Source organism: Erithacus rubecula (genome assembly GCF_903797595.1).
Source record: "Erithacus rubecula genome assembly, chromosome: 27".
Lineage (NCBI taxonomy): Eukaryota > Metazoa > Chordata > Aves > Passeriformes > Muscicapidae > Erithacus > Erithacus rubecula.
Genome location: NC_136679.1, coordinates 5,286,659 through 5,428,052, shown reverse-complemented (window position 1 = coordinate 5,428,052; position 141,394 = coordinate 5,286,659). Strand labels below are relative to the sequence as shown.

Genomic DNA, 141,394 nt, shown 5'->3' with positions numbered 1-141,394 from the left:
GAGTGACTCCTGCTAAGAAGGAAGATCAACCACAGCTAACTTTGCTACTACATGCAAATTCTACATGCAGCCTCCTGTGCTAAACAGGATCTTGCTGTTAGGCTTTGAAATGCAGAGAACACACTGGCCTGTACAGTGGAAAGGGAGAAGTGCTGTGTGGTGCGCTTGCTTTCTCTTTAGCTTGAAGTGCACTTTCGCTTTGCAGACTTGAAAGAGTGCAAGCTACTCTTTCAGGAAGCTAGACAGACTGCTGTGCTAGAGGTGGCTTAGGAGAAAAGTGCACCTCTCTGTGTGCCCTGCTTCTTCTAGGAGTACCATGCACGTTGATCTTCCTTCTTAGCAGGAGTCACTCACTGACACACAGTACACTGCGCAGAACACTCTGCTGCTCTGCTTCTCGCTTGTTCGCGCTTTGTGTTTTACAGCGATTTCTCTCTACCAGAGGTGAATTGTCTATACTGCTCACTCAGTACACTCTGCTGCTAGCTTCTGCTACTGCCAAAACACGCCTGGCATGTGCATTTTTCTTCTAAACCCTCTGTTCCATACAGATCTGCCCTGCATCTTGGAAGAGTGCTGTGCACTCCTTGAACCCTGCAGAGCGAACAGCACAGTAGTGAAAGTAATGCTTAGGAGAAAGCGTGCACAGCACACAGCATTCCTGGCCCTGCACTGAACATACCAATGTCATCTCTGCATATGGCAGCCGGATTAACAAGCGTCTTATTTGCCACAGAAAACTGCATGAAGAGTATGTATTGCAGCAGCTAAGCTATGGGAAGTTGAATTTCCTTCTTCCTAGTTCTGTGCTCTTCTCCTTGCAGGCTTCCAAGAGTGTATGGCAGTGTTAGCAGAAGGAAAGAAGACTGGTATGGAACTGAGGCTTTAGAAGAAAAGTGCACATGCCAGGCGTGTTTTGGCAGTAGCAGAAGCTAGCAGCAGAGTGTACTGAGTGAGCAGTATAGACAATTCACCTCTGGTAGAGAGAAATCGCTGTAAAACACAAAGCGCGAACAAGCGAGAAGCAGAGCAGCAGAGTGTTCTGCGCAGTGTACTGTGTGTCAGTGAGTGACTCCTGCTAAGAAGGAAGATCAAGCACAGCTAACTTTGCTACTACATGCAAATTCTACATGCAGCCTCCTGTGCTAAACAGGATCTTGCTGTTAGGCTTTGAAATGCAGAGAACACACTGGCCTGTACAGTGGAAAGGGAGAAGTGCTGTGTGGTGCGCTTGCTTTCTCTTTAGCTTGAAGTGCACTTTCGCTTTGCAGACTTGAAAGAGTGCAAGCTACTCTTTCAGGAAGCTAGACAGACTGCTGTGCTAGAGGTGGCTTAGGAGAAAAGTGCACCTCTCTGTGTGCCCTGCTTCTTCTACGAGTACCATGCACGTTGATCTTCCTTCTTAGCAGGAGTCACTCACTGACACACAGTACACTGCGCAGAACACTCTGCTGCTCTGCTTCTCGCTTGTTCGCGCTTTGTGTTTTACAGCGATTTCTCTCTACCAGAGGTGAATTGTCTATACTGCTCACTCAGTACACTCTGCTGCTAGCTTCTGCTACTGCCAAAACACGCCTGGCATGTGCATTTTTCTTCTAAACCCTCTGTTCCATACAGATCTGCCCTGCATCTTGGAAGAGTGCTGTGCACTCCTTGAACCCTGCAGAGCGAACAGCACAGTAGTGAAAGTAATGCTTAGGAGAAAGCGTGCACAGCACACAGCATTCCTGGCCCTGCACTGAACATACCAATGTCATCTCTGCATATGGCAGCCGGATTAACAAGCGTCTTATTTGCCACAGAAAACTGCATGAAGAGTATGTATTGCAGCAGCTAAGCTATGGGAAGTTGAATTTCCTTCTTCCTAGTTCTGTGCTCTTCTCCTTGCAGGCTTCCAAGAGTGTATGGCAGTGTTAGCAGAAGGAAAGAAGACTGGTATGGAACTGAGGCTTTAGAAGAAAAGTGCACATGCCAGGCGTGTTTTGGCAGTAGCAGAAGCTAGCAGCAGAGTGTACTGAGTGAGCAGTATAGACAATTCACCTCTGGTAGAGAGAAATCGCTGTAAAACACAAAGCGCGAACAAGCGAGAAGCAGAGCAGCAGAGTGTTCTGCGCAGTGTACTGTGTGTCAGTGAGTGACTCCTGCTAAGAAGGAAGATCAACCACAGCTAACTTTGCTACTACATGCAAATTCTACATGCAGCCTCCTGTGCTAAACAGGATCTTGCTGTTAGGCTTTGAAATGCAGAGAACACACTGGCCTGTACAGTGGAAAGGGAGAAGTGCTGTGTGGTGCGCTTGCTTTCTCTTTAGCTTGAAGTGCACTTTCGCTTTGCAGACTTGAAAGAGTGCAAGCTACTCTTTCAGGAAGCTAGACAGACTGCTGTGCTAGAGGTGGCTTAGGAGAAAAGTGCACCTCTCTGTGTGCCCTGCTTCTTCTACGAGTACCATGCACGTTGATCTTCCTTCTTAGCAGGAGTCACTCACTGACACACAGTACACTGCGCAGAACACTCTGCTGCTCTGCTTCTCGCTTGTTCGCGCTTTGTGTTTTACAGCGATTTCTCTCTAACAGAGAGAATGCTAGTGCTGAATGCTAGACTGAGCTGTTAATTTCTCATGCTACAGAATGCCACTTAAAATGGAGAACCTGCTAAGGATGAAAAAGAAGTTGTGTGTGCATATATATATATATATACATATATATGTATAAGAACAAGCTGTGAGGAGTTACACTGGAGCAATTTTTGTAGGAATTTTGTAGGAAAGCTGGCTGAACCATGATTTTTGTTGTTTTTCTAGGAGAAATTTCCTGTAAAGTATTTAATTCTGTCATTCAAAATGGAATGCAGATCAAAGTGGAATAAAAATAGGGTGACATTGTGTTTTTGCAGAGATGGCAACTAATTTTCTTTTCAAATAAGACACCAAATATACAACCTGATGTCCTTTCTGCTGACAATTCTGTTTCTGCACAGTGCTGGTATGCAGGTAACTGGGACAGAAAACTGAAGGACATTTGATGGACCTGCATGACCATTGTGTTTTAGGATAATCTGTTTTGTAGGCCAGACAATGAACCAGTGAACAAGTCTTAATTTTTTTTTGGGTGTTACCATCATGCCTATGTGTTGCCTTCAAGCTGCTTTGAGACCTTTGTAAAGGACACTGACCTGAGTTTGAGCAGCATTTACTGGCAGTGTGATGCTTGCCTTGGTACATCCAGTAAACTGCATTGCTGCTGCCACACTGGGCTGGCTTTTCTTTGGCAAAGGGATGTCCTGCAAAAGTCTGAGGCTCTTTTTGACCTGAGCTGTGGAGAGTTTGGAAAACAGTTACAAGACTAATGGTATGTGTTTCAGCAAAAACTTATCCGGAAATCCAGGTCTTTCTAGTTTACATTGAGTGCTACATAAGCTGTAAAAAGCAAAATCCTGGGGTAAGGAATAGAAGAAAAGCTCTTTGGAACTAGCTGCTGGAATTGTGTAGTTTCAGGTTTTGGATTTTTAATGTCACAGTGAACTGTATTTTTCTGCCTGTTGATACCTGGACCTTTCTAGTGTGCCTAAGGCAGCAGCCACCAGTATGGCAATCATTTTTGAATTTAATTGAATTTTATAAAATTCAATCACAGTACAATTTTATACCTTTTCTTGATGTGACTACAAATGTCATTGATAAACATGATAGTGTTGGTGTGCAAGGTCATGTATTGTTTTAGCTAGGACAAGAAATTTTGGTTCAGAAAGCTGAGGAATCAAAATCTTCATAGACTGTGTTCAACATGTGCTAACAGTAATTTTAAAAATACAGTTGTGAAGCATGAGAGCCACAGGGGCAATAAGGTTTGGGTTAGAACCAGCAGGCACCTTTTCTTTAGGCTTTGGATAAGCTGAAAGCAAACAAAATTGTAACAGAAAGTTTGCAGATGGCAGGTGACAAGCATTGGAAATAAGTAAGAAGACCCATTACATTGTGATTTCAATAAGCTGGTAAGTAGGCAGAAAGTGTAAAAAAATTCTCTTTTTAATATTACAGAGTTGTTGAGATTGGAAGGAACTTCAGGAAGTTTGGCGCAACCTTCTGCTGGAAGTGTGGTGAGCTAGGAGATCAGACCTGGCTACTCTGGGCTCCTTCCAATATAGTTTGGAAACCTCTAAGAAAAAAAAAAAACAAAACTGCACAGCCTTGCTGGGCAAGCTTTTCCACTGCTTAACTGTCCTCATGATTGATATGTTTATCAATCCAATCCAAATTTTCATATTTACAGCATGGGACAACTATTATAATAAAATAAAAATAAAAAGTAAATAAAATAAAAAATAGCAGTCATCTCAGGAATTATCTATGGTAGAGCTCCAGGTTTTGTGCCACAACAGAAAAACTCCACACAGATCTTCAGCAATGATACCAAAGTAACAAGATCATATTATTCCAGTAATATAAAATATAATAACACTTCTTGCAAGCTGATAGTCTCAGTGTGTGGGAGGAGAAATGAGCATGTACCAGTTTAGCATTTTCTAGATTTTTGTGTCTCTACAACGTGCTACAGTATTAAGCTTGATGGTGCTACATTTTTGAATCCCATTTTTTCTGCTCCAGTTCTTAATTAGTCCACCTGGATAACAAAACATAATCATGTGAGTTCTGTGAACTGACAGAGGATTAATAATAATAAAACTGCATTATGTGCAGTTAAAGGGAGATATGCAGGTTTATGCATAAACAGGGTTTAGAAAAGCAAAGAGAATAAATAAAGGGTAGGACTGAAGATTTGAAGAGCATGATGTATTTGTTCAGACACTAAAACAGATTAAGTGGTGATGCAGTGGAAGTCTGCTTTGTAATAAAAGCCAGAACAAAGATCCAGTAGCAGAAAGTTAAAGAGACAGGAGTCTTTTTTTTTTTCTTTTTTCTTTTTTTCTTTTTTTCCTTAGCTGTGAAGCAATTAACCTTTGGAGAAATTCTTTGAGACCTTTAGATTATCCATCTCTGACCACATTTAAATTGCAAGCCAGAGCATTTCTAAGTAATTGTGCCCTTGTTTAACATGTATTAATCTTCAAAATTTATTTGTCTTTGTGTTATGTGGATGGTCAAAATAAAGAATCACAAGTGTTCCTTCTAGACTTATTCCTGATATTTTACAGTCCTGTTTCTTGTTTTGTGAACCTTTGAATAAAGCTGTTTATGTAAAACAAAGGTCACTGGCTAAAAGGCTGAACCTATTCTGGCTATTAAGCTCTGTTCAATCAGGTTAACTTATTTTTATTCAACAAACAAATTTCTTTTAAAAATCCTCCATGCCCTGCATAAATCAATCCTGTATGTAAGATACTGAATACCTCAAACACAACCTTCTGCTTCCTCCCAGATCTGTTACCTCTAATCATCCTCACTGGATTTGTTTACTATTGAATGGATTTGATTGAAGACTCTTGCACAAAGAAAAATGATCTGTAGATCAAACAGTTCTGAAGTCAGGCAGGCAAAAATGCACATTTTTTGTCAGGTAAATGCATCTGATAAAGCTTCAGGACAATTTGAGATTTAAATGGTTCATATGGGTTTGTTAACTTGGAGCAAAAATCATTCCTGGGCAATAATTTTGTGCAAGAAGAGCAGGCAGGGAACCAAAGCAGTGCCACAATCTGCAGCTCAGCTCTGCAGCTTGCCTCAGGAAAAAAGAAAAGAGGTCTTTGCAGCAGGCTGGTTCCACCTTGGCATCTAGCACAGTGTCATGACTGGTTTGCAGCAGTAGTGTTGATTGCTTTTATCTCTCTTTTCTTTCAAATCATAAAGAATTTGTGGAAATGCTTTCACATGCAATCTGATATTTTCTCTGTCTTCATCAGTAAAGGAGAAATTGGCTCTTGTCCTCCTGTGCAGGGCAGAACTCTGTTACTTGGACAGGAAGAATGTTTCTTCCTCAGGGACAGAACAAACATGTAGCACTTAGATGGAATCATAGATTCCAGCTGGAGCTCTGCTCCAGCTGCTGCCTGGCTGGGGATGCAATCTCCAGAAAATACCAGGCAGTTATAAAGCCAGCATTTTTAAAGTACATGTGAAGAGGGGAGACAATATGAAGAATGACTGTTTGCTTGGGGTTTTTTTTTTTTTTAAATGCTCTCAATGAACAAAGTTTCCAAACAGTGGAACCAGTACATTTGTCAATACAAATGCAACACAATTAAAACTATTTATTTATTCATTTATGATGGTATAACTTATAATAATATTTATTTATTTATAAGCAATGGTCATCTTCTTGAAGAGTTAAGTGCTTTTTAATCAAACGATAAGCAGAAAAGATTTGAAATAGGATTTATATCAGATGTGCAAAGCTTCTAATTTTGGTGGGCCAAAATACACCTTGAAAGCAATTAGGTGAGGAGCTGCCTGGCCAGCTGATGTAATTTTTAATTAGACTTTGAATACCAGGAAAATTTGGAGGGAACCCTATGGAATGGAGGGGAGCTACCATATCAGTATTTTTATTGGATCCATGAAATGATGGGGATAAAAATGAGGCACTTGGCTTAATAATCAGTTCATTGTTAAGGTTGATATGCAAGGGATGGTGGCACCATCAGTATCAATTCAGGTGGTTGTGTGAAAATGCCACTTATCAGATGTGCTGTACAATTACTGTGGTAATTGAGTTAGTCCATCACAGTTTCTGCCAAACAAAATCAGTAACATCCAAAAATAGTGGAACTGAATTCAAACAACAGAGTAAAATATGCTCGGCTTGCAGATTTTGGTCTCATTTACAGGAACATTTGCCACAGGATATTCATCTTGAACATTCATTACAAGGCATGTAGTGTGTGGTACATGAAATTTTTGTCAAAGTGTGTAAAAATATATGTATTTATATGTCACAGTATGGTTTGTAGGTGGTGATAAGATCTACTGGCATAATAAGAAAAGTCAAAATTGGTCTTGCATAGCATCCTCACAGTATTTAGCATTACTCACATCTCCATTATTAATACATGTAGCTGATGATGTCATGGAAGAGGGGTTTAAACTTCATTGCATTGATTTTATGTTTTGCCTCACATCTTTTTATTTTTAGTCCAGACAGACACCAGAGGGAGAATTTCTGCCACTAGACCAGTGTGAACTGGATGTTGGATTTGGAACTGGAGCTGACCAGCTGTTTTTGGTTTCCCCTTTAACCATCTGCCATGAAATTAACTCAGAGAGCCCCTTTTTCTGTCTCTCACAAAGATCACTGAGGAGTGAGCAGCTTGAAATTGTTGTCATCCTGGAAGGAATCGTTGAGACGACTGGTAAGACTTAGAATGATCTGCATACTCTGATTTTCAGTCCTTGTTTTCAGTGCTGATATATTTAGCAGGGCAGCTGTTAGTCCTGGATGCTCCAGCATATTCTGCCATATGCTGCAGAGCTTCAGAGGCTCCCCCAGCCAACAGAGACCTCCCTTCCCCACAGGGCTCTGAACTGCCAGTTCCCAAAGTGGCCAGCAAGAGACACAGCCTGGCCCTCTGTGCAACAGCTCCTCACTCTTAGGAGGCTTCTGTTTTAAGGACCACCACTCCCAAAGAAAGCTGAACTGTAAAATTTAAATTTTGCCAGTGCTGCAAAATTCCTTTCAGCCTTGCTTGCATTGAATTGAATTCAGAATAAGAGATCCAGTTTTACAGCACCAATACAGACCTCAGGCACAAAGAGATTGTAGGCACATGTGGCTATTGACAATTATGAGAAGGGTTTTTGTTTTTTTTTTAAATTTGGGTAGGTGTTGTCCAGATGACAGCTGATTTTGTGGCTTTTTGTTTTGAGGACTCAATTTTTTTATGAATCTCTGAAAATGGGTTCCAGTTATATAAGGAGCTCTTTATCAATGATCCATAAATACTGGTAAAGTCCAAACCATTCATATGGTCATCAGCATTCTGATCTTCTTCCTTCTTGTGAGGATTTGCTAAACTTTGATTAATCAAGAGCATTCTTGTCTTTTCCACAAGACCAGCAGCTGCCTCATTCCTGCCTTGGAAGAGTGGGGTCCCTTTGGTGCAGCTGTGTGCAGTCATCTCTGTCTGATTCTCTCCACTCACTAGCCCTAAACCAGAACCCAAAGCACTGGGGCAGAATGTTCTTCCACTTGGAGGATGGCATCTTGAGATCCCTGCAGAGGCCTCATCTTACCCTGCAGCAGAACTATTTATTTTAGATAAACATGCATTCATAACCTCCCTTAATGCAATTACCTGTCTGGATATTTAAAGGGAGATATTTTACACTTGAGAACCCATGTGGCAAACCAGAGAGCAAATCAGAATTTGGGTTTACTGACTGCTAATTCTGCCTCTGGAGGCTAACGCAACAGCAAGCCTTGCAGTTCTGCTCACCTGGGATATTTGTGTAAATTATTGTTGTGGTGAGATGGTAACAGATTTGCCACCTTGCTTAGAACACATTTTAGCTGTGAGTTCACACATGTAAATAGCACCAATGATGTATTTTGCACTAAGTGCAACAAAACCTTCAATGAGTTTACAATGCCACCTGTGTCTGAGCATGAAAGAGTCTCTGCACAGCTTTTGTCTTGACATACTGTTTGGAGAAAAAGTAGCACAGCCTACAGAAGAAATGCAAGATCACATTTTTGATTTGTTGTCTCCCTCAACACCTGATCCTTGCCAAAGGATTCTGCAAGCCTCTGCCAAGCAATAGTTCTTTCTCCCAAGAAACACCATTTATTATTCTCTCAAGGCTGAATTGGGATTGTTCAGCCTGGAAAGGGGAAGCTTTGGGATGAGCTAATTTTAGGCTTCCAGTACTTGACATGGTGAAGAAAATTAATTCTGTCCCAGCTGAATCCATCACACAAGCTAATATTACTGTTTTCATTTTACATTTTGCTCTGGCTTGGTTTCAAGTCTGCAACATTTGCATAAAAACCTAATCAATCAATGAGAGGCACTCCATTGACTCTCAGAAGATTGTCTAGCAACAATTGCCCCATTTTATAACCTATAAAATTGTTGCCTTGCTGGCTGCTATTGATTTTTATGTCAGCCTTGTCATGTAGTTTTTGTTCCATGTGCCACATGCTTGCTCTCATGCTCTTGTCCATTTTCACAGGAATGACATGCCAAGCCAGGACCTCCTACACAAAAGATGAAGTCCTCTGGGGCCACAGGTTCCTCCCAGTGATGTCTCTGGAAGATGGTTTTTTCCGGGTCGATTATTCTCAGTTTCACACCACGTTTGAAGTCCCCACTCCTCCTTACAGTGTTAAAGAGCAAGAAGAAAACCTGTCCCACTCATCTCTCTTGAACAGCCCTTTTGATAAGAAAAGCAGAAGGGAACAGCTTTGCCCACCTGACTGTGGTGATACTACAGGAGAGAAGAACAAGCTGCCTGCTAAACTTCAGAAGATCAGCTCCAGGAAGGAAGGTCTCCCAGCAAGAGCCCTGGGAATGATTTCCAGTAAAACAGGGAAGACTCTCAGCACTGGAGATCTCTTGAAAATTCAAGAAATAAGTCCCACCTCTGATGGTGAAGACAGTGATAACAGGATGCAGCTGAAAGCCTTAAAATTAAATGCCAAGGCTCTGACTCAGTCTACCAGTGAGCTCGAGTTGCAGAAGGATTTTCCAGGTATGGGCACTCTAGAGGTGAAATTGGAAGATAATTTTCCTGCCAAACTTTGAAAAATGAACTCTGATCACTTCTTTTAAGAGCTGAAGAAACAGGAGTTGTTGCTGGTAAACTGCATTTGAGACTGCTGCCCTGAAAGAGTTGTTCCAGAGAAAAGTCACAGCTTGGCTTTGCTACTTCCAGGAAGAATGATCTTTTCTGTGTAATTGTTCTGTACAGATCCAATTTAGGTAGAATAACAGGATTTTGAGGGGCAGTAAGGTTACCCTCATGCCAAAGAGATTCCTGCTCTGATGATATTTATCAGCATGCTCATTGCAAATCTACCCTGTCTTCCATGTAGCAGATGCTTTTTCACAAAGCAAGGATCAGATTCAGAGTCACTGAGATGGAACCAAGAAGGGTTTAACAGCACTGAAACCTGGTTTTGTGCAGCTCAGAACAGCAGAGCACAAGAAGAATCTTTTCTAGCCCAGCTCTCTCTCAGTGACCCTTTGGAAAGAGCCTTCCTGCTGCATCTCTCTTTCCCAGAGTCTCAGCCAGGATCATTCAGGTGGGGGAAGAAGTGTGCAATAACCATTTGGGTCATTTGACCCACATGAGCTCTTGTAAACATGAGGAGCATTTATCCTGTCCAAACTTAGACCTCAGCATTTGATTTGGTGGATCACATGCTGAATTTTAATGACCACATCACCACTCACTGTGAAGGAAACTTGAGCTCAGCTTCATGGCGTGTTTTATACTGCAACTCATTGAAATTTCAGTGTGGAGACCTTGTAAGTAAACAAATAAAAGCAAAGTGCTGAATAATGTTGCATCATTACACATCTCAGAGTTTAATTAATGAATAGTAGTCTTTGATGTTGCTAATTTTCATTTTGTTACATTTGCCTTCTCCATTTATATATGATTCTGTAATTTGGTAGATTTGGTATTTATTGCTGTTCAGCTCAATCCACCTCTGTCTGTGACAGAGGCTTTTTCTTTCCTGGTTGGTAGTAATTATAAACACACTGTGTAATTATAAACAAACAGTGTTCAGTAGCTCAGCATACAGGTGTTCATCAGCAGAGCACCAGCACAGCACTCTCCAACAGAAGGATCAAATTCTGCTCTTGTTGTGTGGACAGAATTCAGTCAGATTTGGAGGGGGTGGCAGTGGCCATGCTGGCAATGAATTCATTGATGGTAAAGTGGTGTGTCTAAGCTAGGAATAGCAAGCTTGGCTTGCAGAACTCATTATTTCTTGCTTTTGATCTGTCTGTGGTGTGAAACTGGAAAATGCAATTTTCTGCAGGGATAAGATGTGCTGCTTGTTGTTGTTTATCTGTTCTTGACATGAATTTCAACAATATACATGTGCTAAAATATGTATTTTCCTTTATCAACTCTATTTGTCTGGAATATTTAGATGATAGCATGAAGTCTTAAATGATGATGACTCTTCCTACTCTCCAGAATTGCCAAAATGAGTAAAATAAAATTATATCCACCTTGTGTCTCAAGCATTCTTTATTTGAATGTGTGTGGTGACAGCAGAGCAGCTCCAGGACATGAGGCCACATCCTTGGGACACTCCCCTCTGCTGTGGGGCAGCAACTGGAGGGCTTCACTTCCTTGGGGGCTCCCATCCCTCTGTGGGGCTGGGGCATATACAGATGGAAATGGCATTATTAGATTGGATTATTAGATTGGATTATTAGATCAGCAAGGTGCTGCCCAGGGCAGTTTCACTCACTTTGTGCCTCCTTTTGGGGGTGAGTAAAAATGGGGGGTGGGGAAGCCTGGGAGGGTGATGGGAGCACCCCAATGTCACTGGGACAGTGATGATGTGGTGGGGGAGCAGGTAAGTCATACAGGGCCCCTCCAAAAATGGAGGTTACAACCTAAAGCAGCATAAAAGGGGGTAAAAAAGCAAACTGCATTGTAAAAAATAAAAAAGCCAGCTAGTCCTCCAAGGCCCTTCAGGCTAAACCAGCTGACACCTCCAAGACAATAAACTGGAAGGTACCTGTGTGTGAATATATCTTGATACTCATCTTTCTAATGTATATTTTCTATTTTACTTACTCTTCATCTTCTTAGTGCTGGCTTTGCATTCTACATTCCCATCTTTCCTGGTGTCAGCTTTCTGGTTTTCTGTTGTAATTTCTATTTCTTATCATCTTGCTTGTCTGCTGAATGTGATTCTCATGGCCTCTGTGCTTGCACTTTCCTGGCTCCCTCATGATGGTATCTCATTTTTCAGGTATGTCATATCTGAGTTTACTGACACTACAGTTTTCCGGACATCTGTGTTGTTTTTCTTTCTAGGCATCTTAGCACTTTTCTCTTTTGTAGTGTCTACTTTTGTTCCTTGTTACATTAATCTTTCTTGTTCCTGTGTTCATCTCTGTTATGTCTCTTTTTTTCTCTTTTTTTTTCTCTTTTTCACTGAAACTGTGGGCCAGTTTGATGGGTGCACTTGAAGCTGTAGCCAGCAGCAGCTTTCCCAGCTGCCACTTTTGTGGGCTGTGTTTTAGGTGGATGTTTTCAAGTTTGTGGCCAGAATCTGTGAGAGTGAAAAAGTTTATTAGTGCAGAGGGGTTTGTGTTGCTGCTTCAGTGTGGTGCAAATCAGAGTTTGCACTTGGAAGGAGATGAGCTAAATCCTTGTGTCCTGACACAGCTGCTTTGAGAGCAGGGATGTTTTCCACTTGGCTCTGCCCTCAGGGTGGTTTTGAGCTGGGCTGGGTTAATTTCCTCCTTTTGCAGGTCCACATCCCCATCGTGTGGTTGTTTTGATGGGTGCTGACAGTGCCCAAAGCAAAGCCAAGAGCTTTTCTTTCCTGGCACTGTTCCTGTGGGAGTAGTTAATGAAGTGGTTCAGTTTTGGATCCTGACTCTTGGAGGCTGGATAGAGCTGGGAACAAAGGTGAGCTGTTTGTTGGCTGTGCAGTTCATAGGCTGCAAAAGTAAAAGTGGATCCCAGCACAGCCCCTTTCTTCTGTGGGACCACATGCTGAATGTTCCCCATTTTGTAATGAACTCTCTGAGGCTGGTGTGTAATGCACTTTGTCAGCTGCAAGGGGAAAACAAAGTCCAGTGCTTATTGCAGGACCTTTGTTATGGGAGCAATTGCTCGAGGTATTCACTTTTGAATCTGGGCTCTGCAAGAGTGAAAGGATGTGATGGTTCATGCATCTGAGCAGCAGAGTGCACAACTCCATGGGTGTCCTTTTTTACAGGATGTGAGTTAAGGTGGAGGCAGAAACAGCTTATTGAGAGGGTACATTTGGCAACCAGTATTTACACTTGATACAGTTAATTTTAGTTCAGAGGCTGAGCATGATGGAAATAATTTGACAGCACATTGTAAGGAAAGCTCACAGCTCTTTTGCATGGTGTTGTTGATATCCTTCCACGTGAATGTGAAACCCAGCAACTGTTTTCTTGTTTCCAGATAAAAATTTCTTTGTTTTGCCTTCCCTACTGTTCGGGGTTGAGTGTTTTTCTGTTACTGTGTCAATTGAAAGAATTTTTCCCATTATCATGCCAATGGAGCTGGCCGGGCTACACCCAGCGTCCCTGATGGGTCCAGACAAAGGGGTGGGTGGGGACGGCCCCGGAGGGGTCTCTGAGGCTTTTGGGAGGGCACTCGCGTTTCCGGCGAGCCGGGAGGAGGACGCCTGGGATCGTTCAGCCACGCGGCCGAGCACAGGAGAGCCAGACCCTCTGCGATCACCTGCCCTGCATCTGCCCCGTTCCAGCCTCCTGCCTCTGCGGACACAGCTGATCCCCCGGACACACACGGTGAGCGAGGAGCCGCCGCTCCAGCCCGTTCCCGCCTGGGACCGGCATGGCCGCTGCTGCCCCTCCCCCCTCCCTCCTGCCTTCGTTCCCGTCTGCCCTCTGGCAAATCCGGGCTCTGGACTAAGCACAGAGACAGCGTGCTTGCATCTAAAGGGACTGACACCGTGTTATCTATTTCATTCTGTTAGCAATTTTAACTGTTATTGTTTTCTGTTTGTATAGTTAGATATATTAGTAAAAGAGCTGTTATTCCCACCCCCCCTTATCTCTGCCTCAGAGTCCTTGATTCAAACAATCGTAATACTTGGGGGAGGGGAGTGGAACCAAAGTCTCTATTCCAAAAAGGGAAACTTCTGCCCCTACTGGCAGACACCTGTCCTTTCAAACCAGGACACCTACCCATACCTTTCCCATCTTTGCCTTCACCTCCCTTGCCTTGGCCACCCCTCCCTTCTCTTTCCTTGCCTTGCATATCCATCCCACACTGTGACTTGCCTGCCCCTTTTTTTTTGCCCGAGTTTCTCTGCTCTGCTTTGGGGAGCTGCTTGGCTCTTGAACAGATGATGGTGTGCAGTGCCTTTGGAATGGCTCTTCTCAGGGTGGCAGAGATCTCAGCCTTGCATGTACAGCCTCAGAAGCAGAATGAGAAGACTCTGAAAACACTAAAGGACACTGAGGAGATTCTGATATATTTTCACTTTACCTGGAAGATAACTCAGGTGTTCAGCTTAGCACAGAGATGAGGCTTCCTCAGAGAAAGAGTAAAGATGCTCAGGGGAACATGAGGCAGCTTGCCAAAATATTCCTTGTGTGTGTGGAGTCAGTCTGAGTGCCAGCAGTGTCTGCAGGGGAGCTGTGGACAGTTCATGTGTCACAGTGTGGGGGTGGCACCAGGCTCCTCTGCCTCCCCACTGCTCAAACTGGCTGTGGAACCCCTGGCTGTGGAACCATGGCTGTGGAACCCCTGGCTGTGGAACCCCTGGCTGTGGAACCCCAGCAGTGGAACCCCTGGCTGTGGAGCTCCTCCTCAGCCTGTGTCTGGCCAGTCTTCAGCCTTGAGTCTTTCTAGAACAGTGTCTCCTGAGTCATGAGAGTCCAATTTCAAGCCTACACCCAGGGATCCACTGATGGGCAGCATAAAGCAGTGTTCCCAACTGCTGTCCCCGAGAGCTGTATCCCCCTGTGACCTGTGTTCCCTTCTCCCATCACAGCTTTGTTTTGCTGGTGCCTGCCTTGGGACTCCTTGCCTTGCACAGGAGACTGCACTGGACTGCAAACACATGCTAACAGTGGCAATAAGCAACTTTATTTCCACAACTAAATCAATTTCAGCATTTGTGTGCATGCAGAGGAGGAAGATGGGCAGGACAGAGGACACCTTTGACCCTGAGGCTGCCTTTGCATCAGCAGGCACTGCAGTACAAAATGGTCCTGATCCACTGCAGCCTGCATGGGATCCTGTTCATCCTCCTCCTGATGCCTTTTTCCCCATGAGTTTCAGCAGCATCTTGTGCACTCGAGTTAAGAATTGCACCAGTACCTGGTAGGGATGTGGAGCTAACAGGATGTTTGTTTTTGTTGGCACTGGCTCCTCAGAGGAGGCTGAGGTCTCTGGTGCTGGTGTGTCTGTCACAGTTGGTTCTTCAGGAGTGGGTGTAGAGCAGCCTGACACTGTTGGTGTTGGCTCTGTTGGTGTTGGCTCTACTGGCTTTGTTGGCTCCACTGGCTTTATTAGCTCTGTTGGCTTTATTAGCCCTGTTAGCTCTATTTGCTCTGTTGGCTCTATTGGCTCTGTTATCTCTACTGGCTCTGTTATCTCTATTGGCTCTACTGGCTCTATTGGCTCTGTTATCTCTATTGACTCTACTGTCTCTATTGGGTCTGTTATCTCTATTGGCTCTGTTATCTCTATTGGCTCTGTTATCTCTATTGGCTCTACTGGCTCTATTGGCTCTACTGGCTCTGGCTCCTCAGAGGGGGTTGAGATGATGGTTGGCTCTGGTGTCGTAGTGGCTGTTACAGTTGTCTCTGGATTTGGAGTGGGAGTAGAGCAGCCTGACTCTGTTGGTGCTGGCTCTGGCTGCTCAAGAGGGGTTGAGAGGCAGGTTGACTCTGGTTCTGGAGTGGTTGTTACAGCTGAGCACAGACCCATCTGGACCAGGATCCAGTTGTAGAAGTGCTGAGTGGAGGTGTAGACTCCAGTCCGTTTTGCTCTGGCACAGCCTTTTCCCCAGCTGGTCACTCCAACAAGCCAGAAATAGCTGGCACTGTTATCTTTGCATACCAGAGGCCCTCCACTGTCACCCTGCAGCAGAGGAAAGAGGATCAGGGTGCTGTTGGGTGGCTGCTGTCAGCACTAGAGGCTTGCTTCTCTTTTGCAGCTGTGTTCCTGGCACAAAAAGGCTCTGCTCAGGTGCTGGAGTCTCTAGAACCTTAGTTGGGAACAGGATGGGTGTCTGTGGAGGCCCCCTCTTGTATCTGCACAGTGATCCTGGATGGGCAGAGCATGGATGATCCAGAATCTGGACCTCTGTGCTGCTGAGAGCACTGGATGGGCTTTATGGGCAGAGGGGCAGGCCTGGGGAACATGGGCACTTGGCAAGGAAACTCCACCAGCGGAGGGGACCCGGGGGTGGAACAGTGATTTGCCAGGCACAGCACACAATGATGGGGTACCCTACTGCTGGGGCTGGCCCCCAGCACTCCTACCTGGCAGGTGTCCATGCCCCCCCGGGGGTAGCCTGCACACAGGTTGTGGGTGTGGATGGTCCCAGCGTACCGGCGGCTGCTGTTCACGTGCTGGATGTCCAGGAGTCGCACCTTGGCTTCCTGCAGGACATCGCTCACCCCCAGAGCTGGGAGCACAGAAAGCAATGAGCACCCACCAGCTCCTTGTCTGGGGGTGAAGTCCTTCCCTAGGGCTTGGAGCAGCTGCTGAAGGGCTGTGTCCTCCCTGTCTGTCTTTGGGGAGCAGCCAGACCCATCTCCCCAGAGCCATACATCCTACAGCCTGACTTGAGCCAGCAGTGTGCCCAGGTGGCCAAGAAGGACATTGGCATCCTGGCCTGGATCAGGAATGGTGTGGCCAGCAGGAGCAGGGAGGTCATTCTTCCCCTCTACTCAGCACTGGTGAGGCCACACCTTGAGTGCTGTGTCCAGTTCTGGGCCCCTCAGTTTAGGAAGGACATTGAGATGCTTGAGCACATCCAGAGGAGGCAACGAGACTGGTGAGGGGTCTGGAACACAAACCCTGTGAGGAACTGTGGGGTTGTTTAGCCCGGAGGAAAGGAGACTCAGGGGTGACCTTATCACTCTTACAGCTCTCTGAAAGGTGGCTGTGCTCAGGTGGGGTTGGTCTCTTTCTCCAGGCAGCACTGACAGAATGAGAGGACACAGTCTGAAGCTGCACCAGGGGAGATACAGGCTGGATATTGGGAAAAAGTTTTTCATAGAAAGAGTGATAAAGCACTGGAATGATCTGCCCAGGGAGCTGGTAGAGTCACCATCCCTGGATGTGTTTAAAAACAGACTGGATGTGGCACTCAGTGCCATGGTCTAGTTGAGGTGTTAGGGCTGGGTTGAACTTGATGATCTTAAAGATCTCTTCCAACCCACTGATTCTGTGAATTCTGTGAATTTATGACTTTACTCTCCACCATCAGAAAACCCAACCCAGCTTTTCCTCTCAGGGCCCTTTTTGCAAACCGACCTTTTGCTCTGGCAGAACCCCAGCCAGCGACGTAGCAGGATTTGAGCTCCGACACGGTGAGCGAGGCGTTGGGCACGCAGGCGGGCTGCACGTAGTCGCTGCAGCGCACGGGCTGGTCCAGCTGCAGCAGGGCGATGTCGTTCTGCTGCGAGGCCGCCGTGTACTCCTGGTGCACCAGCAGCTGCTTGATGTGGCGCACCTGCACCTCGGGGCCCAGCTGGGTCAGGTGGGTGGCCCCGATCAGCACACGCCACATGGTGACGTTCCTGCGAGGCACAGGCAGGGTGACAGGGAGCAGAGGTGTGCTGGTGGTGACTTAGGGTTCTAGCTTGTGTATTTTTTCATGGATTTCTAATCCTGTGATTCTTTAATGTATAACTTTAAATTCCATCTAGACTGTTCGTTACTGATTTCCCATTCTGGTCAGACACAACAATTCTTCTCTAGGCCTGGCAATCAAGGACCCCTCACTGTCTCAGTCCCCAAGAGATGTAAACAAAAGTCAGCTGGGGCAGAAGCAAACTGAGGGTAAATGACTTCATTACCTGAAGCTATAATTGGAAGATTAACCCCCAACATGCAAAAGGACCAAAGTTATGAAAGTATGAAAACATGTCCATTTTTGGGTGTAGCCCCTGGGGAGCTTTGTCTGCCTCAAATGTACCTGAAAGCCCTCCAATAAAAACTGGGTTTTTATTCCCTTGATTTGGTCTGCCTCTGTTTTTAGGTAATCCTGAAAAGCCATCACTGTAGCAGCTCAGCACTTCCCTGCCTTCTGCTTCCCAAGGCAGAGAGGAGAGCAGAGCAATGAGGAGTGTTCCCTAGCATGCCTTAGGCTCCAGGAATGCCATGCTGGAGCTGCTGGGCAGCAGTGGCATGAGCCCAGCCTTCTGAGCAGTCTCTCGGCTGGCTTCTGCAGTGCCAAGGCACTGGGCGCACTGTGGAAACAGGAGGGGAGCAGCATGTGGTGCTGCAGGCTGGGCAGTTGTTTGTGTGCTGGGGATCCCCTCATTCCTTGCTCCTCCTTACCTCACCTGGAGGAAGCAGTGGGCTGCTGTGAGGACCCACTGAGGGCTGATGAGGGACCCTCCACACGTATGGCCAGTGCCTATTTTCCTGGGGTCCTGGATGCTGACAATCCAGGGCCAGGCTCCTGGCTGGGCACCTGTGCCAGCCACAATGCTGAAGTCAGAAGCTCTGGAGTCATAGTCAGAAGCCATGGGCCGGTGCCCGCAGGTCCCTCTGCAAGCAGGAGGTCATTACTGCCCTGCCCTGCCCTGCCCTGCCCTGCCCTGCCCAGCAGCTGCTCACCCTGATCCCCCTGCCCAACACCTGGCTGCTGGCAAGGAGGCTCCCACATGGGTTTGGGGTGTGGCAGTGGGGGACAAGCTCCCTCCCAGAGTCTGGGGCCATACCTGCAGGTGTCCCAGCTGCCATGTGCAGGCCTGTACACAGCCAACAGCATGAAGAGGTACAGCAGATTCATCACTGCCAGTGGCATCTGGAAGGAAAAAAAGCTTGTCTCTTCCAGTGCAGTCACTGGTTCCCCTTCTCCAAGGCAGAACCCTGCAAGGAATGTTTGAGACCTTTGCACTCCTTGGTTCCACAAGGTATTGCTGTGTCACCACAGATTCTTGGTTCCATGAGGTTCCGTACATTTGCAATGGATATTTTGTTCCATGGGGCCTTACAGTGTCATAATGCTCTTTTTGGTTCCATGACACTTTAATCTGTCAGGTGGACATTCAGTACTCTAAAAATGGTCTCTGTAGTTTCAAAGTCTCACAATGGACCCTCGGTTCCATGAGGTTCCTCAGTATCAAAAAGGAATCCTTGGTTCCATGTGGCCCCACAGTGTCACCACAGTGTCTTCTTGGTTCCACAAGGCTGTGCAGTGTCACAATGCCCCATAGGTTTCATGAGGCCCCACAATGTCTCAGTGGGCCCTTGGTTCCATGAGTCTCTTTAGTGTCACAATATTCTCCTTGGATCTGCAGTGTCACAATGGTTCCTTGGCTTCACATGGCCCTGCTGTGTCACAATGAACCCTTGGTTTCATGTGGCCCCACAGTGTCACCTTTTTCCTGTGACAGGCCTCCTTTTTCCTGTAACAACCACCAGCAAACCCCACTGCCAGGGCCAAGTGCCTGGGAAGAAGGAGGAGAGGAGGGGACATTTGGAATGATGGTTTTTGTCTTCCCAGGGTTCAGTGCCATGGGGTGGGGGTCTGCTGTCCTGGACATGGCTGAACATTGGCCTGCCCATGGAAGGGGGAAGAGACAACAACCTTCTTTCACGGAACAACAACAGCAGAGAGGTCAGGCTGAAGGCTGTGTTTAAAAGACTGTCAGCAGCACAGGAAACCTCAGTCTGAGAGGAAAGATGTGTGCTAATGTCTTTACAAATCTTTACCCATCTGATGGATGAAGGGATGGGTGTTAAGGTCTTTGAAATAGATCATAAGGTTTCTACTGACTTTGGGCAGCAAGTTTGTTACTGGGCCCAGACAGCTTGGCTCCTGAAACAGACAAGGCTGAACTTCTGAAATTTGGGGGGAAATGTCAGGTTCAAGGGGGGATATGGAACAGCAGGTTTGGCAGGCTGTACCTTCCTATTACCTCACCCAATGGGGAAAGGAAGAGGGCAACATCCAACTGGGAGTTTAGGATAAAAGGAGGCTGCACCCTCTGAAACCTCAAGAGAGAAAAACCCCGTGGGTGTGTGCTCCAATGAACTGGCTCCGTGTATTCAAAAGAAGTTGAAGGACTCCTCTGTCTCATTTTTGGACATAAACCTCTGGCGTTTCTGGATATTCCTGACAGTGGCAACATGGAACCTCATGGAACCAAGTGTCCACAGTTCCATGGTGCAACCTCATAGAGTGCTGGAAACGATTGTGTCACAATGGGAACACATGGAACAAAGGCTCCATGGTGACACTGCAGGGCCTCATGGAATGCAAGAGATCATCCTGATGGAATGGAAACTCATGGAGCCAAGTGTCCAGTGTTTTACAGCAGGTCCTCATGGAATCCCAGAGACCACTGTCATGCACTAAAAATGCATGGAATGCATTGTGACAAAGCTGGGCCTGATGCAACCAAGGAGACCATTGTGATGCAATGAAACCTCAAGGAACCAAGAGTCAATTGTCAACACATCAGGCTCTCATAAAACTAAAGAGAACGTTGTGACACAATGGATTCTCATGGAACTGAAGCCCCATTGTGAGAAAACGTGGCCTGATGGAAACCCGGTGCCACTGGGACATCTCCAGCCTTGGAGGAAGCAAGTGTCCACTGTGACACAGCACAGCCTCGTGAATCACAGCAGAGCACAGTGATGCCATGGGATCATGGGGAACCAAGAGTCAGCTGTAAGCACAGAGGAGACTCATGGAACCCAGGAGGTCATTGTGTTTCCGCACTGTCATAATGGAGCCTTCTTTCTGTGAGAATCCATTTACCCACAATGTTCTCCTGGGTTCCAAGCTGTGCCCCAATGGCCCCTTGCTTCCACAAGCCATGGCACAGTCCCACTTGTCCCTGGGTTCCATGAGGCCGTGCCATGTTCACAACTGGCACTTGCTTCCATGAGATTCCATTGTGTCACAATGGTCCCCGTGTTTTCATGAGGCTGTGCTGTGTCACAATGGACACTGGATTCCACAAAACCTGGCCATGTCCCAGTGGCACCTGTGTCCCATGAGGCCCCACTTGGTCAAAGTAGAGCCTTGAATCTGTGAAATTACAGGTTGTCCCAATGGTCTGCTGAGTTCTATGAGGCTGTGCTGCATCACAATGCACACTGACTTCCATGTGCCCTGGCAACATACAAGTGGCACCTGGCTTCCATGAGGCCCCACAGTGTTTGCTGCTGTCACTTGGTTTCCCCAGACTGCCTTGTGTCGCAGTGCTCTCCTGGGTGCCATGAGGCCCTGCTGTGCAATAATGGAGCCTTGTTTACACTGGGCCTGGCAATGTCCCAGTGGCACCTGTGTGCCATGAGGCTCCATTTGGTCAAAGTGGATCCTTGGGCTGATGTGGATGAGGGTCCATAGTGATGCAGAGTCCTCAGGCAGGTGCAAAGGTGAATACTTGATTGCAAAAACCAGGTCTTTTAAAGCAATGAGACCATTATCGGTTGCACTGTTTTAAAGCATAACAAACATAGTGGCTTACCTTCTGTCCATCTGGAATTAAAGCTCCATCAATCGTCATCACACATTTTGCTGCTTCTTTTGCCTCTCTGCCTCCCCATTCATTTCCTTCCTGCAATTCCGAGCTTACTTTCTGATGTGCCTTAATGTGCATAATTGGTACCTGCCCAGATAGCTGAACTGCTTCCAGTAGCTGCAATATTTCCTGCATATTTGACTTTTTTCCCTTGTGAGTTTAACAGTCTGCTTTCTATCCAGATAGCTGCATACGCATGTACAACTCAAATGCATGACTCTATATAAATATTTATTTTTGTTTCTTTGTGATTTCTTAGATATGGGTTAGAGGGATTATCTCAGCTTTTTATTCAGAGATATCTATTGACAAGGGTCCAGATTCTATTACATCATTGCAGGTGCTAACTGCATACCCAGCATGTCGTTTCCCACTGATGACATCGCTGCTTCCATCAGTGAATCAGATTCTGTGTCATCCAAAGAAGTGTCCTTCAGATCAAGGTGGCTGGAGTCGGAGGCTTCAATAGTCTCCAGGCAGCCTTGGTGTAACGGTTCCTCTTGATTTCCACTAAGGAAAGAAGCTGAGTTGATAATGTTAGTTACAACTATCTCTACATTGTCTTGTTTCACCATGATGGCTTGGCATTTCAGGTACCTTTGTGGGGAGATCCAGTGCCAGCCCTTTACTTCCAGGAGGGCAGACACTGTGTGAGACACCACTACAGTCATTTTCTGTCCCAAGGTGGATTTGTGTACATCTTGAATATTCAGCACCACTGCTGCAAGGGCTCTGAGGCATCCCGGCCATCCCTTGGTTGTTGCATCCAGTTGCTTGGTGTTCGGGGTTGAGTGTTTTTCTGTTACTGTGTCAATTGAAAGAATTTTTCCCATTATCATGCCAATGGAGCTGGCCGGGCTACACCCAGCGTCCCTGATGGGTCCAGACAAAGGGGTGGGTGGGGACGGCCCCGGAGGGGCCTCTGAGGCTTCCGGGAGGGCACTCGCGTTTCCGGCGAGCTGGGAGGAGGACGCCCGGGATCGTTCAGCCACGCGGCCGAGCACAGGAGAGCCAGACCCTCTTCGATCACCTGCCCTGCATCTGCACCGTTCCAGCCTCCTGCCTCTGCGGACACAGCTGATCCCCCGGACACACACGGTGAGCGAGGAGCCGCCGCTCCAGCCCGTTCCCGCCTGGGACCGGCATGGCCGCTGCTGCCCCTCCCCCCTCCTTCCTGCCTCCGTTCCCGTCTGCCCTCTGGCAAATCCGGGCTCTGGACTAAGCACAGAGACAGCGTGCTTGCATCTAAAGGGACTGACACCGAGTTACCTATTTCATTCTGTTAGCAATTTTAACTGTTATTGTTTTCTGTTTGTATAGTTAGATGCATTAGTAAAAGAGCTGTTATTCCCACCCCCCTTATCTCTGCCTCAGAGTCCTTGAGTCAAACAATCATAATACTTGGGGGAGGGGAGTGGAACCAAAGTCTCTATTCCAGAGGGAAACTTCTGCCCTTACTGGCAGACACCTGTCCTTTCAAAATAGGACAGATTTTGGTGCCCAGACGTGGAGCAGAGGGCACTGAGTTGAGAGTTAAGACAGGAATAACAGCTCTCTTAACTGGCAATATGTTGTCTGGTTTAATCTGGTTTGTGTTCCATGTGGTCACAGCCATCTCCCTCCCATTTGTAAGCCCTTTTTTGAATTTGGGCCCCCTCACCAAGGTTGCTGTGACTATTGTCTGATTGGTTTGGTGGATTGATTATGTCAGGAATTCATGGGTTTTTAATTTTTTCTGGGAAGCGGTTGCATGGATCCGGAGCTATCGTACTCTAACTGCGTGTTTCTGGGGCTATTTCAGTAATGGTACTTACTGTGAGGTAACGAGTGCAAGGGAAATTTTTTCCCAACCCATCACCCAGTTTTTTGAGGCTACCCCACTGGTTCTCAAGGATTTCAGATCTGTTTTAATTGCCAGTGTTATTATACAGTGGCTGGTGTTGCTGGTAGGCTTGTTCTACTTAGCATTCAGAAACAAGGGAATATTGGCTTGGACGACAACTCTGATACCTGCCTCTGCCCCAGGGACTAGGGATATTGCCCCAGAACCTACCTCTGCCGCAGGGACTAGGGATGCTGCCCCAGAACCTGCCTCTGTCCCAGGGACTAGGGATGTTGCCCCAGAATCTGCCTCTGCCGCAGGGACTAGGGATGTTGTCCCAGAACCTGCCTCTGCCCCAGAGACTAGGGATGTTGCCCCAGAATCTGCCTCTGCCCCAGAGACTAGGGATGTTGCCCCAGAACCTGCCTCTGCCGCAGGGACTAGGGATGCTGCCCCAGAGCCTGCCCCAGGGACTAGGGTTGCTGCCCCAGAGCCTAACCCTGCCCCACAGCCCACCGCAGAAATGAGCCACCCAGAGTGGGTGGGGGCTCTAGTGAAGGATATAGGCCAAATGCTGAAAGAGCAGAGTCAGATGTTGAAGGAGCATAGCCAGATGATGAAGGAGTATTTTTCTTCAGCTGGTGAGAAACCCTGCTCTAAAGAGGGAGATTCAGATGGTGCTGCAGTGGAACCTGTAGATGTTGTATCTGTCCAGGTTCCAGCTGGATCACAGGAGCAGCCACAGCCAGCAGCAGTTGCTCCTGTGGAAACTAGGAAATCTAAGATTAAAACGAGGCACTTAGATAATGGGGATCAGCAGGGAGGGTCCTCACAACCAGCAAGGGAGCCTGAGGTTGAGATTGTCACCGAGTCCCTCTCATACGATAGTCTCCGTAACCTGCGTAAAGACATTGCTCGGCGGGGCCGTGAGCCTTTTACAACTTGGTTACTCCGGGTCTGGGACCTTACGGGAACAGGTGTACAACTGGATGGAACTGAGGCCAGGAATTTGGGATCCTTGGCCCAGGATTCAGGTGTGGACCAGATATTCGTAAGGGAGCAAGGCCTCCTTTCCCTCTGGGACCGGCTTTTAATGAGTGTGAGAGAGAAGTCTGTACACAGAGAGAGAATGCAGGAGCACCACCGTAGGATGCGCTGGAAGACCCTTGAGGAAGGGATCCAGCAGCTGAGAGAGACAGCAGTATTAGAGGTACTCTTTGGGAGGGATGGACAGCATGACAATGACCCTGACAAGGTCAAGTGCACAAGGCAGATGTTATGGAATCTGGCAACCTTGGGTCCATCTCAATATACCACCTACATAGCAATGATTAATGCCGATAATAGTCCAGAGACAGTGTGTTCTGTTGCCAACAAACTCAGAAATTTTGAGAGCATGATAAATGGCCCAATGCAGGCTAATGTCTCTGCCGTGGCCAGGGACCTCCAACAGGTTGAAGATAGGATGAGGGATATGAGGGAGGAGATGATAGAGAGAATTGAGGAGGTGAGGAAGATCAGCGTAGCAGCAGTACGAGTCACAGGCCCCCAAGTCAGAGCTTCACGTCCCCCAGCAAGCGAGAGAGGGTACACCTCATGAGCTGACCTGTGGTTTTTCCTGCGAGACCATGGGGAAGACATGGGAAAATGGGATGGGAAACCCACTTCTGTCCTGGCAGCACGGGTGCGTCAGCTCAGGGAGGGAAATGCTAACCGAGGGAGCTGCACTAAAATGAAGGTAGCCTCAACCTCCCACAAGCAAGGTGCAGGGTATTACAGCAAGGAGGATGTTCTGTCAGATCCCCTGGAAGGAACCTCCACTATGTATGCCCAGGAAGGAAATAATAACCAGGGCTAGAGGGGCCCTGCCTCTAGCCAGGGAGAGGCATGGGATGACAGGATCTATTGGATAGTGTGGGTGCGATGGCCTGGCACGTCAAAGCCACAGAAACATAAAGTGTTAGTTGATACTGGTTCACAATGCACCCTGATACCATCAGAACATGTGGGGAAGGTACCTGTTTCCATTGTTGGGGTGACGGGGGGATCACAGGAATTCACTTTGCTGGAAGCTGAGATTAGCCTGACAGGGAAGGGGTGGCAGAAACATCCAATTGTAACTGGCCCAGGGGCACCGTGCATTCTAGGCATAGACTTCCTCAGGAACGGCTACTACAAAGACCCAAAGGGGTTCAAGTGGGCTTTTGGAATAGCTGCTGTAGCAGCCCCCTGCATCCCCCCATCCGTTCCCCCTCAGCTGTCAATCAAACCCTCACTGCTTGGGGGGACCCAAAAACTGCTGGGACACCCCAATACTTCCCTGCCTGCCCATTCAGGGGTGAGGTGGACTCAAGTAAATGGGACACAATGCTCCCAGTGCCCCCTCCCAGTGCTCCAGCACCTCACCTCAGTGCTCCCAGTTCCAACCAGTGCTCCCAGTAGGACACCCTGGTTCCCCTGCGTGCTCCCAGTTCCAATCAGTGCTCCCAGCTGACTCTCACTTCACTCCTGGTGTACTCAGTGTTGCTCCCTGCAGCATCATCCCCGTTTCACCCCTTGTCTCCCCCAGTGCTTCCAGTGCTATCCCCACATCACTCTGGAAGTGACGTTCACTCTCAGTGCTTCCATTTCACTCCCAGTGCTCCCAGTCAGCCTCTGGGTTCTCTCACATCTTTTCCACCTCTCTTGAGTCTTGGGCTCATCCCAAACTGACTGTGGCTCTTTCAGATTCATCGAGGGCAGAGCAAAGGGAAATTTCCAGGGAAGCTGCAGAAACCCTGTCAGCACCAGAATTCCCAATGTTTCACCCACTGTCCAAAGGTAACACCTAAACACATCTTTTCCCACCTAAACCCAGGTTTTCCCACCACCAACTCTAGGAAATCTCAGGTGCCAAGGACCTGAAGTCCCGGACATGGCATCAAACTTCCTGCAGAGCCCAAGCCCCAAACCCTGCAGCTGCTTTGGCCACTCCCAACTGGAAGAACACCCTGAGATCACCTGGAGAACAGGGATGGGGGACAGGGACACCCCAAGTTCCTCAAACCCCAGAATGGAGGTGGAGGTAAGGACACCAAGGCCCCAAAGCCTGAGGGCAGGGAGTACCTTATCAGCTGACGCAGAGCCTCCACCAGGGTCTCCCAGTGCAGCCAGAGCTATTTGGCCTGAGGTGCCCAAAGCCCTGAGCAATGCCCAAATCCCTCCCAGGAACCCTCAACTCCCTCGAACCCAGCGTCCCCCACATCCCCTGGTAGATCTCCCCATGTACCCATCCACATCTTAGTTCAACATCTTTATTTTTACCCGGGTTTTGGATGTTTGGGAAGGACAAAGAGAAATGCAAAGAAAATGCAGGCCATGGGGAGCCAGGAAGATGTGGAGCCCCCAGCCAGGTGTCTTCCCAACAGGGATCATGGCACCATGGATCACTGGGACTCTGCCCACCAAGGGTCACTGGGGATCATCCAGCACCGATCCTGCCGGGGGGGTGGAGCTGGAGCAGTGCACTGTCTTGGTTTGGAAGGCAGGAGCTTCTCTTGAAATGGAAAATGTAAACTCCCTCCCTCTAAATTAATATAACTTTGAAATTAAGGAGCTCTCAGGCAAAGATATGGGAATTAGAATAGCAGTTCTTTATTAGGAAAATGAAAATAATAATACAGCAATATAAGAAACAAAACAGAGTCAGAATACACCCTGACACCCTATTGGTCAGGGTGTGGGTGGTAGTGTGATTAAATGGTGGCTATAGTTTTCTTGGAGTGACAGATGTGCTTTTGTTGAAGCAATGATCTTGAATAAGGGTTTTGTTTCTTTTCTAACGTCTAGTGGTGATGAAGATGGGCTTGGTCTTCCTCTGGGAATTTAGTGGAGAAAGGCTTCTCTAATATTTCAAATTTTGTATTTTATTTAGGTAGGAAATACATAGCTCTTCCCCTTGGGCGGGGGGGCATCTCAAATGGGATGATGTAATTTGATCAGTCCTGCAGTGAGATTTGATGGCTTATTAACAGAAGATATCTTCCTGGGCAAAGTATGGGTCCTGGAAGAGATAAAAAAACCTGTGCCACCAGTTGGCCTATTAACAGAGGACATTCCCCCTGGAGTTATGAGGGATGGGTCATGGAAGAGATAAGGAGCACGGCTCCACCTGGTTTTAACAAATGATAGAATATATACTTCTGGTTACATCTTACATTGCAACTTAAGGCATTATCCACTCCTTATTCTATTAGCATCTGCATCATACCTAAATTAATTTCTTCTTTAAACTCTGCGAGATAAATAGGTAGTTAGATAGCTACACAGACAGACATATAGATACATACATACATACATACATAAAATGAAAGTTTACACACATTTCTTGCTTAAGATTTTTTTTTTTTTTTTGTGATTCACAACAGGTTTCTTTATCTTTCTGTATTACCTATCCAGTGTAACTAGGTTCTTGAGCAAGAACAATCTTATGGATGGGTTTGCCTTTGCTTCAGGTGGAACTAATGTAAACAGTTTAAGATACCTTTTACGTGTACTACAGGAACTTTATCTCCATCCACTGTGTGCCAGGGTTAAGATTAGGCAGGACTTGCTTGTGTGATGGACTCTCAGGTGTTAACTGTTTAGGTGGCTTTGGTTAAGTTCATTTCTCAATTTTTGGATGTTTCCCTGCCAAGTGCCATTAGAGTAATTTTAAGTAGTCTGTTGTACAGTTCAACCTTTCTGGCAGCTGGTGTGTGATAAGGGATATGATCTATTTATTCAATATCATGATTTTTTGCTGAGGTGTTTATAAGGCTGTTCCTGAAATGGGTCCTGTTGTCTGACAATTTTCTCAGGGGTGCTGTGTCTTTATAGGACTTGCTTTTTTGGGCTTCAGACGGTGTTTTGAGTAGTAGTGTGAGGTATAGGGTAGGTTTCTAATGATCTAGTGGTGGCTTCTACAACTGTGATCATGTAGCACTTGCCTTGGGGGGTTTGAGACAGTGTGATGTAGTTCATTTGCTGGGCTTCTTTATACTTATATTTGGAATACTGCCCCCCATATTAGAGAGGCCTTATCGGCTTGGCTTGATTGATTTTAGCACATGTCTTACAGTTATGGATAACTTGAGAAATGCAATTTATAGCTAAATCTGCTTTTCAGTTTTGTGCCTACTTATAGGTGGGATTTTTGCCTTGATGGCTTGAGGCAGTGTGGGCCTATTGAGCTAGGAACAACTCTCCCTTATGTTGCTAATTTAAATTTATTGGTGACATCTCTATTTTTGCAGCTTGATCTACTTGCTCCTTGTTTTAGTGTTCTTTATTAGCCTGACTTTTGGGGACGTGGCTGTCGACATGATGGACTTTTACAGATAGTTTGTCTGAGTGGCAATGTTTTTCCACCCATCAGCAGCCTCACTTGCTTTTCCTTTATGTTGCTAGCTGGCCTTTTCTTACCTTTCTAGCTAACTCCACAGAGCATTGGTTACTATTTCTGATTCAGTATAAAGGTAGAGCTTTGGCCAGTTCTCTCTTTCAGCAGTGTCCAGGGCCAGCTGAATGGCTTTGAGTTCAGCAAGTGCACTTGATTCACCTTCTCCTTCAGTAGCTTGTGTGACTCGTCGTGTGGGGCTCCCTGCGGCCACTTTCCACTTCTGGTTCATCTCAACCATGAGACAGAAACTGTCAGTGACAAGAGCACAGCGTGTTTCTTGTGCTGGCAGTTGGTTGTATGGTGGAGCTTTTTAGCCTGGCTTACTTGTTTCTGCTCCTTTTTGTTAGTGAGACTAATGTTTTTATCTTGTGGCCAGTTTTAACTGTTTTTAAAATTTCAGGGTGATTTGTGTTTCTAATCCGGCCGTGCTGTGTGATGAGAGCAATCCATGGGCTCCATGTGGTGTCGGTGGCGTGGTGGGTAGAGGAGCCTTTTCTTTAAACATCCACCCCAGCACCAGGAGTCAGGGTGCCAGGAGGAGTTGTGCTTTTGCGATAATTTGTTTTGAGGTGGCTTGAACTTTCCTATTATAGATGGATAAGATTTTCTTTCTTTCTTTTTTTTTTTTTTTTTTTTTTTTTTTTGGTGAGTGTAGTTTGCTTCAGACTTTCTGTAACTTTCTGTAAAAAGACTCTAGAATTCTAGTGCTCGACCTCGAGTCTCCCCAGGCACCTTCTGCTAAAGGCTCCAGGACAAGCCATTGTTCTTGGCTGCAGAGTAAAGCTCATTCCTCACCTCTGGTCCTGTCCTGACTGGGTCAAGGGCACTGCATGAGTGATTTTCTGCTTGGTCTGGGTGAAGGTTTGTTGCTGTTCAGGGCCAAAGCTGGAATTGTTCTTCTTAGGGTGACCAGGTAGAGTGGGCTCACAATGTGGCTGCACTCAGGAATGCATTCTCTAAAAACCTATGGCCCCTAGGAAAGCTTGTGTTTCCTTCTTGCTGGTTGGTGGAGACACTGTGATGATCTCATTGATCATTTCAGTGGGGATCTGGCTCTGTCCATCTTGCCACTCTACTCCCAAGAACTGAATCTCTCAGGCAGGTCCCTTGACTTTGCTCTTCTTGATGCCAAAGCCTCCTTCCAGCAAAATCTGGATGATCCTCTCTCCTTTCTCAAATACTTTTATTTCCATGTTCCTCCACACAATTATGTTATTGATGTATTGCAGATGTTTTGGAACTTTACCCTTCTCCAGTGCAGCCTGGATCAATCCATGGCAGAGGGTGGGGCTGTGTTTCCACCCCTGGGGCAGTCGGTTCTAGGTGTACTGCACATCCCTCCAGGTGAAAGCAAACTGAGGCCTGCACTCTGCTGCCAAAGGAATGGAGAAGAATACATTGGCAATGCCAATGGTGCCACTTTGCTGCCTTGGGCTCCAGCTCCTCCTGGAGATCCAGCGTGTCCGGCACAGCAGCGCTCAGCACTGGAGAATCAGCGACTGGGAGAGAGAGGGGGTCTACTGACTGCTGATCAGAATCCAAATTTACTCTCAGCTACATATGCTTATATACCATTTTTAGGAAAGCTGGTAATTTTTTACCACATTGATTTGGTTAAACATCACACAGACAAGCTTACACATTTTGCAACATTTCTACTTGATTAGTTCTTTTTTCCTGTCACCAGTCTTGATCCAATCTTCATGGAATCTTCAAAGCTCTGTTTGCTCTTGCCAAGGCATCTTGTTTATCAAGCTGCTTATGCTAATTAAATCCACAGTACTCTGTCTTAGCTCCCACAGTGGAGTCACTTCATTCAAGGCACAATAGGCTACAGTCTATTTCTATTGTCTGTCAGACTTGCCCACAGGCAAACTGGGGCTATTGAAGGGTGAGTTTTACTGAGCACCCTTTGACTTTCTAGCCAAAATTTTATGGGTGGGGATAATGGCATCTTGATTCATCTGATACTGCTGGCTGTGTGCTGTTGAGGTGGCAGTTGGTGCTTGTTGCACTTTCATCTTCAGGAACCTCCTGTAGATGGGTTTTCTGATAATCCAGGCAAGGTGTTTAATTCCTCAATGCCCTCTGCTTCTACAGCAGCTGTTCCAAAAGCCCACCTGAGTCCCTTTGGGTCTTTGTAATAGTCATTCCAGAGGAAGAGTATGCCCAGAATTCATGGAGCCTCTGGGCCAGTCACACGAGGATGTTTCTGCCACCCCTTCCCAGTCAGGCTCATTTCAGCCTCCAGCAGAGTCAATTCCCATGATCCCCCATCACCCCAGCAATGGAAACAGGTTCTGCCCCCACATGTGCCAGTGGCATTGGGGTACACTGTGCACCAGGATCAACTAAAGGCTCTGATGTGCCAGGCCATTGGGTCTACTCCATCTAAAAGACCTGGCTGTCCTGGTCCTCTCCCTGGCTATAGGCAGGGCCCCTCTAACTCTGGTTATCATTTCCTTCCTGGGCATACATACTAAAGGTTCTTTTAAGAGGATCCCACAGGTCATCTTCCTTTCTGTAATACCTGGCAGCTTGGTCATGGGAGTTTGAGGCTATCTTACTTTAGCGGAACTCCCTCTCTTAGTGCTTCCCTCCCTGAGTTGATGCACCCTGCTGCCAGCACAGAAGTGGGTTTCTCATTTTGCCTTTTCATGATTTCCACATGATTGTGCAAAAAGAACCACAGGTCAGTTCGTGGAGTGTACCCTCTCTCCCTAGCTGGGGGATGTTGGGCTCTGACTTTGGGGCCTGTGACTCGCACTGATGCTGCACTGATCTTCCTCACCTCTTCCCTTATCTCCCTCATCTCTTCCTTAAACTCCTCTTCGAGTTCTTTAACCACAGCAGAGACATGAGCTCGCCTCGAGCCATTGATCACACTCTCATAATTTCTGAGCTTGTTGGTGACAGAACCCACAGTCTCTAGGTTGTTATCAGCATTAATTGTCACAGTACAGGTGTATTTGGATGGCCCCAGGATTGTCAGATTCCACAACATCTGCCCTGTGCACTTGACCTTGTCAGGGTCATTGTCCTGCTGTCCCCCCTTCCCAAAGAGTACCTCCAGTGCTGCCACTTCTCTCAGCTGCTGGATCCCTTCCTCAAGGCTCTTCTATGGTGGTGCTCCTGTATTCTCTCTCTGTGGACAAACCTCACTCTCACACTCATTAAAAGCTTCTCCCAAAGGGAAAGGAGGCCCTGCACCCTTACCTGATCCACACCTCAGTCCTGGCCTCAGAACCATCCAGTTGCACACCTGTACCCATAAGCTCCTACACCTGAAGGAACCAGGTTGTATAAGCCTCACACCCCCATCGTACAATGTTTTTTGCAGATTTCAGCCTTTTATAAGATGACGTCTCGGTGATGATCTCAACCTCAGGCTCCCCTATGGGTTGTGAGGGCCCTCCTTTCTTACCTTTATTGACTGGGTGCTCTGATTTCATCTTAGGTTTTTGTATTTACAGGTGAATTATCAAAATATGAGTATTGGTCTAATACCGATACTCAACTGTGACGGACAAAAGACTCTCTAACAGTTTAAAGTTAGAAAGTGCATGTTTATTCAGCGCTGGGAAGCAGTGTGAGGTAATCCTCTAATACACACTGCAAAACCACATGTGATCACAGAGTCGATTTACTGGCAAAGGATTTAAACAAATACATATTCATAATAACAGCCCCTCCCACCCCCTGCTTCTTATGATAATTATCTTGAATAGCTATTAAGCATGTGGATTGGCTTGTTAAATTAAGTATGAGGACATTTCCGTGGGGAGGGGTCTTAAAAGGAGGAAGTAAGGCAAGTCTTCCTCACCCTAAACTCTTGACCTTTTCTATCACTGACAATAAAAATGATTTCTGGGGACAGTCTAATTTTCCAAAGAATGGGTTTTTAGTTTCATTGTCTATGTTCCTGTGATTCTGCTCCCTAGTTTTGTCTTTTCCCATTGTAAGCACAGCTGAGCAAACATGAAATGACAGACTATCAATTATTTAAGTTTCAGATAATTAGCCCCTTCTAATTTTTTAATTGTTTTCAGCAAGGCCACTAAAATCCTAATTTTCTAAGATTAGTGTTTCATTCCCCACTTCTCCTTTGAAATGAGTAAATTCTTTAACTCAATATGCGGATTTCTTTTCATCTATCCAAGACGCAGGGCAGCGATCTCTTAAGGCCAAGCCATTCGCCTTTGATAGCGATGCTAAGTCTGCCACTTGTTGTAATATTCTCCAATTCCAAACAAGTACAGCAATAGACAAAATCAAACTTGTACTGACTAAAATAAGCAGCACAGTGATTGGGTGAATTAAAGCATTAAGCATACCAGTTGCTGTTGGTGACCATCCAAATAGCACATCCCACCAATGATGAGACACATGTTCTTCAAATCTTTTAAAAACTCCTTTTATGGTTTCCGCATCATGGTGTATTGTGATCAAAGTTCTTTTCCCTGCATCTTGAATTTTTTTTAAATTTTTCTTAATTCTTGATGTTTCAGTAGCTGAGCGACTACAGTTAAATTCATTCCTATAGGCGCAGGCAATATTTCTTGCACAGTAACCAGGTTTGCCTTTGTGTACTGATGTGATATTACAGGTGCCTGATAGGAAAAGTCACATCCTTTGATTTTAGCAAAATTGCAAACACATAAATTGAACTGAGTCTCATTCACTATTTGATTGTCTATTGTTATGGTGGGACATGATGTTCTAAGACAGACACAACCTTGTCCTATATACACAAGTGAAGTTGTCTGGTTGGTTAGACGCATTTCAAAGTGACAAATGCTTTGGTCAGTGTCCAGACAAGTATCTTTGTCGTCTTCTAAAGTTCCCTCACATATATATCCCAACTGTTTTCTCATAGAACAGTGCTCTAAGTTAATGGTCTACCATTTTTCTTCAATTTTTCATGCCCACATTCTATGTTCAGAAGGATACAGTACAGTCCCTTCATGATTTAGTCCTAAAGCAACTATTGGGTGTATTAAGCTCACAGATGCACTATGTATAGTTAAAACAAAAGCTATTACTGTATTTGCCTCAGGGTCATAGGTAAAATTAACCAAAATCCACCAAGGCTGAAGCTCTCTTTCCATCTCAGAGGCATTATCCCAAACAATTTTGCGAATTTCAGCAGGAAATATCCCTTCCTCAACTTCCCTGATAACTGCGGTATCCACTGACTGCATCCACATTTGTGCTTGAGTACATCCAAGAGCCAGAGAAATGTTTGCACTAGCTGTGCCTAGGGCTTTAATAATTACCTCATGGTCTTGCTCTTCTATGTTTTCCCATTTTTAGTTTCCAATGGTTGTTACCTAGTGCTAATAAAGAAGATTACAAAGGCTGCTGTAATTTAACAAAATCACTTCCCATCACAGTTAATTTGTTCATTGACACCTCTCAGTCCATTGTGTTTAAAACTCCCAACCCTGTTCCTAATATCCCAGTGAGGTCTCTCTTTTTCTTAAAACTAGAGGTCATATGGTTTTGAAGCCGAGTAGTCCATTTCACAAAAGGAGTTTTGAGAAATGGGGCACATTCTGGCTGAATGGTAGAAGCATTTACCTGCATTCCCATTTCTACTCGCTTCAGAGACCATCCTGGGTTAGTTAGCAGTCTCTGAATTCCTGTTTTCTTGATAGCATATGGTCTGATTTTAGTAATTGTGGGAATTATGGGTTGTTCCTTTTTCTTTGAAATAACCGGAGTTTGGATTGTTACAGTCCTCTCTGACACTGGCGGGGTTGATTTGGCTTTCATTTTGTGAAGCTCAATGCAATATTGAGTAACATTAAAATCAAGATCAAACCCTTTTGCTGTGCATCCTTCAATTTTAAGTCTAAATTCAGGACATGTGGTCAAACATTTGTCACAGCATCCAGGACCAACTTGGATGAGTTCCATGGGTGGATGGTAAGCCTCATGGAACCCATTTTGTATGAATGCACATTCACATCCCCAAACATTCCTCCCTTCCCACATACTTGCATTTGTGATCCTTAACATTTTGCTTAAAGCCCTACGAGAGCAGGGATCGTACGCATTCCCTTGGCATCGATAAATCCTGGTTACTTTATACTGATGTGGTGTTGCTTTGACTCTTATTATAGTCGTGGCAAGGGTCACAACCATTTGCATTATGTCCATGATAGTTATAAGTCCATTACTCGCTGTTCTTGGTGAATTTCAGCTTCAGGTCTTTGCTGTCTGGTGCAATTTTTCAAATTTCTTCAGGAGCATTTTTTACTCAGGAGACATGGGTCCAAGCCTTCTGTTCCTTGATCTTGACTGCTGTAAAGGTGGTGAGGAGTACCTGGAATGGTCCTTCCCACTGTGGTTCCAAAGTCTTCTCTGCAAAAGACGTAACACATGCATAATCCCCAGGTTGTACATCGTGTACTGGCCCATCCAATTCTCTGCTTTGGGCCCCAGCCACATATTTTTCAATTTTTCTAAATTGTTTATTTAGGGCCACCATGTATTTGTGTAGAGTTTATTCCTCTACTTGAATGGGTGCTATTCCTTCTTGGATCGCATATGGTCTCCCATACAATATTTCAAAAGGGCTTAATTTCCCTTTTATTCTTCGTTTTGTTCTAATCTGTACTAATGCCAGTGGAAGAGCCTGGGGCCAAGGCAAATTTGCCTCTTGCCTCAGCCTAACAATTTGTTGTTTGATCATATGGTTCATTTTCTTTACTTGGCCACTGGATTGAGGGTGATATGGAGTATGCAATTCCCAATCTATTCCCAAGTGATGACTAATTTGCTGTACAATTTTGGAGATTAAATGTGCCCCTCTATCAGAAGATATAGCGGCTGGGACTCCAAAATGTGGTATTATTTCTTGTAACAATGCCTTAGTCACCTCTCATGCCTTAGCTGTCCGGGTAGGGAAGGCTTCTGGCCATCCTGAAAAGGTATCTGTTAACACTGATAAGTAATGATACCCCCCTTTCCTGGGCAATTCTGTAAAATTAATTTGCCATTGCTGCCCAGGTCCATGGCCCTTCCCAATTTGTGCAACTTTAGGTTTTGGAATGTTTTTAGGATTAGTTTGGAGACAAAGACCACACTGATGAGTTACTTGTGTAACTGTGCCTTGTAATTTTCTAGCCAGAATTCTATCCTTTAAATAATTGTACAAGGCGTCCATTCCCCAGTGTGTTTTCTCATGTTCTTCTTAAGCACTAGTGAGCACAACAAGTAAGAAGGTACTACAACTTTTCCTTCTTTGGTTACAGCCCAGCCTTCCTGGTTATAAGTTTCTTCTTCTTCCTTAATAATTTTTTTATCCTTTTTGTTATATACTGGCTTACATTCAATAGAGATCTTTCCATTTGGAATTAATGCTGCCTCAACTATTTCATTGGGTAACTCACCTTTGGCTGTGTCTTTTGCCTCTCTGTCTGCCAGCATATTTCCTTCTTCCAATTCTGAGCTCACTTTTGGTGTGCCCTGATGTGCATAATAGCTGCCTTTTCAGGTAACTGAACTGCATCTAATAGTTTTAGTATTTCTTGGCATGTTTAATATTTTTATCTTGTGAGTTCAGCAGTCCTCTTTCTTTCCAAATTGCTGCGTGTGCATGTACCACTCCAAATGCATACCTTGAGTCTGTATAAATGTTGATTTATTTTCCTTTTGCCAGTGCTAAGGCCCGGGTTTAGGCAAATATTTCAGCTTTTTGTGCAGAGATATTTGTTGGCAATGGTCCTGATTCTATTACCTCTCTTCTTCTGGTAACTGCATACTCAGCATGTTGTTTTCTACTGATGATATAGCTGCTTCCATCAGTGAACCAGCTCTCAGCATCCTCGGGAGGGGTGTCCTTCAGATCCGGGTGACTGGAGTAGGTGGCTTCAATGGTCTCCAGGCACTCGTGGATGACTGGTTCTCCCATGCTCCCGCTGAGGAAAGAAGCTGGGTTCACAATGTTAGTTACCACGATTTCAACATCATCTTGTTCTACCAGTATGGCCTGGTACTTCAGAAATCTTTGTGGAGACAGTCAATGTCCCCCTTTTGCCTCCAGGACTGCAGACACTGTGTGGAATACTAGCACGGTCATCTTCTGGCCTAGGGTGAATTTGTGTGCCTCTTGGATGTTCACTGCTACTGCTGCAGCAGCTCTGAGGCACCCTGGCCACCCCTTGGCTGCCGTGTCCAGCTGTTTGGAGAGGTAGGTGACTGCCCTCTGGTACGGCCCCAGGTTTTGTGCTAGTACTCCCAGAGCAATCCCTTGTTTCTCATGAAAAAACAGAAAAAATTATTTACTTACATCCGGAAGTCCCAGGGCTGGAGCTGACATAAGAGCTTTCTTCAGTTGGTTTAAGGCTTGTGTTGCTTCTGTTGCCCACTGAAGATCCCTGCTCCCTTTTGTAATTAAGGCGTACAGGGGTTTAACGAACAATCCATAGTTATAAATCCACAATCTGCACCACTCCGTCATGCCTGGAAAGGTTCTCAGTTCTTTCACTGTCTGGCCACTACCTTTGTGCTTACCTTACGTAATACCACATTTTAAGCCATTCACCCCATCATTGCATTGGGACTCAACCATGAGGGGACAGTGTTGTATCCCTCAGAGCATAGGGCGTGGGCCCGGACAGTAAATGGGAAATGGCAAACTGTGAATGTAGAATCCTGTGTTACTCAAGAACAACAAGGGTTTATCTGTGAAAGCAATACAATTGATACTCAAGACGTATGCCTTGATACCGAGCAGGGTGTATGCCACTTTGAAATTCACCCAGATGCTGATCAAAAGACTATGCTTATATATACTGGTCGAGGATGTGTATGTTTAAGAACCACTTGTGATTTTGTAAACATAGACAATGAGAATGTAACCCTGCCTGTTAAGAATAACTTCTGTGTTTGTAATTTCGTTAGAATTGTGGGATGTGATTTTTAATATTTGTCACCAGTTACATCCCACCAGCTGATAAGGTCTAACTACACGACATACCACGAACTGTCACCTATGCCTATTGGAATGAACCTCACATTGGTAAAGCAACTTAGCAAAAATTTTGGAAGAAATCAAAGAGAGCGGGCAAAAGACTTTAGTCACTGTTCATCATGATGTCCAAGAAATAAATAGAGTCTTACAAAGGGTTAAGCAGGATACAAGCCACAATTGGTGGGATGCCCTTTTCGGGTAGTCCCCAACTGCAACTGGAATTTTGAATACATTATGTCATCCAGTAATTGTGCTATTTGTTTTAGTTAGTCTAAGCTTACTGCTGTCTTTTGTACTACTTATTTGGAATTGGAAGATGCTACAACAGATGGCAATACTAACTTCATTGTCCAGAGTACATGGTAAGGCATTAAGAGATACATATTGTAAGAATGGAGAAAAATAAATCTTGTATTAAGTAAAAGAATTTACTAATTTTCTAGAAAAGGGGGGACTGAAACAGGGGATTTAACGGTTAAATAGAATGAACAGTAGAATATATGGTATCAATTACTGCGTAAGGAAAGGAATGCAAGAGACCCGTGATTTATAGATTTTGCTGGGATTGCAAAAATGAAGGGGGTTCATCTTCGTAAAAGTGCAGAGTCTGCAAAATATCACGACCAAGAGATGCACGCATAGAAAGACAAGGTGACAAGTCCAACAGCGAGGAAGACTGCGTTCATTGTGCCTTTGGAAGACTGCCAAATATTGCCTTCATTGTGCCAAGTTTATTCATATTTAGTTAATATTTAATAACATTTATTAATAGTTAGGAGATATTTTTTAAATTTGGGAGTGGTTTGAGCGTTCTTTCACGTCAAAAATCCTCGGGTTTTCCCACAAACTTAAATATTATTGCATTTAAAGAGTACTTATTTTAATTATTGAGTATTTATTTAACTTCTTTAGTATTTATTGATAATTGCATACAATTTGGGTGTCTGAAGCCAATTTTAAATAAGTTTTAGGATTTTTGGGGGCAAAATTTGCCTTTTTCTTTCCCTAAGTAATTAAAAAATCTCATTTAGTTAATTAATATTTCACTATTAACTGATTTTTATTGACATTTTTTGCCATTTTCCATGGATTTGGGGTCATTTTGGGAGGATTTGGGTCATTTTCTGAAAATTTTTAGGTCATTTTGGGGTTTTGGCTCATTTTTAGTATTACAATTCTATTTTGATTGCTTTAGCATCATTTTCAGTGGCTTTTGGGTCATTTTCAATCAATTTCAGCTCATTTTGGGTAGATTTGGGGTCATTTTGGGTGGATTTTGAGTCATTTTCAGCTCATTTTGGCTATTTTTCTGTGGGTTTTTTTGGTGGATTTTGGCTCGTTTTGGGTGAATTTGGGCATTTAGGGTCACTTTCAGTGGATCTTGGTTATTTCTAAGGCAATTTTAGCTCATACTGGGTAATTTCGAGTTGATATGGCTCATTTTATGCCAATTTTAGCTCATTTTGAGTAATTTTCAGTGGATTTTTGGTCATTTTTTGTGCATTTTAGGGGGTTTGGGGTCATTTCCAGTGGATTTTGGGTTATGTTCAGGCAATTTTAGCTCATTTTGGGTCATTTTTAGTGGATTTTGGGGAGTCTGGGGCCATTTTGGGGGGACTCGGAGGAGTTGGGAGAATTTGGGGCAATTGGGGTTGATTGCTGAGAATTCTGAGTGATTTTCAGTGGATTTGTGGTGGATTTTGGGATCATTTTGGGTGGATTTTGAGTCATTTTCAGTGTACTTTGGGTCATTTTAAGCTCATTTTGTGGGGGGTTTTTGTGGATTTTGGTTCATTTTGTGTGAATATGAGGGGTTTAGGGTAATTTTCAGCAGATTTAGATGAATTTTAGGTAAATTTTATCTCATTTTGAGTGGATTTGGGGTGATTTTTAGCGGATTTTTGGTCATTTTCTGTGCATTTTGAGGGTTTTGGGGTCATTTCAGGTAGATTTGGGGTCATTTGGGGTAGATTTTGGGTTATTTACACTTGATTTTGGGGGACATGGAGTAATTTTCTGTGGATTTTGGAGCATTTTGAGTGGATTTTGTGGGCTTTTGGGTAATTTTCAGTGGATTTTGGGTTATGTTGAGGCAATTTTAGCTTATTTGGGGTGGATTTTTGGGCCATTTTTAATGTTTTCTGAGGGAGTTGGGGTAAGTTTTAGAGCAGTTTGTGTCATTTTTAATGGATTTTGGGCGTTTGGTGAAATTTTTGGAGGGATTTAGGGTGTTTTCAGTAGTTTTAATCAGATTTGGGGTCATGTTCAGCGAGACTTTTGGATGGATTGTTGTGGAATTTCGGTCATTTTAGTTGATTTCCAGTGGATTTTGAGTAATTTTTTGTCAATTTTAGCTCATTTTACATGGATTTTGGGGGGTTTGGGGTAATTATCAGTGATATTTTTGGTGGATCTTTTCAGTCTTTGGTCACATTCAGTGTTTGGTCATTTTCAGTGTTCAAGGAGTAATTTTTTGTCAATTTTAGCTCATTTTGGATGGATTTTGGGGGTGAATTTTGAATCTGATCCCTGGGGATTTGAGGTTATTTTGATGGATTTTGAGTCATTCTCAGTGAGGTATTTGGGTAGGTTTTGGGTTGTTTTGGAGGATTTTTTGGGGGAAATTTGGGGGATATTGGGGGAATCTTTGGGGCACTTCTGGGGTGGATTTGGGGCAATTTTAGAGGATTTGTGGGGGAATTTTAGAGTGGATTTGGATGGATTTTAAGGGAAATTTGGGGGAAATTTTCGTGTTTTTGAGGGGACTTTGTGGGTGGATTGACAAGAATTTTGATGGATTTCAGGGAAAATTTGATTTTGGGTCAGTTTTAGGGAGATTTTTGGGTGATTTCTGAGAATATTTTTGGGGAGGACTTTGGGGGATTTGGGAGTTATTGAGTGGATTTTTGGGGAAAATTTTGGTGATTTTGGGGGGACTTTTAGGTTTTCACCAAAAATTCACCAAAAATTCCACACAAAAATCACCCAAAAATCCCCACAAAATTCACCCCTTTAAAGAACCCCTGGTGGAGATCTAGCTCAGCCAAGACACCAAGAGGTGTCAAAAAACTTCAAAATTCCCCCAAAATTGGCTCCAAATTGAGCAAAATTAACTCAAGTTTGCTCAAGGAGACCCAAAGTTCTCCAGATTTGCTCCAAATCCCCTCACATCTACTCCAAACTTTCTAAAACGTACCCAAAAATCCCTCAAATTTTCCCATGTTTCTCCACCAAACTCCCCAAAATTTCCCCAAATTTCTCCCAAGCCGCCTCAAATTCCCTCAAAAATTTTTCAAATTTCCCCCCGTGCCCCCTAAACCTCCCTGAAAATTCCTGAATTTCCTCCAAATGCCCCCAGCCCTGCATTGTGTCCTGTTCCCATTTTGCTTTTCCTCGTTCCAGGGCTCTGCTGCTCCTGATTCCCAAGCTCAGCTGGATAAGCTGGAGGCTCCTGACCTCCTCTTTGGGCTCATGGGGGTGGGGCTGCCCCAGATGAGAACAAATTGTTGTTTTTTAACCTAAATTTATACTTTAGAACCCAAATTCCAAATTTTCTCCCTTTCCCCCAACTTTTCCCAATTTTCCCCATGTCCTCCATTTTTTTTCCAATTTTCCCCCTCTTTTTCCCAATTTGCCAATTTATCCCATCTTGCCCATTTCTTATCCCATTTTTCCTAATTTAGTCCCAAATTTCCCCAGTTATCCCCTATTTCCCCCATTTTTCTCGTTTTCCATTTCCCCACAATTCTACCCTATATTTTCCTACTTTTTACCAATTTTTTCCTAATTTTTCCCAAATTCTTACCATTTTCTCCTCATTTTTTCTCAATTTCATCCCATTTTCTCCCATTTTTTCCAAAATTTTCCAGAAAGTTTTCCCCAATATTTTCAAATTTCCCCCAATTCTGTCCCATTTTTTCCTAGATTTTCCCAATTTTTTACTGTTTTTCTCCCATTTTTCTAATTTATCTCATTTCCCCACAATTTTTTCCAAATTTTGTCCAATTTAATTCCCATTTTTCCCATTTCTTCAAATTTTTATACCATTTTTCTAATTTTTCCTATTTTTATTTCATTTTATCCTACTGTTTAAATCCCATTTTATCAATTTTCCCCAATTTTATCCATTTAAAAATCACTTTTTTCTTGGTTTCCCCCTCCATTTTTTTCCATTTCCCCTAAATTTTCCAATTTTTCCCATTTTATTCCTGAATTTCCAAGTTTTTCTCCCTATTCATACTAAATTTTTCCAATTTTTCCAGTTGTTCCCCAAAATTTCCAGATTTCCTGCGTTTTTTCCCCATTTTTATTCCATTTTCCTCAATTCTGACATTTCCCTTCATTTTTTTCCTTGTTTTTTTCCCCACATTTTCCCTTTTCCCTAAATTTTCCAATTTCCTGTTTTCTCCTTATTTTTCATTCCATTTTCCCCAATTTTTCCCCCATTTCTCCCCCAATGTTTTCCCTAATTTCCCCAATATTTCCCTTTTTTCTTCCCAAATGGGAAGTTTTTCTCTCCATTTCTGATTAAAATTTTCCCATTTTTCCCAAATGCCCCCAAATTCTCACATTTTTCCCCATTTCCCCCCATTTTTTTCCAAATTCCTGTGGTTTTCCCCCATTCCCAAATCAAGGACCTGCTACCCCCCCCCCCCCCCCCCCACCAAGGAGATCGATGCACCCCCAGGTGGGAGCAAAAACCCCAAATTCCCCCAAAATTCACCCCAAAATGCCCGCAAAAATCAACCCAAAATCCCCCTAAATTTCTTAATTCTGTAAAATCCACCCAAAATTGTCCCAAAGACACCCCAAAATTCCCTTATATTCCAAACAATCCCCAAAATTCCCCCCAGAATTTTAAAAATTATCCCAAATTTCCCCAAAATGTCTCAAAAAACTCCAAAATACCCTAAAAATATCCTAAAATGCCCCAAAATTCCCAAACGCCCCCCGTTGTGGCAGAGCGCCCCCTGGTGGCCCTGCCGGAGTCCATCACCCTGCGGGAGCTGGAGCCACCCCTCCCTCCCAGCACTGCCCGAGGTGAGAAGTGGGGAGAAATCCCCAAAACATGGCAACAACGCAACTGGGGACTTTGGGGGCATTGGGGAAGAATGTGGGGCAATTTTAGGGGGTTTTGGGACATCTTTAGGGGGATTTTTGGGGGGAATTTTAGGGGGAGTTTTGGTCATTTTTGGGGCAAATCTGAGGATTTTTGGGGAAAATTTTGGGGAATTTGGGAGAAAATTTAAGGGAGATTTGGGGGAAATTTTAGAGATTTTTTTGACTTTGGGATAATTTTGGGGAGAATTCTGAGAAATTTTGGGTCATTTTAAGAGGATTATGTGAGTTTTGGGGACATTTTTTAAGGAATATTTTGAAAATTTGGGGGTTTTTGGTAAAGTTTTGGGGGAATTTGAGGGATTTTTAGGTCGCTTTTAGGGGTAATTTTGGGATATATTTGGAGGATTTTGGGAAAAATTGGGAAACGAGGAGATTTGGGGGAAATTTTGGCTGAATTTTAGGGTAATTTAGGGTGAATTTTGGGATCATTTAGGCTGTATTTGGGTGAGCTTTGGGTAAATTTTGGGTGATATTTGGGGATAATTTTGGATGAATTTTGGGGTGAATTTTGGTCAGATTGGGGATAATTTTAGGATAATATTAGGTGAATTTTGGGGTAACTTTCTGAGCTGGAGATGCTGCTGGAGGCCAAGGGTCAGGGGTCCCTCAGGGGTCACTCACTGGTTACTCAGGGGTCACTCAGTTGTCGCTCATTGGTCACTCTGGAGTCATTGGTCACTTAGGGGTCACTCATTGGTAACTCAGGGGTCACCCAGGTCACTCAGCAGTGACTACTTGTTCACTTTGTGGTCCCTTTATTGGTCACTCGCTGGTCTCTCAGTGGTCACTCACTCGTCACTCACAGGTCACTCAGGGTCACTCACTGGTCACTCTTTGGTCATTCAGGAGTCACTCACTGGTGACTCACAGGTCACTCAGAATTCTGGGAATTCTGAGCCCAGAACTGGGATTTTTAGCACTAAAAATTTTGGAACATTGGGTCTACCCATTGAAGTCAATGGGGATTGAAGGACACCAGATCTACCCCACTGAAGTCATTTGGGGATTTAGGGACACCTGGTCTATCCATTTGTCCAAGTTTAGGACAAATTTGGGGAAAAAGAGCTCCAAAGGGCCCCCGCCCCCCTTTTTCTTTTTCACAATTCCTTCCTTCACTGAGCTCAGAAAGAATTGTTCTTCAGGTGAAAATGGAAAAAACTTTTTTATTAACAAAAATACAAAAGAAATACTCCCCAACCCAAACCCAGATGAGACGAACCCAGCCGGTCCTCGCCGGGGAGAGCGGCAGAGCCTCCCAAGCCGACCTCCAGCAGTGGTTCCCTAAGTCCAGATCCTCGTCCTCCGGAGTCGGTGCAAATCCCTGGAGCAGGGAGAAGGGAGAGAGGGGGAGGGGCAGCCGGGAGCAGGCCAAAGCAAGCCCAAGACAAGCCAAAGCGAGCCCAAGACAAGCAAAAGCAAACCCAAGACAAGCCAAAACAGGGGCACAGGCAAAACAGCTGGGGGAAAGGGGAAAAAAAACAGCCAAAGCAGCCAGGGGAGGGGGTTGCAGCTGAGCAGACGGCCAGAGCAAGACACAGCCCACAACCGAAGCGCAGCAAGAGAGAGCCGGAAAACACCAGCCTAGATAAAACAGCCCGAGGGAAGGACCAGCAGCTGCACAGGGGAAGCAAGGAGAGGAGCCAGTCCAAACATCAGCCCATAACACCATTAATAGGGCTTGATGGGGAGAGGTTGCTGATTAAACTGGGAGCGCTGGGACTGGCTGAGGGGGAGCACTGGGCAAGAAACTGGAACTGGAAGCACTGGAAGGGAGGAAAGGGGGAAACTGGGCAAACTGGTAACACTGGGAGGGCAAACTAGTCAAACTGGGAGCTATTCCCGGAAGCACTGGGAATGGCTAAGGGGGTGGGGGAGGGCCACTGGGGTTGCTGGGAGCACTGGGTCATAACTGGGAGCTCTGGGAGGAATTAGTGAAGATAATTGGAGATAAACAAGACTCCAGGTCTACCCCATTGAAGTCAGTGGGGATTTAGGGACACTGGGTCTACCCTGTCAAAGCAATGGGGATTTAGGGACACCAGTTTTGGGGGCCCACCAGGGTTTTGGGTGATCCAGGTGTCCAAAGGATACCCAGGTATATCCAGGTGATTTTTGGGGTGATCCAAGATCTTTTATGGGTACCGATGAATGTGGGCGCAGATGACTCTCGGCAGCAGAGGGGCTGTCGGGGTGGCACCCCAACATGCAGGGAGCACCCCAGAACTCCAGATGAGGGTCCCAGGGGTGGGTGGGAGTCCTGAGTTACCTCGGGAGAGGATGCAGCGCAGGTACACCCAGATGCTTTGGTCTGTGTAGTCGGTGAAGACAGTGTTCTGCACCCACTCCAGCTCTGGGCAGGGCAAAGGTGGTGCTCCAAAATCTCATGGGGGCAGCAGGGGACATCACAATATCTTCACCCAGATGTGAAGGAGTTCAAATCTACTCATGAAAGCCAGTAAGGGTATAGGGACACCAGGTTCAACCCAACAGAGCCCTCCAAATTTGGGTGAGGGAGGGGATGGAAAATTTTGGGGATCCGGCGAAATTGTGGGAATGTTTATGGGAAATCCCTCACCTTCCTTCAGCCATTCAGGAGGCAGTGCCCCAGCTTCACACTTACCAGAGTTCCTGGCAGGCATCAACAGCCAAAGGCAGTGGTGCCAGGCCGAGAAGTTGGAGAAGTTGAGGCTCAGCAGGGCCCCAGCAAAGGCCAACTTGGCCTCGGGGTCCTGCCCAGTCGGCAGTGACTGCCAGTGTTCCCAGGCATGGACTGGGAGGGCACCAGTATAAACCAGTAAGCACTGGGAGCCACCCCTGAGCTTCTGAGGCCCTTGGCAGCAGCTCCCAGTATAAACCAGTAAGGCCTCATGCACCCAAATCCATTCCCAGTGTAGTCTTCGGGCTCCCAGTGCGGTCTTGGGGTTCCCAGGTTTATACTGAGAGGGCACCAATATAAACCAGTAAGCACTGGGAGCTGCCCATGAGGCCCGTGGTGGCAGCTCCCAGTATCAACCAGTAAGGGTTGATGCAACCAAAGCCTCTCCCAGTATGGTCTAGAGACTCCCAGTGTAGTCTAGTGAGATGGGGAAGAAATACAGTTTTGAAAATTCCTAATTTTAGAAGCTGATAATATGTTTAAACAGGCAGAGGGGAAATAGAGCACATAGCAGAAGCAGTATGTAACAAAGCACACAGGAACTTAGTTGCCAGGAAAAAACCATTAAGATAAGGTACATTGTGAAGATTCAGCAAAGCAAGACCTAGCTATTGTACAAACCTGACACAGCAGAAACCCGTGCTTTCAGAAACCAGCCAGGAGCGGATGGGTGGTTTTGAGCAGGACAAGCTGACCTGAGGGGGAGCCTCACCTCCACTGCACCTGCCCAGAACCAGAGGTCAAGGAGTGATCACCAAAGAAGACATGTGGCCTCATTTCAAAGACCACTGAACACAACATCAGGAGGTGTGGCAGCTGATTATAATACCAAGGGAGAGAAGGCAGAGATGGCTGGGCTGGGCAGGGAGGTGTGGGCTTGTGGGATCAATGTGTATTTATACCTGGAACCTGTCTTGACCAGGGACGCATGGTTTGGAGGAGATATCCCCCCGTGTGTCCCAGCTGGCAATACAACATACTCTGTACAGTTTTAGCTGTCAAGTCCTCATCCCCAAAATCACTGGGGAGTGTGGAGCAAGGTTGTCCACACTGGGTCAGATCTCAAATCACAGCTTCTGTGACCAGGATAGGCCTCCTTAAGAGACACTCTGGATCAATACCAGGCACTGAGCTGCAATCACCTGTGCTCCAAAGAGAGCAGCAATAAAAGACACTCTTTAAAGTAGGAATGCCTATTTCTTAGAAGCTCTTTGAAATATTTCTCCATGACTACAGCAGGAAACCTTCCGAATGAACTGCATCAAAGCAGAGGGAAATCAAGGCAGAGCCATGCTTGGTCAGGACTTGCTTGATCCCACTGTGGTGCATTTGGTGCTGAGCCCTGGAACCTCAGGGCCGGAGAGGAGGTTGCACAAACCTTTCCAGGAGTCCCAGTCAGAGGAAAACCCAAAGTGTCTCAAAGCATTAATGGGTCCCACTGAGGTCCATCCCCAACACAGACTCCTCATGGAGTCCTTGGAGGACAGAATTGGAGGCCAGGATTGCACAAAAACCTCTCAGAGACCCCAAGGCAAAAGCAAAACCCAAAGTCCTCTGAAAAACCTGCAGTCCCTGGGAGCATAAGGAGCCCCCCAGGGCCATTCCTGACCAAGGACTCAGCCCAGCAGATCCCTGAGGCCACTGGGATGTGAGGGGATGCTGATGGCAGGACAAAGGGTGACAGTGCCCAGCCTTGCTGGGGCTGAGCCAGGAGGCTCCAGTGCCTCAGGACAAAGTGTCTCCTCAGAGCCCTTGGTGGCGCAGACCCTGCTGTGCCCCAGGGCACCAAGACTTGGCTTCTCTTTGCCCCCATCTGTCATCTCTGCCTCCGACTTCCTGCTCTAACTGGAACCTGGGGACAATTTCTCAGTTGGGTCCCTCAGTGGAAACCATGAATGGTATCAAGAAACTTTGGAGTTGAATTATGACTGACTTCTTGAGAGATTTCCTATCAAACCATGGCTGTGCCTTGATTTCTCTCTGGTCTGGTGCAGTTCATCAGGAAGGTTTCCAACTCCAGTTATGGAGAAATATTTCAAAGAGATTCTTAGAAATATCCATTCCGATTTTAAAGGCTGTTTTCTATTGTTGTTCTCTTTAGGGCACAGATGATTGCAGCATTCTGTGGTTGATATGGGTGTCATGATAACTGTGAGAAGTTCAAGTTTCCTTGGAAACACTGGGGAGGACTGGGACATACTGGGGAATATAGAGAAGGCTGGGAGGGAATCTGGGTGGGCTGGGATGGACTGTGGGGGTACACAGAGACAGACTGGAACATACCAGGACATACTGGGAATGATACTGAGCTATACTGGGGCAAACTGGGGATACTGTGAGTGAAACTGGAGGATACTGGGACAAACTGGGAACACTGTGGGGCATTGGGGCATACTATTAATAATACTGGGGGGAAACTGAAATGGAATAGGGTTGAACTAAGGTTTACTGGAAGGGCCTGGACAGGCACTGGGTTTGTTCTGGGCTGTGCTGGGGATGAACTGGGCTATAATGCAAGGGATTGGAGGGGAAGTGGGGATGTATGGGGTTGTCCTGGGGATGAAGCAGGCGGTATTGGGAAGGACTGGAAGAACACTGGGGCTGTATGCGGTTGTATTGGGGATGAACTGGCTGGTACAGGGATATACTGGAGGAGGTGAATGGACTGCTCCCGCCTCCACCCATCACCCCCAGCAGCCAATCAACGCCGGGGATCAGGGATGCGGGGGCAGCGCCTGGTGTATTTTCTCTTTGCCTACAACTGCCATCATGCCCTGCGGCGGACTGAGCCCCATTGGAGTTGGGACTACAACGCCCATCATGCCCCGTGCCCCACAGAACACCGGTATCTGCCTTCCACATGTCCCATAAGTGCCCCCTCAGCGCCCCAAAGCATCGCCTAATCCCCTGAATGCTCCCAGCCCCATAGATTCCTGTTACAGCCACTTCTAGGAATTCATCTCCTCTCATCCCCGAGGGCTTCAGAGTCCCTCATAACACATTTCCTCCCCTAAAACTCATACCAGGCCCTAAAGGGCCCGGTTGTAGCTCCCCATGCTCCCCCCAAGTGCTCCCCAACCATCTACATTCCTCCCGAGGACCTCAAGTCACGGCTGTGACACAAAAGTGTCCCCTAGTTGCCTTCCAGAACCCCAAAACACCCTGTTCAAGCTAATTCCGGGACTACAGCTCCCATCCTGCTCTGTGGCTCCTGTAGCGTGCCATTCCAGCCACGACTTCATCTCCCATCATGCCTCGCACCACACCGAGAGACATTGTAGCTGAGCCTGCAACTCCCGTGATGCTCCGCGGCTCCATGAAACCGTATTCTACCCACGCCTACAACTCCCATCACCCCCTGCGCCACAGAGAGCTCTGTTAGAACCCCCCCCAAGTGCCCACGCAGACCCCGAAGGGCCCCAGATTTCCCTCCCTGATCTCCAAGTGTATCCTTGGATCCCAAAGAGCTTTCCCGGACCCCGAAGTGTCCATCAGAATCCCTCAGCTCCCTGCCCACTGCCCACCCAGCTCCCCAAAGTGTCCTTCAGACCCTCAAGTTCCCTCTAAATTCCTTTCCCAGACCCAAAACTGCCCCACATGTGCCCCAGAACTGTCTCCATGGACCCCAAGGTGGTTTGTTTTACCCTGAGAAAATTTAAATAAAGATGACAAACGGACTAAAAATAGGACTAATTATCATAAAAGGGAGAAATCAATAGCCAGTAGTGGTCAATTAATGAATGAAGGGGATTGTGTTGCTAAGAATCAATGACCAATAATTTTTCTGGTTGCTAAAAATGTATGGGGTTTTTACTATAAATATAAAAATAAGCATAAAAATATTAATATAAAAAGGAAATATGTATTTATGTTTTATTATTTATTTATTTTTTTTTTTTTTTTTTTTATGCTTTACGATGTCAGTCCAAGATGGGCAATGTCAGATGTGTTCAACTGAGAAAGACAAATCCTCTCCACACCCCTCGGCAGCTCCAGCTGCTTGGCCACAGTGTATTTAATCTTAGTTTTATATGAAATGTGGTCATTCGTAACAACCTGGACTTCTTCTAATGACTTCTTCTGGAGAAGTGAAGACTGCTGTGGGATTGAGGAGGGGCCAGGACATCAGCTACTGTGGCACACAGTCTTGGTCACACATCCCACCTCAAGCTGCTGCCACTGGAACCCCTCAGCCTCCCTCTGCTCAGCCCCAGAGGGTGACCGAGTCCACTGGTCAGGAGCTTCCAGGGGCTTGGTTTAAGCCTTTCCCAGAAATGGCTTTCCCTTGTAATACTTTTGTTGGAAATTGGAGAAAGATCTGTAGGAAGCCTGCCTGCATCCTGCTAAGGGGTCTCCTCGTGCTACGGAAACACTTCAGCAGCACACAGGGTGCTGCTGGTTAACTCCAGGCTAGAAGCAGCAGTTTCTAGGCTGGATGGGGCAGCCGAGGAGGCAGGAACAGCCACACGATGGCATTGTCTGCTGCAGAGAGAGACTGAGCTTCCTGCAGCTCAGGAAACCGTGCAGAACTTCCCCGGGGCCAAGCGCGGCGTGAGCTCCTCGCACTCTGCTCAGGATAAGCTGGTACTGCCACTAGAGCTAATCCTCTGCCAGTGGCTTTCTCCTGGTGGAGGAATCTCTCTGCTCCCAGCTCCTGGCTCTGAGGTGCTGGAGCAGAACAATCAGAGCCTCCTCTTGCGCTGCAGAGCTGGATCAGGGGTGTCGTGTTCCACTGAGGGACACTGCCAGCAGCTCTTTTAAAATTAGATGGTCAGGAATGAAATTACCCTGACCAAGAAAAACTTTTATTGGTAACAAAAAAGCAAAATTAAAATAGGAGTGACTCTACTAAAGAGAGCAAGATGCAGCAAGAAGAAGGAAAATGGGAAAGGAATTGGCAGGTGGAGAGAGAGAGAGAGAGAGAAAGAGAGACCGGGCTCAGAGGCGGGCAGGGAGGCTCAGGGACGCAGGGACACAGGACACATGTGAGGGTGAGCAAGATGCAGCGAGGGCCTCAGCAGGCTGGGGTCACAGCAGGGACACAAGACACAAAAGGCCTGCAGACTCAAAAAGCCAGGCTCAAAGCCCCCCCTAAAAGCAATAAGCCTCCAAAGCCCCCCACTCAAAAAGCAAGTTTTGAAAAAATCCACAGCTTATGGTGCAGTCACTTTGTAAGCCCCTGGCCCCTCCCAAAGCCTGCCTGCTGACAGGAGACCATTGCCCAGTGCATTGTCCCACTGCAGTCCATGGGCAGAGACCATTTACTGTCTGTGCCACTCTTTCCCAGTTCAAAGCCTCACTTGTCTCTTGTTTGAATGATTCAAAAGTACATCCTCCCTTTTAACTTCACTTGTTCCCTTGCTGGTGTTGCTCACCAGCAGCAGGGGATGTGATCACTGTAACTGTCCATGAGAATCTTGGCTGGAATTCTTGGTCAGTTCCCTCTAGAACTGGGCAAGACTTGGCTCTGTATTTATTTGAGAAGGGCTGTGGTGCCCTGTTCATGTCTGCCTGCTCACCCAGGAGCTGTCTGGTGGTTGTGCTGTGCAGTTGTTGCTGTGCAGCTTTCCAAGTCTCCTGCAGCCCCCAGGCTCTGTAGCCCTGATGCTGGAGAATGACTGCAGGCAGTGTGTTCTGTGTCCCTGACGCTTCTGGCCCACAGCACCTCAGAGAGTGACCACAGAACAGCCTTCTTGGCTGTCCTAAAGGCATGTTTTATTTGGATAGGGCACACACTTTCCAAAGGAACTCACAAACCTTTTTGAACAGCTTCACATGGATTTCTCTTCTGATGTGCTTGCTTCCCATGAGCTGATACCAGATTCTTTTCTTTAGGTGAGTCTGTAGGGCACTGCCTTTTGTCTCCTTTTCTTCATGTTCCTACCCACGCTTCTTTCTCTAAATAGAGAAGGTTCAACACCTTTGCTGCTGCCACCACCTTGCTAAAAGAAGAGAAATATCCTGCAATGTTGACTTTCTGGACCACTCTTCACCTTTTCTAGCATGTAATTGCTTCTCTTTAACTTGATTAACCCAACAGTAAATTTATCTTTTCTAAACTGGAGAAATGAAATCCTCAAATTCAAGATTTGAAAAATTAAAGATTTGAAAGCAGCGTAAGCCTCTTCCATCTTCCCTCTAAGGGGGTGACTTCAAGGTGATCAGAGATCCAAGCTCTTAGTGCAGAAATTCTTTTTGGCCTACGCATGCTCGACAATCCCACTGATTTCAAGGTTGCTGAGGAAACTTGGGTGATATTCAGCAGAAAGAATTGTGATGCTGCAGCTCAACCAAGATGGTGTTTGGGTCTGATTTAGTAACACTATCCCCCTTCTCCAGCTGAGATCCCAGATACTAGTCAGCATCTCCACATTTAAAGAGAGAGGCTGGCTCGGTACCTACCATGAAAGGACATTGCTAAGCTCATGCTTAAAATATGAACCCGTAAGGCTTCTGTATCTTTTTCTTATATTGAGGGGGATGGGAGGAATCTCTTTTTATAGTGCAGAACACCACTTTCCCTTGAGACCTCCATTTCCTTTGTCCTGACTTCACTTCCCCTGTTACTTCTTCCTTTCATTTTTGACTGTAGATGTAAATTGCCTTTTGAATTATTTCTTCAAAGAGTAAGGCAAATGCCAGCACTTGTACTGTGTTTTTACAAAGACACTCATGCCGAATTTCAAACTCTCGCTTCAAATGGTTTCCAATTTAATTCAAATCATCTGATAAATTGACCAGCTAGACTTTAGATACAGAATTACCTCAAATGAAGGGGAAATCAAACTGCGTGCTCAGGATGTAGTTATGGCCCTTCCATTTTACCCTGAAAGAAAAAAGATTTTTTCCAGAGAGTCCAAGTTTTCTTGCAGGTTTTCTTACACTGGATAAAAAAATCAAGCAAACGGTAACTTACATGAGTATCCAAGTATGTTATGGCATACAGGGAGATAGCAGGTATGATCTAAACTTCCACAGAGGAAGATCATTTCATGAGGACTTTCAAGCCTCTACTGATGTCTCAAAAAGACAGAAATTCTTAAAACGTGCAGAGATCACAGTCAGGCAATGCCAGGACATTGTGGCAGTGAGCAGTTCCATTTACACCCCCTAACTGGGACTTCAAAGTCTCACGTGGCCAGGTTCTGATGTTCACCTTTAAATACCTTCCCTGATCACCTGTTCATGCTACTCACAACTTACCAACACTCTAATCCATCTGCACAATTTCTAGAGGGAGAAGAATAAGAGCGCTGCCCTTGTACAAGATGCATTGTCTGTCTTGCATCTGCAGCTTTTCATCTGCTTGCAGCCCATGATGCTGGATGTAGGCGAGGAAGTTAATCTCTGCATCCAGTTTAACCCAGCTTCTGAGAAAGATTTGCACAGCCGGGTGGCAGAGAGGGTGCTCAGAATGTGCTTCATGGAGCAGACCACTGTTCGGGGAGAAGTCTACTTCCCCAGCCTCGATCTGGAGTCTGAGTTCATGGACTTTGGTTGCATCATCAATGACACCAAGCAAGAGCTGGACATGGAGATGACCAACTGCGGCCCAATTGCTGCCCAGTACCACTGGTCACTGCTGACAGACCGCCAGCTGAACACCATAAGGTGTGTGCATCATCCCTGTGCTGCTCCAGCATGGACCTGCTCCAGCCTGGTTTTGCAGTGGCTGTTCCTGAGCTCACCATATCAGCACCTGGCCAGGGGCTGAGGAGCTGCTCTTGCAGGCATCTCTCTCTCCTACTACAAGTCCATGATCATAGGTATGTTATTTTCCAGGTTCAAGCCTTCACCACCTAAGTTCAAGCACCAGTCATCCAAGAAGGAGGGAGAGTTTCTAAGGAGATACTGAAAGTGTGTAGAAGCTGACCAAAACCCTCAAAACAGTACAGATCTCTGCCCAGAAGCCAGCAGATGCAGAGGACTCCCTGGCAACAGAGGTAGATTTTCTTGTGCACCTACTGCTTGCATTGTCTCCTCAGCTTGCACAGTTTTTCTGAATCGGGAGAAACAAAGCTGGATAGATGCAAAGAATAGTGTGGCTGAATGTTTTCAGATAGAAGCATAAAAGCAATCATCTTTATTTCCCAGTTGCTGCCATGTATGCATAAGTAAACCAGGGAAATCCAAGTGGCCATCCTTTGAAGGGACTTTTAGAGATTGTGTAGTTTCCACCCTCCCTGCCTGACTGCTGTGGACACCCAGTTCCCTCAGGCAAGTTTGATGCAGGAAGTACAGATGGAGCCCAGGTCTCATTTGTGGGTGGGCTTGGAGCCACACTTGACTGATGGCAGGGACATTTTCACACTTGGTTTGTGCCCAGGTCCCTTTTCAGCTGCTTCTGGTGTGGTGAGGTGGTGGAGCCTGCAGCAGAGGGATCTTGCTCAGAGCAGCCAGCTGGTGACTGCAGCCCATGGTGCTTGTTTTCCAGGTGCTGCCATGCCCTGCTGTGGAGCTTCAGGGGCCGGTGAGGAAGCGAGCCTGGCGTCGGTTTCCAGAGGTGGAACACCCCACGCCTGGCATGCAGGAGGTGAGTCGGAATTTGTCTCCCGTCCAAGTTCCCAATGTGGAAAGTGGTTTTGTAGCCCCACTCTCACTGGTGGCCCTCAGCATTGGCCACAGAGGGGCCTCACATCCCTCCAAGCCCATCAGAAAGTGCTGCTGAAGCAGCTGGTCACTGGAGAGGCCTTGGGGGCAGTTTTGTAGGGCTGTCCCAGGATGCTCCCTGTGCAGCTCCTGTGCAGGGCATTGCTCCCATTGACCTCATCAGGTGGTCAACAGGAAACTTTGGTGGGAAATTTTGGCTGTAGCTGCTTGAGAGAGCAGCACGTAAATCAAAGAGAAAAGGAAAAGCTTCAGAAGTCAGATGAGCCTTCCCCCAGCTCCAAGGGCTCCCAACTCCAAGTGTCCTGTTCTTCTGGGGGTAGTGAGAAGTGTTTGCAAAGACTGGTTCTCAGCAGGGAGAATTTCTTGCTGCAGTGAGACATTCCAGTTTACTTTAATGTACTGTATATTCATGGATAAGTGATAATGGGAGAAGATTTTCCCCATGGTCCCTGCAGTGGTCAGTGGCACGGACACAGGATGAGATTAGGGTGATTCTGGCTGTGTTTGGAGAACAGGCCCCTCCAGCTATGACTGTGCTTTACTCCAAGGCACAGCTGCTCTTCTACATCCATTTGCACACTCAGCACCTCGATCTCTCCCCACCTAGGTTTTTGATGTGCGGCCCCTGTGAGGTGAGCTGCAGCCGGGAGAGAGCCACACGATCACCTTCAGCTTCTTCAGCCACGCCAACATCGTCGCCCATGTCACGGTGCTGTGCCACGTGCAGGGAGGCCCCACCTACCAGGTAGTGGTGGCTGGGGAGGCTTCGCCCCTGGCTACCAACTGGATGTGAAAGATATGGACTGAGGGCCTCAGGTAGCACAGGCTTCTCCTGGCACAGCTCCTTGTCTTGGAATCATGGCCACTGGGTTCCTGCCCACCTCAATCCCAGGCTCTCTCCCCTTCTCAGCTCCTTTGTTTGCTCTAGGGCTCGAAAACAACCTTTGAGAGATATTTCCAGCATCCAAGCTGATTTAAACTGGCCATCTCCACCTTCCCTGAGAGTCAAGCACACGCCCCCTTCAACAAAATGACTCCATTTTATCCCCTTTGCACCCGGCCAGATCAGTCCCTGTCTCCTCTCCCCTTGGATGGCTCCTGGGGAACTCACATTCTCTCCCAACCGCCAGCCTTTCTGTTCCTTCTCCTCTCATCCTACTTCCTTTTGGTCAGGTCTTCAAGCCCATCCCTCTCCCAGCTCACAGCAACACCCAACAAACCAACCTGAACAAATCCAAACAATCCAAACAACAACACAGAGAACCAACAACTTCCATTCTTTAGCTCAATAACCTTTTGCCTTCATCTCACACACCTCATCTGCCATCTCCTTTGTTTCTCCTGGTTACCCCTCAGAGTGCAGAGGACCTGGTCCCCTGCTTCATTTCTTACTGCTCTTGCCCTTGAATGTTTTTACCACCTCTCTGTAGTGGAACCAGTGAACTTTGTGATTTCCAAATGGTCTTATTCATGACAGCCCCCATTTATTTTTGTTATTGGTGTATGATTCTATTAAGCATTTCTCTCCTGTTCTGGAATACAGACGTTAAGCAGAAAAAATTGTTATTTAAAAAAACAAAAAAACAAGTTTGCCTATTTCTATACCTGTATGATGGGAATGATGTGGTTTCTTCTGCAGTGCTGATGATGACCTTGTGAAATCAGATGAGGATAAAGAAACCAAATAATCCAAATATTCTTCAGAAGACAAAGCTTGAGAAGTTCAGTCCTGAAACTCTTTCAAAACTGGGAAGCTCTACATGAGGAAGTTTTTTTATGCTAAGCCAGTGGATGCTTTGACATGTGACAACATGGAAATTCACTTACTCTGAAGTACTCAATGAATGAACTGAAGAACCTACCGTGTGATAAGAACCTTGAGGATTGGCATTGGCATACTTTGTTTACCAATAAAGCAGGGAAGAGAATGTCTTATGTGAAGAAATCTGTGAATGCTGAGCTTTCTAGCCAGGCATGGTGCAAATTACATGAGATCCTGTGCAGTCTTCCTCTTCTTCCAGATGAAGCTTTTAGGGACAGAGAACTGGATTCTGTCCACCTCTGTGAAGTACCTGGAGCTTTTATAGCCAGCCTTAACCATTACTTGAAGTCCCACCATGTCCCTTGCCACTGGAAGTGGTTGGCTAATACTCTAAACCCATATCATGAAGCCCATGACACCCTTGTGATGATCATTGACAATGATCTCATAGCAAATGCGTTACCTTGGTGGTACTTTGGCCCAGATAACCCTGGGGATTGTGGCAGACTCGTAGAGAGAGGACTTTTGGTCCAGTGTGAGGTGTATGATTATGTGGATCACTATGACTAAAGTTGTGGCTAACTCAGTACCTAAATACTGTCATGCAGTACAAAATATAAGCAGGTCTAAAGGGCTATAATATAAGCAGGTTTGGTTAGAAATACAGATTTACAGTCTTTGGCACTTCAGAGCTCACAGTGAAAAAGCACCAAAGCACCTATGGAGCTACTTCAGGATTTTTTCTCCGGACATGACTGGATCTTAGTTGGATCTGCAGACACAAGCAGCAGAAAGCCTGCTGGGGCATGCAAGGAGCCCAAGTGACACAGGGGGAGGGTGATACAAGCCTTTCAGCACTTGCTGCTTGCCAGGTGGAAGGCTTGGCTTGATGCTGCAGCTCTTCCTCTACCTTCTGGATATTTTCCCATCAATCATGGGATTTCAAACGCCAGAAGAGCAGCCTCCATGAGGTGCACTCCCAAAGACAAAGGTGTTCTAAAGTGAAAACTACTGCTCTAACTTCTGCCATTTTGTTTCTGAGTTTAACAAGAGGAGCATCCCCGCAGGCACCCATTTTTGCAAGCTCTCTGGCTCCACACTAACTGCAGACATGTCAGCTGTGCCAAGGAATGGGGATTTCTAGCTGTGATCACTTGCTTGTCAGATTGTGCTCTTGGGGTAATCGATTTCTTGACTCCAATGTATAGTGCTCTATCTTGACTTGGGGTTACAGTGTATTCAGTATTGAGCATTCAGTCATTAAATGTTCAGAGGCTCTTCCTGTGTGTCATCAGCCTCCTCCAATTCTTCAGTGCCTTGTTTTGTACGTTCTGAAGCTCTCTCCGTTGTTCTGGATTTGGTAGGTTACAAGTAGAAATGCCAGCTCTTCTGGGTGAGCCAGAAGAGCACTTCCAGCCTGAAGCTGAGCTCACTAATTAAGCTGTGGTGACCTGCTATTAACAGGCAAGTCTTCCCCTTCAAACAATGTTATTTAACACCAGTTCTGAGTTGACTAAACAGTTTGACTTTTTCTGTGTGTAAAATTTTATGGTTTGTGTAGAGCCATCAGGTGCCAACGACAACTTATATGCTGTTTCTTAATTTAAATTAGGAAAATTTATATGTTTACTAATTTATGAGTTTACTTCTGAAAATCAGTATAAAAAGAAGACAGCTGTGGATTTTCGTTTTACTGTAGGTTAACTCTGACAGGCAGATAAACCCCATAGACTTTCTCATCTCTTCTCTGCAGTGGGATGGGGCAGAGAGTCAGAAGAGCAACACTAGAAAACTTGTGGGTTCAGATAAAGAGATTATTAAGTGAAGCAAGCTCTATGTGCAAGCAAAGCAAAATAAGGAATTATTCCCTGCTTGGAATGTATAAACAGTAGAAGACACTAAACAGTATTTTTACATGATACTACATCAGCCAAATAAATGGATAGTAGGGCTTGAGGAACAAGGATATAAATGAAGTTTTGTTAAAAGGGCTGTTTTGGTTCTCTGTTTTATAACTGTCATCACCATGAGGTAAGTACTTCACAATCCCTTTAAATTTTCCTAAGGTGTATTATTTTGTGATCAGCTATGATTTATTTAATTTCTGTTGTACCCGTCCCTGAATGATCTGAGTACAATTTCTGAAAAAGACAAATGGTAAATATCAAAGGGCTGCAATAACTGAGCAGCCAACAGGATAAGTCATATTGTCATATATTGGCTTTGCCAAATACTCTACCAGTGCTTTTGTTTTTTTCCCTCTTTGGTTTAAAATGCAAGACATTTTCATCACTTCTGATGATGCCAAGGAGCTCTAAACTGCATCTGCTGAAAGGAACTGTGCCTATGAGTGCCTTTTAGTGCCTATGAGCAGAGAATTGCTTCATTGCTGCTATGATTCATACAGAGATTCACCAGTAAGAGAAAGCCCCTGGCTAAGATAAAATGAAATAATACAATTATCTTAATGTAAATTAACCTTAGGAAATAGAGGTTTCTTTTGTTTTCAAAAAGCCCAAACAAATAAATCTAGCATCCTGTACTCTAGAGATTCCTTTAGAAGTATCTTTGTTAATACATTCTACACAAGGGTACAGGTGGGAAAAGACACCAAACCAATTTTCCTACTGCTAAGAGATGTTGTGGACTATAGGGCATAACAACAGCTGAAATAGGCGCTCTGAACATGTTTTCAAAACATAATTTTTTCCAATTTATTTTTGGCACTAGACAGAATTTGGTGACAATCGAGTGTAAAAAAAACCAATGTTTTGGAACTCAATGTATTAAAAACTGCCTTGAGTATGCATTAAAGCAGCCAGAACATACATCAAAACGATTTTGTAATTTAATGTATAACTACTAGAAAAAAAAAATCATTTAAGGTAGCAAAAATATTTATAATAGTTTATTCTAAAGACAAAACTTGAATTACGTTCCAGAGAAAATTATTGAGATAAAAAATGCATTCAAACTGAGGATTTGTTTTGGCCATTTATGTTACTTCCTTTGAGCAAAGTGATTAGCCCTTATTGAGGTCTTCTTGTTCCTGTTAAGAAGGGAAAGTGATACAATGGCATCAAGTCTTTCTTGGATACAAACCTCATTGTCTCCCAAAAAGAAGTCAAATGTCAAGTACGTAATGAGAATCTGATGGGGGATATTCTTCTGCACAGTGGCCTAAGGGTGGTTTGATTTGGTTTGGTTTGGTTTGATCTTCACGCAGCATCAAACCTTGCATTTAGCTAATGTACTTCAGTTTTTGGTCGACCTTCCACAGAGTCTGTGTTTCCAGTAGCAACTTCAAATTCTTCCTCCAACTTCCTCCAGAAGTATGGCAATACTACAGTCAGATTTATCCTGAATGGCTGCTCCCCTCCATGAAATTCAGGCCAGTACAGAACGATATCTGATGTGGTCATTTATGCTGGGAGGGTGTATGTGTTCGTCTCCCGGGGAAGGGAGGCACACACCTGGCTCAGCAGAATCGTTACTAATGAAGAGTTTTCTTTTACCTCCACGACTAGTACCTAAAAGTTAGTGCATTTCTAACACCATTGAGAAGAATGTCCTATTTGTCTTTACAAACAAGCTGTTTGTAAATTTGCTGATAATTGAAATCGGATATCGGAAGATGAAAGAAGCAACGGGAAAAAAACTGTATGAATTCTGTAAGAACTACAAATTAAAAGGAAGGGTTATACATTAGAGGGGAATGTCAGGTGTCAGGCGTTCCGGGAAGTCTGTGCCTCTCGAGTACCGCAGCCCATGGGGAAAGAAAGAGAGAAATGCGGCCGGGAAAAAAGGATTAAAAGGGTGGCTGCGCCCTCCAAAAGTTTGAGAGGGCAAAAAAAAAGGCGAAGGGAAGGATCGCGCGGCGGGGCGGGGCCGGGCCGGGGGCAGGGCGCAGCCGCTGCGGGGTCGGAGATGGCGGCGGAGCGGCAGCGGGAGCCGGGCAGCGGGGCCGGGGTCGGTGGCGGTGGCGGTGGCGGTGGCGGTGGCGGTGGCGGTGCCTGCCCCGCGGCCGGACGGTGCCGGCGCTCCGCCCCGCCTGCTCCTGGGCAGGCACTCGCGGAGCAGGCCCGGCGCCGCCTGAGGCAGTTCGATGTCGGGGCCAGGTTCAGCCGCCTGCCGCTGCCCCGAGCCGCCGTGCTGCTGCCGCTGCTGGTGCGGCGGGGCCGGCTGCACCTGCTGCTCACCGTGCGCTCCATGCAGGTACCGGGACTCCGCGGGTCGCGCTCTTTCCCGGGGAACCCTCGGCGTGCGGTCCCGGCCCTGCGCGCCCGATCCGCCCTGTTCCCGAGGGCACGGCCCCTTGTCCCTGCTCCGGCATTCTGCCTGCCGGGAACAGGCCCCGAAAATCCGTGACAGGAAATGACAATTGCCGTGACGATTGCCAGAGTCGGCAACGACCGATTACTTGAATCGGGAAATTGACAAGGCAGCGCAGCTTTATTCAATGAGATTCCTCGGTGTGCAGTTAATACTACACTTTTTCTCCCTTTAATACGTAAAAGCAACAACCCAAGGCTCTCAGAAGTCTTTCGCCAGCATTTTGTTTCCTTTTACAACTGTTGTTTTCCGTCCCTGCCTCACATCTACTGGCTGTACTGAGGAATTACTTCTTTCTGTTGTTGAGTCTTTCTTAAAAAACCAAATAATCACAGTTACAGAGCTGATAAACTGACTGTAAATATGTTTTTTACTGAGCCTTGATGCACAACTCTGCTACTGTAATGTACTTAAAGGTATGTTAGAAATAACTCACTTTTTGATACACAGTCTTGAAAACAATAACTAAATAACTATTCACTGGTAACGAGTCCGTTGAGTCGGGTGCGTGTCTCCCTCCTGAGAAGTGAAAGCACATATCCACACTTTGACCACATGGCAAACTTTTATAGCCTTTCATGGCTGGGGGTGGTCCCTGTCTCCTTTCCCACAGAATGGGTGTCCAGGAACTTAGGCCAGCTCTTCTGTCCCTTCCCTTCTCATCCTTCTTCCTGTTTTTGTAACATCTTCAACCCTGCCCCTCTCCCAGTTCTCAACAACTCTCAGCAGATTAAACAAAACATCCCGACTATATATAACAGCAAATAGCAAACAGAACCAAGCATTTTCATTCTTTTGCTTCGTAATGTTTTTGGGCTAAAGCAAAATTTTATTTCCTCTCTCTCTATTGATTTGTGTGTTTTGGAAGTTTTTGCTCTTAAGAGTATTTTAATCTTGCTCTGACTGGATTAACCTGTCAGTCATTTACACAAAAAGATGATGCAAAGTGTAAACTTTGACATACTAAAGCAGAAGTTCCAGTATGAATTACACAACACTGAACAGGTGCAGTGTATTTCTGATAGCAAGGGCTTGTGGATTAGCAGGGAGTAGGCTCAGCATTTTCTTAGGTAACTACTCTTGATATCTTGCAAGTTTCTTTCTTACAGAAACCTTTACCACCATTTCCAGCTTCTTTGACTGGAAATAAAAACATAAAAGGATGCTGCAATACCAACATGCATCTGTGTGGATCCAATAAGAAACAGAAACCTTTTTATATTTAACAGTAGTACATTCTAGTCCTTTACATTCCAGCTGAGAAGATCACCAGGGGAAGTGTGCTTTCCAGGAGGTAAAAGAGAAGCCACTGATAAAGATGATATTGACACTGCTCTCCGAGAAGCTAAAGAAGAAGTGGGTCTGCAGCCAGAGAAGGTAGAAGTCATCTGTAGGCTGATGCCTGGAATTGATAAAGTGAGTTAGCATATCATAATAAAATAAGTTTGGGTGGTTTTCTCTTGTGAGGTTGGCAGTGACCTTTTCAAACCTGTCACTGGCTACAGGCACCACTTCTCCAGGTGTGCAGCCTGTGTGTCCAGTGGAGCCCAGGGAAAGGGTTCTTGCTCTGTTTGATATTTGCGGGACCACCTTTGGGGCACCAGTTAGTGATGCTCTGGAGCACCACCAACAGTGCTGTGCTGGTGAGAGTTCAGCAGAGAGCCATGGGCACAGTCACGGGGCTCCAGCCAGTGGGTGATGAGCAGAGAGGCTGAGAGAGGTGGGTTTGCTCAGCTTGAAAGATGCCAGGGGGCTTGGCTACTTACTTCTCCTGGATGGTCATAGAGAGGATGATACCAGTACTTCTCTTGAGGCAATGGACACAGCAGCAACATGGACATTTTGATGAGATACAAGAAAAAAATACTCTTCACCATGATGTCAGCCCAAAACTGGAGCAGATATTCCTGACAAGCTGTATAATCTCCATCCCTGGAGCTGTGCAGAGCTCACTCACCCAGGCAGGGTCCCAGCAGGCTGCTCTAGCCTCACAGAAGGAGGTCTCCTTCAGTGTCTGCTGACTCCAGGGCTGTTCACATGGAGAAGGACCACCAGAGGGGATGTGCACTGGGATTGTGTAGAGACCTCTAGCAGGGAGACTCCCAGAGGTGTCTTTGGAGTGTAGGTCACTATTTGTAAACTGACACATTCTCAATTTCAATAGCAGTTCAGTTTTACATAGGGTCAGTTTTCCCATAGAACAGAGGAATTGCTGTTTCTGAAAATTATTTTTGTTCAGCAGGTAACAGTTTTATTACTATGCCTCCTGTTTTTCTATCTGTTAGCAATATCCTCTCCCCGTTTAAAAAGGAAAGAACTGCTTTTGAAATTGTATTGCAAAAAGCTTTATTTAACTTCTTAAATTATAATTCTGTACAGGTAACCTTAAAGCCATAGTTCAGAGGCAGAGTGTAAAAAGATCACATTTTCCCTGTTTTCCAGCCAATTACCTCAGTGAGTAGGAGAGACAGTGTGGGTTTTGGACCATGAATATTGTACATGTTGGATGGCAGCTTTTTTCCTCAGTATATACATTCCAGGTGCTTCTGACTTGGACAGAGTCTTTCCAGACTTGAATCGAATACCACAAACACTGTTTTGCTCTTCCTCCTTTCTACAGAACACTGGTCTTTGTTAGTGTGAATAAATAGAACTAGCAAGGTGTCCTAAAGAATGTTGGTGTTCCATTGATGCAAACTATGATTTCACTAGATTTTGCCTTCCTTTGTAAGAAGGAATTACATTTAGAATTGAAATGTCCATAATTAAGCTTTTTCTAAAAGTGTTATATTTTATGCTCAAATATATTGCAATAATATTTCTATATCTATAGAAAAATACTTCCATATTCTGGAAAATTCCTCTATCCCAGGAAAACAATACAGAAATATGATGAAGGATATGGGAAATTTGGATTAAAACTAGAATTTAAAAAAGTAAATAAGAAAGACCCATGAGAAAGCGTGCGTGCTTTTTTTACTTCTGTAGCAAACTGGCAAGCCTTTTTAACTACTCTGTGATTATACAGGATGAACAGGGTATTTGTAAAATGATTTTTGACAAATACAAAAATATTATTTCAAATTCTTGAAGTGAAATTAAATAGCTTGCATTAGGGGGACTAAATTGCATTGCAGTTAAAAATAGTTCATAGGCTTCTTGTACTCATTTTGTAACAATGAAATATTTTTTACATAATGTGCATTTTTACTTGGTACAAACATGTTTGAGGGTTTTGTTGATTTTTTTTATAAGTTTATTTATTTATTGTTTTTTTTCTCTCTCTTTTTAGATTAACAACTTGGTGACACCAGTTGTAGGATTTATAGAGGATACATTCCAGGTCACTCCTAATCCAGATGAAGTGAGTGAGGTTTTTGTTGTGCCTTTGGAGTACTTTGTCAAGCCCTTACATTACAAGGCCTTTTCTTATGAAACATCCTCAGGTTATTTAACTCGGGTACACTGCTTTACATATCATGACCAGCAACATAAAAAGTCATTCAAGATATGGGGACTGACTGCACACTTTGCTGTATTTCTTGCTCTTGTAATTTTTGGAGAGAGACCTACCTTTGAAGTGGACTATGATATTGACAATTTAATGTCATCCTCCGAGAATTACTTCAGTAATTTGTATGCATCTATATATGAAAGAAAGAAGAGTAATCTCTGACAACTTAGTTTGGCAATTAGTTTATTTTGAAAGAGGAAAAAGGAGGTTCATTTATTTCCTTTGTACCTATTTTTTTTTGAAAGCTACACTTGAGTTTCTTTGGAATTGGGAACTTCAAGTTGACAGCACCTAACTAGATTAATTTAATTTTTAATCTCTTTTAAGAATTGCGAGAAGCACACAATATTTTTTTGTGAAACAGACTTTTAAAAGGTCTCTTTTGGTTCCTTCTCAGTTTCAATGCCTTTGTTCTGTGTGATCAGAGGTACTTTCTGTGGTTTGCCTTGTCTATAATGAGGTATGGAGACTATTTGATGTAATTTGTGTCTATTTGAGTTAATGTAGGAAAACTTCAGGGTATGTGTCTGTCTCTTAGATGTGCCATACATGAACAGTGCCATCCATACAGTCTTGTGTGGTATCTTTAACCACTTACAGAATGCACAATAAAAATACAAAGGTTTCAGGTGCTGTCACAATCTTGGGGTTTTATTGCTTGGGTTAATATGTGCAATAAATCTTGGTCAATTTAACATTTCTCACAAGGCAGTTCTGTAGGCTATGGAAAACTAGGATGCAAACAACAAGACTGAAGTTTGTCTCTCACCATGTTGTTATCAAGTCTCACTCACCTGCTGTCAGGAATTCTTCTCCAGGAAAGAAAAGCAAAGGTGAGGATTCACGAGAACAGAAATGCTTATGTGTAGTTTACCAGGCACCCTGGCAGTGTCACACACGTGGTGTTCCTTGTGCTGGAAATCCTTGTTCCCTCATTGCTGCTGAGCTAATAGCTCATTCACAGTGGTCAGGATTTACCACAAATGGCGACATTTTGAAAAGCTCAAGCGATTTAGTCTGGATTCAAGATCTGCTGTGCAGCTCCAGGTGTCACCAGGCCTGAACAGCTGATCTCAATCCCAAGATGATCTGCAAGCATTTGGAATCTTGTGCCCAAGTGCAAGCTCCAGTAAGATGAAGAAAACCCTCAGCTGTTCCTGTGGGTGTTTGCACTTGTGCTGCCCCTGTTCCAGTCACTAACAGATGCAAGTGTGAGAAATGAAAGCTGATGGCAGTTCCTGTGCACTGCCATCAAACCTTTCCTATTCCTCTGCTAGCTCCTTTGGCTAATGATATATTGTTAATATCTTCCATTTATTATGTTTGATATCAGTTGACTTTTTAAGTTAAAAGAAAAAAAACCTTCACTCTTTTGTCTCCAAGGATGAAATCCTTGGAGAAGTAGAAGCCACAAGTATGAAGAACCAGGGTGGGGGGGGAATGTTCAGTAAAATTATTATAACAAATTTTTAAAAACTTGACTTTAATCTCTTCATCATATTAGATGCAAACTCAGTGCTTTCTCTCCCTGCTAATGCATGCAGGAAAAGTAAGTAATTAAAATAAGAATATTTTTAATTAAAATAGAACCAAGCAATTAGACCTTTGATTGGTAAACAAAACAGGTACCAAGAGACATAATTATTAACTTACAGTCCTCCTCTACTACCAGTTTTTTAATTTCTCAGCCCCATCTGCACAGAAATGGTACATATTGCACAGATTCAAACTGTTCTTTGGTTTTCATTCTCTGCTTTAAACATTATTGTGTGGAACTTTCAGCACAGCAGCAGCAGTTCAGCTGTTGCTCCTTTTAGCAAATATAAATAGTGTTCATTTTAAAATTGAATAAACAATTTGGACCAGTTGAAAAACAAAAGTAAACAGAGGTTCGACCACAGAGTGATTTGCACTAAAACCACTGGGGTTTCATTCTTCTCACTGTGCATCCCACACAGTTTTATTGACATTAATTTGGATATTTAGGAAGTATTTTTTTAACTCAAAACACTCAGTCTTGATTTAGATATCCATCTGGGATCTGACTGCTCAAAATCCTAAACTTTGAGCACAAAAATAATTTAAGTGTTTGTTAGTAAAACTGCAATTCTGCAAGTCACACATTTACTAATGGGAAATTCTTTCCTTGGGCAATCTTTGGATAAAATTCTTCCACAGTCTTTCCTGGTCTCAGACTTCTCAAAGAGATGACCTGATGTCTCCATTCCCAGTCCTGACCCAGCATGTGGCTCTCCCCAGAGCCTGGCTCAGTTCCTTTGCACAGCAGAAGTGGCAGAGCAGCAACAGAAGGGGCTGAAAGGCAGAGGGGAGCAAGGAGAAAACTCTCCAGCTGCAGTAGGGAAGATGCTGATGAAAGTGGATGTGTGGACAAGGATGCAAAAGCAATTCATGTTTTGGGGTTGTGCTGGTTTTTGCTTGGGGGAGGAGTGGGTCTGATTTTCATAAGTAAACTCATAAATTAGGAAACAGGCCCAAAAAATCTTCATGCCATGTTTACCTAGAAAAGTAGTTCCTTATTTTATAGTTATGCATACTAGTGAATTTCTTTGGATAAGCGTACAATATTGATAATGGCATTTCTATTAATGATAAATATTTATAATAACACTAGGATAAGTGTTCCAGTTTTAAGACTTTGGGAAGACTGAGAAAATTATAAATGTTCAGGAGAGGAGAAGCTTCAGGGCTACCTAACTGGATCCTTCCAGTACCTGCAGGAGCTCCAGCAAAGATGGAGAGAGACTGTTTGCAAGGGCCTGGGCTGACAAGACAAGGAGGAATGGCTTCAAGCTGACAGAGAGTAGATTTAGAATGCGTATTAGGAGTAAATCCTTGACTGTGAGTGTGAGGCCCTGGCACAGGTCGCCCAGAGAAGCTGTGGCTACCCCACCCCTGGAGGTTTCCAAGGTCAGCTTGGATGTGGCTTGGAGCACCCTAGAATAGTGGAAGATGTCTCTGCAGGGGGTTGCAATGAGTTAACCTTCAAAGCGCCTTCCAACCCAAACCATTCTATGATTCTGTGATTCTATGGACTTACTCCACCTGTAGCTGTATTTCTCCATACTGGAAGATAATGGGGAAAAAGACATTGTAGTCTGAAATTGGAGCATTTGCTGACAGCAGTGTAACTACACAAGAGGACAGACTGTGCCACTGTGTTTCTTCTCTCACCCCAGTGTGGGCTCGCTGTCCACTGCACCGTGCCAATTTGCACACCAAGGTTTCTGTTTTCTGCTCTAGTTTGTGCACAGTAGGGAGCTGGGGGATAAGCCACAAGAGGCTGTCTCTGTAACCATCAGAACTTCAAAGAATTTTAGCAAACCAAGGCATAAGTATTCACTGGCCAAAAGCTTCTTGGTCCTCTCATTAACTGGTATCCTCCCTTTGCTTGGTTACATGATTCTTTGGCTTCCCATGCTAATTAGTCCTATGCTCAGTCTTTTTCTCTTCAGTCATTGGGTTTCTTGGGTTGGTGTCTGAGAGTTGGTGCTTGCAATACCTGAATTATCCAGTAGAGTTGATTTTAGCACACTCGCTGAGTTGACTTGGTTTGCTTCATCCTTATCTTGGCACTTCTGCCAAGTGTCCTTGTGGTCTGTAAATTCTGCACTCTCTGTGCCTGCTATCAAAAGCACGTCCTTCTTCCAAGCTTTGCTAACCTCCACCAGGCCTGAGATCATTGAAGCTTAATTCTACCAACAAGTAATTTATGTTTCTAACACCTGGGCATCATTTAGGGGCTTTGAAGAAGTACTGGCATCATTTGGATGTGCTTTTTAATAATAATCAGCTAAGTCATAAGATAAAGGCCATTTCTAGAGACAAAAGTAATGTAAATGCTGCATAGCAAAGATTCCAGGCTGCAACCAAGACAATTCTTCAGTGCTCCAGTTTTTTCACAAATCATATCTGGTCCAATAAACTCCAGGGTTTGTCAGTGTGTTTGGAAATTCTGCGGGGAAAAGGTCAGGAGATGAGAGCCCAGAGAGCATTCTCAGAGTTCTTTCACTGTGGTGAAGTTTGTGTTTTAAGAGAAAACCTTGCTAGCAAGGTAGGATGTTGCTGCAGATGCAAGACAGACAATGCATCTTGTACAAGGGCAGCGCTCTTATTCTTCTCCCTCTAGAAATTGTGCAGATGGATTAGAGTGTTGGTAAGTTGTGAGTAGCATGAACAGGTGATCAGGGAAGGTATTTAAAGGTGAACATCAGAACCTGGCCACGTGAGACTTTGAAGTCCCAGTTAGGGGGTGTAAATGGAACTGCTCACTGCCACAATGTCCTGGCATTGCCTGACTGTGATCTCTGCACGTTTTAAGAATTTCTGTCTTTTTGAGACATCAGTAGAGGCTTGAAAGTCCTCATGAAATGATCTTCCTCTGTGGAAGTTTAGATCATACCTGCTATCTCCCTGTATGCCATAACATACTTGGATACTCATGTAAGTTACCGTTTGCTTGATTTTTTTATCCAGTGTAAGAAAACCTGCAAGAAAACTTGGACTCTCTGGAAAAAAATCTTTTTTCTTTCAGGGTAAAATGGAAGGGCCATAACTACATCCTGAGCACGCAGTTTGATTTCCCCTTCATTTGAGGTAATTCTGTATCTAAAGTCTAGCTGGTCAATTTATCAGATGATTTGAATTAAAATTGGAAACCATTTGAAGCGAGAGTTTGAAATTCGGCATGAGTGTCTTTGTAAAAACACAGTACAAGTGCTGGCATTTGCCTTACTCTTTGAAGAAATAATTCAAAAGGCAATTTACATCTACAGTCAAAAATGAAAGGAAGAAGTAACAGGGGAAGTGAAGTCAGGACAAAGGAAATGGAGGTCTCAAGGGAAAGTGGTGTTCTGCACTATAAAAAGAGATTCCTCCCATCCCCCTCAATATAAGAAAAAGATACAGAAGCCTTACGGGTTCATATTTTAAGCATGAGCTTAGCAATGTCCTTTCATGGTAGGTACCGAGCCAGCCTCTCTCTTTAAATGTGGAGATGCTGACTAGTATCTGGGATCTCAGCTGGAGAAGGGGGATAGTGTTACTAAATCAGACCCAAACACCATCTTGGTTGAGCTGCAGCATCACAATTCTTTCTGCTGAATATCACCCAAGTTTCCTCAGCAACCTTGAAATCAGTGGGATTGTCGAGCATGCGTAGGCCAAAAAGAATTTCTGCACTAAGAGCTTGGATCTCTGATCACCTTGAAGTCACCCCCTTAGAGGGAAGATGGAAGAGGCTTACGCTGCTTTCAAATCTTTAATTTTTCAAATCTTGAATTTGAGGATTTCATTTCTCCAGTTTAGAAAAGATAAATTTACTGTTGGGTTAATCAAGTTAAAGAGAAGCAATTACATGCTAGAAAAGGTGAAGAGTGGTCCAGAAAGTCAACATTGCAGGATATTTCTCTTCTTTTAGCAAGGTGGTGGCAGCAGCAAAGGTGTTGAACCTTCTCTATTTAGAGAAAGAAGCGTGGGTAGGAACATGAAGAAAAGGAGACAAAAGGCAGTGCCCTACAGACTCACCTAAAGAAAAGAATCTGGTATCAGCTCATGGGAAGCAAGCACATCAGAAGAGAAATCCATGTGAAGCTGTTCAAAAAGGTTTGTGAGTTCCTTTGGAAAGTGTGTGCCCTATCCAAATAAAACATGCCTTTAGGACAGCCAAGAAGGCTGTTCTGTGGTCACTCTCTGAGGTGCTGTGGGCCAGAAGCGTCAGGGACACAGAACACACTGCCTGCAGTCATTCTCCAGCATCAGGGCTACAGAGCCTGGGGGCTGCAGGAGACTTGGAAAGCTGCACAGCAACAACTGCACAGCACAACCACCAGACAGCTCCTGGGTGAGCAGGCAGACATGAACAGGGCACCACAGCCCTTCTCAAATAAATACAGAGCCAAGTCTTGCCCAGTTCTAGAGGGAACTGACCAAGAATTCCAGCCAAGATTCTCATGGACAGTTACAGTGATCACATCCCCTGCTGCTGGTGAGCAACACCAGCAAGGGAACAAGTGAAGTTAAAAGGGAGGATGTACTTTTGAATCATTCAAACAAGAGACAAGTGAGGCTTTGAACTGGGAAAGAGTGGCACAGACAGTAAATGGTCTCTGCCCATGGACTGCAGTGGGACAATGCACTGGGCAATAGTCTCCTGTCAGCAGGCAGGCTTTGGGAGGGGCCAGGGGCTTACAAAGTGACTGCACCATAAGCTGTGGATTTTTTCAAAACTTGCTTTTTGAGTGGGGGGCTTTGGAGGCTTATTGCTTTTAGGGGGGGCTTTGAGCCTGGCTTTTTGAGTCTGCAGGCCTTTTGTGTCTTGTGTCCCTGCTGTGACCCCAGCCTGCTGAGGCCCTCGCTGCATCTTGCTCACCCTCACATGTGTCCTGTGTCCCTGCGTCCCTGAGCCTCCCTGCCCGCCTCTGAGCCCGGTCTCTCTTTCTCTCTCTCTCTCTCTCTCCACCTGCCAATTCCTTTCCCATTTTCCTTCTTCTTGCTGCATCTTGCTCTCTTTAGTAGAGTCACTCCTATTTTAATTTTGCTTTTTTGTTACCAATAAAAGTTTTTCTTGGTCAGGGTAATTTCATTCCTGACCATCTAATTTTAAAAGAGCTGCTGGCAGTGTCCCTCAGTGGAACATGACACCCCTGATCCAGCTCTGCAGCGCAAGAGGAGGCTCTGATTGTTCTGCTCCAGCACCTCAGAGCCAGGAGCTGGGAGCAGAGAGATTCCTCCACCAGGAGAAAGCCACTGGCAGAGGATTAGCTCTAGTGGCAGTACCAGCTTATCCTGAGCAGAGTGCGAGGAGCTCACGCCGCGCTTGGCCCCGGGGAAGTTCTGCACGGTTTCCTGAGCTGCAGGAAGCTCAGTCTCTCTCTGCAGCAGACAATGCCATCGTGTGGCTGTTCCTGCCTCCTCGGCTGCCCCATCCAGCCTAGAAACTGCTGCTTCTAGCCTGGAGTTAACCAGCAGCACCCTGTGTGCTGCTGAAGTGTTTCCGTAGCACGAGGAGACCCCTTAGCAGGATGCAGGCAGGCTTCCTACAGATCTTTCTCCAATTTCCAACAAAAGTATTACAAGGGAAAGCCATTTCTGGGAAAGGCTTAAACCAAGCCCCTGGAAGCTCCTGACCAGTGGACTCGGTCACCCTCTGGGGCTGAGCAGAGGGAGGCTGAGGGGTTCCAGTGGCAGCAGCTTGAGGTGGGATGTGTGACCAAGACTGTGTGCCACAGTAGCTGATGTCCTGGCCCCTCCTCAATCCCACAGCAGTCTTCACTTCTCCAGAAGAAGTCATTAGAAGAAGTCCAGGTTGTTACGAATGACCACATTTCATATAAAACTAAGATTAAATACACTGTGGCCAAGCAGCTGGAGCTGCCGAGGGGTGTGGAGAGGATTTGTCTTTCTCAGTTGAACACATCTGACATTGCCCATCTTGGACTGACATCGTAAAGCATTAAAAAAAAAAAAAAAAAAAAAAAAAAAAAAAAAAAAAAAAAAAAAAAAAAAAAAAAAAAAAAAAAAATAAATAAATAAATAAAACATAAATACATATTTCCTTTTTATATTAATATTTTTATGCTTATTTTTATATTTATAGTAAAAACCCCATACATTTTTAGCAACCAGAAAAATTATTGGTCATTGATTCTTAGCAACACAATCCCCTTCATTCATTAATTGACCACTACTGGCTATTGATTTCTCCCTTTTATGATAATTAGTCCTATTTTTAGTCCGTTTGTCATCTTTATTTAAATTTTCTCAGGGTAAAACAAACCACCTTGGGGTCCATGGAGACAGTTCTGGGGCACATGTGGGGCAGTTTTGGGTCTGGGAAAGGAATTTAGAGGGAACTTGAGGGTCTGAAGGACACTTTGGGGAGCTGGGTGGGCAGTGGGCAGGGAGCTGAGGGATTCTGATGGACACTTCGGGGTCCGGGAAAGCTCTTTGGGATCCAAGGATACACTTGGAGATCAGGGAGGGAAATCTGGGGCCCTTCGGGGTCTGCGTGGGCACTTGGGGGGGGTTCTAACAGAGCTCTCTGTGGCGCAGGGGGTGATGGGAGTTGTAGGCGTGGGTAGAATACGGTTTCATGGAGCCGCGGAGCATCACGGGAGTTGCAGGCTCAGCTACAATGTCTCTCGGTGTGGTGCGAGGCATGATGGGAGATGAAGTCGTGGCTGGAATGGCACGCTACAGGAGCCACAGAGCAGGATGGGAGCTGTAGTCCCGGAATTAGCTTGAACAGGGTGTTTTGGGGTTCTGGAAGGCAACTAGGGGACACTTTTGTGTCACAGCCGTGACTTGAGGTCCTCGGGAGGAATGTAGATGGTTGGGGAGCACTTGGGGGGAGCATGGGGAGCTACAACCGGGCCCTTTAGGGCCTGGTATGAGTTTTAGGGGAGGAAATGTGTTATGAGGGACTCTGAAGCCCTCGGGGATGAGAGGAGATGAATTCCTAGAAGTGGCTGTAACAGGAATCTATGGGGCTGGGAGCATTCAGGGGATTAGGCGATGCTTTGGGGCGCTGAGGGGGCACTTATGGGACATGTGGAAGGCAGATACCGGTGTTCTGTGGGGCACGGGGCATGATGGGCGTTGTAGTCCCAACTCCAATGGGGCTCAGTCCGCCGCAGGGCATGATGGCAGTTGTAGGCAAAGAGAAAATACACCAGGCGCTGCCCCCGCATCCCTGATCCCCGGCGTTGATTGGCTGCTGGGGGTGATGGGTGGAGGCGGGAGCAGTCCATTCACCTCCTCCAGTATATCCCTGTACCAGCCAGTTCATCCCCAATACAACCGCATACAGCCCCAGTGTTCTTCCAGTCCTTCCCAATACCGCCTGCTTCATCCCCAGGACAACCCCATACATCCCCACTTCCCCTCCAATCCCTTGCATTATAGCCCAGTTCATCCCCAGCACAGCCCAGAACAAACCCAGTGCCTGTCCAGGCCCTTCCAGTAAACCTTAGTTCAACCCTATTCCATTTCAGTTTCCCCCCAGTATTATTAATAGTATGCCCCAATGCCCCACAGTGTTCCCAGTTTGTCCCAGTATCCTCCAGTTTCACTCACAGTATCCCCAGTTTGCCCCAGTATAGCTCAGTATCATTCCCAGTATGTCCTGGTATGTTCCAGTCTGTCTCTGTGTACCCCCACAGTCCATCCCAGCCCACCCAGATTCCCTCCCAGCCTTCTCTATATTCCCCAGTATGTCCCAGTCCTCCCCAGTGTTTCCAAGGAAACTTGAACTTCTCACAGTTATCATGACACCCATATCAACCACAGAATGCTGCAATCATCTGTGCCCTAAAGAGAACAACAATAGAAAACAGCCTTTAAAATCGGAATGGATATTTCTAAGAATCTCTTTGAAATATTTCTCCATAACTGGAGTTGGAAACCTTCCTGATGAACTGCACCAGACCAGAGAGAAATCAAGGCACAGCCATGGTTTGATAGGAAATCTCTCAAGAAGTCAGTCATAATTCAACTCCAAAGTTTCTTGATACCATTCATGGTTTCCACTGAGGGACCCAACTGAGAAATTGTCCCCAGGTTCCAGTTAGAGCAGGAAGTCGGAGGCAGAGATGACAGATGGGGGCAAAGAGAAGCCAAGTCTTGGTGCCCTGGGGCACAGCAGGGTCTGCGCCACCAAAGGCTCTGAGGAGACACTTTGTCCTGAGGCACTGGAGCCTCCTGGCTCAGCCCCAGCAAGGCTGGGCACTGTCACCCTTTGTCCTGCCATCAGCATCCCCTCACATCCCAGTGGCCTCAGGGATCTGCTGGGCTGAGTCCTTGGTCAGGAATGGCCCTGGGGGGCTCCTTATGCTCCCAGGGACTGCAGGTTTTTCAGAGGACTTTGGGCTTTGCTTTTGCCTTGGGGTCTCTGAGAGGTTTTTGTGCAATCCTGGCCTCCAATTCTGTCCTCCAAGGACTCCATGAGGAGTCTGTGTTGGGGATGGACCTCAGTGGGACCCATTAATGCTTTGAGACACTTTGGGTTTTCCTCTGACTGGGACTCCTGGAAAGGTTTGTGCAATCTCCTCTCCGGCCCTGAGGTTCCAGGGCTCAGCACCAAATGCACCACAGTGGGATCAAGCAAGTCCTGACCAAGCATGGCTCTGCCTTGATTTCCCTCTGCTTTGATGCAGTTCATTCGGAAGGTTTCCTGCTGTAGTCATGGAGAAATATTTCAAAGAGCTTCTAAGAAATAGGCATTCCTACTTTAAAGAGTGTCTTTTATTGCTGCTCTCTTTGGAGCACAGGTGATTGCAGCTCAGTGCCTGGTATTGATCCAGAGTGTCTCTTAAGGAGGCCTATCCTGGTCACAGAAGCTGTGATTTGAGATCTGACCCAGTGTGGACAACCTTGCTCCACACTCCCCAGTGATTTTGGGGATGAGGACTTGACAGCTAAAACTGTACAGAGTATGTTGTATTGCCAGCTGGGACACACGGGGGGATATCTCCTCCAAACCATGCGTCCCTGGTCAAGACAGGTTCCAGGTATAAATACACATTGATCCCACAAGCCCACACCTCCCTGCCCAGCCCAGCCATCTCTGCCTTCTCTCCCTTGGTATTATAATCAGCTGCCACACCTCCTGATGTTGTGTTCAGTGGTCTTTGAAATGAGGCCACATGTCTTCTTTGGTGATCACTCCTTGACCTCTGGTTCTGGGCAGGTGCAGTAGAGGTGAGGCTCCCCCTCAGGTCAGCTTGTCCTGCTCAAAACCACCCATCCGCTCCTGGCTGGTTTCTGAAAGCACGGGTTTCTGCTGTGTCAGGTTTGTACAATAGCTAGGTCTTGCTTTGCTGAATCTTCACAATGTACCTTATCTTAATGGTTTTTTCCTGGCAACTAAGTTCCTGTGTGCTTTGTTACATACTGCTTCTGCTATGTGCTCTATTTCCCCTCTGCCTGTTTAAACATATTATCAGCTTCTAAAATTAGGAATTTTCAAAACTGTATTTCTTCCCCATCTCACTAGACTACACTGGGAGTCTCTAGACCATACTGGGAGAGGCTTTGGTTGCATCAACCCTTACTGGTTGATACTGGGAGCTGCCACCACGGGCCTCATGGGCAGCTCCCACTGCTTACTGGTTTATATTGGTGCCCTCTCAGTATAAACCTGGGAACCCCAAGACCGCACTGGGAGCCCGAAGACTACACTGGGAATGGATTTGGGTGCATGAGGCCTTACTGGTTTATACTGGGAGCTGCTGCCAAGGGCCTCAGAAGCTCAGGGGTGGCTCCCAGTGCTTACTGGTTTATACTGGTGCCCTCCCAGTCCATGCCTGGGAACACTGGCAGTCACTGCCGACTGGGCAGGACCCCGAGGCCAAGTTGGCCTTTGCTGGGGCCCTGCTGAGCCTCAACTTCTCCAACTTCTCGGCCTGGCACCACTGCCTTTGGCTGTTGATGCCTGCCAGGAACTCTGGTAAGTGTGAAGCTGGGGCACTGCCTCCTGAATGGCTGAAGGAAGGTGAGGGATTTCCCATAAACATTCCCACAATTTCGCCGGATCCCCAAAATTTTCCATCCCCTCCCTCACCCAAATTTGGAGGGCTCTGTTGGGTTGAACCTGGTGTCCCTATACCCTTGCACCGACTCCGGAGGACGAGGATCTGGACTTAGGGAACCACTGCTGGAGGTCGGCTTGGGAGGCTCTGCCGCTCTCCCCGGCGAGGACCGGCTGGGTTCGTCTCATCTGGGTTTGGGTTGGGGAGTATTTCTTTTGTATTTTTGTTAATAAAAAAGTTTTTTCCATTTTCACCTGAAGAACAATTCTTTCTGAGCTCAGTGAAGGAAGGAATTGTGAAAAAGAAAAAGGGGGGCGGGGGCCCTTTGGAGCTCTTTTTCCCCAAATTTGTCCTAAACTTGGACAAATGGATAGACCAGGTGTCCCTAAATCCCCAAATGACTTCAGTGGGGTAGATCTGGTGTCCTTCAATCCCCATTGACTTCAATGGGTAGACCCAATGTTCCAAAATTTTTAGTGCTAAAAATCCCAGTTCTGGGCTCAGAATTCCCAGAATTCTGAGTGACCTGTGAGTCACCAGTGAGTGACTCCTGAATGACCAAAGAGTGACCAGTGAGTGACCCTGAGTGACCTGTGAGTGACGAGTGAGTGACCACTGAGAGACCAGCGAGTGACCAATAAAGGGACCACAAAGTGAACAAGTAGTCACTGCTGAGTGACCTGGGTGACCCCTGAGTTACCAATGAGTGACCCCTAAGTGACCAATGACTCCAGAGTGACCAATGAGCGACAACTGAGTGACCCCTGAGTAACCAGTGAGTGACCCCTGAGGGACCCCTGACCCTTGGCCTCCAGCAGCATCTCCAGCTCAGAAAGTTACCCCAAAATTCACCTAATATTATCCTAAAATTATTCCCAATCTGACCAAAATTCACCCCAAAATTCATCCAAAATTATCCCCAAATATCACCCAAAATTTACCCAAAGCTCACCCAAAATACAGCCTAAATGATCCCAAAATTCACCCTAAATTACCCTAAAATTCAGCCAAAATTTCCCCCAAATCTCCTCGTTTCCCAATTTTTCCCAAAATCCTCCAAATATATCCCAAAATTACCCCTAAAAGCGACCTAAAAATCCCTCAAATTCCCCCAAAACTTTACCAAAAACCCCCAAATTTTCAAAATATTCCTTAAAAAATGTCCCCAAAACTCACATAATCCTCTTAAAATGACCCAAAATTTCTCAGAATTCTCCCCAAAATTATCCCAAAGTCAAAAAAATCTCTAAAATTTCCCCCAAATCTCCCTTAAATTTTCTCCCAAATTCCCCAAAATTTTCCCCAAAAATCCTCAGATTTGCCCCAAAAATGACCAAAACTCCCCCTAAAATTCCCCCCAAAAATCCCCCTAAAGATGTCCCAAAACCCCCTAAAATTGCCCCACATTCTTCCCTAATGCCCCCAAAGTCCCCAGTTGCGTTGTTGCCATGTTTTGGGGATTTCTCCCCACTTCTCACCTCGGGCAGTGCTGGGAGGGAGGGGTGGCTCCAGCTCCCGCAGGGTGATGGACTCCGGCAGGGCCACCAGGGGGCGCTCTGCCACAACGGGGGGCGTTTGGGAATTTTGGGGCATTTTAGGATATTTTTAGGGTATTTTGGAGTTTTTTGAGACATTTTGGGGAAATTTGGGATAATTTTTAAAATTCTGGGGGGAATTTTGGGGATTGTTTGGAATATAAGGGAATTTTGGGGTGTCTTTGGGACAATTTTGGGTGGATTTTACAGAATTAAGAAATTTAGGGGGATTTTGGGTTGATTTTTGCGGGCATTTTGGGGTGAATTTTGGGGGAATTTGGGGTTTTTGCTCTCACCTGGGGGTGCATCGATCTCCTTGGTGGGGGGGGGGGGGCGGTAGCAGGTCCTTGATTTGGGAATGGGGGAAAACCACAGGAATTTGGAAAAAAATGGGGGGAAATGGGGAAAAATGTGAGAATTTGGGGGCATTTGGGAAAAATGGGAAAATTTTAATCAGAAATGGAGAGAAAAACTTCCCATTTGGGAAGAAAAAAGGGAAATATTGGGGAAATTAGGGAAAACATTGGGGGAGAAATGGGGGAAAAATTGGGGAAAATGGAATGAAAAATAAGGAGAAAACAGGAAATTGGAAAATTTAGGGAAAAGGGAAAATGTGGGGAAAAAACAAGGAAAAAATGAAGGGAAATGTCAGAATTGAGGAAAATGGAATAAAAATGGGGAAAAACGCAGGAAATCTGGAAATTTTGGGGAACAACTGGAAAAATTGGGAAAAATTTAGTATGAATAGGGAGAAAAACTTGGAAATTCAGGAATAAAATTGGGAAAAATTGGAAAATTTAGGGGAAATGGAAAAAATGGAGGGGAAACCAAGAAAAAAGTGATTTTTAAATGGATAAAATTGGGGAAAATTGATAAAATGGGATTTAAACAGTAGGATAAAATGAAATAAAAATAGGAAAAATTAGAAAAATGGTATAAAAATTTGAAGAAATGGGAAAAATGGGAATTAAATTGGACAAAATTTGGAAAAAATTGTGGGGAAATGAGATAAAATTAGAAAAATGGGAGAAAAACAGTAAAAAATTGGGAAAATCTAGGAAAAAATGGGACAGAATTGGGGGAAATTTGAAAATATTGGGGAAAACTTTCTGGAAAATTTTGGAAAAAATGGGAGAAAATGGGATGAAATTGAGAAAAAATGAGGAGAAAATGGTAAGAATTTGGGAAAAATTAGGAAAAAATTGGTAAAAAGTAGGAAAATATAGGGTAGAATTGTGGGGAAATGGAAAACGAGAAAAATGGGGGAAATAGGGGAAAACTGGGGAAATTTGGGACTAAATTAGGAAAAATGGGATAAGAAATGGGCAAGATGGGATAAATTGGCAAATCGAGATACTGTGATCCCCATCCACAAGATGATCCAGGAGCTGGAGAGGCAAGGGGTGGTCAGCAAAACCCACTCACCCTTCAACAGTCCTATCTGGCCTTGCACAAATCTGATGGAGAATGGAAATTGACTGTGGACTATTGTGCCTTAAATGAAGTGACTCCACCGCTGAGCGCTGCTGTGCATGCTGGAACTCCAGTACGAGCTGGAGTCCAAGGCAGCAAGGTGGTATGCCACCATTGACATTGCCAATGCATTCTTCTCCATTCCTTTGGCAGCAGAGTGCAGGCCTCAGTTTGCTTTCACCTGGAGGGGCGTGCAGTACACCTGGAACCGACTGCCCCAGGGGTGGAAGCACAGCCCCACCATCTGCCGTGGACTGATCCAGGCTGCACTGGAGAAGGGTGAGGCTCCAGAACATTTGCAGTACATCGATGACATCATTGTGTAGGGGAACATGGCAATGGAAGTATTTGAGAAGGGGAAGAATATCATCCAGATTTTGCTGGGAGCCGGTTTCACCATTAAAAAGAGCAAAGTCAAAGGACAATGCCCAAGACATCCAGTTCCTGGGTGTGAAGTGGCAGGATAGACGGTGCCAGATCTCCACTGAAGTCCTCAATAAGATCACTGCAATGTCTGCATCAACAAGCAAGAAGGAAACACAAGCTTTCCTAGGTGCTATTGGCTTTTGGAGAATGCATATCCCTGAGTACAGCCAGATTGTGAGCCCTCTCTACCAGGTCACTCGCAAGAAGAACGATTTCCACTGGGGCCCCGAACAACAACAAGCCTTTGCCCAGATCAAACAGGAAATTGCTCATGCAGTGGCCCTTGGCCCAGTCAGGACAGGACCAGAGGTAAAGAATGTGCTCTACTCTGCAGCCGGGAACCATGGTCTGTCCTGGAGCCTTTGGCAGAAGGTGCCTGGTGAGACCTGAGGCTGACCCCTGAGATTCTGGAGAAGTTACAAAGGGTCTGAAGTCAATTACACTCCCACAGAGAAGAAAATCTTGGCTGCCTATGAGGGAGTTCAAGCTGCCTCAGAGGTGATTGGCACAGAAGCACAGCTTCTCCTGGCACCCCGATTGCCAGTGCTGGGGTGAATGTTCAAAGGTAAGGTTCCCTCTACCCAGGATGCTACGTGGAGCAAGTGGATTGCCCTCATCACACAGCGTGCCTGTAGTGGCAACCAGAATCGCCCTGGGATTTTGGAGATAATTACAAAATGGCCAGAAGGTGAATATTTTGGTCTTGCTGATGAAGAGGAGCAGAAACAAGTGACCTGGGCTGAAGAAGCCCCACCGTACAACCAGCTGCCAGCAGATGAAACACGCTACGTCCTTTCTACTGACGGTTCCTGCCGCATTGTGGGTATGAACCGGAAGTGGAAAGCTGCCGTATGGAGGCCCACATGACAGGTTGCACAAGCTACCTGTCACGGTCCGCCCAAATCATGAGCGAGTCGCGACTGGTTCTTTTATGGATCTCGGAGCACAAAAGACACAGCAGGGGACAAAACCAGTTTACTTCTACAGAAATGCAATTTATTTAGTGCCAACCAAAAAATGCGATAGTGGGAAAGAGAGAGAGAGGGCGAGAGCGAGAGGGAGACGGGGGGGTCGGGATTATAGCTACCAAGACGGGCAGACGAATCCTCGTGGAGTCAGCCGGTAGGTGTCTGTTGCCGTTTGGGGAGATCTCGGGGGTCTCCTTTGCGAAAGTCACTTTTATAGTCCTTTCCCAAAGCGAGTGGCTTCTGGCCAAAAGGTGGGAAGATTTATGGACTATTGTATGTGGAGCTCGTTACGCGGGGGAACAGGTGGAAACAGGACGCTCAGACCACCTTTGTCGTCATGAACACACGCAGGTCAGCCCATACTGACCAGTCCATTGTCTCTCATCTGTGGGAGCTTGTTGTGTAAACTCCCCATGACTAGTTGTCATGTGAAATCAGCCCTGGTAGGCATCACCTGCGTAACAGTCACTTGGCGTTCCTCCCAACCCTGGGCAGTGCAGGCCTCAGGCGAGGGTCGTTGGGCAGAAACAGACGAGAGGCTCGGACGGACTCTCACATCACCCCGTGACCAACGAGCGTCACTGAGAAACTCCAGCAGCATGATGTTGTGATCTTGCAGCATCTTCAGGACCCGCCCTTGGTAGCACATCCCGGGAATAGGAAAAGGGAAAACAAAAAAAAAACCGGGGATAGGAAGGAAAAGGAAAAGGAAAAGGAAAAGGAAAAGGAAAAGGAAAAGGAAAAGGAAAAGGAAAAGGAAAAGGAAAAGGAAAAGGAAAAGGAAAAGGAAAAGGAAAAGGAAAAGGAAAAGGAAAAGGAAGGAAAATAAACAGGAAAACCACAAAATTGATTATAATAAATTTTCAAACAAATCACAATGATATTAGCTTTAAACAATCAAAATTAATCAATAAAATAACATCCAAACAATTAAAATTCAAACAATTAAAACAAAATCAATGATAATAATATTAAAATTCAAACAATTAGGATCAAAACCAAATCAATAAAATGACATTCAAACAATTAAAAAAAAATTCTAACAATTAGAATCAAAATTAATTAATAGAATAACAAACAATTAAAACAAATTAGTATTTATTATAATATGTTTTTATGATTAAAACAATTATTTTCCAAAACCATCTTAATCAGAAGCTTAACATTACTAAAATTGATCATACCAATCATAACCAGTAACAAATTATTTTTAATTAGTTTGCTGTTATAGGCCTGACTTTTACTGCTTTTGCAATTTGTCTGGTGTCAATAACTTTAGGGGTATCTTTAGCAGATGGAGTAGTGATCAAATTATGTGCTTCCATTGTTGATGCCAATTGTGTCAGCCGTTTTACCATTCTCCAATTCAGGATGTATAGAATGACTGACAAAACAAAACTGATTAAAACCAAAATCAAAAGCACAACGTTGGGATGACACAATTTGTTTAGGATGCCGGTAGCAGTAGGTGACCACCCAAAAAGAGTATCCCACCACCTGAGTTCAGCATCCCCTTTTACCCTTTCTAAAACCCGATGAATTTCTCTCACATCGTGATGAACTGATACCAGGGTCCTCTGCCCATTTTTCTTAATTTTTTCCAAGATTCCAATTAAGTCCTGGTGAAGCAACAATTGTTTAATCAAAGTGAGGTTCATCCCAATGGGAGCAGACACTAACTGATGAATCAGTGTAAAATTCGATTGCAAAAGGTGATGAGACATAACTGGAACAGTATAAGAAAAGTCACAGCCTATGATTGTGGTAAAATTACAAACACAAAAATTTAAATGATTTTTTAGATTCACTGTTACATTTTCTACAAACACTGAGTTGCAAGCAGTTCTTACACACACACATCCATTTCCTATGTACACCAGCACTGTTGCAGGAGTCTCATCGAGGTGTATTTCAAAATGACAGATATTTTGCTCTGTGTCTAAACAGATGTCTTGGGCCACAATGGCATTGCTTTCACAAATGAAACCTAGTTGCTCCCGAACAACACAAGATTCCAAATTAACAGTTTGCCATTTTTTACCAATTTGGCGGGCCCCATTCTCTATGCTCGAAAGGACAGAGAATAGTTCCATTGTGATTCAATCCTAATGCAATGATGGGGTGTATCAAATGCACTGAAGCGTTGCGTATTGTCAACACAAAGGCTGTGGCTGTGTTTGTGCTGGGGTTGTAGGTAAAGTTTACCAAATTCCACCAGGACTGAAACTTCCTTTCAAAAATCATTAGCATTGTCCCAAATTATTGTCCGGATTTCATTAGGGAAGATGCCTTCTTCCCCTTCCCTTATAATTGAGGCAACAACTGTTTGCATCCAAAGCTGTGCCTGGATATAGCTGAGGGCTAAAGAGATGTTGTTTTGAGCAATACCAAGAGCATCAATTATCAGTTTGTGGTTATTTACATTTGCCTTTTCCCAATTTGGTAAAATGTTTGATAATAACCACTGTCGTGTCCCCAGGGCTGTTAAAGAGGACTGCAGGGGTTGTTTCAATTTGGTCAGGTCTCTGGTGGTGGCAACCAATTTGTTCATTAATACCTCTGAATTAATGCTATTTAAAAATTCCCAATCCTGTTCTCACAACACCGGTTATGTCTCGTTTGTTTCTTGAAAGAATCCTCCTGGTTTTGCAACCAGGTCGTTTGTCCACCCCAAGAAAAGGTGAACAAGCTGGCTGAATTACTGAAACATTGTTCTGCATTGGCAAATTGACTTGTTTAAAAGACCGTGCCGAATTAAACAATATTTTCTGTTGGCCAGTTTTCCAAATTACCCAAGGTCCAATTTCAAATATTTTCAGGCTCAGTATAACCGGTGGTTGGGTAGTAGGTGCTACAACATTAACATTGAGTTCTCATTTTATATTTTGTATTGGTTTTCCCACACATAATTTTTTGGGAAAATTGTACAGCAGTTCAATTTTGATTTTAAATTCTCACAAAATAAAACACAGCTGTAAAGTCCTGTGCTGTAACTGTATACAGGTTCGATGAGGGATTCAGCAATTAATCTTCACGTTCCATGGTGTTATTCTGTGAAAAGTAAACACAACAGAATCTGCCACAAAGAGGCAGGGGGTCAAAATGATGGAACTATGCAGACAGAAATTCTGTTAACTTCCCAGCCATTTTGCTGCAAAGAAGGAAGCCACTCTATACCTCCTTTAAACACAGTATAAGAGTCAGTGTAGTTGCAAACAAGAAAGGCACTCTGCACTTCAAGCTGGAAATATAACCATCTGCACTCCAAGCCAAGAGTCACCCCGTCCCCCAGGAATAATTTGCTCAGCAGAAGCATTAGTGAGCAAAGAATTAATGAACAAAGATTGTTCGGGGGAGAAAGCAGAGGCTACTTTAATTATTGAGGCAGGTTTGTCATCGCTGTTGCCCAAGTTCTCAGTTTCTGTTATTGCCAGACTTTTTACAGTTCCTTCTGTTACTGAGGATTTCTGAGCCACTCTGTCAGGGGGAGCAGTCCCAGTCTTCCCAAAGTTCACTTCCTGAGAAGGATTTTGAATTTTCCCCGAAGGAATCTTCAAACCAAGGCTTTTTAGGTGTAAAATTATTTCCTGTTGCACATCCCTCACTTCTTCTTTTTCTTTTTCTCCTATCAATACATCATGTATGTATTGGTACACAGCTACAGTGTCAGGTTTGGGTTTTTGGATTTGCCATAAAGGGGAGTTTTGCAATTCCTGTATAACCAGTTTGATCTTTACTTTGGCACCAGAGAGGAGAGAGTATTGTTTTACATTTACAGGTAATTGCATAGGTGATTTATGGCCAGCAGTGAATTGTATTTCATGTATAATTTGCAAGCAGGCAGCTTTTGAATGTTTTCTAAGAGTTGGTCTGGGGTGCCAGTTATGGCTAGAGGATCACCTCTTTCTAGGGGGCTGAGTCCCCCGGCCCAGTAGGCTGCATGCTGTGTCAGAGACCATGGGACACGAGCGTTTCCAGTTGTTAAGAAAACCACAGCTTCTCCTGGCACCCCGATTGCCAGTGCTGGGGTGAATGTTCAAAGGTAAGGTTCCCTCTACCCAGGATGCTACGTGGAGCAAGTGGATTGCCCTCATCACACAGCGTGCCTGTAGTGGCAACCAGAATCGCCCTGGGATTTTGGAGATAATTACAAAATGGCCAGAAGGTGAATATTTTGGTCTTGCTGATGAAGAGGAGCAGAAACAAGTGACCTGGGCTGAAGAAGCCCCACCGTACAACCAGCTGCCAGCAGATGAAACACGCTACGTCCTTTCTACTGACGGTTCCTGCCGCATTGTGGGTATGAACCGGAAGTGGAAAGCTGCCGTATGGAGGCCCACATGACAGGTTGCACAAGCTACCTGTCACGGTCCGCCCAAATCATGAGCGAGTCGCGACTGGTTCTTTTATGGATCTCGGAGCGCAAAAGACACAGCAGGGGACAAAACCAGTTTACTTCTACAGAAATGCAATTTATTCAGTGCCAACCAAAAAATGCGATAGTGGGACAGAAAGAGAGAGAGAGAGAGAGAGAGAGGCGGGGGGGTCGGGATTATAGCTACCAAGACGGGCAGACGAATCCTCGTGGAGTCAGCCGGTAGGTGTCTGTTGCCGTTTGGGGAGATCTCGGGGGTCTCCTTTGCGAAAGTCACTTTTATAGTCCTTTCCCAAAGCGAGTGGCTTCTGGCCAAAAGGTGGGAAGATTTATGGACTATTGTATGTGGAGCTCGTTACGCGGGGGAACAGGTGGAAACAGGACGCTCAGACCACCTTTGTCGTCATGAACACACGCAGGTCAGCCCATACTGACCAGTCCATTGTCTCTCATCTGTGGGAGCTTGTTGTGTAAACTCCCCATGACTAGTTGTCATGTGAAATCAGCCCTGGTAGGCATCACCTGCGTAATAGTCACTTGGCGTTCCTCCCAACCCTGGGCAGTGCAGGCCTCAGGCGAGGGTCGTTGGGCAGAAACAGACGAGAGGCTCACACTACCGAAGGTGAAGAAGGTGGATCGAGTCAACTTGCTGAACTCAAAGCTGTTCAGCTGGCCTTGGACATTGCTGAGAGAGACAAATGGCCAAAGCTCTGCCTTTACACTGATTCATGGATGGTAGCCAATGCTCTGTGGGAGTGGCTGGAGAGATGGAAAAAGGCTGAATGGCAACATGAAGGAAAACCAATCTGGGCTGCTCATGAGTGGAAAGACATTGCTACTCGGGTAGAGAAGCTACCCATGAAAGTCTGTCATGTGGATGCCCATGTTCCCAAGAGTCGGGCTAATGAAGGTCACCGGCATAACGAGCAGGTAGATCAGGCTGCACAGATAGAGGTCTCAAAGATAGACTTAGATTAGGAACACAAGGGAGAACTGTTCCTGGCTCGATGGGCCCACAATGCCTCAGGCCATCAGGGCAGAGACGCCACCTATAAATGGGCACAAGACCGAGGGCTGGATCTAACCATGGACAGCATCTCTCAGGTTATCCATGACTGTGAGACGTGTTCTTCCATCAAGCAAGCCAAGTGGGTGAAGCCCCTCTGGTATGGGGGGCGGTGGTCCAAATATAAGTATGGAGAGGCCTGGCAGATTGACTATATCACACTGCCTCAGACCCGCCAGGGCAAGCGCTACGTGCTGATCATGGTGGAAGCCACCACCGGATGGTTGGAGACCTACCATGCACCAGCAGCTGGGAAAGTCGAACGGTGCAATGGTCTGCTTAAAACCACCTTTAAGGCACTTGGTGGAGGGACTTTCAAGAACTGGGAGATGAATCTACCAAAGGCCACATGGTTAGTGAATACCCGAGGTTCCACTAACCGAGCAGACTCTGCCCAATCTGAGCCCTTGGGAACACCAGATGGAGATAAGGTTCCAGTGAGAGGCATGTTAGGAAAAACTGTTTTGGGTTAACTCTGCCTCCAGCAAAGACAATCCTATTCATGGGGTGGTTTTCGCTCAAGGACCAGGTTGCACTTGGTGGGTGATGCAAATGGATGGAGAGACCCAATGCATACCCCAAGGAGACCTTGTTCTAGGGTGAATTATCTATGATACTGTGCCTGTAACTGCCTGTATGTATATGATCTTAAGTTTTAATTTGCTGTATCATGTTGGCAGGGAAAAAGTTCAGGGTGGATAATTTTGGGGGTTGGGTTCTTGTTCTATTACTGTGTCAGTTTAAATAATTTTTTCCATTATCATGCTAACAGAGGCTGCCGGGTTACACCCAGGATCTTTTGACAACTCTAGACAAAGGGGTAGGTGGGAGCTGGCTTCCAGAGGTGGGGGGAAAGCCAGGGGGTGGATGGCTGGTGCTTCCAGCGAGCTCGGAGGAGGAGGACCCCTGTCTGCAGCGCATGCAGTCTGAACGCAGGAGAGCCGGGCACTCTGCGACCTGCCCTGCATCTACCCCACTACAGCCTCCTACCTCTGAGGGCATAGCTAATCACCTGGACACAAACAGTGAGCAAGGAGCCTGCTCCCAGCCTGCTCACACCTGAGACACAGTGCAGCCGCTGCCGCCCCCACCCCTCCTGCTGCCCCCAGCTCTCCACAGCTGTGCAGGCCATCCCCCGTCTTCACCATCGGGAATGAGCACAGAGAGAGTCTGCCTGCGGCTGAAGAAAGGACTGGAACTGATTTATCTGTTCTGTTTTGTTAGTAATTTTAACAACTGCTGTTGTTTCTGCTTGTACGGTTAGATATATTAGTAAAGGAGCTGTTAATCCTATCCCCTTATCTCTGCCTTAGAGTTCTTGATTCAAACAATTATAACACTAGGAAGGGAGCAGAATTAAATTCTCTACTTCAAAGAGAAGCTTCTGCCTTTATTGGCAGACACCTGTCCTTCAAACCAGGACACAGAACTAAAAGAAACTATATTCATACAGGAAAGTTTTTCAACATTATACATATAGCATTAATTTTAATATTTGCAAAAATCCAATAATATGATCTGTACTTATAACAAGGGGGTTCCAGGGTGATCCACAGGCAGAGGCACCTCAGCTCCACACTGCCTCTTTGGGGTTTGTTCCGGGAAAACAACCTTCTGGCAACTCAGAGTTCACTGTCAATATTGGAAGGAATTAACTATTGCAGCATCATAAGGCCACTTGCCTCTGTTGCCTAAAAAGGCTGGAAATAAATCCCTACCAACCGATATCTATAGAGCAGGTGTTTGTTTATTGCAGTGCTGCTGGTGAGGGGGATATCTCCACCTAACTCACCCACTTATGTCATGTGTTGTAGCTTATTCATACAGTAATTATTGTTTAATATTGCAATGTCATTATAATATCTCTCATATATGCATCAGAACTAATTGACATCATGTTATCTCATAGTTATAAACAGTTTTTCTGTACTGCTCTTGCACTTCCCCAATTTAGGTGTTCTTGGGGGTCTTCTTCGATGAACATTCAAGGTCTTCCTGAACATTCCAACTTCCTCTTTGGAACATGCACAATTGGTCTTTCTGGATCTAACTGGTATAAATTTTCCATTTTGTGGCAAATTGCCTCCAATTTCTCATTAGTACATCCTGCTGTTTCCCACTATAGCTATACTTGTGTATTTTTGAGATTATTCACCTGGCAAGTTTCTGTTTATTTAAGCATTAAGCTACTAGTTAACCATATACAAGCTATTACATTGTATAGAAAGTTATGGTTCAGGTTATATTGATATCTTATAACTCAAGCTATACAAGCATCTTGTAAATTTGACCCAAGTTATATAGGTATCACCTCCAATTAGGAGGATTTGTTCGAGATTTTCCAGAGTCTGTGTTGTGACTGTTATTTGTGGAAAGCGCCTTTGTGCATGTCTGCCCATCACAGATGATAATTTTCACCAGGTGTCATAAAACCTCCCCTAATAAAACCAACTCCATGGCGAAATAATGCTATTTCCAAGCAGCAATAATTCTTCCTTTCTTTCCTGCATGTTTAAGGAACTCAGATTTTCACAGAATTGTTTCTTTCTACTTACTCCTTTGTCCTGGTTTGAAAGGACAGGTGTCTGCCAGTAAGGGCAGAAGTTTCCCTTTGAATCAGAGACTTTGGTTCCACCCCCCCCCCCCCCCAAGTATTATAATTGTTTGAATCAAGGACTCTGAGGCAGAGATAAGGGGGTGGGAAAAACAGTTCTTTTACTAATATATCTAACTGTACAAGCAGAAAACAATAACAGTTAAAATTTCTAACAGAACGAAATAGATAACTCGGTGTCAGTCCCTTTATATGCAAGCACGCTGTCTCTGTGCTTAGTCCACAGCCTGGATCTGCTGAAGGGAAGGCGGGAACGGAGGCAAGAGGGAGGGGGGAGGGGCGGCAGCGGCCCTGCCGGTCCTGGGCGGGAACGGGCTGGAGCGGGCGGCTCCTCGCTCACCGTGTGTGTCCGGGGGATCAGCTGTGTCTGCAGAGGCAGGAGGCTGGAATGGGGCAGATGCAGGGCAGGTGGTCGCAGAGGGTCTGGCTCTCCTGTGCTCTGGCCGCATGGGCTGACGATCCCGGGCGTCCTCCTCCAAGCTCGCCGGAAACCTAAGTGCTCTCCCGGAAGCCTCAGAGGCCCCTCTGGGAGCCGTTCCCACCCACCCCTTTGTCTGGACTCATCAGAGACCCTGGGTGTAACGCGGCCAGCTCCATTGGCATGATAATGGGAAAAATTCTTTCAATTGACACAGTAACAGAAAAACACTCAACCCCCAACATCCTTGAACAAGGAACAAAGGAGCACCTAGGGTTTGCCAGTTTCTTAGTTTCACCAAATCTTTTCTGAAAGCCTGGGAAAATGGCATCTGGCAGCTGAAAATCTGTGGGATCGGGACTCTTATCTGTGATAAAAAATCATGGGAATTAAGTGGCTCAATACCTTTGAGGCCCTGGACTTTTCATTCAGCCTTTGGCCTGGGGCTAGATTTTCCCTTTCTTTCTGATTTTTCTTTCTAAAATTTTTCTTGAATCAGAAAATGCCATGACCTGAATGCAATTTCTGTAAGGGTGAGTGTGGTTCTTCTCTTGCAAAGCAAAGGCAGCAGCCAAAAGGCAGCTCAGGCTCAGCAGGGACGGTGCCCACGAGCTGGGGCTGCCGCGGGAGTATCAGCTGCTCAGGCAGTCTCTGGGGAAAAGCACGGCTGTCCTTTGCTCCCTGCTCACAGCTCTGAGGGCTCTGGGAACTCGAGCAGTGCCAGATATGCCCGTGACACAGGACGAGCCCTGGGGCTGAGCCCGAGAGGAGCCCTGGAGAAGACAGGGACAGTTCTACTCCTCCCTGCAGGGTTTGTGCCCTGCTCAGAGCCAGCTCCCATCCAGTGGGGACAAACACCATCCTTGGGCCACAGAGGAGAACAAAGAGCTTCCCACCCCTAACCCCGGCCCAGCAGTTGGGCTGGGATGTGTTTCACTTTCTCCTGTTCCACTCCAGTTTGTTGTTTTTCTGTTTCGCTTTCTGCTGTTTCCCTCTTGTTTGTTGTGTTTGTTTCACTTTCTCTTGAGCCACTCCTCTTGTGTTTGTTTGGCTTCCTCGTGTTTCCCTTCTGTTGTGTTTGTTTCGATTCCTCCTGTAAGGAAAATTAATCCACAAACACCAGAGGTTTATGTCCAAAAATGGAGAAAGAGGATTCCTTTTTGCTTCTTTCAAATAAAGGGAGAAGCCATGGGGCATTCCCCTGGGATCTCTCACATTTTTGGAGGATGCAGCCTCTCTTTTTATCCTATTTTCCCAGCAGCTTTTCCATCTCTGTTTCCCCATTGGCTGAGGTACTTGAGAGGCACAGACTTTCCAGAATGCCTGACACCTGACATTCCCCTCTAATGTAACCCTCCCTTTTAATTTTTAATTCTTATAGAATTCATAGTTTCCTCCCCTGTTGATTCTTCCATCTTCTGTTACCCAATTTCATTTACCAGAAAACCTACAGTTTGTTTGGAAAGGCAAATCTTTTTTCCATTCATCAATCAGTGTAATCTCTCCCATTGTTTCTTTTATAGAGATAAAGGTGCTAACTTTATCTACCAACAGATCTAGAATTTGTTTGTAAAGAGAAATGTAACATTCCTCTCACTCCTGTTCCCCGCCTGTTGCTTCACTTTCTCCTGTTCCCCTCCTGTTGTGTTTGCTTAGATTTCTCCTGTTCCCCTTGTTGTGTTTGTTTTGCTTTTTCCTGTTCTTCCCTCTGTTGTTTGTTTCCCTTTCCCCTGTTTCCCTTCTGTTTGTTGTGTTTCCCTGTTGGGGATTGAGTGTTTTTCTATTACTGTGTCAATTTAAAGAATTTTTCCCGTTATCATGCCAATGGAGCTGGCCGGGTTACACCCAGGATCTTTGATGACTCTAGACAAAAAGGGGTCAGTGGCAGCGGCTCCCAGAGGGGACTCTTGTTTCCAGGGAGCTCAGAGGAGGACGCCCTATCTACAGCCCGGCTTTGCTCTATCTGCAGCACCGGCACCGAGCGCAGAGAGAGCATGCCTGCAGCTTGAGAAAGGACTGGAACTGAGTTATCTATTCTGTTCTGTTAGTAATTTTAACAACTGCTGTTTTTTTCTGCTTCTACGGTTAGATGTAATAGTAAAAGAGCTGTTATTCCTACCCCCTTATCTCTGCCTCAGAGTCCTTGATTCAAACAGTTATAATACTTGGGGGCAGTGGAATTAAAGTCTCTATTTCAAAGGCAAGCTTCTGCCTTTACTGGCAGACACCTGTCCTTCAAACCAGGACATTCCCTTTCTCCTGTTCTCCTTCTCTTGTGTTTGTTTCCCTTTCTCCTGTTCCCCTCCTGTTGTTTTTCTTTCTCCTCTTCCCCCCACATTGAGTTCCTGCCCTTGCAGCTCCCGCAGCCTCCAGGGTTTCTCCTTTGCTTTTTTCCCCTCTGGGTGGCTCAGGGAAGGTGAGGTGGGCTCCGTTCTGCACAGCCCAGGATGGGGTCCCTGTGTCCAGAGCTGCTGGGGCCATGGCCAGGCCAGCAGGATGTGACGGAGCTGGGACCCAGGATGTGCTCAGAGCAGAAGATTGGTTTTGCTAGCAAAATTACATTAAATATAGCAAAGTAAAATGTAACACAGTTGAATAAAATTTAATTGAAATTCCTACAATTCACATTTTATACCACAACTGACATTTAAACAAATACAGCTTAAAAGTCTAGAACATTTAAAGTGAAATTCATATACAACTTAAAATCAATTCAAGTAAATCAAATTTAATGCAATGTAAGCCTTACTTCACATAACTGAAAGTTAATGCAAGTAACTATGAATTAACATAATTTAAATTTAAACTTATACAACTTTGCTTTTTGCAATTAAATAAAATTTAATAGAATTTAAATTCATGCAACCTAAAGCTCATGCAAGTAAATACTGATCAATACCATTTAAAGGAATGCAACTTAAATTTATACAACTAAATACAGTTTAATACAATATAAGTTTAAATGCATGCAAATTAAAGTTACTAAAAGTAAATACAAATTAATTCAATCTGAATTTAAATTCATACAACTTAAAGTTAATGCAAGTAAATACTACTTAATACCACTTACATTTAATTAGTTAAATTTATACAGTTAAATACAATTGACTATAAATTCAAATTTATACAACTTCAAGTTAATAAAATGTAAAATCAGATTGACATCTATCAAATTGATACCAATAGCTATCAAATACCTACAAAATCAACTTTTTGCAAAAATTATGCGTCTTTTTTTTAGCCGTGTGGCCAAGCTTCGTGGGTTGGGAATGAACATGTTTGTGTTTTTCAGTCTCAAATATTTCTGTACATTTGGAGTCCAGTTGATGTTTTTCATTCCAGGTATTTGCATACGTGGGGTCCTTAAGTAATACTCTTCTCCTTCCCTCAGGTACTCTTCAATTAATGCCACCTGCAATTAGAAAGAACTGGTGTCACAAGCAAGTTCATTCACCTCCATAAAAACTTTAAAAGCTGCTGCAATTAGTTTATTTCAAAACTAATGGTCATTAGAAACAAAAATACACAAATTCTCCTCTTGGACCATTGGTTACAGCAGTGGTACCTGACTTTGTCATTGTTTTTGTTTTCTCCATTTCCGTTTGGATTCAATTGCTTCATTGCTGTGGAACAGACTCCACACAGAGATCTGCTCAGGATGCAGAGCCTGCATCATGGGAAGATCTAAAGAATCAAGCTGCCCATTGCATTTTAAGCTGAAATAATTACAAAAAAAAAAAAAAAAAAAAAAAAAAAAAAAAAAAAAAAAAAAAAAAAAAAAAAGAAGAAGAAAGAAAAATAAATATGTTCTGCCATGCTGACAGGGATTCAGTGGAGTGAGGCTTTTTCAGGCACAGCCCAAAAGAACAGACTGAAGTGTTCCTCAGCCCTGGCCTTGCACTGGAGCTGTGCTCTGCCATTGGTTTGGATCAGTTAGGGGGGATGGTTTTGAGAGAGGCAAGCAGGAAAGTTTATGCACAGTTCCATCTGCTGCCTTGGGGTGCCAAGGGCAGAAGGAATCAGGAAGAGAAGCTCTGTCTCGTCCTCCTCCTCCTCCTCTTCCTCCTCCTCCTCCTCTTCCTCCTCCTGCCTTCAGGGCTGGCCAGAGGCACCTGTTCAGGGGATGTGCTGCACATGGCATCGTGCACAATGCCATGGAAAAGTTTTCTTGGGAATATTTCATTGGGAAAGTTTTCTGCTGTGTTGGTAAAGCTCAAAGAGCACTAGTGCCTGGGCTTTGGCTCCTTTGCTGCCAAGAGATCCAGTGCTACATGAGCTCCAGAGAGCCTGGTGGCCCGGCTCTGCTGTGATGTGTTCACCATAGAAACATGCAGAGGATGAGGGAGAGGATTCCCGGTGTCAGCCTCCTTTTGAAGAAGTTGAAATAAAAGCTTAGGAAATAACAGACTGGCCAAAAGCATATGGGGAATCTGGGGAAGACTGATCCCAAAGTGCAGGGGTCCAGTGTAGGGCTTGGCCCTATTAACCATAACCACAGAGCTTGCAGGATTCTTCAGGCAGTGACCAAATAAAAATGTCTGTGCGACTGCAGTTAAGTATGTTCTACTTTGGGGGTAGTGCAGGTATCTGAGTGAGTACAAAGGGCAGAAAGAGGAAGGAAAATGGGTCCCAAGTGATGGGTGGGGTGTGGAGGGCTGGCAAAGCGGGCTCGAGAACAGCAACAGGATTTACAGCAGCTCTTTAGGACCATCCAGCAGTGTCTGTGCATGGTGATGCCACCAGGAATGAGAGGAATGATGTTCTTTGATGTTCTTAGCTGGAGCCGTGGTCTGGCATGGTCTGCCTTGTGCTTTTTGTATTTATAGACATGTGCTGTGATGGTGTTAGCATGGCAGAGATGCAGCAGAGCCTTGCTGGCAAATCACAAACATCCTGGGGCTGGTGTCGAGCACAGACAGAGGCCAAGGCACAGGATCAGGTTTCACCGGGCACCTCCTCACTTCTGTGCTTTTGGAGCAGACCAGACTCAATGACTTTTCCTGCCCAAGGAGCAGGCTGCTCTCCTGCCCTTTGCTGCAGGCTGTTACCTTGTGTATTTTAGTCCACACACGCTCTCCAGTTCTTCCTGCCAGGATGTCCATGGCATCTGCCATCAGTGACTGTAGCTGTGGCACCAAGATACAATCCATCAGTGTGCACTTCACAGAGAAATTTTTTCTCTGAATACACAAATTAAATCGTAATTCAAATCCTTGGCACTCTGATGATTTTGTGACTCATCTTTCACACAGTGAGCACCTCATGGCCAACTCATCATTGCTTCAGCCCTTGCACTACATTCTTGTGGGTCTAAAATACTGTAGGATTCCCCCCCACACACACCCTTCCAGAGCTGTCCTGGCATTGCCTTACCCTGCACCCTTTCCAACCCCTGGAAATGGTTCAGATACTCTTAATTCAGAGACGGAGAAACAAGGGTTGGATCTGGAGTGTCCTGTCCTTAGCATCAGTGTTCAGGAACAAAATAGGGAACCGTGGTGCTTGAGACTTGTGCTATTGCTGCACTCTAAAAAATTCTCTTCCAAAATGCTGGGTTAAGTTAAAGGGAATCCAAACAAAAGTTTTTGGAGTCTCTTCACTAGTGTTCTATGCATGATGAGGAATTAAGATCTACTAGCATGATGTAGGTATCAGCATTCCTGGGTGTGCTCAAGGCACCAGGCTCACCCAAAAGCGTCCCTTCAGGGAGGAGGAGAGACACCCTATGTCCACTCATGCACAGCAAGAAGATGTTTCCCCTTCCTCTTTTTTCCCCAACCCCTTTGGATACCATCACTTTTGGCCCCACTGGCTGCAGCAGTTATCCCCCTGCTGGCCCTCACTGGAGCTAGGCTGGGTCAGCCAAGGGCCCAGTCCTTGTTTCTCAGCAGCCTCACGGGTTCTTCACCGACCTGGGGTACCTATACAGCAAGTCTGACATGTTACCATGAGTAGGCAGACAGGTTTGTTCTGAGCCAGGGAGCATGTGGTGGATGGACCCAGCACAGAAAATCAGGTTTCCCTCCCGTCCCCCTCTCCTTCTCAGTTGTACCCCAATCCAGGCTGTTTTGCTGCAGGTGCTTTTTGACGTCAGAGACGTCAAGGCGGCATAACTGAATCATTGCAATCATTTTTCCAGACTGATCTGGGGAGACTTTGGGGTCAGAGAAGGGATTTTTAATAGATGCTGTCAAATGAGTCCTGGTGGTTCTATCAGTCACCCTTGCAGGTGATCAGCTCCCCCTCTGCACTGAAGCAGGATTGGAGAACTCTTCCAGGTACCCACATTGGAAAAAGGACTTCCAGAGCACAGAGTGGAAGTACAGAGCTCTGCCCTTTCCTGGTCTCTCAGCCTGCAGAGGCCAAAACAAGTGCCGGAAATTAAAACCTACCAGTTTGTCCTCTTCCTGAGAGACTCTCTGCAGGTAGGGAACAGTTGCCAGCTCAGCCATCACCTGGGTCATCACCTGGGCCTGTTCCTCCCCTCTGTGCAGGTGGCTGAGCAGGCTGGCGTGGTGGAACTGCTCAATGGCCCCAGCACACGGGCCACGCTCATCCTGTTTGCCCAGGAAAAGAGAGAAGGTGACAATGGAGGCACAGGGAACACGCTGACCTTGGTGTCTTGTGCCTCAAGGCATCACATCTGTGTTTGTGCTGGTCCTGCTCTCAGCAGTGTGACCATTTCAGGCCATGCTGCTGGGCTTCAGAGACACAACAAAAAGATTTTCTTGCTACAACCTCTCTAGTAGTGCTAGGAAAATAAAGATGTTATGATGATAGATGGGAAGGGGAGACAGCAGATAACAAACATATGTGCAGTTTTCTCCTTTGGAAAGGGATTTTCCACCACCATTGAACAGCACCTAACTTTCCTGGATGGCTTTTCCAGTCTCAGGGATGGGCTGAGGACAGCATGTAGCTGTCAGCTCATGACTTGGGTGCAGAGAGGCCAACCCATGGTTTCCAAGTTAGTCCCTTGGAGGAACTGAAGTCTGCAGAGGTGGTCTCTGGCCTCCAGGCAGGCAGGAACATGTCAGGCTTGAAGCATGTTCCAGCCTTGCCTTCCCATCTTAGCCAGAGCCACATGTGTATAAACGATGTGGTGAACTCCAGGCTGTGTGGCTGCAAAACCAAGGGGCAGCAGCAACTCCTCTTAAGTGTTGCTATGGTTAATGAGCTTGGGTTTAGCACTGAGCTGGTTTGGTCAAAACCAGCCTGAGCAGAACAGGAACCTGGATTGCACGTTTGCATCCACAAAGGAGGAAGAGGGCAGCAGAAAGAAATTTTTGTTCTGTCAAACCCCAAATATATTATTTTTTCCTCTCCAAGTAAGTCATGGTGCTTGAGTCTGTAGCTGATGTTTGGTCATTTTAATTCAGCTTATGTGTGATGGAAGTAAGACGGAATCACATTTGTAGCTTATTGTGTGGAATACTTTAAAGGAAACAAAAGTGGCCTAATCTCAGTCAGGGCCATAAAGAGATGACAGTCCCCAGCAGCAGAGCAGCTCTGGCTCTGTGCTTATCTCTGTTCCCAGGTGGATCTGGCACTGCCATCTGCTCTGTGGATCAGAGGTTCAGCCTTGCTGGGATCTCTGACCACTCTGAAAACTGAACGGAAAGGGAAGATGTTTCCCCTGAAAATGGATGTGGGCCTGGCAGCTGTTTGTTCTCTTTTCTCTCCTGGGCTTTTCCTCCTGTCCATGGCAGCTCCCTGGGGCTGGTATTGAACCCACAGGCCTCTGGTTCAGCCCAGCTCCCTGTCCTTGCTGCTGTGGGGGTGGCACCAGGGTAGCTCTTGCCTAAACCATGGGGCTGCTGTGCCAACCTCCTTGGGAAAAAGGTCAGCTGGCTGCTGCCTTCTGTGGTGCTGCAGTTTCACCTCGGTTTTCTGGGAATGCACTTGTGTTTCACTAAGAATATTTAAATGTCAGAGGGGAGGTGAAAAGATGGTAGAAAAATACTGCTGTGTGGGGCTGGTTTGGGCAATCCCAAACCAGCATCTGCTCTTATCTGACAAGATGAGTTTGTTTTCTCTGTGCCCTGGAAACCCAGACCTCTCTGCTTATCTCTTGAACTGTGTGATTCTGCCGCTTCAAATTCATCTATGCAAGAATGGAATGCAAGACCTGCCTGATTTGAAAGATTTTTTTCTCTTACTGTTACTCTTTTGAGACTGCAGTAGTTGCAATAGAGGAATCTCACCTCCAAAAGCAAAGAGAGAATTGAGGGAGGGAAGGGTCAAGTGTCAAATGGATATTTAAAATATCCATTTTTGTGGGGGTTTTAGAAAGACCAGGATTTTATTGTGTTTCCAATATGCAACCCACACTCTGTGGCTGTAAAGAAGGAATGCCCCCAGCAGAAACAGATCTTCTCTTTTCCCAAATCTGCCACTTGCATTACTCTGCACACCAGGAACTGAGGCTTTTGATCCTCCAAAACCAAGAGCAAACGGCTTCAAAAAAGCACTGCAAAGGAGCAGCAGTGTTTCCTCAGGGTGTCTGCCCTCCATCCCCTCCTCTTCCCTCCCCTCTGTGTGGATGTTTTTGGCTGAGCCTTGCACATCTTTCCCTGTACTCAGTGCACAAGTTCTGGTATTCACTGCTGCTCCAGCAGCTGCCCTCCAGAAGGAAAGAAACCCGAGCTTCCCCAGACCTCTAGCTCACATTTCTTTTTTCAGGAGAATAATTTAAGAATTGCATGGAAACAGTCCATGTGCAAATTTGACTGTTGACCTCTGTGCTAATTGTCACATTATTGTCTCTAGTGCTAAAAACTCTGTCCATTATGGCAGAAAGGATGGAGCAGAGGTAACCACCATCACCTGGCCTGTGGCTGTAACAGACGGGAAGGTTACTTCACATAGTAATCCAGATCTCATTTCTAATCTCTAGAAATGCTTTAAGTAGCAGTGATTAACTCTTGATGGAGCTCTGGGTGGGAGGTGCAGTCTGCTATGGGTATGAAATAGAGTACCTGTGCTGGGAGTTATGTGAAGTAGGGGTAAAATATAGGCCATAATGATTGGAGAAAATTGTATGCAGAGGGACTTTCAAGAAACTGTGGTCACTGTTAAATCACTAGGACTCCTTTTTAAAAGAGATTAAACACACTGGAGCTCTGTTCCTAATGCAATTCAGGGCATTTCTGGGCACTGGAATTACCAGTGCAGCAGGAATTACCCACCAAAATCTTACATCCTTCCCACACATCTCCTACCAGAACAGGAGCAGGATACTCACTTTGATTTTGGTGCTTCTTATAAAAGCCACAGCTGCCATGATCCTTTTCCCAGTGCTCTGCCAAAATGTTTCTGCTTCTTCCTCCATGCTGGGATTGAAAGTTATTTTCTGGCCTAAGAAGTGAAATCACAGAACCACAGAGACTCTGTTTATTCATTTCCATTTTCTTTAGGGGGCCTGGCAGGATGCTGGGTGAGCTGCAGGAGGAGTGAAAGACATGGGAAGAGCTGTCTGGGCCACTGGGGCTACTGGCACTGATGGAAATGTTCCCAGACACCCCTCACCCCCTCCTTTAGCAAGGACTGTGGGAGTCACCCCTGAGCCAGGCCACTTCTTAAGCAAATTGACACACCTGGAAAGATTGGCAGCTTCTGAGTTACAAACTTTTCCAAGGTTTTTCCAATCTCTTTGTTTCTGAAGCCGAGAGTCAGTAAGTACTGCTGGCCAGAATGAGATTCAACCTTCTCTGGCAACAGGTGAATTCCATGAGGATCTGCATAGGGAAAGGAAAATTATTTCCACTGTCATATTCCTTTTCAGGTGTAAGAGAAGTTACTTTATGGGAGAAAAATAAGGGAAGTTTAAGAAGGAGTGAAAGGGTCTCCAGAAACCTTGCCAAAACACAAAACCAACACATCCAGCTCTCACTGGGTTTTGAATCTTAGGGCTTTGCAGCCTTTTGCATCAACAGCTTCAATTTTGCTGATGCCTGAGATAAAGCATATTCTGCCCAATTCCCCACAATGGTGTGGAAGTGTCTGAAGGCCAAGCAGCTCAAACCCTCCAGTTCTCTCCAACTCTTTTGAATTCAGCTGCACAAACACAGTCCACAGTGTTTAAGGGCAGCTGAAAGCTGCTGTTACCTGTAAATATGTGCTGCACGTATTCAGGGTGCCTCTCAGCAAAGGTTTTGTTGGCCTCCTTTATTTTGTCAGCCTTGTCCTCTTTCTCAAAAGGTGTGTACAGAACAGAAAAAGAGATTTCTCCACTGAGGGCTTCTTGAGTCATAGCCTAAAAAAGGGCAAAGAAATTATGCATTTCATGTTGGGTAGAGGCTAAAAGAACCCAAACAAAACAACTAGGCAGTTTGGATGGAGACTCCATGAGCCTCTATCTTCAAGGAGGAGACAGGGACTGGGGAACTGTCTTTCAGATGGAGAGAAAAAGTTATTCCATGCCCTCTGAAAGTCACGTCAGAAAGACTTATGAAAAAATGCCTTCAGCAGCAGTATCCAGAACTGCTGTGGCAGGGGAGGTTTAGGTTGGGTATTAGGAACAGATTCTCCCCCAAGAATGTGGTTGGGCACTGGAATGGCTCCCTGGGGAAGTGATCACAGCTCCAAGCCTGACAAAGCTCCAGGAGCAGTTGGCACAGGTGTTACTCCTGTGAATGGCCCTATGCATGGCCAGGAGCTGGTCTCTGGGGTCCCTCCCAGCTTGGCCCATCCTGTGGCTCCTCCCCAGGCTGGCAGCTCTCACCTGCCAGTACAGCTGGAGGAGGTCACTGGTCTCCAACCTTGCTCCTTCGGCCAGGACGTACAGAAACTGCGCCACCATGGCACTCCTGAGGACAAAGCAGAGAGAGGAGTCATCAAGTACTGGAATTGTCTGGCCAGGGAGGTGGTGGAGTCACCATCCCTGCATGTGTTTAAAAAAAAGACTGGAAGTGGCACTTGTTGCCATGGTGTAGTTGAGGTGTTAGGGTTGGACTTGATGATCTTGTAGGTCTCTTCCAACCTCGTGATTCTGTGAATTCTGTGAATTCTGTGAATTCTGTGATTGTGCAGGCAGAAAAGGGGCTCTGTGGCCAGGCTGAAGGGAGGTCCTGGTCAAAGAATATCAGGTGAGCTTTATACCAAAGGTTGCACAGAACTCCCAGTCTTTATCCAGCTTTTAGATGAGCATCAGCAAACACACGTTTAGCTCCCTAAACAACCTGCCCTAAAAAGCCCCAGATGTCATTTAGGTCACATACACAAAACCAGTGCAAAAGCCTGGCTCCTAGAAGATGTGTCAGTGCTGAGAGCTGCAAGGAAAGCTGCAAGGAAAGGGATGCAGAGGAGCCCTTTGGCAGCAGAAGTACCTGGCAGCCTCCGAGTATCTATGCAGGCACCGAAAGCAGGCGGCTTGGCGCATGTGATTGCAGAAGTGAGAGGGGTTCTCAATGATGCTCCTTGGGGAGACAAGAGGGATGGTCAAGGTTAGACTGGGATTTTTTACATCCTTAAAGCTCCTAAGAATCAAGGAGTGACTGAGCAGACACCGTATGCACTTCTGCTGTACAGCTCAGTGCTACATCTCAAATGCCAGGTAATCTCTCTCTCTCTCTCTCTTGGCCTCCCTCTCTCTCTCTCCAGCTGTGATCAATGAAGAAAATATTACTAAAAATATTAGCTAAAGGTCCATTTCATTGTGGTTTTATCCTAAATACAATTTCATTAGGGGTTTCATTGTGGATTGCTCTAGAAAAAAGTGTTCCAGGGGTAATATTCTCTCTTGCCTTTGGCATGTAGGTACCATAAGCAAAACTGCTACAGCACAAGCTCTCATTAATTCCCTGCTGGCCAAACAGGAGCAGCAGGTGTCTGGCCCATCTCCCTGGAAGCACTGTGAATCTGGAATGTATCAGAAGGTGAACCTTAGATATTCTGAAATATGTACAAGGCACAGGTGCAAGGTGGGTGAATCTTGGCCTGTGTGTCAGAGCCTTCAACAGATGCCATTAGTCCAATCTAAACACCAGTGTCACGTGTATCATCTGTTTGTTTTCTTGATTCCTCTTTTCTCACTATTAGACTGGTTCTTCCTGCACAGCCTTTATTCCTAGTCTTTGTTTCCTTTTGGATTGCAGCCTTAGCAGTGAATTTAATCCCTATTTCCTCTCACCTGTGCGAATGATGCAGCGCAAGGCCAGGCTGCCCCAGTTTTAAGTAGCAGATGACAAGCTTTGATTCTATCCAGCTGGCAAGCCTGGAAAGATCATCTGGAGAGGACTTGAAGGGGTCCTCTGTGGCAAAGCCTTTACTGCAAAGCTGCACATGAAACAAGACCATGATTTCCAATTATCAGAATACACCATTTGCTGGGTTGAAATGCTTTTGGTGACTGATCAGTGGAGAAAACTGAAGTCTAATAGACTGGCTTTAACTAAAGTCAGCATTACAAAATCAGTGCAGAGGGTCCTTCAGGGGTGTCCTGGGTTTTTTGTTTCTGAGGAGAGCTGGATTTAGAGACTGCTGCTACAATTCTGGGATGTCCCAATCCCTCTGTCTGCAATCCCAGGGTTTAATTCCCTCATCCATTTTCATGGTATGTCCATTCACCAGCCTTTCCTCTTAGGATGAGACAATTTCCCCTTTCTTCTTAGGTGACCCATGGTGCTGTCCCTATCACAGCTCATTTCAGAATACAGGGTGCAAAAAAGCACTTCAAAAGGATGACCCTTTATCATTTTATTCACTGACTGCTATAATATTTATTGCTTTAAAAATTACTTCAGTATTGTAGAAAAAAATAGGAATAGGATATTTGCTTGTGAACTGCAAAGGTCTAATATTTGACAAATACTTTTAAATGAAGTTAGGCAGAACAGTGCTAAAAAAAGTGCAGTTGGTTTCTTTCTCAAGGTTTCAAGTGCCTGGCTGAAGGGGTTGGAGTCAGAGTGGAGACAAAACATTAGCTGGGGCAGAGTGAAAACTCCCCAGTTACTGAGAGGGCATTTGTTGCTGATAAGAGCTCAGATTAGAAAGGAGTACTTTTTTCATTCTATGGGACTTCAATTTCCTCCACACATTAATACAGTTAAGTACTCAGAGAAAAGTATATAATTACTTGACATTCTTTGGTTCAGTCCAACACCTTCCCCCTTCTGTGCTTTACTTATAGCTCTCAGTTCTTAGATTTCAGGTGAAATCTCAGGATTTCTATCCAACCCTCCAGGCTGGTGCCCCTGGCTCCCTTCGCTATTACTGCCGCAGGGAGAGCGGGGACGGCCCTGGTTTTGCTGCGCTGTGTGGGTTCACAGCCCTTTAAGTCCCGTACCTCCAGTGCCGTGGAGAATTTGGCGGCGGCCGCAGCGAAATCGCGCTGGCGGAAGCGAGCGCTGCCTTCCCGCAGCGCCGCCCGCAGCCCCGCGCCAGCGCCGAACCCCTGGCTGTCCCCGGGGGATGGGGCTCGGCCGGCAGGCTGAGCCGCTGCTGCTGGCCCTACTGGTGGCCCTGGCTCCCCAGACTCAAACTCAGTGTCCGCCTCATCCGCGCACAGCAGCTTCTCTTCTATTTCGCGGAGCCTGGACAGAGGGATGCGGAGCGGAGCTCTCGGGAACGTCCCCGTGCCGCCGTCTGCCGGGGTTTCTGCTCTTGTCCCGGACATATCTCCGGGGCTTCCTGCTTTTCCAAGGCTGCTCCGGGGTCGTTCTTCGTGTCCTTTTGCCTCTTGCCACTCCTGCAAGAGAGGGAGCGGGAGCTGAGGGGAGAATCGCGGGCTTTGAAGTAATTTCAGAGAATCCCAGAATGGTTTGAGTTGTGAGAGGAATGATGGATTTGTCTTTACAAACAAGCTGTGGGTCTGCTGGTAGATAAGACTAAGCAAATGTCTGGCCCATCTCTCAGGAGAGCTTTGTTTTGTTTCCAGAAGTGATTTCTGAAAATGCTTTAGTGTGGATTTGAGCACCAAACAAGATGACATGAAGGGGCAATATGTTAAAATTAGTTACCTTCCAATCTTTTAACTTTACTGCATGCATTGAGAAAAAAAAAAAAAAAAGATTTGGAACATATTATTAAATTTAATTGAATGAAGAAAATAAAATAAATAAAATACACATAACTGGGAAAAAATGTCTTTTAATTGTCCAGAGTGGAGATCTAATGTTCCTTCTTGCTTTATCTTGCTAAGAGGAGGGTGAGTATTCTGTCCTGTCCCAAAGCACTATCTGAGATGCCTCCTCTGACCCTGACAAGAATGGGTGTTCATTCATGGAGATTCAGTTTCAAAATCTGCTTAAACATATGAAATCTATTTCTACTCTGAGCACACTGCTTGTGCTTAGGACATATTACTGTGATTACAATGAAATTAAATAGCAGCATCAGAGATCAGGTTCCTGTTCTATTTGTTCCTGTTCACTGTCAAAGTTGTTGTTTAACAGATGGAACAGAGGAAAGAAGTCTCTTTTGGGATAAAATGGGGATCCAGAAATCAGGCACAGAGAAATTAACCCCACTCAGGGACAGACAGGAAAACCATGGCCAAGAACTTGCAGGGTTCCTGCAGTTTCCTTCCCTGAGTCCCATTTCAGAACAGTCCTGAGTCAGATCAGCACAGCTGCACTCACCTCAGGGGCTCTTGAGGAAGGTTCCTGTTGAGGAAACATGTGAGAAGAGAACTGCTGGTTCAGTCCAAGCTCCTGGGCCTCCTGGAAGAACACAGGGATGAGCACCCTCAGGATTGCATGGCTGTTCCTGAGGACTTTGGTCCTAAATTTTTTCCCAGCCTACCCCAGCTCAGGAATTCCAGATCAGCCCTTTCTCCCTTCCTTGGGAATTCTTTCAACCCTGGAGTTAGAAAATAGAACAAGCAACCTGCAGGCAAGTGTCTCACTTGATAAGAACACCAGAAGAGAAGTGGTTCAAAGCCCCATCCAGCCTGGCCTTGAACACTTCCAGGGCAACCTCTGTTTCCTGTGGGCAACCTATGCCTCTCTGCCCTCCTCACCATTCCTCCTCCAGGGAGGAATTTCTTCTCAATATCCAATGGAACCTTGCCCTTTGTCAGTTGGAAGCCATTCCCCCTTATGCTGTCCCTGTAGGTCCTTGTCCCAAGTCCCTCCCCAACTCTGAGTCCCTTCAAGGCCTGGAAGGAGCTCTAAGTTTTCTCCTGAGCCTTCTTCAGACAGAGTGGTCACAGCTCTCGCAGCCTTTCCCATAGCAGGGGTGCTCCAGCACCCTGAGCACCCTCTAATCCTTCCTGTGAGCTCCTCTGGGCCACCAGGAATCATATGGGAGGGGACTGAGAGAGGCCCATTGGGGTCTCTGGGCTGTAATCTGGGGTGCTGGCAATGCAAGGAGAAGCTGCTCTCTCATTAGTGCCTGTAGTGATGGGAGATGTGGCTGTACTGGCATGGCCAGGAGCCCCTGCTCCCTGCCAGGCCAGCTCCAGAGCAGTCCCTGGGAATGCCCCATTGTTTCCAAAGGGAACTGTTCCCCATGGGACAGTCCAGAACCCCCCAGGCCCACTGTGGGCCTGGTTTAGGGGGAGCTGCCCCTTCTCCACCCACCTGCCAGGGCTCCATCAGCCGTTCTGGCAGTTGCCAGGTCCCAGTTCCTCATCCAGGGCAGTTGGGGAGCCCCTAGCCCAGCCCAACTGCTCCCTGCCCCCACAGCCCTTCCCAGCACCCTGGGGCTCACTGGGCACTGCTCCTGCTCTGCAGGTACTGCTGGCAAGGCAGGGATGGCTCCAGGTCCAGCTGCACTGGGGCACTCTGGAGCCTCCAAACCTCCAAACCAGCCCCTCCTTCCCCTGCTGGGATTCATGTGCAGGGGCTGACACCTGGCCTGGGCTTGTGCTTTGTTTCAGATACCCCAAAACCCATTTTCCTGTGGAAGCAGCAGCTGTCACTGTGCAGCTGGGGCTGGTACTGAACAGGAAGGGACCCAGGTCCAAACACATCTCTGTCATTTCTGGCCTATTCTCAGAGTTGCTGAACATAGCTCTGCCAAAGTTCAACCCAGGTTTCGGAGTCAAAGCTTTGGAAACCAAACTAGAATCAGTGACAGCTCTCATCTTGTCTCTGGCTGGTGTTGCCCAGAATTGGATTTAAGATTTTTTTAGATTTTCATGTGAAAGGGCATTTCAATGTGTTCTTTCTGTAAATATTGCAGACATGTGACTAATTTTATTTATGCCTTATCTTCAAGCTGGGGGTATATAACTTCAGTGGAAGTAATTTTTAAATGCACCTCAAAGCTTAAATGACTCAAAGCATCTTTCTTCCCAGCAAGAATATAATAGGCCTTTGGTGCAATCCACCTTAAAAAATGGAGGATGACCATGAAAAGTATCTTAGAAAATATGGATTTGTTTATTTGGTCCTATTTTAAATGGGCAGTAGGAAAAACCCTGTTGTGGTTTGGTGCAGAAACTCAAGTCAAATTTCTTTTGTACCTCTGATCTTGCAGGATGATTTGATTGGTTTTTTTCAGGATGTTCATGACACTAAAAAAAAGATGGGTTTGTCTTTTTTATATAGTGGTCGTATTTTAAAATTTATTTATTTTTATTTATCAAGACTCTTAAATCTTGAACCTTCTTAATAGTGGCCATAGTGAAATTAATATAAATCCTTCATTGCAATGGAGAAGTTATAATTTTTGGCAGCTGCTTGCCCTGTCCTGTTCTGTATCGTTGTGTGGGAAGTCTCTTTCACTGGTTTTGGACATTTGACGACATTGCTCACATGTTAGAAAGGGTTCATTCCAATTACATTTCTTGCCTGAGCTCTTCTAGTCCAAGTGCTTAAAGTTTATTTTCTAACCTTGCTGATTTTCTCAGCTTCTGTTAATAATTGTGATTTTATGACAAAATATTCCTGGGTGGGATTTTGCAAGATTCTTTGTGTCCCCAAACCCCATTTCCATGTCCCCACTGCCATTCCTGTGTTCTCACCCCCACTTTCATGTCCCCACCCCTATTTCATGTCCCCACCCCAATTTTTTGTCCCAACTCCCATTCCTGTGTCCCTGCCACCATTTCCATGCCTGCATTCCCATTTTGTGTCTCCACCACCATTCCCATTTCCCCTCCCCCCATTTCATCTCCCCACCCCCATTTCCATGTCCTCACCCCCATTTCATATCCCCAGTGCCATTCTTGGGTCCCTGCCCCCATTTCATGTCCCCATCCCCGTTTCCATGTTCCCACTCCAATTTTGTGTCCCCACTCCATTTCCATGTCCCTATCCCCATTTCCATGTCGCCACTGCCATACCTGTGTCCTCACCCCCACTTGATACCCCCACCCCCATTTTGTGTCCCCACTGCCATTCCTGTGTCCCCGCCCCCATTTCATGTCCCCACTCCTATTTCCATGTCCCCACTCCAATTTTGTGTCCCCACCCCCATTTCCATGTCCTCAGCCCCATTTCCATGCCCCCACCCCATCTCAATGTCCCCACCCCATTTTGTGTCCCCAATGCCATTCCTGTGTCCCCACCCCCATTTCCATGTCCTCACTGCCATTCCTGTGTCCCCACTCCCATTTTGTCTCCCCACTGCCATTCCTATGTCCCAGCCCCCATGCCATGTCCCCATCCTCATTTCCATGTCCTCACCCCCATTTCCATGTCCCCACTGCCATTCCTGTGTCCCCATCCCCATTTCTATGTTCCCACTGCCATTCCTGTTTTCCCACTCTCACTTCCATGTCCCCACCTCTATTTCATGTCCCCACTCCCATTTTGTGTCCCCACCGCCAATCCCGTGTCCTCTGCCCGTTTTGGGAACCTTGTAGCAGCTGCCATAGGTGAGGTCAAACTCAGACTCCTCGGGCCGCAGGTACATGCCCGGTTTCTTGGTGTTGAGTTTGGCGTAGACGGCTTCACACGGCTGCACTGGCACCACCAGCACATTGCGCTTGCACTGCCGCGTGAAGATGTCCCCAGGCACCTTCCAGAACTGCAGCTGCACTTTGGCCTTGCGCTCGTTCTGCGCCTTCCCACAGCACAGCACGAACGGGACACCTGGGGACAGTGGCATCATTGTCATCATCATTGTTGATATCATCGTTGTCATCACTGTCATTATCATCAAAGACATCATTATCATCAACATCATTCAACGTCATCAACATCCATCATCATCAACACGTCAACCCCTGACCCTGGGATGGAGCGAGAATGGGGACCCAAGTGTGCCCCCCTGTCACTCCACTCTGGGGACTCCTTGGACACATGAACCCCAACATGGCACCCAGGCCAACCCCGAAAGGCACAGGGTCCCACCTAAGCCGCCACGGGAATTTTGAGAAGGGGCACGTAGGGCATGCCCAGGCAGGACTAAGAGTCCAGCGCTGCCCCAGCCTGACCTGCCTCGGCTCCATCCCAGCTCCTCCTGCAGGATGCTGATGAAAATCCCTGCCCTTCAACACAGGGTCACCTCCAGCTGCCATGTGCAGCACATCAGCCTGGAGCTGGGGCTGGAAAAATGAGGAGGTGGGGAGGGGTAAGAGTGGGTACTGGATCAGGGTGGGGTTAAGGAGGAGAAGAGATGGAGTAGGGATGAGGAAGGAGCAGGAGAAGGACCCGAGAAAGAGCAGAAAGAAGCAGGATTAGCAAGGTGGAGGAGAACAACCCCTCTCAATGACATTTGGGGGTCCCAGCCGCCTGTTTTCCCTCACTCTTCCACCCCTTCCCCACTGCCCCCCAACCCATCACCCCTATTCCACATGCTTGATTTTGGGGCTTCAAGGCCCCTCCTGCTCACTCTGGGGGTCACATCCCCCCTTTCCCTCTATTCAGGCACCTCATGGCAGCTTTTTCCTGGGAGGGGTCCCTGAGTTTTGGGATTTTTGGGCTGCAGTTTTGAAGTGGAACAGTTCTATCTGACTTTCCCCTCCCTGTTGTGGTCTCTCAGCTGCCTCTCACACCCTAGGAGTGCTGAGATTTCTTTTCTGGGGACATGGACATTCAATGCCTTCCAGGAGCCTAATGCCAGGCTGGGGCTCCAGGGCAGGGGGTCCTTGAGCAGCTGCCCCAGAACCTACTCGAAGGTATCCCAGCACAGCTGGAGCTGCTCGGCCTGGGGTCCCCAAAGCCCTCAGCAAGCCCCAAGTCCCTCCCAGGAACCTCAACTCCCTCAAACCCAACATCCCCCACAGCCCCTGCAAATTCTCCCCATGGCACCAGCTGTAGTCATGTCCCCACATGTCACTGGCCACATCTCACCATGTCCTCACCCATGGCTGTGTCCCCACCACATTTCCATCTCTGTCATTTTCCCCCACACCTCCATCCCTGTCTATGTTCCCCCATGTCCCCACGAATGGCCTGTCCACGTCCCTTTGTCCCTGTGTCACTCTCCATGTCTATGTCCCACCATGTCCATGTTCCCCCATGTCTTAGTTCAGTGTCTTTATTTTTAGTGCTGGATATTTTAAAGGGCTGAAGAGAAATCAAAAGCAAATCAAGTCCAGAAGAAAAGCATTTCCTTATCCATGCCAGCTGACGATCCACATGCTTGTGTGGGAGACAAGAAACTTTTGTGGAAGGGTTTCCACCTCACTGTCCCCAAAATCTTGCTCTTTGCCTCAGTCCATCACCATTTAGCTACAGAAGACACCCTTTAGTAATAGAAAATCAAAACTGTGTGATTACTGAGATTGGAAAAGACCTCCAAGACCATTCAGCATTCCTGGATGCCACCAGAAGATAGGACTGAACACAGAAGATTTTCTGGGGTTGAAAGCCAACAATTCCACTCTCCCCAAGGAAATCCCAATGTTGGTTTGTGTCCCAATGGATGTTCCTGCCCCTGCATTTGTCCAGGTGCCAACAGGAAGACAGCATGATGCAGAGCCCTCCCAAGCCAGTTGTCTTCCCAACACAGATTCACCAGGACCACGGATCACCAGGGCTCTGCCCAACAGGGGTCACTGGGGATCATTCAACACTGATCCTCCCATTGGGGATGGAGCTGGAGCAGAGCACGAAGCTCTTCCCACACTCGGGGGCACTCACAGGGCTTCCCTTAGCGGTGCCTCTGTTGGTGTTGTGTCAAGTGACAGCTCCTGGAAAAGCTCTTCCCACACTCAGGACACTTGTAGGGCCTCGTGTGGATACACCGGTGGACAGTGAGGGTAAAGTTGTAATTGAATCCCTTCCTGCAGTCAGGGCAGCAGAAGGGTCTCTCCTCTGTGTGAATCCTCTCATGTACAAGGATATCAGAGCTGGTGTGAAAGCTCTTCCCACACTCAGGACTCTCGTAGGGCCTCTCCCCAGCATGGATGTGCTGATGGCTTCTCAAGTTGGAGCTGTCGCTGAAGCTCTTCCCACATTCCAAGCGGGTGTAGAGCCGTTCCCCAGTGTGGATCGCCTGGTGCTGCATCAGATGGAAGCTGTCTCTGAATCCCTTCCCACACTCCCCACACTGGTAGGGCTTCTCCCCAGTGTGGATCACCTGCTGTCAGATCAGGTCAGAGCTGTCTCTGAAGCTGTTACCACATTTCCCACACTCATAGGGGTTTTCCCTAGTGTGGATCCTCTGGTGCCAGAGCAGGTGGGAGCTGTCTCTGAATCCCATCCCACATTCCCCACACTGGTAGGGTTTCTCCCCAGTGTGGATCCTCTGGTGCCAGATCAGGTTGGAGCTCTGGGTGAAACCCTTCCCACATTCCAAGCACTTGTGGGGACCCTCCTCTCCATGAGGCTTCTCCACCAGCTCTGAGTTCCGCCTGGATCTCCAGCCAACTTCCTGGTACAGGAAGGGTCTTTCCTCTTCACAGCTCCCTGGCCTGGGTTTGCAGCCCCTTCTCATGAGAGATCTCTGGGCCTTCTCCTCCATCCTCCCACACCTAAGGAATGAAAAAGCCTGGTTTGAGGGGAAAAAAGGACAAGAGAGCTCCATGGATAGAGGGATCCTCCTTACCCAAGTTATTCTCAGGAAATCATTGGGTCTTGTGTCTACAACAACCTCCAAAAACCAAGATTCAGATGCAAAATCCTCCAAACATCAAGACACAGACAAAAAACTCCCCAAACAGCAAAATTCAGCAAAAACTCCCTTGAAAGTATAAATACTCAGCCCCTGCAAAAAACCAAAGCACCAACATTTAGCCCAAAAAAGCTCAGAAACACCAAGGTTCAGCCCTGTGAAAATCGTGGGCACCCTTCCCTTGTCACCTGCTGCATGTGAGGGGGACAACGCTCCTGGGCCTGGGGGGGAGGGTGGGGGTGGCAGCAGATACAGAGAAGGTTGAAACCTTGTGCTGTTTCCCGTTTCTGCTCCCCTTCCAGTGTCTCTGTTCTTCCTCACCCTCCTCTTCCTCCTACAATTCCTACTTCTCCTGCACAATCCCATCTTCTCCTCCCACGGGCATCATTTGACCATTTTGTTCTTCAGCCCTGCTTCTCCTTCCCTTCTCCTGCTGCCCCCAGGCCCAGCACCCATCGCCGGCTCCCTCTTTCCCCCAAACCCACAGCATCCCAACGCAGGGGCAGGGATGGAGCTGGGGCAGCTCGGGCTGGGGCAGTGCTGGGCTCTCGGCCGCTCCCGCCTGCACTCGGTCCCCACTGCAGCCGCTCCCGCCACCACAGCGCGGGGGGGCCCGGCCTTGGCGCTGCCCCCTCCCACCTCCCCAAATTCCCCTCGCGGGGGGCGCGGGGGCCAGGGAGGGGGGGAGCAGGTGGGATCTAGGTGGGGAACGCTGGGAGCTGCGGCTCTGCCTGGACACTGCTGAGTCATCAGTGCCGCGCGCTCTCATTGGCTGAGCACCGCCCGAGGGGCGGGGCTGCACCAAGGGGACACCCTGCTCCAGGGGGATGGCCCGAAAACGGGGGACTCCATGAAAGAAAGAACAGGAAAGTGTCTTTACAAACAGATGCTGGGAATCTGCTTGGAGATAGGGCCAGGGACGTATACATAAGGAAGTGACAGCAGAAGCCATCAGTTTCAGAAAATGTTATTAATTGACCACACAGACTGCTGCTCAGCCAAGGTCCTGCTCAATTCATGAAATCCTAGAAAAGAGCCATAAATATCGTTAGCTGTACAAAAGTGGGGTGCATATTACAGCGGGGATGCAGTAGGTGCATTGGGAAGTCTGTATCTCTCAAATACTTCAGCCAATGGGGAAAGGGAGAGGGAGACGGGGACGGAAAAATTAGGATGAAAAGCTGGCTGTGTCCTCCAACAATTGCAGAGACCCCATGGGAACTGTCCCATGGCCTCTCCCTTTTTCTGTGAATGAAATTACTTTTACTTGACTCCTCTGTCTTCTTTGTGCACAGAAACCTACGGTGAGGTGAATTTTTCCATACACCTTGGGTCTCCTTCCCCCGTCTGGGGCAGGGGCAGCGAGTGGAGCTGAAGGTACCTCACCCAGTTTGGGTGATCGGCTCACTTGGGGGATGGTGGCACCGGGCATGGATTGGGTACCCGAGACCAGGAGACAGACGAGTGACAGATCAGGAGGGCTGTGAAGAGTCGGCAGTCAGAAAGCACTGAAAATCTCATCAGTGAGTACAGCAGGATTTTCGGAGAATAAACTCAGCAGGGCACCCATGGAGGGGAGAAAGGGAAAGCCAGGAAGGGCTCTCGGAAAAAGGGATGATGATCCCAAAATATCTCTGAAGGGTCCCTTGGGAGCATGTTGAGGCGGTTTGCACATTCTCCCAGAGGTAATCAAGGACATGGACACCCAGGGGGACAATAAGGGAAGTCCACAAGGGATTTTGACAACAGGGGCTGGATGGTGTTGGTGTGCTGGGAGAGGATTGGATGAAGGGGAGTGTACAGGAATATGGTTCAGGCAAGAAGTGGCAGGAGGAATCAATATGGGAAGAAAATGGAAAAAAGAAGGAAGAGAAAAACACTGAGGATGTTTTTCAGCAGGCTCTTCTCCTCAGAGATGAGGGTTTCAGGGGGTTTCTCTGTGCTGGGAGCAGCAGGAGCGGGCGCAGAGGGGCGGCACCGGGAGCACGGGCTGGAGGCCTGTGGGGAGCTGCGGGGCCGGGCCGGGGCTGTGGAGCAGCCAGAGCTCAGCACCGTGAGCTGCTTGAGCCCAACACCCCCCGGGCAGGGCTGGCAGTGGCCCCTGGCCCCCAGGAGGCTGCGGGACCCCCAGGAGGCTGCAGGACGCCCAGGAAGCTGCGGGAACCCCAGGAGGCTGCGGGACCCCCAGGAGGCTGCAGGACGCCCAGGAGGCTGCGGGAACCCCAGGAGGCTGGGGGACCCACAGGAGGCTGCGGGAACCCCAGGAGGCTGCGGGACCCCCAGGAGGCTGCAGGACGCCCAGGAGGCTGTGGGAACCCCAGGAGGCTGTGGGACCCCCAGGAGGCTGCTGGACCCCCAGGAGGCTGCGGGACCCCCAGGAGGCTGCGGGACCCCCAGGAGGCTGCGGGACGCCCTGGCCGCTGCCCGGCCCCATGGAGCTGCCGGCCCTGCCCGCAGGGGGAGCCGCGTTTGGACACTGCGGCAGGACAGGGACCAGCCCTGGGATACGGGCTGGGGAGGGCAGGGGAGCACAAGGACCGGGAGCAAGGAACAGCTGGGAAATGTAGATGGGACGTGGAAGGATCGAGATTAGCTTTTGAGCATTTTGTTTGAGTCACTGCAGAAACGAATTATTATGCAGAAAGCTCAGCAGTTGTCAGAGGATGAGCATCCCCAGACACTGAGGGGGGCTGCAGGAGGGACAGAAGAAGACCCTGGAGAAGTTCATCAGAAAGGCACAGCAGATGAATGCAAGAAGGGATGAGGAAAATGCCAAGGTGAAGGCACAGGCCATGGCAGAGTTTCTGCAACCCCTGAGGGATGAACCCCAGGGCCCAAGGGGGGCCCCAACACCCAGGGGGTCTCAGATCCTTACACCATCTTGAACCAGGTTCCCTTCTCACACTGCCACCATTCAGTACTTGATGTCAAAGATGCTTTCTAGGGATTCCCACTCACACAGGATGCTAAACTGTATTTTGCCTTTGAGTGGGAACAAGAGGTAGAAGGGAAAATGGTAAAGACATGGATGCTCCTTCTGTAGGGATGCAAGGAAGCACCAGCCTTATTTGGGCAAGCCTTGCAGAAAATATCACAAGAATTGACCCCATCCCCAGGGATTGGGTTAATGCCGGTTGTGGATGTCTTGCTCCAATCAGGAGGAAAAGAAGAAGTGGTAGAAGAAGCCTCTGTGGAATGTCTGAATGTTCAGTCTAAAAAGCATCTTTGAGTATTTGAAAAATAAGCACAAATGCTGGAGAAAAAGGTTAAATATTTGGGACGTATTTTGACTGAAGGTTTGTGATGTATTTACCCAGAGAAGGACCAGGGAATCTCAGAAGTAATGGTACTTAGCACTAAAATAGAGCTGGGATAATTCTGATGATTAAGAGGGAATTGCAGGACTTGGATTGAGGATTCTCTGTTCAAACCAGAACATTGTATGACTTTTTAAGCCCAGATAGCCTCAATGTTGTGGTTTGGACACGAGAAATAGCAAAACTTCAGAAAATTAAATAAAACCAAAATGATTGGTGCCCCAGTCATGGCTCTTCCAGACTCAGAAATTGGAACTGTATGTGTGTTTTAGTACATACTATCTTATTGGCTTTTGCCATATATTAAAATGAATGCTATAGGTAGAATATTGGAAAACTTTCCTGTAAGAAAATAGATTCTTTTTGTTTTGCTATTAACAAAACTTAAACATAGTAAGGTGATAAATATATTTTTCCTGGACTATAACACCGTGATGTAAAAAGCTTTTGTTCATGTAACTAACTCGGAGAATGGTAAAAAAGATAATCAGGAAACTTCACATTCTTGAATTATGGGACACCAGACCCACGGGGAAGGAAAAAATGTTGAATTACAGGTTGGTGGGAATTATTTTGAATAATGCAAGAATATCTATGAATATGGAATGGGTTGATGCATTTAAGGAAGTGTTTTCTGAGGTAGGGTGTGCTCTTGGCTGAATGCCAAGCACCCAGCTGTTATAACCTTTTGTTTTATTGTTTGCCTCTTATTGTCTTTCATTAAATCTTTTAAAATTTACCAAGAAAGTGAACTTATTTTTCACAATGTGGATGTTACACAGGGCCATGCCAAAGGAATTCTTGTGCTACAATGTTTAATCCAGTGGCCAGAGTGACCTCATTGTCTGCAGAATTGTGGAGCCACAGCTTAAATGGCACCTGAGGCCCAAAACTGATGGCAGGAGAATCTCCTGTTGTTCAACTCTGGCACCAAGGTAAAGCTTTGATAACCAAAAGAGCCTCTCCATGGATGAGCAGTACTTGGTTATTACAGAATGAAACTTGTTCAATGGCACAGGAGGATTTAGAATTGAGTACAGGGGAAGGGTTTAATCCAGCCTCGTGTTTGAACAGCCTGCACAGGGGCAGGGAACAAACCCATGGCTGCATTCAAGTGACAGAGCTCCAGAGCCAGGCTGGGAGAGATTGATGAGACATTCCCTGGCCTGAGGGAATAAATGTGTTCATGGATGGGTCTGCAAGGGAAGGCAAAGGGAAAAGAGTTCCAAGACATGCTGTGATTAAGGAAAGGGAATTAGAGCAAGTGTAGGTTACCGCCCGCATGGTCAGCTCAACCTGCGGAGCTGTGTGTGCTTGGAAGAGCCTGGCACTGAAATGCCCTGAGCAGGAAGGCTCAAATACCTGCTGATGACAGCATGGCAGCTAACAGAGTGGCAGAAGCAATTCTGGCTCCTTCAGCAATCACTAGATCGCTTATTAAGATATTTCTAAAATAAATAATTTCAAGAGAAGGGATTGCAGAAGCAACAGACTCAGATGGGGGAACTCATTTTACAGGAAAGATCCTTCAGGGGGTTATGGCTGCTTTAGAAATACAATGGGACCCCCACAAACCCTAGTACCCCCAGAGCTCAAGTCAGGTAGAAAGAATGAATGGGGAAATAAAAAAAACTCCTTTAGAAGCTGGTGACAGAAATCAAGATGCCATGGGTACAGCTTTTGCCATTGGCTTTGGCAAGAATAAGAGCCAGACAAAGGGCAGATATTAAATTATCTCCCTTGGAACTGGTGTTTGGAACTCTTTACACTGGAAATTCTCCACCTACTGCAAGGTGGACATAAGGGATGCATATTTCAAACAGTCTGTGGCCACAATCCTGTCTCCTGTGAAATCTCTCCCACAGGAAGCTGGGCTGGCACAGAGCCTGCCTTGGCATTTTACTGTTCCCAACATCCAACTAGGACATTGGGTCCTGCCTAAGGAGTGCAAAGAAGCACCACTGGTGGCCAAGTGCCATGGCCACCCCAAGTGTCCCTGAGCACAGAAACAGCCCCAGCACAGCTCAGCACAAGGTGACCCCTCACCCTGGCCTCAGGGGCTCTCCAGCCCGGCAGATTTGCACTTCCCGGCTGCAGCACCAGCACGGGAGGCCCCACTGAGACTGCACTGAAGGCAACGCAGCAGCAGCCAGGGCTCCACAGCAGGGGAAGCCCCTGGGCCTGCCCACACACCCTCCTTGGGCATCTCCAGTGACTGGGGGCCAATCCTTGCTGCCACTGCTGCAGCTTCACTGCTTTCTGTGCCTGCACTGACACAGCAGCTGGGGAACACAAGGGCACAATTCCACTCTGGCTCTCAATTACACTCACACACTGGGCTGGGGGTGATTAGAAATTTTCAAAACAAATTGGCTCATGTTGGAAAATATACCAAGTTTAAATTTTTTAGAATTCTTATTTCCCTACTCAGGCTTGGTTTGCCTTTACATTGGGGAAATTAATTTTAAAGGATTTTTTTAAGGGGTGTTGCACCACTCAACAGAGATGAGTTTAATATCTCAACAGACTAGGAATAGCCCAAAAGATACCCACAAAGATAACGATCATCAAGAAAACATCAATAACATCAGCGAACATCAAGGAACACCCATTTCAGAGACAGCCCCTGGCAGTGCTGGAAACACCTTGTCTGGAAAAGGCTGAGAGGGAAAATCAGCAGTGCAACCAAATTAATGTCAGAAGGACAGAATCAGAGTCAAAGAAATCCGGGTCCAATAGTAAACCAAATATTAAGAACTATACAACTTGGAAGCAATGAACACTAAAACAATGGATTTCAATGGGTTTAGACTATATAAAGTTTAGGGAAAATCTAGTACAACTCACATGTCATGGAATTATTTTCTCTGCACACTCGGACTATGTGTGGATGAAATTATTTCTGTTGAACATCCTGGCCAGAATCAAGTAATGCCTTGACTCTCCTACCCTAAAGATATTCCTGGAGAGTTTTTGTTTTTCCCTCAGTTTTAGGAACAAGATTACACCATTAGAATTATATTTCTTAATAATTGTACTTCTATATTTTCTGTTAGCTTTGGGTTGGGGATGCTCCTAGGAGAAGAAGTAGAAAAAACTTGATTGCATTGGAATTTTTTGTGTATATTTGTGGGTGGCTCTTAGTGATGGCAAAATTTCAGTATGGGTTTTTCGAGGTTCACCTTTAGGATGCATTTTGCAAAACTAGAAGAGCTGTAAAGGTGATGCTGTAATGCATAAAGAGTTAATACAATATTGTTTAAAAGGAAACAAACAAACAAACCAACAAACAAAAAAAAGCAGATTGTGAGGGGAGCATGTATAAGTCATCTAATAGCTGTTCTTGAACAGAAGCAGGGATTCCAGACACCCAGGAGAGGAGCTTTAGAAATGCAAATTAACACCACTGGGGCAAAGTGTGGACATGTACCAGGGTGTCCTTGCCTGGGGGAGGAATTGGGCTGATTCCCTCTGCCCCTTACCCCAAGCTCTGCCTGCTTGCACAGACAGAATTTGGGCAGCTAAAGGCAGAGCCCATAGTGAGGATATCTGACTGCAACAGAAATTGGTTAATCTGTAAAGAGGAACAGCAAGTGGAGAATGTTGTGAAAAGTTCATGAAAAAAAGTGGGGGGCAATCATCCCTCTCCCCACTCCAACACATGCTGTGACTGTCTAGGTTATACAGGGCATATTAGAGCACTGGAGTGTTTTTGCTAGTCCAGAGAAATCAGCTGGGAATCCAAGTATTTGATGATTTAATTAGAGAAAAGTGGTCAACTGATGCAGCCCAGACTGGACAGAGCAACCAAAAATGGGGAAAAGATGAACAGACACCAGAACAAATCCAACAACAACACTGACCAGCCCCTGAGAACCCTAACAAATACATATCAGAAGACAGAAAATTCACCCAAAATTTGAGTGGCATAATTCGGTTAAAAACTAAATATTACTATCATTATTACTATTCAAATTAATATTCATATGATGATTGGTGATATTATTATTGCTATTATTATTATTATTACAATGATTATTATTATTATGTACTGAAGAATATATTATCAGTCCTCGAAATAATATCAAACTAGACAGCCCAAGCTCCTGACCTTCCTGCCGACCAATCCACTAAATAGAAGAGTGGGACATTTCACCACAGGATAGGATCAGATTATCTATTAACAGCAAGAGGAGAAATTTATGGAAAATTAAATTACTCAAACTGCTGTTTGTAAATATCTGACAATGGAACAGAAGCAAAACAGATAACAAAGGAAACAAGAAAGTAGTTCATGTATCGGTTCAAGCACGGAAAGGATGGCAATGGGACACATTTTCATGGTTCCCCGGCAGACCACGGGTAAAAACGAATGTTGTTCCTCCACTGATGTGCTGCAGCAACTCTCATCGTTTTACCACGCACAACATCTTGCTGAGTGCAGCTGATTCAGCAGGTGAGCAAGGACATGCTGGTGGCAGCCAGGCCTCCTGATCCAGAAACGGCTACAAAAGAACAGGGAATGAAGTAACTGAGGATGATCCCCATATAAAAGAGGACCCAGGAAGAAAAAACAAAGTCAATGAGTGCAACTTTCTTGGAGATAGGGCCAGGAACTTGTACACGAGAAAGCAATGGCAGAAATCTTCAGTTTCAGAAAATGTTACTAATTGCCAAGGACTGCTGCTCAGACAAGATCCTGCTCCATTCCTGAACTTCGAGAAGAAGAAACACTTGACAAAGCCAGGAATTTTGGATGTTATACAAAAGGAGTGGTGCATATTAAAAGGGACATGCAGCAGGAGGATCGGGAAGTCTAAACCTCCCAAGTAACTCAGCCAGTGGAAAACGGAGAGGGAGATGCAGCTGGGAAAATCAGGATAAAAAGGAGGCTGCGTTTTACAGATTCCATGGCAAATGCCGCATGGCCTCACCCTTTGTTCATCAATAAAGTCACTTTTGTAGGACTCCTCTGTCTCTTTCGTGCACACAAACCTCTGGTGAAGTGAATTTTCCCACACAGCTCCAGGCACAGGGCAGCCACCTCTGTGCTACCCACAGGAACCGGTGATACCGAAATAATGAGGAAAAGGACTAATGTAGATATAGTAGTAGTCATGCTAAGGCTTAGAAAACTGCAGTTTTTGGACAGGCCCTGAGAACCTACCTTGTGAAACAATAGTGAAAAGAATTAGTAGAGCATATAGAACATTTAGAACTGCAAAAACAATAATCAAAGGATTTAGTAGAGCATATAGGACATCTAGAAACTTTCAAGATAAGGTTAAAGTATAATAATAAATAAAGGGTTCTGGTGATGGGCAAACATGCAAGGGGGATTAAGGGGGGTAGCCTATAGTTCTGAGTAGACAAGCATACAGAATTTATAACTTTTAGGAATGATACCTGCAAGGTTTATGTATCTGTATTGTTTTGAAGAATGTGTATTTCTGCACGTAGACCACTTTGTAAAAAGGTATAAAAACCTGATGGAAAAAGGGAACTGTGGGATCCTGACTTTGGACGCTAGTCCGCAGGTTCCCCGGGCCCTGAATAAAGCACCGCATAAAATAACTCTGTTAGTTTGTGTTCTGTTTGGGGCATCGGGCAACACCGGGACGAGCCAGCGCTGCTCCGGCAGCGGGTCCTGCCGGGGCCCCAGCAGGAAGGAGACTGCGGGCAGCCGCTCCCACAGCGCCCTCAGCTCAGGGAGAGCACGGGCTGAGCACGGCACAACGAACCCGCCAGAGCCCCCTGCCACCCCCTCCGCCCGCAGCGAGCCCCAAGCCCCCGCAGAACCGAGCGCGAATCCCACCTGCGCTGGGGCCACCTCCGAGCTCCGCCGCCGCCTCACCGGGCTCCGGCTGCTGCCGCCGCTCCTGGGCCACACCGATGCTGCCACAATGAGACGCCTTTGGCCCCAGGGCCGGGCTTGTCCCCGCTCTGCCTAATCAGCGCGCGAGAACGAGGAGTGACGGCAGAATCAGCCAATCGCAGTGAGGGGCAGTCTCTCACCCAGCAGCAGCCTCGGCCCGCGCTCTCAGGGCCCCCGGGCTGCGTGAGGGGAAAGGCGGGGATGAGGAACAGCCCTGGAACAGGCCCGGGCCCGAGGCGGGATTCGCCTGGAAACACAAACAAAGTTCTCTGCAGCTCCCGGCACGCCTTTTCCAGTCCTGCGTGTTCGCTGGTTCCGGCTCGGTGGGGAACCCTGGAGCCTCACTTCTCCTACCTGTAATTAGGAGCATCAGTGCATGGCTTTGATTTCCCCCAGAAAGGGAAAACTGCCCCAAACCCCTGCAGATGAGTGAAGAAGGAGAGAGAGTTCTGTCAGAAAACTCTAAAAACTTGGAGCAGGATAATGAAAAGTAAATGAAGACCCTTAAAACCAGCTTTCCCCCATCCCTCCTCCCTTCCAGCTACACCTCCTACCCCGGCAGTGCAGGGTGTGAGAAACAACGCTCCCTTTGTAAAATTTTAAAGTTTTATTAAACCTTATGAAAACATATTAAATTACTATTGAGAAACCATGCTCACTTTTTCAAAATTTCAGAGGTTTATTTACCCTTAGCATAAAAATACAAGAAAAGACTGAATAAGCAGAAAAATCAGCACTGAGAACACAGGACTAAACCCCCACGTGCTCACCTACAGAATGGATGTTCTGCCTTTTATGTCCCCAGGCCCTCCCAAAGTCTTGTCGCTGAACTCCTTCTCTGCCGTCCATTGCTGGACACTACTTTCTTACAACTTGGCTGCAGGTCAGGTGTAGTAACAAGCAGGCCCTCCCCAAATGCCCCAACTACCTAAGCTATGTCTGACAACAATACAAGGGGGAGGGGAAAGAGGACTATGGGAGGATATATTGCAATAACATCATTATACATCTACAAAACTTATCTTTAACATACTCACATCCTTTTAACTGTGAGTGCCAAGCATTGCAATACTCATCTCCAACAACACCAACAGCGCTGGCCCCCCAAATCAGAAGGGGATAGAGGCAGCGCCAGTCCCCCCCGAACTGGTGGGGGCAGAGACTAATCCTAGCCCCCCTGGGTATTGAATCAGCCTAATACACATTTACAAAATGTAATATATATGCAAACATTTTAACATAGTTCTTCCCCCGTACCACCTTTTCAAGCATTTGCAACTGTCCCACTCCTGATCACTTGTTACCTTTCAATTCACTCAACAAGTTTTGATTCTTTCATTGGTTAAATATTAACATTACAACAACTCTTTGCCAACATTGGTATCACAACACAACATTTGCATTCAAATGTCTCTAAACTTTAGCAAAACTACTTGTCCAAACTCAACCTTACAAAACACATAGTTTTCACTCTAACAATTGCTAAACCAAACACTGTAATATATTTATCAGAGTGACCTTGAGCTTAGAGCCAGGCTTGGGCTAGAGAGTATGACTGGGGCTGCCATTGGGCTTAGGTCCAAGAATGGTGTTGGCCTTAAGACAGGAACTGGGGCTGAATTTGGGAGTTCAAGCTAAAGCTGGCATTGGAGTGTGGGCTGGAGCTCAAAGCTGCATTTAGGGCTTGAGACTGCCATGGAGGTTGGGCTTGGAGTTGCAGTTGGGGCTGGCTTTGGGCTTAGAGCTAAATGTGGCATTTGGCTTAGAGCTGATCATTTGGCAAGGGGCGGGATGTGAGGCTGGGCTCTACAGTTAGGGCTGGACTTTAGATTAGAGCTAGAATTGGGGTTAAGGCTAAATGTGCCATTTGCCTTAGGCCTGGCCTTGAGATTGTCTCTGGGGTTGCACCAGTCTGTCACTGGGATGAGATTATATCCAGGAACGTGAGTGTGTTTCAGCGTGGAGTGAGATTGAGCTCAGGTTCCGGGTGAACTTCGGGATCGAGCACACGCCCAAACGAACAGGGGAGATGTCACTGCAGGATGTCCCTGGCATCATCACAGCCCTGCTCAGGCACAAGCAAGAGGCAGCAGGAGCTGGCTGATCCCACATCCAGGTGCTCCCAGCACCGAGACTATCCCTCTGTTCAGTCTGTTTGGCTGTCCTGGACATACTTCCTCCAGGCTCTTTGTCACCTCCTCCAAGGCAGAGCTTAGGAATTGAGTGGCTGAACACAAGTGGCTCCAGGACACTTCCTGCTGGGACACTTGCCTCTGGGAACAGCTTCTTGGACATGGCTGGGCTCCCATTTTTACTTCCAGGTTTTCCTGCCCAACTGCATCCTCAGGGATGAGGCTGTTTGTCTCATGGCATTGGCTCTGAGGGAGCAGGGACTCCTGTCCAAAGGGCTGCCTCCCTCTGCACTCTGTCAGTTCTCACTGAGGCTCTGGCAGGGGTGAAGGCTCTTGAAGAAATATCCCAAGGCTGGAGATCCTCCTCTTCCTGCTCCTCCACTGCTGATGCCACAGAGTTCCCTGCACATAGGAACACGACCTTTTCTTCTGGAGGAACCTGTTCCAGCACAACAATGGAGGTCTTCTCCTGTGGCACCATCACAGCATCCTTCAAGCCGTGGTCTAAGAAGTGACAGCTCCTGGAAATTGCTGCTGTATATCTGGCTGCAGGAAACCTCTTCTGCAATGGCCTTGGCCTCCACTTTTTCTTTCTGAATTTTCCAGGCCAATCTGCATGTTCAGGAAGGAGCAGGTTCTGGTGATACCTGTGGAGAAAGAAAACAGAAAGGATTTGGAATAAGAGAACAAAGAATACTGTTCAGTCAAGGCAGGAGAGATGTAACAAGGTTTCTAAAATGGAATAAGTTGCAGAAGTAAGGTGGTGTAGTGGTTTCGATTTGCCAATTTCAATACACTCATTTCCTGCTGTGATATAGGATTAGGAGCAAAAGCAAGGCAGGCTTAAAACTTAAAGGTTGTAAAGAAAACTTTTATTAACAACCTAAAGAAATAAAAAAATTCAGAATAAAACCATGTCTTAAGTTGCAATACAGAATGTGACCAAAAGTACATACTCAATCACGATCTATTGAAACCAGGTGGGGCAGTGATCCCACCCTCCCTCCAGGAAGATATCATCTGTTAATGTGCCATTGAGTCCCACTGCATGACTGATAAAATTACATCATCCCATTGGGAGATGCTCCAGCCAGGGGGAGGAGCCAAGCATTCCCTACCTAGATAATAACTGAGATTCGGAACACCAGAGCAGCCTTTTTATACTGGATTCCAGAGGAAAGCCAGACCTTTCCACATCATCACTGGACCTTCAGAGGAAACTGCACCTTCTCCAGGAGCACTGCTCCAGCTGAGCCACATCTGCCACTGCAGGAGGATGCAGCCACCACTGAATAGACTGCTACCAACACCCTGACTGACAGGGTGTCAGTTCATATTCTGACTTGGTGAGTGTTTTGGATTTGTTCTTTGTAATACTGTATTTCTATTTATATTTTCCTAGTAAAGAACTCTTATTCCTATTCCCATATCTTTGCCTGAGAGCTCCTTAATTTCAAAATTATAATAATTTGGAGGGAGAGGGTTATCATTCTCCATTTCAAAGAGAGGCTCCTGGCATTCTTAGCAGACACCTGTCTTTCAAACCAAGACAGGAGGATTTTGGGTCTTAATCTTATGTTTGGGATGTTCTTACAGACACAAGATGTCCAAAGACTTCCTGAGATGAACTTGGGCAAGGATGAACTCCTAGTTCATGGAGCTCTCTTCTTATTTTTTCTTCAAACCAGGATTTTTCAGTCCCAAGGCATGGAGGGATTGAGGAGGCAGAAAAGCCCTGGAGACCCCACAGAAGGAGGGGCTGCAACCCAGCCCAGGGAGCTGTGAGGAGGAAAGACCCTCCTTGTGCCGGGAAGGTGGCCAGAAATCCAGGTGGAGCTCAGAGCTGGTGGAGAAGCCTCATGGAAGGGAGAAGCCTCATAAGTACTCGGAATGTGGGAAGGGTGTGGTAATCAGAAACAGAGGTCCTTTTTTCTTTTCTGGCCCCAAAATTCGTGGGGAAAAATAAAAATATGTGAAAGCACCAGACAGAGACATTATTATGAGACATAATAAAGGCAAATTAATCAGAAACAAACGTTTCCTGGAAAATCAATTGGTGCAAAGCAGATTTCCAGCACAGGACCAGGCCAAGGGAAAGGCTCTCGTCAGGGCTGAGGCCTTCATTAAAATGCAGCTCTTTTATTATTAAGGGGGAGTTGCAGGAAGGCCACCGTCTGCTGCTGCCACAGAACTAGTCTCGGACGTGGAGAGAAGGTCCTCGTGCTGGCCCACCTGTAGGCAAGATGGGAAGTTCCAGTCCTTACGAGCACATAGAGAAATCCCTTTGGCTTGGCTCGTCTAGGGTTGTCATCTTGTTGCACTACTTCTTAGGTATCGGCCAGTTAGATAAGGACTTCTTCTAGCAGGTTGCGATTTTTCTAGCTGTCTGACATTAGTTGTGCTTATGTATTAGGTGTCACTTTGCTATTCTTGAGGCATTTTTGTCTGGTTTGGACTTCCACTGAGGAGGTGTTTCTTGGGAGTTTTGGAGACCTTGCATATGGGGACAGCGTCTTTTGATTTACAGGGAACAGCAGCAGGTGGTCGGAAGTAAGGTAAGGGGATAGGGTGGAAGTAGGAAGTGATTGAACCAGAACTGAGATTAATTGGGGGAGTACAAACAGAGGGTGAACCGGGGGATACAGAACATGCACATCAAGAACAGTAAGTATCTTATCATCTTAACAGAGGGGACAACTCTTAAAAATTACTTTTAACAATTCAAGATTGTAGTTTACTATTTGTAACCCTTAATTTATGGCTGCTGAACTTCTTTATCTCATTTAGAATCCTTAGGTTTGCACCCTTTCCCTTGCTCCCTCCGGATACTCCAGGCAGGGAAGGATCCCGGCTCGGTACCGCTTCCCAGACCCGGGCTCCGCACTCCGCTACCACTTGGAAATTGCGCACTTTGGTCATTTTCGCCTCCCGAGAGCACAGGGACTCCGCCGCCTTTCAGGGCTTCCCCTGGCCGCTTTCTCTGGCAAGGTTTTATACAAAACAACCTCCCCCTGACACGCTTTGTTTTCCGCTGGGTACCTGTGCTATTTCCCAGGCTGCCTGACAGGAAGGGGTGGAATTTTTCTGAGTCGCTGCCGGATTTTAAAGGAGGGAGAAGAGGGGAGGAGGGGGCGGGGTCGGTGGCTGCCACTTATACTTCACTGTCATTATAGCTGCCGTGGCAGTCCATTGGATCACTCCTCCTGGAATGAACCTTGACAACGGTTGGTTTGCGGGAAATTGGTGAATGTACAACCAGGGGGGACAGCTACATTACCCGAACAATAGCAAGGATTTAACATGTGACCCTTCCAGTTATGCTGATGGTGCTCAGTGCAGTTGCCTCGGCCGTGCTGCCAAGATGTGGCTCTTTGAGGGGCTTGGGGAGGTTTTCCGGGGCTGTTTCAGGGCACAGCCCAGTGGAGATGGGGCCGCAGCCCACACCGTCTCTGTACTGAGAGGGGAACAATATCTCTTCATCGGGATCGCGAATGTGGTCCCAACCACAAAAAGAAAAAAAGAAAAAAAAATGGAAAAAAGGAAGAAAAAAAGCTTCATCGGGGGAATGTGGAGAGAGTTGAACATGTGAACGGACTGTGGCTGCAGGGCTGTGGAATAAAGACCTGCTTTTGGAAGTGGGAAGAGACCCCCCGGCCCCGGAGGACAAGGTACATCTGTGGCACGGCTGCAGGAAAGAATGAATGAAACCCACTCCCCCCACCCCCCTCCCAAAAATGAAAAAAAATAATAGTTCCAAGCCTTATAATATGGTTCAGAGAATTACAAGTAATCAGAGCTGCGGGGGTCAGCAGTGCAAACTTTTTAAGACTAATGTTTATTTAGAAAATTGAGTGGTGTCTGCGTTGCTTTTCTAGTGCCCCAGCACAGAAGTCCTAATGGCTTTTGCAGACTTTCCATCACAAACTCCTGCACAGGGTGCAGGGACCACTGCTGAAAACAGCCCCAAGCCTATAGTAGGACCCACAGCTGATCTGTGGGTTAGAGAGAGTTAATAAATGAGGTTTGTTTTGAGAAGTATTCTGTGACAAAGGCTGTTGGCATGGAGACCAAGAGGCAAAGAAGGAGAAAGTGAAGATAACTGGGAAAAATATCCCACTGTTGAGTGGAGCTGTGGAGACTATTTTATTAACCCTCTCTAACCCACACACCACCTGTGGGTCTTACGATACAAGCCGATCCTTTCAGAGTTATCATCGGCACAGGGTTTATAACCCCCGTCTTTCCATGAATCATTCTAGGTGTTTTCTCCCTCCTGAGTTTTGCCCCTCTTCCACGTTAGTTTGGTGTAACCTGAACCCTCCCTAATACCGTGGAGGAGAGAAATCGGGGGATGGCAGCGGCTATCCCTACCTCCCTCCCCAGTCCCATTCAGCCCTGGACGGCTGTAGTCCAGAAAGCAACGCGGTGCTTCAGCCGAGCTGGAAACCGCATTAGAAAGAAGCCGGGGGCAGAGGCAGGAACAGGCGCGGGGCAGCCCTGGCCGGTGTCCTGAGAGAAGGGAGAGCTGGCAAATCCATTCTCCCATCTCACGCCTTCCAGCCGCTCTCCCGGGTGCACAGCCACAACATGGGCCCTTGTGTAGCTTTGCGTGTCTCTGCTGAGCCCATCCCAAAACTCCTCCTATGGATAAAACATGATCGTGGGTTGGGATTTGACTGCCTTAGCAAACTCGAGGCTCTGTCTTGGGGTGCTTCTTTTGTTCTCATAACTGGAAAAATAAAATCAGCAACTTCGCACACCTCTTGGGACAATTCCCCCTCGACTTTAAACAGGAGGTGGATACAGGAGAAACACAGACCTGGAATCTCACTGAAAGCCAGTGGCCTCAGCCCTAGGTGCCTTGCAGCAGGGCGGGGACAAATCAGCTCTGTTTGGTTCCTTCCCAGGTGTCAGGATCTGGGAAGGATGAGCAGGACAACAGGGTGTTGTGCCCTCTCCTGTCAGTGGTTCTAACAGCTCCACTGAGCAACCGGAACAGATTTGCAGTGGGATATGCAGGAGAGAAACAGGGTGGCAAGAGGAATGGGATGGAAGGGGGAGAGAAGGGGGCTGGATCTTGCTCCGTTTCCAGCCAAGTAACTGTCTTGTCCTGATCCTGAAAAGGTAAGCTCAGTTTAACCCTTTCTTTGGTCTGTATAGGGAAAAACACATAGCTCAAACCTGGGAAGGCTGAACCAAGAAATGACAGCTGAAAGTGCCTCTGGAAACACGCACCTGAGGCCTGATCCTGGCTCCCTCTATCTCAATCAAGAACAAGTGCTCAGCTCTGTCAAAATCAGATCTGGGGTTGGTGTCACAGCTGGTGCTGTGAGGCTGAGTTTGGTGTAGCAAGACCAGTGGTTTTTCTAAACTGCTGAAATGTACCTGGTGCTTGAGGGAAGATCATCTTCTCTCAAGGGCTTTTGCTTGTCATGGGCTTTTTTGTTTTGTCTGCTTCTGAACAAGTAGATAAGACATTCTGGCCTTCTGATTCACATTATCTCCCCAAGGGTACTGCACCCTCCTCACCCGGTCCTCGACCACCCAGATAAAGTCGCTGTAATTGCTCAGGGAGTGGAAGACCTCCAGGCAGGAGCTGGCATTTCTCTTCAGGATTTGGAGACCTTTTGCAAACCTGGCCAATGGGATGGGACTGGGTGACAGCCGCCCCTTGCTATTCTGCATCCCTCTATCTCACTTACAAAGCAAAAATTCTGGGAACACTGTTCATCGCTAAATTTGGGACATCTGGGCTGGAAACTTTTGGATGTGTTTGAAGAGGGGAGGCAGGGAAGAAGGGTGCAGAGAGGGACATGAGAAGGAGAAAGAGCTGCAACCTTGCTGTCATTAAGTTGATTTGTCTGAATCCTGTCATTTTGTGGCTGTCATCTGTCACTGCACCCAGTAGATGCTGCAACGACACACAGATGAGGCTCAGCCATGTGAGAAGCATCCACAGATATCACAACACTGCAGCCGCTTGCCTTGCCCCTCTGTTTGAACCAAAGCTGTACTTTTCCCTGCTAGGGAAGGGCTGGGAATTCCAACCAGCTTCTCCTGCAGCTGTGTTCTGCTCTCCAGGATCTTGCTGGGGTGGAGAGGTACATGTGACATCAGGGGTGACGGTGAGAGATGGAGCAGGTGCTAGTGGGTGACCCAGAGTTCATGGGCCAGTGCAGCAAAGCCCCTCCATCCCCTGGGGGCTGGGGCCAGTCTGATGTTCCAGCGAGGTTTTTCATCTCCCTCCTCGAAGTCAGCAGAGCATGAAGGCAGGGCAGAGGTCAGGCCCTCTGTTAATACAGGTGTTTTAAATAACTAGTATTTTTATTCCTTCCCTTCGGTGCAGTGGGCTTGGCAAACGTCTTTGTTTGCACAACTGTCCTCCCACATGTTCTGTTGTCCAAGTAAGGAGAAGAAGATCCTGTGTGTGATCTGGAGGTGTGCTTTGCTGGTTCTGACATGTAAATATTAATCGAGAAACAACAACAGAGAGACAAAAAACTCCCTCCTCCCCTTGAACCCCTTCAGATCCCTTTATTGTCCAGGCATTTGTTGCACTTGGACTGGCTTTTCACTTTCCCCTCTCAGAGAGGCTGGCTCCAGCAATGGTCCCCAGATTCCTCAGCTACATCCTAATGAGGGAAAACATTTATTGAAGTTTTCAGCACATTAGGGAAATACATATTTCTGGTTCTTTTCAAAACTCCACTGACATCTTTTTGAAGCTAGCCCTGCTTGTCAGCATGGGGGCAGGTGAGGCATCCCCTCTCTCTTCTTTTGCAGCTGTATGAACTTTGAGTACTCCAAAATGTCATGGAGGTGGAATTCCTACCACCACCATGTGCTTCATTGGTGGAGTATGTGTGTAGATGATTTTCCTCCACAAAGCTGTGCTTCAGCTCACTCACACCTCTGAAGAAAGACAGGGTATTTGGACGCACAATCCAGCTCCCCAGATAGCCGTGCTTTGGATGAACTTTGCAGCATGGATGAGGTAAGAGGGCACAGGGAGGTGTCCAGTGAGAGAATTGGACAGCCTGTTTCACATGAAGAAGAGGAAATACTTTTCCCAGGGTTATCCTGTAAAACTCACTCTGTCATGGCTCTCACTCTGCTGGCAGGTTCTCAGGTGGTAACTACCAAGGGCTCAAGTCTGGATATGGCCTTTAACTTCAGGTGTCCCTGCAAGAAAACCTTGGGCAGTGCTTTGGAGGTAGGTTACAGGATAATTCAAGTTATTGGGAACCTCTAGAGATCTGTGGTCCAAGACCCCCAAAGCAAAGTTAGCTTGGATCAGATAGCCCAGGGCTCTTTCCAGTGAAGTTTTGAATGTCCCCAAGGATGGAGATCTGCCCACACCTATGGTCCTCTGTGTTGAACCATCTTCAGGGTAAACTTTTCCCCAGTGTCTAATCCAAGCTTTTCCTTCTGCAACTTGCATTCGACAGCTCTCCTTCCATCTCTGTGTGTGAACAGGGAGATGTCCAGGTTCATCAGGACTCATTCAGGGCCTCTTGTAAACTTGTAAACCAGGTTTCTGGGTACAAGTTTCCCATCTCATACAGAGGATTCTGGGCCCTCTGAGCACCTTGGAGTCTGTCAGTGTGAGCAGGCCTGGATGGGAGGTCTCACCTCTCCACAGTGCATCAGTGCTGCCTTTGGATCACTCTCACCTGTGTAACAGGGGGAGGTTTTGCTGTTACTGTGACTGGAGACATCCCAAGCAATGTCCAAACATCACTCCCATAACTCGTTTTCAGGATCATCCAGGAGGTGGTGGGTCTGGAGAAAAATGACATGGTGGCCTTTGGCCTGCTGCATCCACCTGAGGAAACAAAGGCATTCGTAATAATAGGTCGCCTGTTCACCTTCAGGGCTGGCAACTGAGCCAAGAAATTCCTTCTCCCCAGTGTCCTGAACACTCCTCCAGAATGCCTGGGGTCACACAGAATGCTCAGACACAACTTTTGGTGACAGGCTCACAGACAGGTGGACTTCTTCCAGTACATTTTGGCAGCTGGGAATCATGCCAGTGAAAGACAGAGCTGTGACATGTTTGGCAGTGCCTTGCAGAAGAGAAAAAAATGAAATAAAATAAAATAAAACCCAAAACAAAACAAAAAAACGCAAGAGAAAAGAAAAGATAAAAAAAAAAAAAAAAAGTTGTCTACAACATCCCAGCTTATCCCTGATCCTGATAGCTTCTTCAGGGAAAAGGTAGCCTGACACTGTGCAGTGAGAAAAGGAGAGGCAGAAATGATGAAACAGTGCTCTGTTTGGATATAAATTCAATTTGCATGGCTAAAACTTGGGATGGTGAGAAATTGTATTGTGCATCACTTGTTTTTCTTGGGTTTTAGTCCTCTTGCTTTTTTTTAACTCCCTATTATTAATTATTTAATATTATACTGTAACTAATAATAAGTGTGCATGAGCTCTCTGACTACAACAGAACTGGTGCTTTTAGGCATGCTTTTAGGAGGGGACTGGTGGATGGTGGGAGGGACTGTGATGGACTGGGATGACTGGGTGGGAACCAGGTTCTACTGGGATATACCGGGACATCACTGGTCTGTACTGGGAGCACTGGAAGAACACTGTTCCTGCTCTCCTGCTGCAGTCAGCTGAGCATTTGGTGAAAAAGAACAGGACCCCTACAAGTCACTCCAAGTACAACAATATACTTCAATCATGCTCTTTAACAACAGCTCCAATCACAAGCTTTACCTGTGTTTTTCTTGAACAAACTTTGCAGACTACTATCATAGAATGCACATGAGAGTTGAGCTCTGAGCAGCTGAGTGGCATCCCTGTCATAGAACTAGAAGCCTGCTCAAGCGCAGCATTCCTTGAACAACTTCATAACATGTCTCATTTGTTCTGCCGTAACATTTCTGCTGTATTTGTAGATGCAATATAATTGGATAAACCAGGTAAAGAGGTTGTCTTGGGGTGACTTTATGATGCTTGTTATGATGCTTGTTCTGTTGTGTTGAATATTGAGTCTGCAGCTGTAAGACTGTTTTCAGGAGTGAAGGGGGAGATAAGAGGTGCAGCGTTTATCAGAGTCTGCTCTAGCTCCCCCACATTCTTATACAGACTGTGTTTTCTAATGGACTATGGGAGAGAGGGCTCTTTGCTTTTAGTTAGTTTCTCTGGCTAGCTGAAGCAAAAAAGGACTGTGTTTTTTCCCGTTTGGTCGAACCTGCTCTGAACTAAAAACCCACAAAAACACCAGGAGTTCACACCTGTGAAATGCATTGCCAAATATTTTTGTGAACTTGCTCTACCTCTGCCTGCTGCTCCTGGGGCTGCTCTTGGCCACACAGCCCCAGTGGGAGCCAGCACTGGCTGCAGCCCCAGCGGGCTCCCCAGGACAAGGCCCAGTAATTAAGAAGCCAATTAAAGCACTGGGCAGCAGCAGAACCCTCAGCAGAGGCATTTGGGCAAACTCTGGCCATCCACAGCTCCACAGTAGCATGACTATGAGTCAGGCAACCAATGCTGTGAACAGAGTTTTAAGAAAACTGTGGAGAAAAATCGGCAACTGACCATCTTATCTCAAAGAGCTTCCAAATCCCAAAATAGTAGCAGAGCAGGACAAGTGGCACAGTGAACATTGTCACTATTGTGCCTATCATGTGACCTGTGCACATCTTGGGGGCAGACAATTCTTGGAATATGCACTGTATCCTGCTTCAGTGATAACATCTGTGGGAGCAATGGAGAGCGTGAGCCTGTGCTGTCCTCCACTGCTGAGCTGGCAGCTCATTAGATACAGCCAGGATGTTCTCTGTTTCCCCCAGACCTGGGGCCTGGGGCACCTTGGCACCCCTTGGCAAAGGCTGTGCCACCCAACAAAGCCCAGAAGGCCAGGAGGAGAACCCAGGGGCAGCACAGCTGCTTGGGCAGTCTCTCCTTCCAGGGACCCAGGCCCAACCCATCCCTGAGCAGCCACTGCCAGCCCTGACCCTCCCTGCCCTGTGACAGCTCCCCCAGTCCAAAGGGACAGAGGCAGACCCCATCAGGACATCCTGGAGCCCTGCTCTCCTCCTCTGCCCTTTCCCCACCATGGGCACCCCTTGCAACCCCTCCCAGGTTTTGGGCGGTGTCTCCCACAGAGGGACCCCAGCAGGACAGCTCAGGCTGGCTGAGCCTGGCACAGCAATCACCTTCTGTGGTACTGTCTGGCATCTCCTCCCTTCTTGTGCCGGGGAGTGGGACGGAGCCATTGCTGCCTCCCAGAAGCACTGCCTTCAGCAAGGCCTTTTGGTCCATCTCTGGAGAAAGGAAGAGGAGCAGCTGGATCAGATGGAACCATTCCCCATTGGGCAGGGGGCATCTTCAGTCAGTAATATTTATCAAATACATGGATACAGATCAAGAAAAAGGCCCAGGCTCTTGGGGCTGCCACAGGGCTCTTCCTTCTCCAAACAGCTACCCCTCCTGATCTACCCCAAGACCAGGAAATTGCAGGGATCTCAGGGTGTACATGGCCCATGGGGCGCTTCAGGCTCCCTGTCAGCTGAAGCCAAATGCCTTCCTGCAGAGGCTGGGGAGAAGCTGCAGCCAGGCAGGCTGGGAAACAGCCCTGCAGGGTGTAACAGCAGCAGCAGGGCAGCAAGGCTGCCATGGAGCCCTTCCTGCTGTGCTGGGCATGGGTGTGTGTAGATGTGCAGGGAAATCCCCTGGCTGCTGATGCTCGGGGGAAGGCTGAAGGAAATACACCCACCATGTCTCTCCAGATCACTCAGCATCTTGTCCATAAGTTTGGATGCCTTCAAGGATGTATTGTCTCCTTCAGGTTTGTTCCTCCGTCTCGGTGGACCTTAATGGAAAGTGTTACCATTTCTCCTTCAAGCTGCAGTGGCAGTGAGTGCAACGAGTGCTCCAAGGCACTTCCCCAGCTCTGCCTTCCGCTCAGGAGCAGGGCCAGAGGGAGCATGGGCCTGCAGTGACCCACACTGGGATAGAAGGAGCCCCTTGTGGGGCCGTCAGGGGAGAAAGTATTCCCTGGAGTTGCCAGCAGCTCTGAACCCAGGCCCAGGCAGGGCTGGGGCTTAGTAGTGGCAGTGGGAGCAGCTCAAGCTGCCTGGGGCTGGCAAAGGAGCCACACAAGACACAGTCCTGGATGCTTCCCTTCCCTCTCTGCTCTTCTCTGTGGCTGCACAGAGCACATGGAAGGAGACACTGGCATTGCATGTGGGAAGAGGATTGACAGCTAAATGCTCCTTCCTTCCCCTGACAGTGATCCTGTCAGATCACTCAGGGCTACAGAAGGGATTAGGGCAAGGTTTCCAGAATCCCTCAACCCTGAGGGACTCTTAAGGGAAGCAGCACCTGAGTAAGCTCTTGCCACATTGAGAACAATTTTTCAGTCAGGAAAGGAATGCTGAGAACTTGCCTCCAGTAAATCCCAAATGATGGAAACTCTCATTCATCCGAGTTGCTGGAATAACATTCCCAGCCCACTCATCTAGAAGAGAGTACAGATGAGAACCATTTTCATGGTGTGCAGGGATCCCCTTCTGCCTTAGGGGGACTGGGCACTGCAAGGGGTCAGGTAAGGCTGTGAAAGCCAGATGTGAATGGACATCGCCAAAGCTGTGGAGGGGCCAGGGTAGCGCTGGGCTGGCTCTGGTCACTCTCCACACTGTTTGCAAGCCCAGTGCAACAACCCTGGATGGGTGGCTGGAGCAGCCCAGGGCCTCTGTGGGCTCTCTCCGCCACAGTGGAAAGTCTCCCTAAAACCCTATGGAAAACCATCCCCAACACTTCCTGGGGAGAAGGGAGCACTGTCCTGGAAAGGGGAGCCAGGCCACAAGCTCACCTGCAACCCGTGCTCGCCATGGAGCTGCCTGGGCAGCCCTGGCAGGCAGGGTCATGGCCAGGAGGAGCAGGAGGAAGAGGCACAGAGCAAGGGCCATGGTGCCTTGCTCTCTGCCAGTCCCACAGCTCTTGCTGCCGCTGTTGTCCTGACACCACTGTCCTAATGTCAGCACCAGTTGTGGTCAAGGATTGACTGGTCAGTGGCTGTGGTGCTGTGTAGTCACGGGGCTCTGGGACCTCTGGGACCTCAGAGCGTACTGTGACCTAATGGCCAGGGTGGAGTTTTGTGGGGAGTGGGATCTACCTTCTTTGGGAGGGAGTTTATCCTGCCCAGCAGCTCTGTCCAAGGGCTATGACAGTCCCCGCCCAGCTGATCTCACAGCCTGGGGGATGAAGGGATGGAGAGCAACCCTGCTGAGAAGGGGTTGTGGGTGCTGCTAAATGAGAGGCTGGACATGAGCCAGCCATGTGCATCCAAAGGAGTGTGCCCAGCTGATTGGATCACCAGCCCTGGAGGCATTTATAAATCATGAGGATGTGGCACTCAGGGACATGGTTGAGTGGTGGACTAGGCAGTGTTGGGTTAACAGTTGGACTCAATGAAATTAGAAGCCCTTTCCAACCTAAATTAATCTACTTGTCTATTTTTGAGAGCGAGAAAGGGTGGAAGTAGGAGGATGTGGGGTTGAGGAAGGATGGAAGAGGAGGAGGAGGAAGGGGAAAGGAAGATCAGGAAATGGAGAAGTAAGGATGAGCTTGAGTTCTCCCTGAATTCACAGCCCCTCACCTGAGGGACCGTCATTCATCCCCCCATACCCCATCCCGCAGGTGACTGGGGAGGGGGAGCCAGGCCCAGATATGCTGGGGAGTCCCTGGGTTGGTTTTTTTTGGATTGGATGTTTTTAGAATGACAAACTCCAAAACTGAGCAGAAAATGCCTCTTGGTGGGACATTGGAGTATCCCAGTGGTGGCTGCTGGAAGAAGCAGCCTGGAGGAGCAGACCCCTGTGTCCCCCAGGACCCCAAAGTGGGGAGCCCAGAGAGGGGAGAGTGCCGCCATGTGCGGGACCCTCAACAGCCTGGAGAGGAGTAGGGGGAGTCCTTGGACTCCCTGCACCCCAAAGCAGAGAATAAGGGGAGAAGAGTCTGTGGGGCCCTGTAAGAGTTGGTCCGAAGTTTTCTCTGATGTGCCTCATGACCATCATCAGAGACTGGGCCCTGAGATTGCACCACTTGCCCTGACCCAGAGCTCTGGCCTGGCCGAGGTGGATGCTTGCGGGCCAAGGACTGTTTGTAGCTGTGCCTGGTGCTTGTCATGGGACGCTGCAGGGTGCTGGTTATCGCACCCTGTCCCCTCACCTGCGTCACAGGGCTACGATCTCCACACACAATAGTCCATAAATCTTCCCACCTTTTGGGCAGAGGCCACTCACTTTGGAAAAGGACTATAAAAAGTGACTTTCCCCAAACTGACTTTGAGATCTCTTTCTCCCCAACAGATTGAAGACGCGTCTCGTCTTGTCTCGTTGGACGGCCACGAGGATGCGTCCCGTCTGTTGGTAGCTATAACCCATCCTTCTCTCTCTCTCCCCTTTTATCTCTCTCTCTCTCTCTCTCTCTGTATCGCAAAACTTGATTGTTAGCACACAATAAACTACATTACTGCTTTCTGCTAAACAAACCTGAGTCTCTTGCTTTTGTCTTTTGCACCTTGGGGTCGAACGAACCATCATGACTCCTGCTCGGGTTGAGCGGGTCGTGACATAAATTGCCATCATGGACAGACAGAAGGGTTTCTGACAGACAGAAGGGTTTCTGACAGACAGAAGGGCTGCTGGTTGTGTGTATCTGTAACAGGGGAAGGACGTCTTGCTCCAGCCGCACCTAGCTGGCCACCTCAACAGGGGTAAGCCAGACTAGAAAGCAAGGGGGGCATTTCAGATTTCCGAAAAACTGTACACAACTAGGTGAAAAGCATCCCTACACTCGTTTGAGGATTCTGTCTTCAGAAATTCACAAAAGGTCTCTTGGTGCAAAAGGCAGAACTGCTCTGTTCTTGTTCTTTATTAGTGTATGAATGTCTACTGACCTCCCTGAGTTAGGGAGAATTCTGCACAGGCTGAGGAGTGCGTGTGTAACTCTAATCTATTACTGTATATATGTGAACTGACCTTTCCTAAAATTTAGGGGAGGAAAAACCTGCACAGGTTGTGTGTCTGCCTTTCTTGAAAATAAGGGGGGTGAAACTGCGTTGGGTGTGTGTGCATGCATAATAACCTCTCCTAAAAAGTTGGGAAGGAGGTACCACACAGACTGTGCGTCTACCCTGCCCGAAATAAGGGGGTGAAAACTGCGTAGGGTGTGTATACATGTGTACTAACCTTTCCTAAGAAGTTAGGAAGGGGTACTCCGCAGGCTGTATGTCTACCCAGCCCGAAATAAGGGGCTTGTGGACAGCAAAAGCTGTGTGTGTAACTAAGTGCTGATCTCCCTTGAGTGGCTTTACTTTCCTTCTTTCAAAATGACTAAAAATCATAATGCAAAAGATAAAGCTGCATTTTTCGCTTTGCTAGCTAAGTATAATGCCAGACTCTCCCAAGTGGGAGAAGATTGGGCACACAGTAACTGGTTTAATTTAGAAAATGTGATTGATAGGCTACATTCTTTGCAACATGAAACAAAATTCAAACTGGGCAGAAATAAGACCATTCTCTGCTCAGTTTTGGGGGCCTGTCTTATGGCAGCTATAGAAACTCGCTTTACACGAAGAAGTGAAGAAAGAACAATTATTGACTCTCTACAAAATTTAGTGGAAATTTTGCAAAAACAATTAGATGAAAAAAGGAATGAGAATCATGCTTTGAGAGATGAGATTCATTCTTTAAGAGCTGCCCTAAGACAAGAACACACCAACACTTTAAAACACACTGAGTCACCAAAAGAAACAGAGGAGAAGGAAATTAATCAATTATATCCTCAAAAAAAAACTAACTCTGATGAAAAATAGTGGGGAACATTGCTGCCCTAGCATGAAACCTTTGGTTAAAACAGAATACAATTGTATCAATGAAGAGAATTTTGACCCGCAAATAACCACTACAAAAATTCTGTACACTGCTGCTGAATTATAATAAAAAGCAGCTAGTGCATACTGGGGCCATGGAGCTTTCTTAACAATGGGTGACAAATTTAACTTATGGTCCCTAACTCAGCACGCTGATTTTTGGGCAGGGGGGCTTAACCCTTTGGAAAGGGGAGACCTTGTAGCTTTAATTGGTACCCCTGACCCACTCCTAGAAAACATTAAAAAGCTGCCTGCTTGCAAATTATACATGAAATAAAATTCACCGCTGACCATAAATCACCTATGCAATTACCTGTAAATGTAAAACAATATCCTCTTCCCTCTGGTGCCAAAGAAGGGCTCAAACCGGTTATACAGGATTTGCAAAAGTCCCCTGTATGGCCAATCCAAAAACCCAAACCTGACAATGTGGCTGTTTATCAATATATTGATGAAACCCTTGTGGGAGAAGATGAAATAGAAGTAGTGGGGGAATACCCAACAAAAATTAATCTCCCATTTGGAAAGCCCTAACTTGCAAATTGCCTCAGAGAAAATTCAAAAACCTTCTCAGGAAGTGAAGTTTTTGAAGACAGCGACTACTGGGACTGCCCCCCCTGACAGGGTGGCTCAGAAATCCTCAGTAACAGAAGGAACTGTAAAAAATCTGGCAATAACAGAAACTGAGAGCTTGGGTAGCAGCTACGACAAACCTGCCTTGGTAATTAAAGTAGCCTCTGCTTTTTCCCCCAAACAATCTTTGTTCACTAATTCTTCTTTCACTAATGCTTCTGCTGAGCAAATTATTGCTGGGGGAGGGGGTGACTCTTGGGCTGGGGCGCTGATGGTTATTTGGGGTGTTTTCCAACTTGAAGTGTGGAGTGCCTCCATTGTTTGCAACTACACTGACTCTTATTCTGTGTTTAAAGGAGGTACAGAGTGGCTTCCTTCTTGGCAGCAAAATGATTGGGAAGTTAACAGAATTTCATTCTGCATTACATGCTGAATAGTTCCATCATTTTAACCTCCTGCCTCTTTGTGGCAGATTCTATTGTGTTTGCTTCTCACAGAATAATGCCATGGAACGTGAAGATTAATTGCTGAATCCCTCATTGAACCTGTATATAGTTATGGCACAGGACCTTACAGCCATGTTTTATTTTGTGAAGATTCAAAATCGAAATTGAACTGTTGTAGAATTTTCCTATGAAATCATGTGTGGTAAAAACAATACAAAATATGGAGGGGAATTTGATGTTAATGTTATAACACCTACTACCCAACCACCGGTTATACTGAGCCTGAAAATATTTGAAATTGGACCTTGGGTAATTCAGAAAACTGACCAACAACAAATATTGTTTAATTCGGCATGGTCTTTTAGACAAGTCAAATTGCCAATTCAAAACAATGTCTCAGTAATTCAGCCAGCTTGTTCCCTTTTTCTAGGGGTGGACAACCAGGTTGCAAAAAGCAGGATCCTTTCAAGAAACAAACAAGAGACATAACTGGTGTTGTGGGAACAAGATTGGGAATTTTGAATAGTATTGATTTAGAAGTATCAATGAATAAATTGGCTAACATCTCTTTAGCTCTCTGCTGTATCTAGGCTCAATTGTAGATGCAGTCAGTTGCTGCCTCAATTATACAAGAAGTCGAGGAAGCCACTTTTCCTACTGAAATTTGGAGAATAATTTGGGATAATGCCCATGATCTTGAAAAAGAATTCCAATCCTGGTGAAACTACTATCCCAGCATAAACACAGCCACAGCCTTTGCACTGACCATATATAATGCTTCAGTACATTCAATATTCCCTATAACTGCATTAGGGCTGAATGATGACAGAGCTGTTCTCTATCCTTTTGAGCTTAGAGAATGGGCCCGTCAAATTGGTGAAAACTAACAAACTATTAATTTGGAAACTTACATTGTCTGGGAAAAACAAGGGTTTATCAGTGAAAGTAATGCAGTCAGAGCTCAAGATGTTTGCTTAGACACAGAACAGAATGTCTGTAACTTTGAAAGTTATTCAAAGGAGATTCCTGAAATAATACTGGGGTATATGAGCAATGAGTGTGCATGCTTTAGAACTGCTTGTGATAGTATTTTCATTGAAGATTTTGGTAGTGAGTACTAAAAATCATTTAAATCTTTGTGTCTGTAACTTTACTAAAATTTCCATTTTAAATTTGAAAATTGCTTGTTTTAAAATTGCTTATTTTTGTTGTATTCCATTTTAAAATGAAATTAATTATTTGATTTGTAATTTGAAAATTGCTTGTTTTAAAATTGCTTATCTTGTTGATAAGCTGGGGAGTGGTCCTATGAGTGCTCTGAATGGGAGTGGGAAGAGTTTTCAGACCAGCTCCCTTCTCCTCATACATCAGTGGATTCACACAGGGCCTTCCACTGCCCTGACTGCAGGAAGGGCTTCAGGTACAGCTCCCACCTCATCAGGCACCAACGCATCCACACCAAGGACAAGCCCTACCAGTGTCCTGAGTGTGGGAAGTGCTTCAGGACCAGCTCAGTCTTGAATCAACACAGTGGAGATACTGGTAATGAAGCTCTGCAAGTGCCCCGCTGTAGCTGCCTGGGCTACGATGGTTCTAGCTTCGGGCTGCTACGGAGGTCTGGATAGCTCCAGGAGACCCCGAGGCAGAATTCAGCTTCTCAGCTAGCTAAGAATGAGATCTCAGGAGCCACTGTAGAAGTTCCGAAGGTAGCTTTATTTTTCAAAGGGTTCTACCAGCAAAATCCGGATACATAGCATAGCAAGGGGTTTTTATAGGGTTTAGGGGGATTGAAATTCTAACCAGTAAAATTATAATTTAAGAACTATCCAATTACTTTAAGATTCTAGGTGAGAAAAGACCAATCATCTAGTAAAGTTTAAGACCAATAGAAATCCTAATTGATAACAGGGGTTTCATTAGGGGAGGAACATTTCTCATGAAAAGTTCAATTGTCTCAGGGTATGAGATCCCAGGGGCCCTTTTCAGGGACAGTTGTATTATCTGTAGTTTTCTCCATTGCTGCTTTCATCTTTCAAAATACAGTTTTATTTATCAGCAAACCTGCAGGTTTTTTTGTAAAAGCAAATGTATTTTTCCATTCATCAATTAGTGTAATCCTTCTCATTGTTTCTTTTATCTCTCAATACTAGTCTTATCTACCAGCAGACACACAGCTTGTTTGTAAAGACAAATCTGTCAATCCTCTCAAGGGTCCTGGTGGTCCCAGGACTCCCCCTCCAGGCTGCCAGGCATCCTCCTGCTCTGCTATTGCCCTTCTCCGATCTCCCCATTTCAGGGCTGTAAGAGACAATCCGAAGATTCCCTCATCTGCTCATGACGGTCGCAAGGACAGAGACTTAAGACCCTGAGGGCCTCACTTGCTTTGGACAGGAGTTCTGGCCTGGCCAAGGTGGATGCTTGCCAAGTAACTGTTTGTAGGCATGCTTACTGTGCTGCCAAGGTATACTGCTTTCGAACAGGCACTAGGTGGGGGCGCTGTGTACACCTGCTTCTCGGAGCCACAGATCTCTTCACAATAGTCCATAAATTTCCCCACCTTTTGGCCAGAGGCCACTCGCTTTGGAAAAGAACTATAAAAAGTGACTTTCTGAAGAAATCTCCCCACAGAAGGAAGACACCTCTATTGGCAGGACCACGAGGATGTCATTCCCATCTGTTGGTAGCTATTCCCCATAGCTATTCCCCACCCCCCCCTTTCTCTCACTCTTTACTTTGTTTATCTCTCCCTCTCTCCCCTCTATCGCATAACTGTGTTGTTGGCACCCAGTAAAAGTGCATTGCTGTTAACTGAAGTCCCTTGCTATGTGTCTTTTGCACCCGGGGTCAAACAAACCATCACAACTCTCACCTGTGTTGGCGGATATTGACAAGGGGTTCTGGGGCTCCCCCCGTTCACAGCCCTCCTCAGGGGTCCCCAAAACTGGTGTTCCCCCTCCACTGCCAACCCTGCACAGTCTCCAAGTGGCCCCAGACAGAGCTTGGAAGGCCCAACCCAGGAAGTCCAACCCCCACTATGGGAGGACCTGCATCTCTCTGCTCCCCAACATTGCTCTGACAGCAGTCATCACTGGAACTCACCAGTGAGCTTCCCCCACTTCCTGTCCCCTCAAGGCATGTTTGTAGCTTGGCTTTGGAGTCCTGCCAGATCCAAACATCATGCCACCCACCCCTTACAGACAAAAGAAACAGGAACCCCCAAATATATTTTGTGTGAGCTCTAAATATTCATCCTCTCTTAAAAAAAAAAGCCACCAGGATATTTGGGGTGTGTGGGAGCCCAGGGCATACCCCTGGCCTCCTTGGCCAAAACCCCCCTGGTGAGGGTCTCAAAGACCCCTGAGTGAGACCCTGGTGTCTCAGACGCTGAATTCTAACCCCTGAGGGAAATTACCAACACAGAGGAAAAGAAACAAGCCACCAAAATTAGTAAAGTATAAATTAGATTGTTAGAACGTAGATAAATAGACTTTTGGGAATGTTTATGATAAGGGACACGTGGCCAAGATGGAGAATTTGGGAGGTGGATAATTCTTCCTCCTTCTTCTCCATGTCATCCATGTTAGGTGACACGCTGGCCCTTTTAGATTGGATGGGGTCAGAGCTGGACCATGTAACAAGATTGTATTGTATTGGAAAATTGTAATTTAGATTATATAAGATAAGCCCTGCCTTCACCAGGCAGATTCCACCCTGGATGCCAGGTGGAACAGACTGCTGTTGGCCGAGCAAAAAGTCCCCGAGATAAGAAAAAATAAACAATCCTTGAAGCCTCTGAAAACCGTCTCCAGCAATCTCTCTTTGGCTGCTTCGGGGAAAACCAGGATTTGAACCACTTCATGTCGCTCTGAGGTGATCTCGGGTCTAAGGAGAAACCTCAGACTGGGACAGGGATGAGCTCCCCCTCCCTGGTCATCTGCAGGACACAGGTGGGGACAATGCTCCCGAGGCCAAGGGGCTGCAGATACAGAGCACAGTATACGCATGTGGTGGTCCATGTTCCTGGTTCTCTTCCTACTCCTGCTCCTCCTTCTGTTCTATCCCTCCTCTTCCTCCTGCCTCTCTTCTGTCCCTCCTGCTGCAGGCAAGGAGCTTTCAGGTGAGGAGGGCCTGCAAAGAATGTGGGTCACCCTGAAACCAAGCTGAGGGAGAGCAGAGGTTTAGGGGAAATTATGGGAAAGGGGTGGGAGTAGGGGAATAAGTGGAGGTGAAGGAGCATGAAAGGGGTTCCCAGTGAGGGCCCCAAGTTCACCCCAGGTCCCCATTCTCCCAGTTCTCTCCCCACCCTGGCACTGTGGGAGCCAGGCCATACCCCAGTGCCAGCTCAGGGGGTGTTCCAGGCTGATATGCTCCACCTGCCAGGTGTGGGTGACTGTGCACTGGAGGGCATTTCCAGCAGCACCAGGAGCTGATGGGTCCAGTCCCTGCTGGGGACCATGTTGGTGGGCATCACCTGCCCCTAGAGCTCCTGCCTGTCCTGGAGCCATCTTAGCTGCTCCTGCACAGGGGAGAAATCCAGCATGAAGCAGACCATGCAGCTGGGGCCAGGCTGGGAGCTCAATGGTACGGGCAAAATGGACATGCTTAGGGGCACTGAGAGAGAACAAGGAAACACCGGGATGAGCTCAGCAACAGTGGGAGAGGCGGGGAGGGTTGGGAAGCATTGAGAGGGACTGGGAATGGGCTGGAGTGTGCTGGGAGAGAGGGGAGATGTCTGGGAGTGGTAGGCTGGGTGGGACTGGGAGGCTGAGTACAGCTCAGGGCACTTGGTGTTGGGGGTCTGCCTGGCAACTGAGGGAGAAAATACAAGAAAGAGCCCAAGAGTTAAGATAAGGACAGGAGAAATCCCTCCCCGATCACCATCATGGGCAAAATATACTCACCGTGGAGATAGGAACTGAATTTATTATCAACCAAATCAGAACAGGGTAATTAGAAGGAAAAAAAACCTTAAAATCACTTTCCCCCAACCCTCCCTCCTTCCGGGGCTCTCCCTCCTTCCTCCAAATTAAAAAAAAAATAAGAATTTAAATAAGAAAAAAAGTAAAATTGAACATATTAAAAATACTGTCAAATAAGATAGCATAAAATAACTAAGAAAAACAAAAAACCAGCAGAGCTTATTCTGCTGGTTTTGGGGTTTTCTTGTCCAATCTCCAAGCTGGGTCTGAGCCA

The 141,394-nt window shown here is 46.5% G+C and overlaps 3 protein-coding genes, 3 long non-coding RNA genes and 1 pseudogene across 7 annotated transcripts; 3 read left to right on the top strand and 4 right to left on the bottom strand.

Moving 5' to 3' along the window:
• Window positions 1-7,086: 7,086 nt before the first annotated feature.
• On the top strand, window positions 7,087-10,076 carry LOC306812923 (G protein-activated inward rectifier potassium channel 1 pseudogene; annotated as a pseudogene). The gene is made up of 2 exons (XR_013777859.1): window positions 7,087-7,303; window positions 9,123-10,076. The product of XR_013777859.1 is annotated as a G protein-activated inward rectifier potassium channel 1 pseudogene (transcript).
• A 5,060-nt stretch (window positions 10,077-15,136) lies between these two features.
• Window positions 15,137-17,609, bottom strand: LOC306812922 (acrosin-like; the record flags this gene model as incomplete). The annotated part of the gene is made up of 4 exons (XM_079327843.1): window positions 17,145-17,609; window positions 16,145-16,290; window positions 15,267-15,740; window positions 15,137-15,157 (listed from the first exon to the last, which is right to left on the bottom strand). The coding sequence occupies exons 1-4, from the start codon at window positions 17,398-17,400 to the stop codon at window positions 15,137-15,139; spliced, it is 897 nt and encodes a 298-aa protein (XP_079183969.1). The 5' UTR covers window positions 17,401-17,609.
• A 33,243-nt stretch (window positions 17,610-50,852) lies between these two features.
• LOC306812949 lies at window positions 50,853-51,472 on the top strand. Its single transcript, XR_013776920.1, has 2 exons — window positions 50,853-51,212; window positions 51,284-51,472. It is a non-coding gene; the product is annotated as an uncharacterized lncRNA (long non-coding RNA).
• Window positions 51,473-59,676: 8,204 nt separating this feature from the next.
• NUDT7 (nudix hydrolase 7) lies at window positions 59,677-63,666 on the top strand (the record flags this gene model as incomplete). Its single annotated transcript, XM_079327842.1, has 4 exons — window positions 59,677-59,964; window positions 61,339-61,497; window positions 63,374-63,445; window positions 63,528-63,666. The coding sequence occupies 4 exons, from the start codon at window positions 59,677-59,679 to the stop codon at window positions 63,534-63,536; spliced, it is 528 nt and encodes a 175-aa protein (XP_079183968.1). The 3' UTR covers window positions 63,537-63,666.
• A 5,213-nt stretch (window positions 63,667-68,879) lies between these two features.
• LOC306812973 lies at window positions 68,880-69,499 on the bottom strand. Its single transcript, XR_013776923.1, has 2 exons — window positions 69,140-69,499; window positions 68,880-69,068 (listed from the first exon to the last, which is right to left on the bottom strand). It is a non-coding gene; the product is annotated as an uncharacterized lncRNA (long non-coding RNA).
• A 21,616-nt stretch (window positions 69,500-91,115) lies between these two features.
• On the bottom strand, window positions 91,116-139,380 carry SPATA16 (spermatogenesis associated 16; the record flags this gene model as incomplete). Its single annotated transcript, XM_079327841.1, has 15 exons — window positions 91,116-91,428; window positions 93,065-93,142; window positions 94,409-94,573; window positions 97,261-97,373; window positions 97,613-97,753; window positions 98,124-98,271; window positions 98,740-98,824; window positions 99,344-99,433; window positions 100,147-100,292; window positions 101,302-101,703; window positions 102,596-102,676; window positions 105,762-105,997; window positions 138,759-138,779; window positions 139,071-139,159; window positions 139,301-139,380. 15 exons carry the CDS (start codon window positions 139,378-139,380, stop codon window positions 91,222-91,224), a joined length of 2,082 nt encoding a protein of 693 aa, XP_079183967.1. The 3' UTR covers window positions 91,116-91,221.
• LOC306812810 lies at window positions 107,374-119,195 on the bottom strand. Its single transcript, XR_013776907.1, has 3 exons — window positions 118,098-119,195; window positions 108,403-108,825; window positions 107,374-107,987 (listed from the first exon to the last, which is right to left on the bottom strand). It is a non-coding gene; the product is annotated as an uncharacterized lncRNA (long non-coding RNA).
• Window positions 139,381-141,394: the final 2,014 nt, after the last annotated feature.